Raw genomic sequence first — 119,369 nt, forward strand, 5'->3', positions numbered from 1 at the left:
TTTATTCTGCTCCCTGGCAGCTATTTCCACCATTTTATCTTCCAGCTCACTTATCCGTTCTTCTGCCTCAGTTATTCTGTTATTGATTCCTTCTAGAGTATTTTTAATTTCAGTAAATGTGTTGTTCATCACTGTTTGTTTGCTCTTTAGTTCTTCTAGAGCCTTGTTAAATGTTTCTTGTATTTTCTCCATTCTGTTTCTGAGATTTTGGATCATCTTTCTATCATTCTGAATCGTTTTTCAGGTAGGTTGTCTATTTCATCTTCATTTTTTGGTCTTGTAGGTTTTTACCTTGTTCCTTCATCTGTAACAAATTTTTTTGTCATTTCTTTTTTTTTTTTTTTGATGTGTGGTGCCGTGTTCCTGTCTTACTTGTTGTTTGGCCTGACACATCCAGCACTGGAGTTTGCAGGCAGTTGGATGGAGCTGGGTCTTGGTGCTGAGGGGAGGACCTCCAGGAGGCCTCACTCTGACTGATATTCCCTGAGGTCTGAGGTTCTCTGTTAGTCCAGTGGTTTGGACTCAGAGCTTCCACCACAGGAGCCAGGCCCAACCTCTGGCCTGGGAACCAAGATCCCGCAAGGTTCATGGCACGGTAAAAAAAAGAAAAAAAAAAAAGAAAGAAGGAAGAAAGAAAAAAATAGAAAGCAGGAAGAAGGAAAAAAAGCAGTACAATATCAAAGAATGAAAAACAAAATAAAATTAGAAAGATAAAAAATATATTAGGAAAAATAAAACTATAATTGAAAGAACTGCAACTAGGTAAAATAAATCCACAACAGAAAAAAGAAAATAAATGGTCGGGGGGGGAACAAGCCAAAATGAGCGATCACTAACACACTCTAAAGAATAAAATAAAAGTAGAAAAATAAAAGATTTATTAGGAAAAATCAAAATATAAAAGAATCAACAAGGTAAAACAGAACCCCAATCTAAAAGAGGAAAAAAGATAAGAAAATAGCCTTGACTATGGGGCAGAGTTTAAGCTGGGGTGGAACTTAGGTAGAGGCGGGGTTTAGGGTGGGGTGGGACCTAAGCAGGTGGGGTGGTGATGTTTGAGTATGGGGCTGGGCCTAGGCAGGGTGACATTCAAGCATGGGGTGGGGCCTATGCTTAGGACCTGTACAGAGGGGGACAGGCAGCAGGTGGAAAGGAGGGCCTCTGGAGTGTGGTGTTCCAGACTTTGGAGGTGGGGCCCTGAGTGAGGGTGTGTGGGTGGTGTTTAGGCCCAGTGGTTGGAGGGTGTCTCCAAGTGTAGAGATGGGGCCCTGGGTAGGGGAGTCACAACTAATGAGCCCACGCACCACAACTACTGAAGCCCACGTGCCCTAGAGCCTGTGTGCCGCAACTACTGAAGCCTGTGTGCTCTAGGGCCTGTGTGCAGCAACTACTGAGCCCACATGCTGCAACTACTGAAGCCCACACACCTAGAGCCTGTGCTCTGCAACAAGAGAAGCCACTGCAATGAGAAGCCAGTGCACTGCAGTAAAGAGCAGCCCCCACTCACTGCAACTAGAAAAAGCCTGCATGCAGCAATGAAGACCCAACGCAGTCAAAAAAAACGCACAAAAACTTAAAGAAGATAGGGGACTTTTCACACGCATTACTATATCCCCCAAGGCCTCTATGGATGCTTAATAACTGTGAGTGGGTTGAATTGAACCAAATTTAAATGGGTGCTGTTCTAAAATGCTAAGTTTTTGTTAATTTATTATGACATAATAGAAAACTAAAATAGATTTGGACACCAGAAGTGAGGTGCTGCTGTAACAAATAACTAAAATGTGGGAGTGGGAATAGGAGACTGGAAAAATTGTAAAGAGCACGATAGAAAAAGTCTAGATTGCTTTGAACACACTGTTAGCAGTTCTTAAAGATCTTTGTCAAGCTCACGTACACAAGACAAGGCCTGACTGTTTCAACCAGTAAAATACTATGAACCACTCTTAGACTTGGACAGTTTATTACGTATGAATACAATGAAAAGACACCAAGCTCCCTATGATCCTTGTTCTAGACGCCAAAAAGGATGGCACTGAAACAAAGGGGCTGGATGAGTGCATTGTGAGTTGTGGGATACTAACTTCATTGCTGAGAAGTCAGTCCTAGACTGCAGCTAAGCAGCTTAATATTCAGCAGTTCTGTTCTTTTGTTGGTGGTGTGTTGTTTTGTTTTGTTTTTGCAGCTCTGTTGCAGGGGGGAGCAGTGTTGGGCAGAAAGCCCCATACTTCACCAGAACCTGAAAGGTGATTAGAAACTATCTCAAAACAGCCTCCCAAGTTCTAACACAAGGAGGCAAATGGGAGATGGCCTGGTAGCATCTCCTTACTGGCCTCCCACCTTTCATGTTCTAGGAGAATCACAAGGCATTCTGCCAAGACTCAGGTAAGCTCTATTTCAAGCCTTCACCTGCATGGGTCCATGCAACTGTAGCGAACAGTGGAGCTGTTGCCTACAATTCCATGCCCCTACCATTCAGTATCCAGCTAAGAATTCTCAGGATCATTGGCTACCCCATCTGATTCTCTAATTTGTTGTATTGATAGAGGCTTGGACCAAATACGTTCCATTGCCTTAAGAAACATAGTGACCACTGACCACAACTATGACTTCTAGTAGGCCCAATCTGGAGCCAAGTCAGCTAAATATGTCCCAGCTGCCATTGGGATCAACCTGAGAGAGCTACACATTTTTCCAAGGTGAAAAATGGGTTGCTCTGCTTTTCCTGTTTCAATGATCCAAGTGTGGCAAGAAATGTTTGCAATGTATACACATATACATCACCTGTACTGGCCAGTGGGAAGCCCAGGGCAATACAATTGTCTATTACCACTCATCCTAGAGAGTTTAGAATAATCAATAGTTTGAAAAATAAGAGAATAGGCTAAAGAAAATCCTATCAGTGTTGAAAAATAATCTTGTTCTATCATTTCAAGTGGAGGCTGTTCCTTTCTGAAGTCAGCAGCTCTTGGAAGGTTTCTGATTAGGACTATTTGTTGGTCAACAGTTATGTTGACGTGATGGTGACAGTTTGGGATAAACTGGCCAGGTGTTGGACAGGGATAAGAGTTGAGAGAGATTAACGGTCCCTTCCTCTACCCTCACCTCAAAAGGTCTAAGTGTTCTATACCCAATGATCAGGGTTGTTCCTCTTTTACAGCCATATGATCAGTCTCCAACCAGTCCCTGCAGCAATCACTTCATTCTTTTTCCAATATCCCCCATGTCTTATTGATACCATATGGCATAACTCATCCCTAGATGCCTCAGCAGTTTCTTACTATACCTGTACTATCCTAGAACCTCCTCCACTCCTGTTGTGTGGACCATGCCAGCACCACCTTAAGAGTCATCAGCTCGTGGTGATCATTTTGTAATGCATAGTATATTGAATCACTATGTTGTGCACCAGTAACTAACATAGTGTTGTAGGTCTATTATACTTCAATGACAACAAAAAACAAACAAACAAACTCATAGAAAAAGAGATCAGATTTGTGGTCACCCCAGGCAGTGGGTAGGAGGAGGGGGAATTGGATGAAGGTCATCAAGAGGTACAATCTTCCAGTTATAAGATAAATAAGTACTAGAGGTGTAATATACAACATGATTAATATAATTAATACTGCTGTATGTTACATACAAAAGTTGTTAAGGGAATAAATACTAAGAGTTTTCATCACAAGGAAAAATTAATTTTTTCTTTTGTATCTATATGAGATGATGGATGTTCCCTAAACTTATTGTGGTAATCATTTTATGATGTATGTAAGTCAAATATTATGCTGTATACCTTAAACTTATACAGTACTGTATGTCAATTATAGCTCAATGAAACTGGAAGAAAAAAAAGTTAGATGAGGGAAGGGATGGGACATGGGAAACCCTGAAGGAGTCTAGCTTGCCCCTGCCTCGATGTGAGGAGCAGAGTTACAACTGGTCTCAGCACACAATTTTGCCCCAGCCAAGGGCCCAAGTCCAAAAAACAGGAAGGGCTGAGAAGCTGTGGGAGACAGCTAGTAATGACTGCTGGACCTTTACTTCATGTCAGATTTCACGTTATCCTCACAAGCACTCTTGGAGAAGGGTGCTATTAGTCTATTTAAAAATAAAAACTTAGGGAGGGAGAAATGGGGAGGTAATAGTAAAATGGTTCAAATTTCAGATACACAAGATGAGTAAGTCCTAGAGTTTACTGTACAGCCTAGGGCCTATAGTTAATAATATTGTATTGTATACTTGAGCATTTGCCAGGAGGGAAGATCTGACAGTCTGTGTTCTTATCACACAAAAAATAATAATAAATAAAGAGGGTGGGAGGAGACTTTTGGAGGTGATGGATATGTTTATGGCATTGATTCTGGTGATCATGATCATGATATGTACTTATCTCCAAACTCATCAAATTAATGCATTATCAGTTTTTTTGTATTATATCAATCGTACTTAATAAAGTGGGATTTTTGGGGGGCGTTAAATATTTCTTTATTTATTTGGCTGCACTGGGTCTTAGCTGCGGCATGCAGGATCTTTGTTGTGGCACACAGGAACTTCATTGCGGCATGCGGGCTCTTTTAGTTGTAGCATGCAGGCTCTTAGTTGCGGTGTGCAGGATCTAGTTCCCTGACCAGGGATTGAACCTGGGTCCCCTGCATTGGGAGTGTGGAGTCTTAACCACTGGACCACCAGGGAAGTCCCAATAAAGTGGGTTTTATTGTTTTTTAAAGATATTAATGTAGTAGGCAGAGCACAGGCTCTGAACTCAAGAGAGAACTGGTTTTGAATCTCAGTCCTTGCCTTAGCTAACATGAATAAAATTTAAAATTCCTCCACTTTGAGGATTTTGGGGGGGGTTACAAAACATAGAATTTGGGCAAGCATATAGGCGATAAAGGGTGATAAACATTATTTTTCCCCTTAAAAATAAAACAAAAATTTAAAATATCACCTCATATTCATGATCATTATCATCAATATCCATAATTGCTAAATTCAGCAAGTACAGCCAGGAGATAAAAGAAGTACTAGGTTAGACTTTCCCAGCCCCCTTTTCTCCAAGGGTATGTGTGGAAGGCAAAAAGGTATAGTGAGAAGTTAATTACGTGGATTGGGTTTTTGACAGCAGTCTGGGCCTCTTCCATCCTCTCCAACCTCATAATTAAACATTCTATTTAAATGGAAGGTAACATTTTGGGAGAATTGCGACATTTAGTGCCCAAACTGCCTGTCTTAATTATGTGCTCCACTGGGAGCTGTCTCAGTTGTCCAATTATCTTTTCAGTTTCTCCATCTTTCCATTTTCCATCTTTCAATGGTACTTGCTGCCTGCGTATGATACAGGGCATGAAAGGTCCAGTGAATATCCCACGTAGCTGCCTGTTGCAGCATATGTTTTGGTTATAAGGTGGCACTATTGTCTGATTGGATATGTTCAGGGAATCCAAGTAGATAACAATGTAACACATCTATGGCTTAGATGACCATACTATTCCATCTAAGAGTCTTTGCAAAGTATGGCCCCCATCTGCTGTGTGGACAGGTTGGCAGTACTATACACTGAAAGGGTGTCTACTGCCGTCAATTCCCACCTGTACCTTTGGGTGGAACAGAGAGAGCCTATATGGTCTATATTCCAGGACTGGCCAGGTCTGGTACCCTTGGCTACGTGTCCAAGAGTTCTCTTTGCTACTCAACTGCATAGCTGACAGCCTAGGCATGTTTGCTGGGCTTTCCTGACCTCTTGTGTTGGAATCACCATGTCTCATTTTGGGGCTCAGTCCTGAATTACAGATGGATTATCTATACACGTGTGATTGTGAATCCAGGTGGCCATGGCCCTTACCTGGGTCCTTATCTGATGATCTCATAGATTCCATTCCAATAAATTTCTGTTGTTTTAATCCACCTAGTTCGTGGCACTTTGTTGTAGTAGCCCTAGGAAACTAATATACTGATTGACAGCGTCAGAAATGTGCTGTGTCCAAAACCCAAGGGGATGTCATTACCTAGTGGACACATTTTTTGCCATAGGCTCCAGTCTGCATATTGTCAGTTGCTGACACTTGGTCCTCATAAAACCCTTTTCAATAGGCATCCGCATGGTTACAACCAAGGGATGTGGGTCTTGTGCAATCTCTTGCCATAATGCTTCATCCTCACAGAGGCTGAAACTTAATTATCCAGTTGTCCCACCGCCAGGTACAACACCACATCGCCAGTGCACTGGCTCCTGCCCATGAGTCAGTGAAAATGTAACAAGGTACATTTTGAGGGGTATTTTCCAGGGGAAGCATCGCAGCCTGCAGTTCCTCCCATTAAGCAGAATTCTCTTTTCCATGCACAACTTTAAGCATTTTCCTTTGAGGCCACACAGCAGCAGTGGTCTAGTACATCCCATCTGTTTTTAACTTAGCTGATATGTCCATGAACCAGGCCCAGGAATACTCAGGAATCTTAGTGTATTGAAGCTCCCTAGAAGCTCAAGGTGCTGGAACAGACACTGCATCTGACATAACTGCATCTGGAGAATGACTAGTCACTTATTCATGTAGATGTGAAATGCCATGAATGACCAGTTTGCTTCTTTTCTGGATATTCCACTTCCACTTAATAATGAATGCTGTTGTACAATATTCACTTTGTTGGTATTCACATTTCTAACCCAGGATAGGGATGTTTGTGTAACACAACCTGCTATTGGTTTGTTAGTCTTCAGTATCCAGTGACTAATAATGAGCCAGTAATTGTCTCAGAAACGGGGTATTTTGTTGTACTGGCTTGAATAGTGTCCCCTCCAAATTCATGGCTATCTGGAACCCATAAATGTGACTTACTTATTTGGGAATACAGTCTTTGCAGATATAATCAAGTTAAGATGAGGTTACACTGGATTAGGGTGGGCCCTAAATGCAATATGACTGGTGTCCTTATTTTTATAAAAGGCAAATTTGGACTCAGTGACACGGCCATACAAAGAGAACGCCATGTGATAACAGAGCCAGAGATTGGAATGATATGTCTACAGGCTAAGGAATGCCAAGAATTGCCAGAAACCACCAGAAATAAGGAAAAAACAAGGAAACATTCTCCCCTAGAGCCTTCAGAGAGGCCAACACCTTGATTTCAGACTTCTGGCCTTCAGAACTGTGAGACAATAAATTTCTGTTGTTTTAAACCAGCTGGTTTGAGGTACTTTGTTGTGGCAGTCCTAGGAAACTAATCATACTCGTTGATGGTGTCAGACATGTGCATGTCCAAAACCCAAGGGAATGCCATTGCCTAGTGACCACATCTTTTTGCCACAGGCTCCAGTCTGCATAAATGTCAGTTGCTGACTCTTGCAGCTCAAAAGCCTTGTTATGGCTGACTGGCCAGAATGGAAGGGCAGCCTGTACAGCTTGTTGGATAGTTTCTAAGGCCTGTTATTGGACAGTGCCCCTTTTGAGTGATCTTATATAGTGAGTTAGGAGGATCCTCATGTGAGGTATGAAGTGCCTCCAACACCCAAACGTGCCTATCACATGTTGTGCCTCATTTTGTTTGCTGAAGCTTTTAAGGCCAACAATTTTTCTTTAAAAAGCTCAGGGCTTTTTCTCTGGGCAGCCCACCTGGTTTCCAAGAATCTTCCTTCAGTGTTTAGCCCCTGTATCTTATTGGGATCTTAATCTTCCAGCCCTGGTTCAGATAATTGACTCATCTTATGAAAGGCAGTCTATATGCTGTGCTTAGCCCTTCCAATCAGAATAGTGCCATCAATGTAATGGTAACAGGACATCTCTGGTAATATTTCAGCCTTTTTAGATCTTGGCCTATTCACTAACGATGAATTGTGAAGAGTTTAGGTAGCCTGTGGCAACATGATAAAATAAAGGTAATTAGAAACTTGTGAAGGCAAATTGGCACTGATTTGCAGAATGCAACAGGATGCCGAGAAGGTATTAGCAATGTCCACCAACCATGGCAAGACAGACTCCTTCAGTCTGCATTACAGGCTCTGTGATTGTTCATACTGGAACTGCACGTGTGAGAGAGACTACTGCCACACTGAGCTTCTGGTAGTTCACAGTCCAGAGCCAGATAACATTGTCTTTTTCACTGGCCACTGAGGGCCATTATGTGACATAGTTTCTTTAAGCACCTCTTCCTCCACTAGCTCCTTGATCAGTATAGTGACCTCTGACGTCTTCTACTCCCTCTGTCCTCCTTCCCCAGCACCCTATACTACTTCACGGTAACTACATGACTATACTGAAGAAGTCTAGTAGGCTCCAGGTTGGGTACTTGCGTCACTACCACTGTTCTAATTGTGGCATTTCCCCATTGGGAACATCCCTAATGGTCAAGAGAATTATTACCTATAATTAACACATCTATTACCACAACACATTCAGCAGTATCAGTTACAACCACCTGAATGGGTATTGCTCCAAAAGAGTCCACCTGTAAAGTTATACCAGTCTATTGATCAATCTGGAAATTACTTTCCAAATTATTTCTGGAAGTTATTATTAACTGCTTCAAGTAATTTTTTTGACCACACCCAAGGGTGCTTTCTAGCACCGCAGTAACTTATGTCCCAATGTCCAAAAGGGCTTAAAATGTTTGGCAACCTTGGTCACTGTCAAGTCCCCAACATACCTTGACCAGTGCAGGTGGCCTTGGGTCCCTCTTAAGGAAGGATGGACCTTTGCCTTTACTCCAGTCCTATTTGTTCTTAAAGGCGGTAAGGAAAGAGAGGCACTATTGAAGGCACTGGATCAACACCAATCTAAACAGTACAGACCTCTACAAGAGGATCCAGATTCTCTTGGTCCTCTTCCTGTTTGCCCAAATTAATACTAAAGCTGGCAGGTATCTTCCCCTGTTACAGAAGATATACAAATGGACACATCAGGTAAATTCAAATGAAAACCACCATGCACCCACCAGAAAGGTTAAAAAGGAAACACATAAAGTGTGTGTTAGGTATACAGAGCAACTGGAACTATAATACATAGCTGCAATCGGAAAACCACTTTGGAAAACCGTTTGGCAATGTATTACTATAGTTAAACATATGCATAACCTATGACCCAGCAATTCCCCTCCAAGATGCACACATATACACAGCAAAATACACAAATGAGACTGTTCAAAAGCACTATTCCTAGTAGCCCCAAGCTAAAAACAAGCCAAATACCATCAACAATGAGAGTAAGCGAACTTTATCAATTAATCTCACAAACTGAATATTTGGCAAAAGAAGTCAGACCAAAGGGGTTAGAAAGTGTGCATACAATATGATTGCATTTATGTTCAGTTCAAAATCAGGTAAAACTAATCTGTAATATTGTAAGTCATGTGATGGATATCTTTACAGGAGACCAGTAGGGGACTTCTGGGGTGCTAGTTATGAAACTGATCAGAACCCAGTGGGGGCCTCCTGGGCACAAAAACCTTTCTGTGTCCCCAGTTTCTTATTTGCAGGATAAAGGCTTCAGCCTCCTAGACCTTCCTGAATACCAAAGAGCAGATTCAAACAGTTACTAATCAAGGAAGTAAGGGAATGCAGAAACCAAGAATGAGCAGTTAAGAAACTATAGTGCATGGGACTTCCCTGGTGGTCCAGTGGTTAAGGCTCCATGCTCCCAATGCAGGGGGCATGGGTCCAATCCCTGGTCCGGGAACTAAGATCCCACATGCTGAGTGGCATGGCCAAAAAAAAAAAAAGAAACCGTAACGTGACCATTAAAGCAGGATCCTGGTTCCTCCTTAACGGATATATATAATCATATCTTTGCATTCTTCTGCAGGAACTAAGGCTCCCACCTAGGTGGAGGAAGGTAACTTCAGGCTGAGCACAAGAGTCCAGGAACACTGCCCTATTACCTCACCACCAGTCAGAAGAAAGTCACACACCCTGAAGCCCTCACCCCAAATTTTGCCTGTTAAAACCAGCAGGGAGTTTGGGGTTTTTGAGCACAAGCCACCTGTTCTCCTTACTTGGACCTGCAATAAACCTTTCTCTGCTCCAAACTCCACCACCTCAGTTTGGCCTCACCGTGCTTCAGGCACACGAATTTGTATTCAGTAACAGTTACTCTAAGTTCGAGCAATTTATGAAAAATCACCCATCTTTAACGATTTGGGCACTTTTTGGCATGTTACATTCAGAAAGTGGACTTTAAACACTTTATTTATTTATTTTTAATCATAAAAACTGTGTCAGGAACAGCTGCACAACCACACCCCCAAGGTCACAAACTGAAGCAAATGCACTCACCAGCAGTAAAGGGTCACTCTCCTTACGTCCTCCTCCACAGGCCAGGCTGCAGTAACGGCCTGGAGATTCATCTTTAGCCTCCTCGGAATCCGCTCTATCTTCCCTTCCACCTGCCAGAGCCTTCGGACTCTGTGGCGGCATCCAGCGCCAACCCGTGGTAAGCTGAGGCTGAGAGAACAGGACGACCCTTTTTGGCCCTCTGGGACTCCTAGTTCACACTACATGTCCCAGAAGTCCCCGCGGCCGGAAATAAGCTTCCCGCCAGAGCGCGACCGGAGGCGCCAGAGCGCGACCGGAGGCGCCAGAGCGCGACCGGAGGCGCCAGAGCGCGACCGGAGGCGCCAGAGCGCGACCGGAGGTGCCACATCACAGCTGGGACGGCAGACGCGCGGAGTGATTTGCGGAGTCGGCGGAGGAGCCGGCGCTCGCGGCTTGTACTTTTGGGACGAGTACGGTTCTGAGAGGGGTTCGGAAGGCTTGGGTTGCTGGCTCTCTCGGATCTTTTGGGTACTGGACTACATTTTCCAGAAGCCTGCGGGTGTGACGTTACTTCCTACTAGGTTGTCAGCGCTGTTAATGCTGGAACGAGCTGAACCGCGCAGCGGCTGTCGGAGCGCGGACTGTTGATGTGGACCGGACCGCTGGGACCCGGCAGGACGCCGGAGAAGCAGAAGGTGAGGCGTTGTCTGAGCCCCGGGACAAAGACCGGCCGTGTCTAGAACCTCAGGCCTTAGCACGCCACTGTGTGTGTGTGTGTGTCTGTCTGTCTGTGTAACGTGATGTGCCTGTGGGACTGCATGATTTTGTGTGACCACTTGAGAGAGTGGCAGTTGTGTCTTCAGACGTGAGAGCGGTTGTGTTAAGCTGCGAAAATGACCAGATAAAGAAGCTTGTCTCCAAGTCACAGACCTGACGTCAGAATGAGAATTTTAGAGCCAGAAACAGCCTCAAGTTCGGGGGGCTGAGGAGAGAGGAGGCAAAAATCGAGGTAGTAAGATTCCAGTTTCCCCTCAGGAATCAACCTGGAGCCCTATGCGGATTCTCGACTTCCACTCTGGTTCCCAAAGAGGGAGGGCATCATTGCTCAGGTCAGTCGCTGAGCTTCGGCTGAGTGTCTACTTTAACTCGTGGGGTGGGGGGCGTGGGGTGGGGCAGGGAGAGTAGAAGATGTTTGGTTCTAACAAATAAGCCTGCGCTCAAAGAAAGGCTTGGTGTCTCAAGATTATTTAACTCTTACCAACTTCTCTGACACAGGTGACCAGAGAACAAGGGAAGAGTAGCTGTTGGACAACTAAGATTTTTATCCAAGGTAAGTTGTTTTTCTCTTTTTTGTTTCTGAATTGCCTTCTGGATTTTCAGGATATAGCTTTCTGTCCTCCAAAATCTATAGCAAGAATCCTTTTAGTGATCTGGTTCTTGGGCGTTGCTATTCCAAAGAATAATGGGGATGGGGGGAAGTTAGAGGAATGGACCCAAAGATGTTCCACTCCATTTCTCTCCTTTTAACCTGAGGTACACATATTCGTGTGCCAAATATTTTAATGCCGCCTGTATACTTAGTCCTTTTCTAAGATTTTTGAAGGAATAGAATAAATCCCACAGAGTGAAATTTGAAGGCTTTCTTTTAGTATTTCCTTCTCAATTTTATTGTTTAAAAGATGATATTGTAAGTATTTAAAAGGTTCAAAAGAGCATTCAGCAAATTCTCCCTCCCAGCTCTGCCCTTAGTCACAGAGTTTTCCCACTTCAGAGGGCAACCAGTGTGACTAGTTTCTTGAGTACTTCCAGGGGGATTCTATGCATATATTAGTACATGACGGGCTTATTCATTTTTTATAGCTGAACTGTATTCCATACTTCTTCCATGTTTAAAAACTGACCCTTACTAACTTTCAGATGGCTATCAGTCTTTTACTATTGTAAACGGTGGTGGGATAAATATAGATGCTCATTTGATGAGTTTATTAGTAGGATGAATGCTACTTTCTGGGCCAACTTATGTGTGGACTTTAAATTTTAATACTTCTTGCTATATTTTCCCTCAGAGAGGCTGTATCGTTACTTTACTAATCACTATTTTTTGATTTTATGTTTTATTCAAGGTACTTTGCTAGTTGTTGGAAAGCTTAAGAAAATTATTAATATGCTATTGTAGAGTTTTCAAACTATGGTGTTGTTACCTTATTTTTTGTGTGTGTGGTAAAATCAATTCACTGAGCCATGATCAGCATTTTTTTAAACTTTTTATTATGAAAAATTCAAACTGTACAAAAATAGACAAAATAGTAATGAACCTCTATGTACCATCCTTTGTTCAGCTTCAATAATGATTGACTCATAGCTAGTCTTGTTTGATCTATACCTCTGCCCACCCCAGAATTATTTTGTAGCAAATGCCAGATGTTGTTGTATTACTTCATCCATAAACATTTCAGTGTGTATGTGAATGATGAGTCTTTTAAAAAACTTAATCACAATACCATTATTTTCTCTCAAACAATATTTCTTTTTTTTTTTTTCAAACAATATTTCTTTAATATCAGATATCCAGTTAGAGTTTAGACTGCCTCTTCGGGCATATCTTTTTTAAATTTTAAAATTTCTTTGAATCTGGGTCCAAATAAGACCTATGTGTTGCGATTGGTTTATAATGTATTTGTTGAAGAAACTGGGCGATTTGTTCTGTATAGTTTCCCACAGTCTGGTATCATTAACATGTTTTCTGTATTTCCTATAGATTAAGAGCCTTAGCCTACATGCACCAATTTGAATTTCCTGGATGGGATCAGAAGGAGATCCCAGATTAATTTTCAACACCTTATAATCCAAATATTGGGGAAGGTTTCCTGGGTAGGGAAAGTTCAGGCTCAAATGGACCACATACCAGGTGGACAGTTGCTTCTCCCATTGGACAATCTATGGTTAATGGGTCTGAGGAGAGTATGTGCCCTCAATCTGACCTACAGCCCTTATGAAATGGCAGCAGGATTGAAAATCCATAAAGTTAGAGGGAGACATTATTATTAAAAGACCTCATATGTGATGAGTCTTCATGTGCATGGAGGGTGAGACATACTCCCTCTAAATATAGGAAGTAGTGATAAGGAGGTTTCCTAAAGTTTCTTTGAGATGTGAGTCAGACAGGAGGCCTTAAATTAAGAGAGATTAAGGCTTGAGGCAAGAGAGAGACACATGTAGGTGTCCTTTTGCCACACTGCCATTTATTTATTTATTTTTCACATCTTTATTGGAGTATAAATGCTTTATAATATTGTGTTAGTTTATGGTGTACAACAAAGTGAATCAGCTATATGTATACATGTATCCTTATACACACTGCCACTTAAAAGGGAGCTGTTTAGGGGCTTCCCTGGTGGCACAGTGGTTGAGAGACCACCTGCTGATGCAGGGGACACGGGTTCGTGCCCCGGGAAGATCCCACATGCCATGGAGCGGCTGGGCCTGTGAGCCATGGCCGCTGAGCCTGCACGTCTGGAGCCTGTGCTCTGCAACGGGAGAGGCCACAACAGTGAGAGGCCCGCATACCCCAAAAAAAAAAAAAAAAAAAAAGGGAGCTGTTTAAAGAGACCATTGTGTCTCTTAATTAAGCCAGCTGCCTGGGACCTATTGGGAGATGAAAGTTCCATTGAATGCCTTTCGCAAGAGCCCAACATTGTGTGTTTTGAGAAGTGAAATGTATGCCTTGGTCACTACTAGTAATGTCTTGAACTCTGAAGGGAATAAGGATTGTCCTGGTGAGTCCTTGTGTATGTAGAGACGAATGACTTTGATTTATATTTGAGTATCTGTAAGGCAGGAGATTCCCAGATTTCTTTACCCTTATAGGGACAACTCTTAGGCAATGGCCCAGGAGTTTGTAAAAATGTGCAGATGGGACCGTTTGTTTGTCAGGACATTTGTGCAGAGATGACTTCCTAAAGTTTGACCACTTGTTCTGATCCTTGGATCCTGTCCTTTATGGGGGACATCCTAGTTAAGGAATGGAAAGCAGCAACATTCCACTTAGCTCCATCACCTATGATGGTGGCAGTGCTATTCATAAATTCTGTGGGCTCACATTGCTGTTTACTTAGTTAACCCCAGGAGGATTCCTAGTCAAGGGCTCTGAGGGAGGGGTGACCTCCTCTAGCACCATGGCATCTGGCAAGGGACTAAGGACAGGGAAGACCACTCCCTCCTGTAGGTGGAACATTCCAGAGGGCTCAGGCTTGGCTGAGTCTATGGGATGTACCTGTGCTGAGTTTGTGGGCGTGCTGCCTCCATGATCCAAGGCATAGTAGGCATCTGGGTTCAGAGAGTCCCAGGCTTAGGGTCTTTGAAAGCCTTTATCTCCAAGAGATCTTAGTATATAGCCAGCAGTTGTCACTCTAGTGGTGTATAGCATAGGGCCAAAAGGGGCACTTTCTTGCATCTTAAGCCTGTAGGCACCTGGTGGCCATCAGAGGGGGTTCAGAGGCATGAGAGGAGGTTGCTGCAGCCTCTGCAGAGGCGTCTCTGAGGGCACTAACAGGAGTGACTGCTGATTTTAATTTGAACAGATTCTGGAGCCTTTTGTTGGCAGGGTTCCTTTCCAAGGTGGGGTGATTTGTAAGTAATGGCATCAGTGAGATTAACTAAAATTTGTAAGTAAGGAATATGTTGCTTCCAGACCCAAATAAGACTGAAAGACATTATGGGTGCTGAGAGATTTTACTGTAGTTTCTTGACAGTGTCAGGCATAGAGTTGCCCTGTTTTACCAATACTTTTCAGGAATTTAATGAAGGTGTCAGGGCTTTGCATTATGTGTGAGGCAGTGGCCTATGTCTTTTTTTGTGAGCTCTTTTGTGAGTATTTTTATGTCCTTAATGAGCATGTTAAATGAATCTCCTCAGAGGAGGATGTCATCCATATAATGTCATACCTGTGCTCCTGGAAAAAGGTGGATGCAGTTAAGACTGTGTACAATGGCAAGGCTACTGAGGTATCTGTGGGTAGCCTGGCAAAGGTACATTGTGTTAGACCTTGATAAGAGAAGTATTTAGGGTGTGGGTTTAGCAAACTTCCTGTGAAGAGGAATTGAGAGTTTTTAGCCATGACATCAACATTGGGTCAAGACAGCACTTGTGAAATATTTTATCACAGGCTCGTACCTCATGCTACACACAAAAATTTACTCAAAATGCACCATCAACCTAAATGTAAGAGTACAAGCAGCCAAAGGGGAAAAAAATACATAGATTGGATTTCCTCAAAATTAAAAACTTTCAAGCTTCAAGGGACACCACCAAGAAAGTGAAAATACAGCCCACAAAGTGGGACCCAAAATTTGAAAATCACAAGTTCAGGAAGGGAATTGTATTTTGGAATATATGAGGAATTATTACAACTGAAATAAAAAGACAAATAACCAAAATTTTTTTCTTCCTTTTTCCTTTTGGCCATGCCACGACGCATTCCCCAACCAGGGATCGAACCCATGTCCCCTGCAGTGGAAGCACGGAGTCTGAACCACTTGGACCTCCAGGGAAGTACCACCAAATTTTTTAAATGAGCAAAGAATTGGAATATACATTTCTCCAAAGAAAATACACAAATGACAAATAAGCACATAAAGGTGTTCAACATCATTGTGGAAATGCAAATCAAAATCATGACATACCACTTCAGACCCACTAGAATGAATTTAATCCAAAAGATGGCGAAGATGTGGAAAAAATGGAACTTTGATATATTGGTGGAACTGTTAAGATGATGCAGCTGCTTTGAAAAAGAGTTGGCAGTTCCTCAAAAAGGTAAACATGGAGTTACCATATGATCCAGCAATTCTATTCCTAGGTGTATATATCTAAGAGAAATGAAACATATGTCCACACAAAAACATGTACATGAATGTTCTTAGTAGCATTATTCTTAGTAACAATAAGTGAAAACAATGCAAATGTCCATCAACTGATGAATGGGAAAAATGTGGTGTATCCATACAGTCGAACATTATTTAGCAATATGTATAAAGGCAAAGATACTAATCTATGCTGCAGCATATGCTAACCTTGAAACATTATGCTATGTGAGAGAAGCCCATCACAAAGACCACATATTGTATGATTACATTTATATGAAATGACTAGAATAAGCATAGGTGTAGATATAAAGAGTGGATTAGCAGTTGCCAGGGTCTGAGGGAACAAGAGTGGGAAGTGACTGCTAAGGGGTATGGGGTTTTGGGTAATGAGATTATTCTAAAATTAGATGGTTGTGCATCTCCGTGAGTATACTAAAAACCACTCAGTTGTATTTTTAAAAGGATGAATTTATGGAATGTTGAGTTATATGTCAGTGAAGCTGTTACAAAAAGAAACAAGTATAAGGAAGATTCTATAGCCAATGGGGGCAGAGAGTGGTTAAATTCACAGACCTGTTTGCTGATCACGTAAGTGTTAATTGTATAAAGAATCTAGCGCATAGTATGTGCTGTATGCAAATTATTTGTTGTACAGCCACTTTCTCAAGTCATCCCCAGTCTTACATTTAGAGGCAGAATGATGTTCAGCAGGATAACAAGGGAGTGCTGCCTCCAGAATTCCTGAGTTCGGCTGAGGCCATGATTGGATGCAACAGGCAGCCACCTTCTTATTTTGTTTTTAATTTTTTGGCAACGCCACGTGGAATGCGGGAACTTAGTTCCCCAACCAGGGATTGAACCTGCGCCCCCTGCAGTGGAAGCGAGGAGTCTTAACCACTGGACCGCCAGGGAAGTCCCCAGGCAGTTTTCTGTTAAAGGATGTTTTGGGGAATTCCCTGGTGGTCCAGTGGTTAGGACTCTGTGCTTTTACTGCCGAGGGCCCAGGTTCAGTCCCTGGTTGGGGAACTAAGATACCACAAGCCATGCAGCCAAAAAATAAATTAATTAAATAAAACTTTAAAAAATTAATTAAAAACAAAAAGAATGCTTTGGATTTGTTCCTTGGTTACTTGATGAGTCTAGTGTGACTTCGTGTGGCCTGGATGAAGCCTACAATTTGGACTCAAAATGCTTCTTGCACCTTGGAATGTGAGAACGAGCCAGGGGGGCACCCTGAGCTATTTATATTTAGTGTGTTGAGTCTGGGGGAAAAAGGCAGATCTTAGTTGTGGGAAGTGTTTGTTCCAAGATTTGGCCTACATGGATACAGAGCACTTCTAGGCCTGAGGGCCCCATCAATGTCCTTGAAGCAGGTATGACTTGGATACATTTTGAATCAGAGGCCCCTAGTCTGAAAATATTAACCACTCAGGACAGGTCAGAGAACCCTACGAACATCATAGGAATTGGGTACTGCTTTAGCATAAATTAATTCTTCTGTATCTATGTTTTTTGGGATTGGGGAAGGGATTTGATTGTTTATATTTCTGCAAATCTCAGTATATACATTGGGGCATGGAAGGGACCAGGTGCCATGAAAAGGGAAGGAAATATTTATCTTAACTTAGTCATTTAGAAGGAAGCCTATTCTCACAGTTTCCTTTTTCTTTACTGACTCTGTATTTTCAGGACTCAGCACTTCTCCAGAGGACGACTAATAATTTTCCCTTCTAAGCCATGCCCCATGTGAGTTGGTGTTTTTTCTTCTCCTCATGAAATAGTCATTGTTTTCTAGGCTATGAATGCTCAATATTCTTATCTCCAGATTTTCTGCCTCACTAAGCCCCACCCCTCTCTTCTCTAGCCATATTTAGGGATCCATTCTGCAAATCAGGAAATGTATTAAGGAAAGAGTAGAACCTCTTGTGTCAGAATGTGGTTTGATGAGATGGGACTACACATGCAAAATTCATTCTTTCTCACTGACCTCCATTTTCTGGTTGATGAGGATAGAAAATTACTGTTTATCTCAGAATGTGGTGAAATCTTTGGTCTGTGAGGCTTTTAAGATTGGCAATGTGATCAAATGTAGGATTGAGAACAGAGAGAGAGCATGTCATATCAGTGAGTACCTCAGAGGTGAATACCAGTGACAAGGTCCATTTCAAATTTGAATAGAATGTGTAAGTCAGGGGCCACATCTGTGTGAGTTTAGCTCATCTTTCATTGGTTTTCTGTTGCTCAGAATAAGCAAAGTGTACAGTGAGCAATGATGAGTGGTAAAATGATCATCCAGAGGGTTAGATATTTGCGAATTTTAGAAACAGAGCTGATGTTAGAGAAGGAAAACAAACTAAATACTGGAAAATAAGAAAATGATTACAGGGAATTCCCTGGTGGTCCAGTGTTTAGGACTCTGTGCTTTCACTGCCGAGGGCTGGGGTTCAATCCCTGGTGGGGGCACTAAGATCCCACAAGCTGTGCTGTGCAGCAAAAAAAAAAAAAAAGAAAAAAAGAAAATGATTATAATTATACTATGGAATATTATATACCTTATAAAAATGATGTCTATGAAAGGATTTGCCAGGACAAGGAAGAATATTATTGCTAAGTTATTCTGAGACTTGAGTTGGAAATAAATTCTTAAATTATATAGAAATCTTATTTTCTAAGATAAACTTTTTTTTTTTTTTTTTGTGGTACGCGGGCCTCTCACTGCTGTGGCCTCTCCCGTTGCGGAGCACAGGCTCCAGACGCACAGGCTCAGCGGCCATGGCTCATGGGCCCAGCCGCTCCGCGGCATGTGGGATCTTTCCGGACTGGGGCACGAACCCACGTCCCCTGCATCGGCAGGCAGACTCCCAACCACTGCGCCACCAGGGAAGCCCTAAGATAAACATTTTAAAAGACATTTGGAATGGGCCCATCAGTTTTGTTTTTTTCTCTTTTTTCTCCCTCCCTTCCTCCTTCCATCCTCTCTTTCTTCCCTCCCTTCCTTCCTTTTTCTTATTTTCAATTCTTTAAAGGGAAGAGGGGAGGAAGGAATTTGCAACTTATTTGAGAATTTGCATGTGTTATGTGCTTGCACACGGTATTTCATTTAATCAGAGAACTCCACTTACCTGGCTTTTGTTCATTCTTGTAACTGTTCACAAGAAGCTATGACAGAGTAATAGGAATGTTTAGAAACTATTTAGGTGCTCTGCATTTATCACACTCTCTTCCTTTCTGTTACTTAGCCATATTGCAAGCTTCCAGCTTCAACGTATTTCTGTTTTGGCCACTTTATGTAATACTTTTCTTCTCTCATTACTTCTAAAAAATATTTCTTTATTTTACCATTAACCCTGGGTTGTCATTTCAGAGTTTGGTGTCATTCAAGGATGTGGCCATAGACTTCTCACAGGAAGAGTGGGAGTGCCTGGACTTGCAACAGAAGGATTTGTACAGAGACGTGATGTTGGAGAACTACAGCAACCTGGTCTCACTGGGTAATTTTGTCTGTTCCTAATAATTCAGCTTCAGTCTTTGTGAAATTTAGAAAAGTTTCCAAGTGCCTAGCTGAATTTCAGACCCCTAGTCCCAAATAAATTTTTTGTGCTTTATAAACTTTGAAATGGACAGCTCCTTGGGCACTTTTATCTACTCTTTTCTTCAGATATCCTTTCTCTGAATCTTTCTGTAATTGACCTTCTTACTTGATGAACAGTGGACTCAATTTTAATTCTGGACAAACAGAGTGTAACCGTATCTATTTCCATTCTTATAAGCAGGATTTTCCATTTCTAAGCCAGATGTGCTCTCCTTATTGGAGCAAGGGAAGGACCCTTGGAAGGTTGTACGGGATGTGACAAGAGGTCTGAGCCCAGGTGAGTAAGAGATGATCAGGCAAAGGGAAGCCGTTGTTAAATTCCTTCATAAGTTGGCCACACCTTTGAGTTATTAGCTCCAAAGTTCTCCTCACAGACCCAACCAAGGCCTTTTACTCCTAGGCCTGTGGAGTAAAATCCTGAGCCCTGGAGGACAAAACTGTTTTAGCATCAGTTACCTAAGGAATCCCCTTCTTTGCTCCATTTACCACTTCCCTTGTTTTCTTTCATGTTCCCCTGTATTTTCAAACAGGGAATAGCCCTCCTTTTTCGATGATAACCATTTTAACATTTTATATTTTTGATCCAGTGAAACCTGTATGAGTCTTTATCCAACAAATATTTTAAAATACCCTCTATATTCTAAGAATATAACAGTAAACAAGAAAAATTCCGTATCCCCATTGATCTTTCCTAGCAGAAGAAATAGTCAGTAACAAATAAAAATAAACAAAGAGTGATGAGTGTTATGAAGCAAAACAAAAAGCATAGAGAATCACAAAGTAATGGGGGGAGTTGTTCTTATAGAAAGAGCGGTTAAGGATGGCTCTCTGAGGTGCTCGCATTTGAGGGGAGACATGAATAGAGTAAGACATGCAAATTCTGGGAGAAGAGCAGGTTTTTGTTTTTTAGGGTTTTTTGTTTGTTTGTTTTTTGGCCGCCCTGCGTGGCTTGTGGGATCTTAGTTCCCCAACCAGAGATCAAACCCAGGCCCTCGGTAGTGAAAGCTCAGAGTCCTAACCACTGGACTGCCAGGGAATTCCCAAGAAGAGCAGTTAAGGCAGAGGGACTAGCAGTTGCAGAGGAACTGAGGTAGCAGTGAGTTTGATCCTTTGAGGATCAACAGATAAGTGTGGCTAGGGTGAGTCAGGGAGAACAGAAATAGAAGAAAATAATGTATCAATACAGATTCATCAGTTTTAACAAATGTACTGCACTAATGCAAGATATTAAGTTATTACTGATCAGGGAACCTGGAGGGGAAGGAAAAGGGAGCATGTGGGAACTCTCTGGACTTAATTCAGTTTTTCTGTAAACCTAAAACTACTCTTAAGAAATAAAGTCTTAATTAAAAAACATAAGATAAACTATAGCATGGGTTCATAGCAATTCAATTCAGATTCTGAATTATAGGCTTTTTATTTAACCCTTTTTAAGATCTTACAGCTGCATCTATTTTCTCCCATGCCAGGAGTCCCAGTTATCAAGGACACTAAGAATGATGCAATTAGAATATCATATAATTACATATTTTATCCCACATTATACAAGAAGCCTCTAAAATAAGAAGATCAACACTACCACTAACAATATGATTACTCAAAACACTTTGCGATAATTGTTTTGGCAGTTTTTTGTTCCCTTCATAGGGTATATCACAGTCAAATTACTATGTTTGAAAGTTATTTGAAGTAGTTTTCTTGTATGGTTATGCCACCAATTGTAAATACTGGTTCTTTTTTTTTTTCTTTCAATTTTTAAGCTGTGCTTTCTTGTAATTTAATTTTGTTTTATAATTATTTAATATATTTATATACCACCAAAGTCAAATCTACAAAACAAGTTATATTCAAAGAAATCTGACCTCTATTCCTGGCTCCTCCATCTGTTCCTTCCCTACCCTGTAACTATGGGGTTTATTCCTCTCCCTTTTTAAAATAAAAGCAAATGTGTATTATACATTTATACTTCCTCCACCTCCTCTCCTTCCTAAGATAAAAAGAGCATAACTATACATACTTTTGTTGACATTTCTTTTTTTTTTCTTAATTAATTAATTTATTTTTGGCTGCATTGGGTCTTTGCTGCTGTGTGTGGGCTTTCTCTAGTTGTGGTGAGTGGGGGCTACTCTTCATTGCGGTGTGCGGGCCTCTTATTGCAGTGGCCTCTCTTACTGCTGAGCATGGGCTCTAGGCTCACGGGCTTAGTTGCTCCATGGCATGTGGGATCCTCCTGGACCAGGGCTTGAACCCATGTCCCCTGCATTGACAGGTGGATTCTTAACCACTGCGCCACCAGGGAAGCTCGACATTTCTTTTACAATTAATAGTGTATTTCAATCAGCACTTCATATTAATATAAAGAGATATTCCTTTTTAACTGCTTCATAGTACTCCATGATGTGGATATACCATGATTATTTCAACCAGCCACCTACTGATGGACAATTGGGTTATTAATCTTTTTCTGTAACAAATTATGCTTCAGTGAAAACTTTCTGCATCAAAAATTTTGAAATTTGCTGGTGCAATTAAAAAAATTTTTATTGCTTAATTTTTTTGTTTGTTTTTTGGCCATGCCACACAGCATGTGGGATCTTGGTTCCCTGACCAGGGATCGAACCTGTGCCCCCTGCAGTGGAAGCGCGGAGTCTTAACCACTGGACCACCAGGGAAGTCCCGCTAGTGCAATTTTGAGATAGAGTTCACATAAGTATAGATATCTATACATATCTATTTTTTCCCAGCTTGTCCTTTTACTTTCCTTAATGTGTTTTTGACATGCTGACCTTTTCTTTTGTTTTTTACTGTAACATGGTCATTTTTTTTTATTTTACTTCTTCTACATAGATAATTAATCCAACATCATTTTTTTTTTTGGCCCCACCACACGGCATGTGGGATCTTAGTTCCCTGACCAGGGATTGAACCCTGCAGTGGAAGCATGGAGTCTTAACCACTGGATGTGGGAAGTCCCAATGTGGTCATTTTTATCAAGTTGTGATTTGGAAAAATTTCCCCATTCCTAAGTTATAGAAGAAGTCACCCAAGTTTTATTCTAGTTATTTCTGTGTTTTCATTTCTCTGAGTAAGGGTATCTGATCCATTTGGAATTTATCCTACTGTAAGCTCTAAGGTACTAATGCAATTTCATCTTTTTTCTGTATGTTTATCCTTATGTCGTATTTTTTTTTGTTTTTGTTTTTTTAAGGGAGAAGGAAGGTTTCATTATTTGCAGCAAGTAAGGAGAGCACTGGGGATCTTTCCCAAAGCAGTGTCTCCTATGTTTATCCTTATGTTTATCACTTTCATTTATTAAAAAAGAGTCCATCTTTTCCCTACTTGTTTTAGCTGCTACTGTTACTGTATGCTAAATTTGCACTTATAATTGTGTCTATTTATGGATTTTTCTTTTCTGTTCCATTGGTTGCACTGATATCTTATGGGTATGATATTCAGTTTGAGTCCACCATTTCTATCTTAGAAGTTTCATTTTTCCAGGAATATGAAAATAGCATTTGTTTACTTGTTATCTTACAGACTGGGAATCCAGGTGTGAAACCAAGAAGCTGTCATCAAAAAGAGAAATTTATGAACTAGAAGCATCTCAATGGGAGATAGTAGAACAACTTACAAGCCGTAAGTGGGACTGCAAAAGTTTTCAAGATGATAAGGAATGCAGAGACCAGTTTGAAAGCCATTTAGGAAATAAAGAGGGACTTTTTAGGCAACTAGTAGTCTATGAAGAAATGCCTAATTTAAGTCAAACCACATCCCTTACATTACAACAGAGAATTCATTCTAGTGAGAAATTCTATGAATGTAAAGCGTGCAGAAAATATTTTATCCTTGGCTTTCAACAGACTGAACATCAGAAAAATCATGAAAAATTCTATGAATGTAAAGAATGTGGAAAGGCCTTTATTTGGGACTCACAGCTTACTTACCATCAGAGAGTTCATGTTGCTAAGAAACCCTATGAATGTAAGGAATGTAGAAAAGCTTTTATCTGTGCCTCACAACTTATTTGTCATCAAAGAATTCATACTGGAGAGAAACCTTATGAATGTAAAGAGTGTGGGAAGGCCTTTATTCGTAGCTCTCATCTTACTCAGCATCAAATAATTCATACTGGTGAAAGACCCTATGAATGTAATGCATGTGGGAAGGCCTTTTTTCGTGGCTCACAACTTACTTACCATCAGAGAGTTCATACTGCAGAGAAACCCTATCAATGTAAGGAATGTGGAAAGGCCTTTATTCGTGGCTCTCAACTTACTGAACATCAGAGAATTCATACTGGTGAGAAACCCTATGAATGTAAGAAATGTGGGAAAGCCTTTAGTTATGGTTCACAGCTTACTCTACATTATAGACTCCATACTGGTGAAAAGCCTTATAAATGTAAAGATTGTGAGATGTCCTTTATTCGTGGCTCACAACTTACTGAACATCAGAGGATCCATACAGGTAAGAAACCACACGAATGTAAGCAGTGTGGAAAGGCCTTTAACTATGGCTCACAGCTTATTCGACATCAGAGGATTCATACTGGCGAGAAACCATATGAATGTCAAGAATGTGGGAAATCATTTATTCGTGGCTCACAACTTACTGAACATCAAAAAATTCACACTGGTGAAAAACCCTTTGAATGTAAGGAATGTAGGAAAGCCTTTATTCGTGGCTCACATCTTACTCAGCATCAGAGAATTCATACTGGTGAAAAGCCCTATGAATGTAAAGAATGTGGAAAGGCCTTTATTTATGGCTCACAGTTGTCTCAACATCAGAAAATTCATACAGGTGAGAATCCCTATGAATGTAAGCAGTGTGGGAAGATCTTCATTTGTGCCTCACAACTTAATCTACATCAGATTTTTCATACTGGTAGGAAACCATATGAATGTAAGGAATGTGGTAAGACTTTTATTCGTAGCTCACAGCTAACTTACCATCAGAGAGTTCATACTGGTGAGAAGCCCTATGAATGTAATGAATGTGGGAAGGCCTTTATTCGTGGTTCACATCTGACTCAGCATCAGAGAATTCATACTGGTGAGAAACCATACAAATGTAACGAATGTGGAAAGGCCTTTAATCGTGGATCACAACTTACTCAACATCAGAGAATTCATTCTGGCGAGAAGCCTTATAAATGTAATGCATGTGGTAAGGACTTTAGACGTCATTCACACCTTACTCAACATCAGAAACTTCATAATGGAGAAAAACTGTATGAAAAAATTAATTTAGTAAATCCTTTACCTGTTTGCCTATGACATTCACCTTTGGGGTATCAGAAAATTCAGATTATGAATGTGAGAATCCTTTTTTACTTAAACTCATAAGTAACTCACCTTCAGAGAATTCACATTTAAGAAAGGCTAGATTAATATAAGTGCAGAATTACTTTCCATCATATTTCAATCCTACTTAGACATTAGTGAATTCATATGAGAGCTCAACCCTAAAATGTAGGGTTCTGTTGTACAGTATCACCTGAGCTCCACCGTTTAGTATGTGGGTGTTCCTTTGCAAAAGTTACTTAACCCCTGTTTGTTTTAGTTTCCATTAATATCACATATTTCATCATAGTGTTCTGCAATTTAAAGAAGTAAATACAATACCGTAAAGCCTTAAAGCAATGTGTAGTACATAGTTAATGCTTAATAAATGTTAGCTATTATTGTAAACATTACTTTTATTTAGTGTTTTAATCATTACTTTAATCATTACTTTTAATCTTACTTTACAGAATTCAAATGAGAAGGAAACTTTACAAATACAGTACATACGGTAAATCTTTCATCACTCTTACTAAGCCTCAGGTAAATCATTTTGGAACAAAACATTCTAATATTATTAATGTGAGGTTATACCTGATTCTGAATCAAAATTCTTACTAAAAGGAAACCCTAAGGGGAAAAAAGTGTTTTGCCCTTACAAATAAAGCTGCTTGTGAACATTTTTGTATAAATTTTTGCATGAACATAAACTTCCATTTCTCTGGTCTAAATGTTTAAGAGTAGTTTCTGGTTTATATAGTAAATGAATGTTTCTCTTATAAGAAATGGACAAATCATTTTCCAAAGTGGCTTTTCCATTTTATAGTCACACCAGGAACATGAGTGACAGTTTCTCTATCTCTACCAGCATTTGGTTTTTTCACCATTTTTTAATCTTAGCCATTCTGATAGGTGTGTAATGATATCTCTTTGTGGTTATAATTTCCATTTCCCTAAGGGCTAATGATGGTGTGCTTATTTGCCATCCCTGTATCCATTGTGGTGAAATGACTATGTCTTTTACTGCTTCATTTTTGAATTGTATCTTTTTTTTTAACTGTTGGATTGTGAGAGAATGCTTTCTTTATTCTAGACAATACTAGTCCTTTGTTTGATATGTAGTCTGCAAAAATTTTCCCCAGTGCGTAGCTTTTCATCCTTTTAGCAGGGTCTTTTGAAAATCAAAACTTTTTAATTTTGATAAGGTCTAGCTTATTACTTTTTCCTTTTACAGATTTAGCTTTTGGTATCAAATCTAAGGACTTGGGCTTCCCTGGTGGTGCAGTGGTTGAGAGTCCGCCTGCTGATGCAGGGGACATGGGTTTGTGCCCTGGTCCGGGAAGATCCCACATGCCACGGAGTGGCTGGGCCCGTGAGCCATGGCCGCTAAGCCTGCACGTCTGGAGCCTGTGCTCCACAGTGGGAGAGGCCACAACAGTGAGAGGCCTGTGTACGGCAAAACAAAACAAAACAAAACAAAACAAAACCAAAATATATATATATAGACTCCTTTTCTAGCTCCAGATCCTAAAGATATTCTCCTACATTTTTGCCTGAAGTTTTCATGGTTTTATGTTTTGCATTTAAGTCTGTGATCCATTTTGAGTTAATATTTGCATACATTATAAACTTTAGCTTCATGTTATATCTTTGTGTTGCCTTATGGGTGTCCAGTTGTTCTAGTAGCATTTGTTGAAAAGGCTACCTTCAATAAATTGATTTTGTGCCTTTATATTTGTGTATGTCTATTTCTGTATTTTCTCTGCACACGTCTGAGTGTGCCTATCCCTCTGCCAGTACCACCCTGTCTTGGTTACTGTCACTCTATAGGATGTCTTAATATTGGGTAGAGTGATTCCTCCCACTTTACCTTTTTAAAATTGACTTAACTATTCTAGATCTTTTGCCATTTCATATAAATTCTAGAATAAACTAACCTATATCTACAAAAAAAGAGTTTGCTGAGTTGTAATAGAATTTCAATTTGGGGATAATTGACATCTTTACTCTCTGAGTCTTCCAATCCATGAACATGATATGTATCTTCATTTTTAGGTCTTTATTATGGGTTTGATTGTGTTCCCCAAAATATTCAAGTCCTAATTCTCAGTACCTGTGAATGTGACCTTATTTGGAAATAGAGACTTTGCAGATGTAGTAATCAAATTAAGGTGAGGTCATATTGGATTAGAGTAAGCACTACTCTAATGACTAGTATCCTTAAAAGAAGAGGGAATTATGGACACAGACACATAAGGAAAGCCATGTGAAATCAGAGGCAAGGTTGGAATGATGCATCTACAAGCCAAGGAACACTAAGGCTTACTAATAACTACCAGAAACTGGAAAGGGCAAGAAAGAATCATCCCCTAGCACCTTTAGAGAAAGCATGGCCCTGCCAATACCTTGATTTTGGACTTCTAGCCCCCAGAACTGTGAGAAAATAAAGTTAAGTTGTTTTAAACTAAGTTTGTGGTAATTTGTTATGGCAGCCCTAGAAAACTAATATAGTCTTTGATTTCTCTTATTAGGATTTGTAATTTTTGGCATACAGATCGCATGCATGATTTATAAGTGTATATCTAAGTGTTTCATTTTCTTTGGAAAAGTTGTAAATGGTGTGTTTTTCCTTTTAGCTATTAATCACTAGTATACACAAATTATATATATACATATATACAAATCAATATACAAATTATATAATTGGTGAGTTCTACAGCAAAGCCATAGACTAATATCAATATAATTTGTATATGGGTTACAAATAACTTGTATATTGATCTTGTAATCTATTACCTTGCTGCAGAACTCACTAATTAGTTCTGAAAGTTTTTGTTTTGTACATTCCTTGGGATTTTCTACATAGATAATCATGTCGGCTATAAACAGGGACAGTTTTTTTCTTCTAGTCTGTCTTTTGTTTTTCTTCCCTTATGGTGACTATTACTTCCAGTGTTATGTTGAGTAAGAGTGGTACAAGCATATATCCTTGCCTTGTTTCTGATCTTAGGGGGAAACTCTCAGTCTTTCACTGTTAAGTATTATGTTAGCTATAGGTTTTGTGTAGGTGCTCTTTTTTATTTTTTTATCTTTTTTTATTTAACATCTTTATTGGAGTGTAATTGCTTTACAATGTTGTGTTAGTTTCTGCTGTATAACATAGTGAATCAGCTATATGCATATGTATATCCCCATATCCCCTCCCACTTGCGTCTCCCTCCCACCCTCCTTATCCCACCCCTCTAGGTGGTCACAAAGCACCGAGCAGATCTCCCTGTGCCGTGCAGCTACTTCCCACTACCTATTTTATGTTTGGTAGTGTATATATGTCAATGCTATTCTCTCACCTTGTCCCAGCTTACCCTTCCCCCTCCCTGTGTCCTCAAGTCCATTATCTACATCTGTGCCTTTATTTCTGTCCTGCCCCTAGGTTCATGAGAACCTTTTTTTCTTGTTTTTAGATTCCATATATATGTGTCAGCGTACAGTATTTTTTTTTCTCTTTCTGACTTACTTCACTCTGTATGACAGACTCTGGGTCCATCCACCTCACTACAAATAACTCAATTTCGTTTCTTTTTATGGATGACTAATATTCCATTGTATATATGTGCCACATCTTCTTTATCCATTCATCTGTTGATGGACGCTTAGGTTTCTTCCATGTCCTGGCTATTGTAAATAGTGCTGCAATGAACATTGTGGTACATTGTCTCTTTTTGAATTATGGTTTTCTCAGGGTATATGCCCAGTAGTGGGATTGCTGGGTCATATGGTCATTCTATTTTTAGTTTTTTAAGGAACCTCCATACTGTTCTCCATAGTGGCTGTATCAATTTACATTCCCAGGTGACCATAGATGTGTGGGTTTATCTCTGGGCTTTCTATCCTGTTCCATTGATCTATATTTCTGTTTTTGTGCCAGTAACATACTGACTTGACTACTGTAGCTATGTAGTATAGTCTGAAGTCTGGGAGCCTGATTCCTCCAGCTCCATTATTTTTCTCAAGATTGTTCTGGCTATTCGGAGTCTCTTGTGTTTCCATACAAATTGAGCAATTTTTTGTTCTAGTTCTTTGAAAAATGCCATTGGTAGTTTGAAAGGGATTACATTGAATCTGTAGATTGCTTTGGGTAGTATAGTCACTTTCACACTGTTGATTCTTCCAATCCAAGAACATAGTATATCTCTCCATATGTTTGTATCATCTTTAATTTCTTTCATCAGTGTCTTATAGTTTTCTGCATATAGGTCTTTTGTCTCCTTAGGTAGGTTTATTCCTAGGTATTTTATTCTTTTTGTTGCAGTGGTAAGTGGGACTGTTTCCTTAATTTCTCTTTCAGATATTTCATCATTAGTGTATAGGAATGCAAGACATTTCTGTGCATTAATTTTTTATCCTGCTGCTCTACCAAATTCATTGATTAGCTCTAGTAGTTTTCTAATAGCATCTTTAGGATTCTCTATGTATAGTATCATGTCATCTGCAAACAGTGACAGTTTTACTTCCTTTCTGATTTGCATTCCTTTTATTTCTTTTTCTTCTCTGATTGCTGTGGCTAAAACTTCCAGAGCTATGTGGAATGATAGTGGTGAGAGTGGGCAACCTTGTCTTGTTTCTGATCTTAACGGAAACGGTTTCAGTTTTTCACCATTGAGAATGATGTTGGCTGTGGGTTTGTCATCTATGGCCTTTATTATGTTGAGGTAGGTTCCCTCTATGCCTATTTTCTGGAGAGTTTTTATCATAAATGGGTGTTGAATTTTGTCAAAAGCTTTTTCTGCATCTATTGAGATGATCATATGGTTTTTCTCCTTCAATTTGTTCATATGTTTTATCACATTGATTGATTTGTGTATATTGAAGAATCCTTGAATTCCTGGAATAAACCCCACTTGATCATGGTGTATGATCCTTTTAATGGGCTGTTGGATTCTGTTTGCTAGTATTTTGTCAAGGATATTTGCATCTATGTTCGTCAGAAATATTGGCCTGTAGTTTTCTTTTTTTTGTGACATCTTTGTCTGGTTTTGGTATCAGGGTGATGGTGGCCTCATAGAAGGAGTTTGGGAGTGCTCCTCTCTCTGCTATATTTTGGAAGAATTTGAGAAGGGGAGGTGTTAGCTCTTCTCTAAATGTTTGATAGAATTCGCCTGTGAAGCCATCTGGTCCTGGGCTTTTGTTTCTTGGAAGATTTTTAATCACAGCTTAAATTTCAGTACTTGTGATTGGTCTGTTTATATTTTCTCTTTCTTCCTGGTTCAGTCTCAGAAGGTTGTGCTTTTCTAAGCTTTTGTCCATTTTTCCAGGTTATCCATTTCATTGGCATATAGTTGCTTGTAATAATCTCTCATGATCCTTCGTATTTCTGCAGTGTCAGTTGTTACTTCTTTTTCATTTCTAATTCTGTTGATTTGAGTCTTCTCCCTTTTTTTCTTGATGAGTCTGGCTAATGGTTTATCAATTTTGTTTATCTTCTCAAAGAACCAGCTTTTAGGTTTATTGACCTTTGCTATTGTTTCCTTCATTTCATTTTCATTTGTTTCTGATCTGATCTTTATGATTTTTTTCCTCTGCTAACTTTGGGGTTTATTTTTTTTGTTCTTTCTCTAATTGCTTTAGGTGTAAGGTTAGGTTGTTTATTTGAGATTTTTCTTGTTTCTTTAGGTAGGGTTGTATTGCTATAAACTTCCCTCTTAGAACTGCTTTTGCTGCATCCCATAGGTTTTGGGTCGTCGTGTTTTCATTGTCATTTGTTTCTAGATATTTTTTATTTCCTCTTTGATTTCTTCAGTGATCTCTTGTTTATTTAGTAGCATATTGTTTAGCCTCTATGTGTTTGTATTTTTTACAGTTTTTTCCTATAATTGATATCTAGTCTCATAACATTGCGGTCAGAAAAGATACTTGATATGATTTTAATTTCTTTTAATCTACCAAGGCTTGATTTATGACCCAGGATATGGTCTATCCTGGAGAACGTTCCATGAGCACTTGAGAAGAAAGTGTATTCTGTTGTTTTTGGATGGAATGTCCTATAAATATCACTTAAGTCCATCTTGTTTAATGTGTCATTTAAAGCTTGTGTTTCCTTATTTATTTTCATTTTGGATGATATGTCCATTGGTGAAAGTGGGGTGTTAAAGTCCCCTACTGTCATTGTGTTACTGTTGATTTCTCCTTTTTTGGCTGTTAGCATTTGCCTTATGTATTGAGGTGTTCCTATGTTGGGTGCATAAATATTTACAATTGTTATACCTTCTTCTTGGTTGATCCCTTGATCATTATATAGTGTCCTTCTTTATCTCTTGTAATAGTCTTTATTTTGAAGTCTATTTTGTCTGATATGAGAATTGCTACTCCAGCTTTCTTTGATTTCCATTTGTGTGGTATATCCTTTTTCCATCCCCTCTCTTTCAGTCTGTATGTGTCCCTAGGTCCAAAGTGGGTCTCTTGTAGACAGCATATATATGGGTCTTGTTTTTGTACCCATTCAGCCAGTCTATGTCTTTTGGTTGGAGCATTTAATCCATTTACATTTAAGGTAGTTATCAATATGTATGCTTCTCTTACCATTTTCTTAATTGTTTTGGGTTTGTTATTGTAGGTCTTTTCCTTCTCTTGTGTTTCCTGCCTAGAGGAGTTTCTTTAGCATTTGTTGTAAAGGTGGTTTGGTGGTGTTGAATTCTCTTAACTTTTGCTTATCTTTAAAGCAAATCCTTGCGGGTAGAGTAATCTTGGTTATAGGTTTTTCCCTTTCATCACTTTAAATATGTCCTGCCACTCCCTTCTGGCTTGCAGAGTTTTTGCTGAAAAATCAGCTGTTAACCTTATGGGGATTCCCTTGTATGTTATTTCCCTTGCTGCTTTTAATATTTTTTCTTTGTATTTAATGTTTGATAGTTTGATTAATATGTGTCTTGATGTGTTTCTCTTTGGTTTTATCCTGTATGGTACTCTCTGTGCTTCCTGGACTTCATTGACTATTTCCTGTGTTAGGGAGATTTTATACTATAATCTCTTCAAATATTTTCTCAGACCATTTCTTTTTCTCTTCTTCTTCTGGGACCCCTATACTTTGAAGGTTGGTGCATTTAATGGGCGGGGTTTAGGAAGGGGTGGAACTTAGGCAAGGGTGGGGTTTAGGGTGGGAGGGGCCTAGGTGGGGGTTGGGTGACGTTTGAGTGTGGGGTGGGGAGTGGTGGGGCAAAGTTCAAGTGTGGAGCGGGGCCTCTGCTTAAGACCTGCACAGAGGGGGAGAGGCAGCACGTCTAATGCAGGGTCTCTGCAGTGTGGGATTTTGGAGTTTGGAGGTAGAGCCCTGAGTGATGGAGTGTGGGTGGGGTTTAGGCCCAGCTCGTTGCAGGGGGTCTCCGAGTGTAGAGGTAGGGTGCTGGGTGGGGGTGTAAGGGCAGGGCTTTGGTTCTGCATGGCAGGAGAGGCTCCGAGGGCAGAGGATTAGGCCTGGGAGCCCAACAATCTCCCTGGTGCCTAAGTGGACAGGGAAAGCACTGGCTCTGTTCCCTTCTGTTCCTTTGCGCCCCTCCCCACTGTCTCCCATAGGGTCTCCCCTGTTGCCACTGGACCCCTAACCGTGAGTGGGTCCCACTGGGTGTAGGAACTCCTTGCCTCCCCTAGCCACCCCTCAAGTGTGCTGATCCCAGAGGTCCGGCCTTTACTTTTGCTCCCCCATCCCTCCCTCCCACTCGCTCAGGACCCACGTGGCTGGAGGGGGCCTAGGTGGGCAGAGGATCAGGCCCGGGATCTCAGCAGGTTCCTGGGGGCCCAAGTGGGCAGGGGAAAGCTGGCCCTGCTCCCTTTTGATTCTCTGCCCTCCCAGTGGTTCCCCAATTTCCCCCTTTGGGCATGGGTTCCCTTCCCCTCCCCCAGCTGTCCCTCAGGGGCGCCAATCCCATCCCGCCTCCACTTCTCCTTCCACTTCTCTCCCCTCATGCCCCACGTCCTACCCAGTTGCTGGGGGTTTCTCCCATACCCTTTGGTACCATGGTCCCCCACTGGTGCCTGGTAGGTGCCCTAGTTGTAAGGAGGTGTAAATTCCGTGTCCTAATAGCCATTTTGACTCCACCCTCCCGGTGCTCTTTTTTAAATTGAAGTTGTTCCCCTCTGTTCCTAATCTCTTGAGTTTTTTTTTTTTTAATCATGAATGGATGTTGGATATTATCGAATGCTTTTTCTGCAGCAGTTAAAATTTTTCTGAAGCAGTTGATCATAGGATTTTTCTTCTTCAACGTGTTGATATGGTGGATTACATTGATTTTTTTAAATGTCAAATCTGTCTTATATACCTGTAATAAATCCCACTCAGTATGTTGTATAATTTCCTTGTTGGATTTGATTTGCTAACATTTTGTTGAGGATTTTTGTGTCTAAAATTATGATGGTTTTTTTACCCCCAAGTCTTTGTCTCACTTGGGGATCAGTGTAGTACTGGTCTCATAAAATGAGTTGGGAAGTGTTTCTTCTATTTTCTGGAAGAAGTTGTGTAAAATCTGTGTTCATTCTTCAAATGTTTGTAATAAACTGCCAGTGGAGACACCTGGGCCCCAGGATTTCTTTTGGGGGAGCTTTACAGTATAAATTCAGTTTCTTTATGGTTATCTGGTTATTTGGGATATCTGCTTTATCTCAGTTGAGATTTAGTAGTTTGTAGGGTTTTGTTTTTATTTTTATTTTTAGCCATGCTGCACGGCTTGTGGGATCTCAGTTCCCCAACCAGGAACTGAACCTGGGCCATGGCAGTGAAAGCGCCGAATCCTAACCACTAGACCACCTCCCTAGTAGTTTGTGTTTTATGAGAAATCTAGAACAATTAGTTCTACACTTGAAAATTTTCAAAACCCCTCCCCTAATAAAATTTTTGAAGCTCATTCTGTGAGGCTAGTACTATAGCCCTAGTTTCAAAATCAAACAAGAGCAGATAATAATAGATAAATGCTGTAAATGATAATAGATATACTCTACGTAAAGCATAAATAACATCTAACATACAATTAAAAGAATGCAAAGGAATACCACTTATCCAGAATGTCTGATTTACCTTTTCTAGGTTAATTATAATTCCAGAGATTAGAAATTATATTTCTAAGACTTGTTTATGATGGAAAGATGACTTGACACAGCCTCAAGTCATTTTCATTCCCTTAGTATATGGTTTTAGAATATGATGTGTTTCTCAAGCTTCTTTGAGCATGACCCAAAATGAAGAAATACATTTGAAATGTATTTCCAGTACATAAAGAAATTTAAATTAAAATTTCATATAATACTGTTCCTTGGAGAAGTTCATTGAAACCACATTTTGACTGAATGCTTAATAGCTAAGTTTTAAAATTAATATTTGGCTTAAGACAAATGCACCAAAATAAAAACAATTCTGGTATACAAAAAATAATCTGAATTTTTTTTTTCTTGTTTGATAGATTGTGTTAAATGGTTTCAAGTTTTTATTCCATCATGAAATTTTGAGAGTTTTTTCCTCGAGGTAGGAAATCTTTTTTTTTTTTTCTTTTTAGGTATAGATGACATAAACATTATTTTAGTTTCAGGTGTACATGATTTTTCCACATTTGCATATATTGCAAAATGATCACCACAGTAAGTCTAGTTAACATCTGCCACCAGATGGAGAGGTTGTGGAAAAAAGGGAACTCTCCTATGTATAACGTAATTTATGACCGTCAATAATAGGGGAAAAGATAGCCTTTTCACATTCTGGGACATTTGCTGCGCATGCACACATAAATTACACTCCTTTATTTTACAGAAAGAGATTGATCCTAAAAGATTTTTTTTAAAGTATTATTTATTTATTTTTGGCTGCATTGGTCTTCATCGCTGCTCATGGGCTTTCTCTAGTTGCGGCCAGCGGGGGCTACTCTTCATTGCAGTGAGTGGGCTTCTCATAGCGGTGGCTTGTCTTTGTTGTGGAGCACAGGCTCTAGGCATGCGGGCTTCAATAGTTGTGGCACGCAGGGCTCAGTAGTTGTGACTCACGAGCTCTAGAGCACAGGGCTTAGTTGCTCCATGGCATGTGGGGTCTTCCCGGACCAGGGCTTGAACCTGTGTCACCTGCATTGGCAGGCGGATTCTTAACCACTGTGCCATGAGGGAAATCCCCCAAAAGATTTTATAACAACCAAAAATGTGGAAGACAAAACTATAAACCCTTAAGAAGATAATGTAGGAGGCTAAATTTATGACCTTAGTGTAAGATAATGATTTCTTAAAACACGTCTTTAAAAAATTTTAATAAATCTGACATTGAACTTCTATTTATTAAAAGATTCCCTAGAGAATGAAAAGACAAGCTATAAACTGGGAGAAGATATTTTCAACACATATGACTAACACAAAAACATCCAAAATATTTTTTATAAAGTTCTATAATTAATGACAACCCAAGAAAAAAATGAGCACAGAACTTTAAGAGGCATTTCATGTTAGACAAATGGCCAATAAACATATGTTTCAAAACAAAAAAAACTTAACCTTAATCAGGGAAATGTGAATTAAAACCAAAATGAGATTTCATTTCATATCCATATACCAGATTGGCCTAAACTTAAAATTTTCAGAATTTCAAATGTTAGTAAAGAATAAAAATTGAAAAATCTCCTTTGGAAAATATTGCACATTGTCTAGTAAAGCTGAAGATATTTGCATGCTCCAAATACCCTATGTTTAGTGATACCACATTCATAATATATATCCTAGAATAGGGGCTGGCAAACTATGGCCCACTGGCTAAATCCTGCCACTGCCTGTTTTTGTAAATAAAGTTTTATTGGAACACAGCCACACTCATTCTTTTACATATTGTCCATTGCTGCTGTCATGCTACAATGGCAGAACTGATGAGTTGTAATAGAGGCTATTGGACCTGCAAAGTCTAAAGTATTTCCTATATGTCTTTATATAGAAAAAGTTTGCACACCTCCGCGCTAGAGCAACCTCTGCATATCCATCAGTCAACATGTACAAGAATGTTTATAGCAGCACTGTAATATCAAATTTTGAAACAATCTACATTGCTATTTATAGAAAATGGATTTAAAAACATGATATACTCATGCAATAGAATACCATACAGAAGTGAAAATGAATTATAGCTATGTGGCTAAATCTCACACTAATATGTTGACAAAGAAAGCAAGTCATAGGGACTTCCCTGGTGGTCCAGTGGGTAAGACTCCATGCTCCCAATGCAGGGGGCCCAGTTTCGATCCTTGGTCGGGGAACTAGATCCCACATGCCACAACTAAGAGTTCACATGCTGCAACTAAGAGCCTGCATGCCACAACTAAGAAGTCCCCCTGCCGCAAATAAGAAGCCCGCATGCTGCAACTAAGAGCCTGCATGCCCCAACTAAAGATCCTGCGTGCCGCAATGAAGATCCAGTGTGCTGCAACTAAGACACTTAGCAGCCAAAATAAATAAATATTTTAAAAAAGCAAATCATAGAATGTATATTTATATAAAACTAAAATATATGCATAGATAAACAACATAGTTTTGGAGTACATGGTTCAAACTATAAAGAAAAGCAACAGAATTATGAACACAAAATTCAGGATAACTATTATGGTTGTGGGGAAAGGAAAGGGAGTAGATATGTAGGGGTCTTCAAAGTTAGTAGTAATATCCTCTTTCTTAGAATAGGTAGTCGGTACACAGGTTTTGCTGTATTGTGAGTCATTACACCTTAAATATATTTAATAAATATTATTTTAGATATACCCAAATTTAATAGAAACTATCTTTGAAAGCTACCAGTTAACAGAGGGAATGAAAATTAAATTCTTTTGCTAGGTCATACTGAAGTGGACTTAATTTTAATTTCCCCCATTGTACTGTAGCTTCTAAGGCAACTTTTCAAATAACATTATAATAATTCCTGTTAACTGAAAAACTGAACTTTATTAGGCAATGGTTTCACCTTGTGTGATTTCTCCTCACTCACCTAGACTCTTGTCGCTTGTCCTTCAACTACGTTTATCTCATGATTCAATAAGAACATTATAATGAGATTAGAATCTAACCATCTTACATATAGCAAAAGATAAGGAACAGGCCAGGCTCTGGCTGTTCAATAACTGAACCCCATTTCCATGGTTACCAGGAAAGCAAGGCCATCCTAGGAAGACCTAGAAAAAAGTGTGAACGATGGGAAAATATAGCTATGGGCAGAGTTGTCTTTGCACAACTCTGCAAAGCTCTATTTTCTGAGAACATGAACCAAAAATACAGGAAAGCACTTGGAAAAAACACAAAGGGACAAACAAGCTCCAGATGGTAGATTTAAAATTTTGGTAAGAAGATGTCCTTCTCTAGCCAGATGAGATCCCTCTAGTTTTCCAGCATAGAGTTCAATGATCTCTCCTCCTCTTAGGAGAAGTCTTGAAAGTCACTAGCCCCTGCAATGACAAATTCCTAATCACCCAAAGCCAAGATCAAGATCTAGGAGATGGCCATCATGAATGAGGAACTATTCAGATATGTTCCAGCATTCTGACAAGTGTAGAATGATTAAAAGAAATTATGATGCTCAACAGATTCCATGTAATCTTTAATATACATGTCACAATAAAACATATACCATGTTAACAACTTTTAACAACTCAGTCATAAATACTCAAAATGTATTCCATCATTACTTCAAAACACTAATGGTCTGTTTTTAAATATTATGAACATTTGAAAGTTATATGAATTTCAATGCAATATTTTATGTTTCAAAACACGGAAAAGGCAGATTATTAAACAGTATATAGTATATGACATCATTTTCTGTGACTATATAAATATATAAATGGCACTTGGTAAGATAAACCTAGAATGTGGTTATCTCTTGGCTATGAGATTATCAGTGATTAAGTTTTTTTCTTTTTAAGTTTATTTCTAAAGTTTTCAATAATGACCATTTATTATGCTCAAGAACATGTATATTTTTCTAACATTTTTATACTTGGTTAAATAGAAGCTGTTTTCAAATAAGAAAAAAAGAAATAGAGACTCTGGATAATTTTTAAACTATTGCTATATTTTTCCTAATTGGAGTTTATTGTGAGTTCTTGAAATTTGAATGAGTGTTTTGTTTGTGAAATATACAGTTGTGTGTTCAATTCCTGACTAAAACATAATTACTGGAAGTTATTTAAACCTTTTGCTAAAGGTTTAAATACCTTTAATAGTGCTAGTACCTAAAATAGTGCTAGTCTATTTAACTTTACTTCTGAACCAGCCCAATTGGACCAAACTATCCCAAACAGCTATCAAGTTGCCTTATTCAACTATCTTCAGTTTTGATTTAATAAGGTCATCAAAAGAAAAACTGCAAGTAAAGCTGATCTCACAAAATCCATTACTATCAAGAGATTCTGGGCTTACCTGGTGGCGCAGTGGTTGGGAGTCCGCCTGCCGATGCGGGGGATACGGGTTCGTGCCCCGGTCTGGGAGGATCCCACGTGCCGCGGAGCGGCTGGGCCCGTGGGCCATGGCTGCTGGGCCTGCGCGTCCGGGGCCTGTGCTCCGCGGCGGGAGAGGCCACAACAGTGAGAGGCCCGCGTGCCGCAAAAAAAAAAAAAAGTCCTTTATATTTTGTACATGAGATAACAGTAGTCCCTCCTCTGAACTTCCAGAACATGTATTTGTAACTTGGAAATGACTTTTATATACTCTTAGAACTTCAGTACAGCTTTTATCTTCTTTGCTAGGCTAAAAACAACTTTTCATCTTTGTACCTTTCTTAAGTACCTAATACCTTTTATATTATAATGCTTGATAAATATCCTCATCTTTAACCTAACTCTTCATTTTTATTGATTTCTCAGAAGTAACAATTTGACAGGCGCCCGTAAGTGAATGCAAAAGAGTGCTGATGGGAGTATCATTTATTATGTTGAAAAAAATGGCAACATAATGTTCATCATAGGGATTTAAATAAATTGTGGTAAATCTAAACAATAGAATAGGACTATCTATCCAGCCATTCACATATATTATATAGCACATTAATAATGAACATGGGTAGATAACACCAATATAATACTGAATTAAATATTTAAGATTCATTCTTGTTAATTTAAAATTTATTATCTTTAAAAATCCAAGTTTATTGGATGCATAACATTCCACTGCATGTGTACCACAAATAACTATATCTTTGTTAAGGATATATATTTGAAAAGATCATCTCAAAAAATCTCCTCAGAAAGTGGCTAGCTCCAGGCCTGGGACAGAGAATGTACAATATAAGTCTTGAATACCTGTATCAAAAAGTAAGGAATTGCTCAATGACAAATGGGGATTACAGGAGCCAGCTTGAGAGGCCAAATTTGTACAATTTGAGCAACACAAAGAATGATGGTAATAAATGGACTAAAATACTTTGTTCCTTGTGCTAAAATACTTCAAATGACAAAAAAAATCCATCAGTCAGAGATACTCAGAATAGAAAACCCAGACATAGAGAAGAAAAGGGGGGAAAGGCAAAGCTTTTATATAAGAGAATGATAAAATTAAAAATCACCACTGCGAGCCCCAATTTTATAACTTATTTAGGCAAGAATCATCAACGGATGCTAAAAACATTAGGCAAAATGTTATATGTGAAATGGTCTCAAAATATTCCTGTCAGATTACTTCTTGACTTACAAAGAAAAAAAGCAACTTTTATTATGGAGAAATCAGGTACACACACTACTCAAATCAAAGTGATCAACTTTAGTATTACCAATAATGGATCAAACTTAAATTATGTGCTTCTTGATGTGATACAATAGGAAGTATACAGCACCACCCCTAGTATTCTTGTCAAATATATTTAAACTTAACCTAACCATGACAAAACAAACAAATCCAGAATGTTAGGCACTGTACAAGACAAACGTTCTAGATTCTTCGACTCTTTTTTTTTTTCTTCGACTCTTTAAAATGTCATTGTGAAACACAAAACAGGTAAGGGGAATACTGCTCTACAGTAAAAAGATATGACCTCTCTCCACCATGTGAGAAAACAGCGAGATGGTTACCCAGGAAGTGCTCTCACCCGGAACCAAATCTGCCTGTACCTTGACCTTGGAGTTCCCAGCCTCCAGAACTGTGAAATATAAATATTGTTTTTTTAAAAAAGGGCCCATCCAATGCAATATGTGACCTTGATTTGGATTGTGTATTAATTTTTAAAATAAATTTATTTATTTTATTTTTGACTGTGCTGGGTCTTTGTTGCCGCAGGGCTTTCTCTAGTTGTGGTGAGCGAGGGCTACTCTTTGTTGCGGTGCGCAGGCTTCTCACTGTGGTCGGTTCTTTTGTTGCAGAGCACGGGCTCTAGGCGCACAGGCTTCAGTAGTTGCAGCGTGTGGGCTCGGTAGTTGTGGCTCACGGGCTCTAGAGCGCAGGCTCAGTAGTTGTGGCACAGGGGCTTAGTTGCTCCGTGGCATGTGGGATCTTCCTGGACCAGGGCTTGAACCCGCATCCGCTGCATTGGCAAGCAGATTCTTAACTACTGCGCCACCAGGGAAGTCCCTGTATCAATTTTTTAAAAATGCACATATAGGATATCAGGGAAACAACAAAGGCAATTTAAATACACATTATATATTAGATATTATGAATCAATGTTAAATTTCTTACGTGTTTTCTTGATAATGAATACTCATAATGTTGCACTTACTCATAAATAGAGCAAAAAACAAACAAAAATATGTAAATAGGTGTAGACAGAGATTAAGAAAATGGTGAAAAATGTTAAAAACTGTTGAATGTATGTAAAGGATATAGAGTGTACATCATTATAATATTCTCTTGCTTTTCCTATAGCTTAAAATTTTTTTTAATAAAAACTTAGTGAAAAATTATTATAAAAATACTAGAGTACCTTAAATACTTTCCTGAGATCACTGATTCAATGTCTGACTCATATGTGCTGGTATAAACCCCAATCTATTGGCAGAAGGTCAAAATCATTGGCCAGCATTGATAAAGATTCTCAAAGAAAATGATCCAATGCCAGGAAAAAGAATATACTCACCAGTGCTGTTCATGGGTAACCACTACCACAGGGCTCTAGTTGCTGGGTTGAAGTAGTAACTAATCCTTAAGGGTCTACAAGGTCAAAATAGGCCATAACATAAATCTGAAACTGCCAGCTGATAAACAACAAGGCACCTGGGGCCTATGAAAAATTATTGCCTGAGTTTCCTTCTCTCTGCAGTCTTCTGCATGTTTTTCTGGATTTTGTCTGCTTCCACAGAGTTTAGGATTCTTGACTCACTTTCTTGCTCCAAAATCTTCAACGTCTCCATTTTCTTTTGAATTTTAAAATTAAAATTTAAATACATGAGTAATATGTTTTCCTTGTAAGGAAAAAATAGATTATCAGTAATGCTTAAAGTCCTCTTTGTCACTTCTTCCCCTTTACTGTAAGTCCTCTCTTCTAGCCTCAAAGGTTACCATTGACAGGAGCCATATCCCTCCAAAAAATATATACTATTTTTTATATTAAGTATATTACATGGTATGCTAAAAAAAAGTCCTCCTCAGCTCCTGCAGTCTGTATTTCTAAAGGTCTTCACTTTTTTGGGTCAAAGTACCTCTGTCAATCTGATAAAGCTGTCTATACTTTCTCTGAAAAGAAAAATCACATTTATCTATACATACAAAATGTCACAAGTGTAACATACAATAAGAAACCCATCCACATGGAACCTATTCATCTCAGGTTAATAATTCCTGTTTTTTACTTTAAACAATAGCCTCCTTTCTCTTGCAAGAAGTCATCACAACTACTCAAAAGCCAAAAGAGATAACCCAGAATCAAACAGAGGTAGCTTGAGATCAATGCATGCTGTCCAATTTGAAACCAGAATGTGTATCTCTTAAAAAAAAAAACAAAAAACCAATCTACGTCTCCCATGTATACAATGACAAAATTTTTGCTCCACTTTAACACTTCGACTCCCTCTAAGTCAGTGCAATTTGACCATCTTTATTTCACATAGCTATACTGGATCAAGCACACAGGTTCATTCATTCAACAATCTTGGTCACCAAACTTGCTACTCCATTCACATTATTTGGAAGAGATCAAAGTATTTGGTAAATGGTCCTGAAAATCAAACAAGCTTTATTAGCTTTCCCCTCCGAAGGAGTGGTGAAATGACAGCTCCATCTCCTTTGTGTTGGAAATTCACAAGTTTGTGATTATTTTTTTTTAAAAGGCCATGAGGTCTTGACACAAGTGAAGACAAGTCCAGGCTTGCCAACAGACCTACAGCCCTAAGTTCTTTGCTCTCTGTGAGCCAAGGTATGTTCAAAAGAAAATGGGGACAAGGGTTTGATCTAGAATTCAGGAAATCTGACTAATGCTGGACTCTAATGAAATTCACTCTTCTTATGCATAAAGTTATTTTATTGTTTTATTAGTTGGATGGCCTCTCAAACTTACCCAATAATGTCCCCTTAATAGTAGAAAAGAAAGAATGTCTACTTTGAAGGGCTGTGGCAGAGTAAAAAGCGGTTACCCTAGGGCTACCTTTGAAATTATCTTTCTTAAAAAATAAACAAAACCCAACTATGTTGATTTTACATTCTTCCCCATAATACATTTATTTGATCCAATAGAAAAATCATGTCTAAATTATCTGCCAAGTGAATAACCTTTTCCAGATCATCAAATTAGTGTTCAAGGAAGAAATAATTTGACCATCCATCGTTTTCTCACAGTCACATATATGCTCTTTTGCTAGTCAAACTCCTAACATTCTGAAGATATAGGCACAAGAAAAGTACCTTTATATTGACACAAATCATCACCAGTCACACAACCACACTCAATTACGGCACAAAACAAACTACAAAAGTAGAAGTCCCTTAATATGTCAGACAATCCCACACAGTTATAAAATGCTATTACCGCGCAGCTTCAAGTACGAATAACCTCACACCCGACAGCACGTAGAATCACGCACAGGCAGAAATAACCATACACTCGGCCACTGAGGGACTCCCAGTCCACCCGAAAATATCTCGCGTTGTCTCACAAATATTCACAAGCACCAAAGGGCCTAACAAGGCACACAGAGGGTCTCATGCCAGTCTGACGCTCAGGCTGGTGCCCTGCACCTGCCCCACCGGCGGGTCCCACTTTCTTCTGACATGTGTAAGGCCCCGAGCCCACTCAACACTCGCCTCGGTCTCAGGGGCCAACTGCCCGAGGCGAGCGCGCCCCACGCCTGCGCACTGAGCGCAGGCGGGCTCTCCCAGAAATCCCCGGGGCGCGGCAGTCGGGGCGAGTTAGTTCTAGCAGCGGGGGTCCTCGAATCCAGCGGAGAGTTTGTGGGCTGGGTCTCCTAACGTTCTCGCTGGCCAGCCACAGCCTGCCCGGAGTTGGACTACATTTCCCAGAGCCACCGCGTCCCGAACGCGGCTTCATTTCCGTTTGTTCGCGCGACTTGGGGACCTCGCGTGGGGAGAGGGCTGCGTCTGTGGGAGAGTTTGGCCTGGCTCCTGCAGGGCGGGCGAACCCGAAGCCGGGCTGGGATTCCGGGCACCAGGTCCTGGACCCTGAACTGCACCCTCTGTCGAGGTGAGTATGTCCGGAATACCAGGGTGGAAACGCTCGGAGGAAGCGTCACTGGAATTACGTGGGTGGCCGTGTCTCCTGGTGTTTTGTGTGCGTGTGTGCGCGTGTGTGCGTACGCGCGCGCGCGACAGCCAGCCTGGTATTGGTGACTGTATGGGCGAATGGTCGTGTACTACTGTGGTTTTGTGTGTGTTTGTGTGAGTGTGAGTTGTTTTGACTCTGAGGCTGTGATAGTACTGCTATGACTTTGTTTGTGACCGCGTGCTTACTTGACTGGAAATGTGCTTATGTGACAGTGTAATTGCCTGTGGACTGCGTGCTTATGACTCTGAGGTGTGCGACAGTGTTGTTGTGACAGGGTGTTTGGAAGTGCTTGTGTTACTTTGAGGTTTTGTATGTGTTACTAGGGTTTGCCTGTGACTTCGAAGTGCTACGACACTTTCTGTGACACGAGGTTTGTGATTGCTTGTTTCCTTGACCTGGTACTTGGTTGTGTTTTTCTATCTGATTGGATGACTGTGTGCCGTTTTCATGACTGTATGAAGAGAGTAAAAGTGCTGTTGTGAAAGGTTATTTTGGGCTGTGTGTGTCCCCAACAGGGTGCTTGTGTATGCTTGAGTGATTGTGTGTATGCTCTGTGTATGATTGGGTTTTAAGACTAGATGGTCAGACAGTGTAGCATTAACTTGGTGATTGTGACTCTGGCCGTGTAACTGTGGAAATGTGATTGTGTGTGACTTTGTGAGTTATTTGTATATTTTATAGTCTGTGATCTTATGGGAGTTTAGTGGGGTACAGAGGTAAAATTGCAGTTTGGTAATTTCTGGGGTTCATTCTGTGGCTGAGCCAGCCTATGGATTAAGAATCCCTTGTGGCTTTGTCCTCCTCTGAGGACTTGACTTATTTCTCTTTTGATCACAGTGATTACCACACCCTACCCCCCACCCCCCATTTCACACATTGCCTGTAGTGCTTCATTTTTCATATCCATCCTTAGTTTGCCCTGGGATTGTAGATGTAGCTTCCCTGCTGCTTGCTGGTGCTCTCTCACCTTACAGCATTAAGGGTTTTGGATGCAGAGAAGTGACAGGAAGGAAGAAGTCAGAAATTTGAACCCCTGAATGAAGAGTATTAGTTATTTCTAAGGCACAGATCTGGACTGGAGATGAGAATTTTAGAGCTGATAGCACCTTCAAGACAGGTCACTTGGAAATGTAATGGGATTCCAGGAGTGGGAATACTTCCAGAGAGCGTGCTAGAGGAGTCAGCTTGAGAACCTGTAGCACTCCCCTTCAGGACTCCATCTCCAGCAGACAGTCTTGAATTGAGAAGCAAATTCTAGCCCAAGATGGCTGTGAACTTGGCCCTTCTTTCTAATATAGAAAGTGCAGAACTGTTCTAGTCTCCTTTTGACTTTCCTCTATTAAATGGAGGGGTAGATTGGTGGCGTTCTAATTTAGAGTATACCCTAAGAAAGGCCCAGTATCTCATGATTCTTTTTTCTTTCCCTGAGAATAGCGCCCAGAGGAAGAAAGAATGGCTGTTATACAATCAGAAGCAAGCTCCAAGGTGCGTAGATGTTTTCTCTTTGTTTCGTGAAATGCCTTTGTTTTTTCAGGACATAGGAATCTTTGGGTTTTTTTTTTTTGTTTCTTTATTTTTGGCAGCGTTGGGTCCTTGTTGCTGTGCACGGGCTTTCTCTAGTTGCGGTGAATGGGGGCTACTCTTCGTTGTGGTGTACGTGTTTCCCATTGCAGTGGCTTCTCTCATTGCGGAGCAGGGCCCTAGGCGTGCAGGCTTCAGTAGTTGTGGCATGTGGGCTCAGTAGTTGTGGCTTGGCTCTAGAGTACAGGCTCAGTATCTGTGGCGCACGGGCTTAGTTGCTCTGCGGCATGTGGGATCTTCCCCGACCAGGGCTCGAACCCGTGTCCCCTGCATTGACAGGCAGATTCTTAACCACTCTGCCACCAGGGAAGTCCCGAATCTTTGTTTCTTTTTGAAATTTCCTAGGTAAGCCTTCTCAAATGATGGAGGGGCAAGGCAATTTTCTGTAGATTGAGAGCAAGGAATATGTGCAGTTAATTGTGATAGATGCTTCCCAATAGCGGTTAAATTAAGGAAGAATGGATTTGAGATCCATAAATTTAAAAATGAAGAGCTCTTTTGTGTTATTTCTGACATAGCAGCATTCTGTTTTTTTAACTTTTTAAAATGTTAATTTTCAGAGGTACACAGAAGTGTACCTCTGTACTATCGTATGCCCAACTTAAAAGTTATCACTTGCCAATCTTATTTCAGTTATTCTGCCTTCAGTTCAAAATACCTCCTAATTTGCCTTTTTATTTCTTCTTTGTCTTATGAGTTATTTAGTAACATGTTATTTAGTTTTCAAACATTTTAAGGATCTTCCAGAGGTCTTTCTGCTACTGATTTCTATCTTCATTCCATTTTATTCAGAGAATATACTTTGTATGACTTGAATTCTTTTAAATTTATTAAGATTTATTTTATGACCCAGAATGTGTGGTCTATCCTAGTACATGTTTGTTGTGCACTTGAAAAGACTGTATTCTGCCACTGTTGCGTGGAATGTTCTATACATATCTGCTAGGTCAGATGGATTAGTAGTGTTTAAATCTTCTGTACCCGTATTGAATTTGTTGGATATACCTCTTTCTCTTTGTACAGTAGTTTCTATCAGTTTCTGCTTCATTTATTTTGAAGCTCTGTTATTAGGTACATAAATGTTTCAGATTATATGTCCTAATGTTGAATTGACTCCTTTATCATTATGAAATGGTCTTGTAATATTCTTTGCTCTGAACATTTACTTTATCTGATATTTAATATAGGCACTTCAGCTTTCTTTTCATTAGTGTTAGCATGGTATATCTTTTTCTATACTTTTACTTTTAACCTATTTGTGTTCTGATAAAGTACATTTCTTGTAGGCAGCATTTAGTTGGATCTTGTGTTTTTATCCAGTTTAACAATACCTGTCTTTTAATTGGAGTGTTTTTACCATTTATGTTTAGTGTGATTATTGGTATACTTTGGGTCAAATCTGTCATCTTTCCATTTATATTTGTTCCATCTCTTCTTTATTTCTTTTTCCATATTTTCTGCTTCCTTTTGGATTGAGAGAAAGAGTTTAAAAATAACAATACCAACATTTTTACTAATCTTATGAATATAGAAAACAACCAAGACTTCTTGGAGTTCAATAGGATATAACCCACTAAGGATCTATAATCAAATTACTGTGTTTTTAAAGTCGCCTATAATAACACCTTTCATATAGATAAGTCATCAACTTGAGAGACACAGGCTCATTTGTTTCACCTTGCTTTCTACTTTTAGGGATTGTTTTCCCACCACTTTGATTTAATTTTGTTTTAAAATTAAATAGGATATTTACATATTTCTAAAATCAAAACTGTAGATCAAGGTGAATTTAGAGAAGTCTAGCATCCATTCCTATCTCTTCCACCTTGTTTTTCTTCCCTCTGTAGATAACTACCTGTGCTTCTCTTTGGTTTATTCTTCTATTTTTCTTTCAAATGATATATATATATATATATATATATATGTATATATGTTTATGTGTTTGTATGTATATGTATGTCTTTTTTATCTTCATTCTTAGTCAAAAAGGAGCATTCCTTGTATGCTGTTCTGCATTTTCCTTTTTTTTCCTCACATATTTAATGTATCCCAGAGATCACTGCATAAGCAGCCTATAGAGATCCTCCTCATTCTTTTTAATAGCTTCATTTTATGTTGTGTGGGTATACTGCTTTATTCAGCCAGTCTCCTACAGGTGGGCATTGGTGGTTTTTTCCCCAGTGTTTTCTTGATAACTGTGTATATTGTCTCTATGGTTTATCTTTGGAGCAAATTTCTAGAAGTGGCCTACTTTTCGTTTATTTTAATGCTTTTGACATAAATTCTACCCAAATCACAACCTTAAGTAATAATAAAATTGGTCCATTTCCTCATTTTTCCCCTTTCTTACTTTTTTCTCCATTACCCAAATTTTCAAAAAAAAGTCTTAAGAGTCTGTCTTTATACTGTTAAATATTCTTTTTTCTCTGAATTTATTGAGAATTTCTCTTTTTAACCATAACATACCCTTGTTTTAAATTTCAGGAAGCTATTATTTCCTAGTTTTATGACATCAAAGTAGTACATGTTTGTTGGAATGATTTAGAAAATACAAAAGGAAACAAATAAGGAAGAAAATAAAAATTACTCAGAAACCCTCCTTTGGAATGAATCTTAGTTCATATTTGGAATCTATCCTTCAAGTCTTTCTTTTTTACTTCTTATTATGGAAAAATTCAAACATATGCAAAGCTAAAAGTACAGTGTAAGGCACCCCTGTGTACTCTACCCATCACTCAGCTTCAACAAATATCAGTTTAAGGCTAAACATGTTTCATCTATGGTTCTACTACTCTCTCCCCCGACCCAAAAATGCATGGATTATTTTGAAGTAAATTCCAGATATATAATTTCATTCACAAGTATTTTAGTGGGTGTTTCTAAAATATAAGGACTTTTTATTTTAAAAACAAAACCACAGTGTCATTACTATTAAAAAGAAAAAAAGAACTCAGTACTCTCTTAATGTCATAAAATAGCCAGTTAGTGTTGTTTTCCCCATTGCCCATAGATAATTTTTTATGGTTTGTTAGAATCAAGATCCAAACAATGAGCTCGGTGCTTGTGATGACCTAGATGGGTGGAATGGGGGGTGGGGGTGGGGGTGGGAGGGAGGTCCAAGAGGGAGGGAATGTAGGTATACATATAGCTAATTCACTTCATTGTATAGCAGAAACTAACACATTGTACAGCAGAAATTAACACAACACTGTAAAGCAATTATACTTCAATAAAAAAAAAAACCTGTCCAAAAACAAGATCCAAAGAATGTCTGTTTAATGTAATAAGAAGATATATTTCTTATATCTTTCTTTTTCTCTTTTCTTTCAGTTTTATTTGTTCCAGAAACAGAGTTTCTTACAGAGTTACCCATATTCTGGATTTTGTTGATTGCATATATGTGGTGTTATTTAACATGTTCCTTTAACCCTGTATTTCTTGTAAACTGGCATTTGTAGAGGCTTGATCAGGTTCAGGTTTTTTGTGTTTTTGCTTGTTTGTTTTATGCTAATCCTTCATACATAATGATATATACATCTATGAAGTAGTGAATATTTGTTTTCCTTTATGTGATGTTAGCAGCCATTGATAATCTTTATTTGGAATCCATTATTTTATCAGAAGTCACAAAATATTATTTAATTCTGTCATTTCTTCTGCATTTATTAGCTGGGATACTTCTGTAAAGGGAGAGCCATCCTCTCATCAATGTCTTGGTTACTCTGAAGTATAGCTTATGCAAAAAAAGTAGAATAAAAGCTTGATTTTACTCTCATTTTTCAGCATCTTCCAAAGTTTATTGTGTGTTTTCCTTTTAAATTATCATTATGAACTTGTAGATTCAAATATATTTGGTATGTTTCAGTCTATAGCAGTTATTCTATATTATATTCTATATATATTATATTCTATATAATATATAATATATATAATATTTATATAATATAATATTATATTATATAATATTATATGTTATATATATTCTTATTAATACTCAAACTGTCCATCTGTTGCCAGTGGGATCCTCTTTACTACCTCCGATTTGGCTCCTTTTGAATTCCTTTTTATTACTGTTGGAGTTTGTGGTATATTCCAAACTTTCTGGTGTGACAAGATGTTCTAGGCCCATCTTGTCCATTTTCCTGTGTTAAACATGAAATCAGCCACTTCTCTGTGGAGCCCTGGTTCCTTTTAGTGAGAAGTGGTTTTAAGAAGCCACAATTAGGATAGTTGGAGTTCTCATTGCTTCTGGTTGTTATTGCTTGTAGGTCTTTACAGAGTTGGTTAAATATGTATTTTTTAGAAGGAGAAAAATACATCCTGAGTTTATAATGATATTTCCAATTGAATTTAAAGGTTATAGAGTTTTTCTTGATTTTTACATTCGTATTTCTTTTTGTACTCTGAAAATCTTTATTCTTAATAACATTAAGATAAATACATACTCATTGATGTATGTGTGTGTAATCATTTCAGAATTGTCTGTTTTAGAATAACAATGCCAATATTATTAATAATCTCTTTTATTTTATAAAACTTTTGTTAATAATACTTAATAAATTTATTAATATTAATAATAGTATAGTTACTGAAAAACAGCTATTTGGTTATCTGTTATTAGTTATTTGGTCTGTAGGTTATATTGCACTAGGAATCTAATGTCAAATGTACGTATTTGAAAATTCCTTGAAATAACCACTTCCCTTCTGTGTTTACCCTGCTAGTATTATGAACAGGTAAGTTTGTTTCACTTTGCTTTCGGTTCTTAGGGATTTTTTTCCAGTTTGATTTAATTTTGTCTTAACAGTTATACAAAACATACTCACAGTTCCAAAGTCAAATGGATTCTATTTGATACCACCTTATAATGTTTTGTGTGTGTTCACGAGAGATATTGAGCTAAAATTTTTTTCTTGCAATATTTTTGTCAGGTTTTGATGTTACGGGTTTTTTGCCTCAAAATGTAAAGGAGATTGTCTACTCCTTTTCTTATTTTCTGAAAGAGTTTGTGAAGGAATAGTATTATATCTGCCTTAAATGTTGGTAGAACTTACTGGTGAAGCCATCTGGGTCTTCTCTGTAGACAGGGTGTTTTATTTTGTTTTACTAAAAATTCGATTTCTGTAATATCTATGGGGCAGTTTATATTTTCTATTTCTTCTTGTGTGACTTTTGATAATTTGTGTTTTAATGAATTTGTCCATATCGTTCATATTGTCAAATTTATTGGCATAGGGTTGCATTATCCTTTTAATGCCTGTAAGATCAGTATTCTCTTCTCCATATTGGTAATTTTTTTTCTTCATAGACTTGCTAGGAGCTTATCAACTCTATTAATCTTTTGAAAGAACAAGTTTTTTGCTTTGTTGATTCTCTGTTAAAATCCATTTTGGATCAATTGTGGATTTTGTGTTTATTTCTATTATTTATTTTCCTCTTACTTTGGGCTTCATTTGTTCTTCTTTAACCAGCTCCTTAAGGTGGGAACTGATGGTACACATTCCTTTTTTTCTAGCATTTAAAGCTATAAATTTTCCTTTAAATACTGTTTTTGCTGCAGCCCACAAAATTTGGTAAGTTGTGTTTTTATTGTCATTCAGTTCAGCATATTTTTTAATGTCTTTTGTGATTTCTTCTTATGAGTTATTTAGAAGTGTGTTTAATTTGCAAATATTTGGAGGTACTACTAGACCTCTTACTGTTATTTCTAATTTAATAGTGTGTGGACAAAGACCAGAAAATATACTCTGAATGATTCAAATTTAAAATATTTTTGATACTTTGTTTCTTTCCCACACCTGACTTAGTGCCTAGCCATGCATTGCAGTATCCTAAGGAGTTGCAGTCCAAGGACTCAGGCCTCCCAGCCAGCCATGCTCTTATGCACATCTGCCTTCCTACCACAAGTGCCTCCATTATGATACCTCTTTATCAGGCATCGACTTCCTTATCGTGTATATGGAGGCAAACCTTGAAGATACTTTTTCTTCACTGTGACTCAGTACTCAATACTTTTCTACTCCTAGCCCTTCCCCCATCTCCCTCTCCATGAAGTGGGAGGGGTCTTTTGTTTGGTACTCTCTTGGCAGTGAGATGGTTCCATAAATCTGGGTTTATCCATTAGACCTTCTCTAGGTGCTGTTCCATGGGGGAAAATGGAAGAGTGGGGAAGTCAGCGCTGTCTCTGGGTTAGCCTCTTGCTTATACTAGCTGATTAGTAAGTGATTAAACATTAAAGGCTTGACTGGTACTGTCATTTGGCTGTTGTCTTCGTCAGCTTTTCTGACAACCAGCAGGTCAGCTCTATCTAGCACAGCTCAGCTCTTGACAGTTGAGTGTGGTATTCTTGACAGTCGGGTATGGTATCAGTTATCACATGGTACTTGATAGTGTTGTGTAAATCCTCTATATTGTTACTCTTTTTTTTTTTTTTTTTTTTTTTTTTTTTTTTTTGCGGTACGTGGGCCTCTCACTGCTGTGGCCTCTCCTGTTGCAGAGCACAGGCTCCGGACGCACAGGCTCAGCGGCCATGGCTCACGGGCCGCTCCGTGGCATGTGGGATCTTCCCGGACCGGGGCACGAACCCGTGTCCCCTGCATCGGCAGGCAGACTCTCAACCACTGCTCCACCAGGGAAGCCCTGTTACTCATTTTTAAGAATCTACTTGTTGTATCAATTACTGAGAGAAAGATGTTAAAACTTCCAAATCTGACTGTGGATTTGTCTCTTTCTTCCTTTAGTTCTTTCAAGTTTTACTTTATATATGTTGATACTCTTTTGTTATATCTTACACATTTATGATTGCTGTGTTTTCTTGATGAATTTATCATTTATTGCCAGTGTTACTCTTTGTCTATGTTGCCTTATATTAATACAGGTACACAAGCTTTCTTATGCTTAGTGTTTGTATGGTATATATTTCTGCAGTTAACTTTTTTTTAATCTTTATTGGAGTATAGTTGCTTTACAATGTTGTATTAGTTTCTTGCTTTCTCCATTTAACTGTTAACCCATCTGTTTATGTTTAAAGTGCATTTCTTGTAAAGAGAATACAATTGGAATTTGCTTTTTTATCTTTCCTTGACATTGTCTTTTTATTGGAATAGTTGAACTGTTTACCTTTAAGTTAAGTAAAATTTAGTTTAAGCCCTGCCAGGGACGGGAGCATCCATATACATGTCTTTTATGAAGAACTTGGCACTTTTTGGAGTTTAATTCATTTAAATGTATTTGTGTCTTCAGCTCTGTGATAAATTTTTTTTTAATTCTGAATTTACATCTTATCTGAATTCTTTTTTTATCGTCACGATGGGCACAGTTATCTATTGTAGCTGGAAGAAGTGGAATTTCTAATTAAATATTTATTGATCACCTATATCAATGATTCTCTGTAGGGGCAGTGACTTTCCCTAGGGATGTTTTCGAAATATAGCTGGGTTCTTTTGAATGTTTAAATAACTGGGTTGAGGGTGAAGGCTTCTGGCTTTTGAAGGACTGAAGCAAACCATGGATCTAGATCACAGCTTAGAAAGCTTTTCTGTAAAGGGCTAGACAGTACATATTTTAGGCTTTATGGGCCATATGGTCTCTCTTGCACCTGTTCAACTCTGCCATTATAGTGTGAAAGTAGCCAAAGACAGTATATAAGTGAATGAATATAGATGTGTTCCAGTAAAGCTTTATTTTTAAAAATAATTGGTGGGCAGTAGTTTGCCAACTTTTAGATGTCCTGAAGTGCACAACAAAGAAATTGTCTGTGACCTGCAAAATGAGGACCATAGCTGGGGGAAAAATGTGTTTATAATTATCTGGGTCTGGCACCTCTCACGTAAAGCATTTTTTGCCTGATTTTTTTGAATTGCTGCACTTATCTATTTTACTATTATTGCATGGTTTTACTGTCAGCTAAACCTTCCAGGAACGCTACCATAGTTTGATTGAGAAAAGATTGTACTTTGTTTTATTCAGAAATTTACTGAGTTTTTTTAAACCATTTAAAAAAGTTACAGCACTGATGGCAACACTGCTTGTGATAAGACTTGCTAGTATCACATACTTGTAGAAGTCTTCATTTGTAGGTAATGCATTTCATTGATTCTACACACACATACACACACATACATACATCTATGGCCTTTATTTTAAAATGTCAACTATAAATAAAAGATGTCAACCATATTAAGTTGAATATTGTAATCTTATAAATCTAAATGTGTTCATTTTAAGTAGTTGTAAGCCTAAGTATTTAACTATTGGAGCCTTCTATGTAGTTGTGTATGGTCATTAACATATTAAAGTTTAACAGTTGGTCATTATCTCTGTTTTTGGTATAATGTATATGTGTTTTATTACCTATAAGTTTCATTTCAGAAATAGTAAAGAAGTTGTAAATGTTTCCTCTTTGTATATAGAGAGAGCATTGAGTTTGACCAGGGTAAGAATCACCACCTGTATCTCCCCTGCTTAGTGTATATTTGGGGGATGGGAGAAAGAGACAGGAAGAGGAGAACAACAAAGATAACTCTAACTTACCCATTTGGAGCTTTGCAAAAAGCATGGTCTCATGGTTCTGTTTCTCCCCCCCAGTACTGCCTTTTCCAGACTCTGTGCTTCTCTAAGATAGGAACCCAGAAGATGATTGATCATTTCTTGCAGCTGTAAAAACCATGGCTCAGGTAAATCAGTGTTTCCTTGTGCCCTCTTTAAATAATCACTTTTTTACAGAATATGTGCATGTTTGCATTCCTTATTCCTAAAAGTTCCTTCCTGACTCACCCCATTCATGAGTGTGCTTTCCAGTTTTTTCCAGTCTTATAAGTGATAGTGTCTTCCCTAAGTATGTCTTTCTAATCTAACCTATATTCACATACTTATGCAAAAGTCCAATGAGCATCTTTGACTGGGAACACTGATACAGCAAAAGCAGAGTCCCTGATTTTTTAAGATTTGTACATACCACCCATGAGAAAACTTTGACCTTCTCTTTAGACCTACATTTCCTGGTTAGACAAGATAGGATTTGGTCTTGACTGGGCTTAGTGTCCATACATGGCAAACCTCGTGCTTTGTGAGCTTTTAAGATAAGGAACATATTAGGGATTGAATACAGAGAGATCAGGGATCTTCCCTGGGAATCCGTGATTGACGAATACCAGTAACATGGATCATTTTAAGATTCAACATTTTGTGCTAATCTTGAATGTGTAAGTTTAGATTATCTTTTCTACCTTTCTGTTGCTTAGCATAAAGAAAAGGTAAGTTTTTAAGTGATTAATAGTAACAAGAAAGATGATTATTCACGTGATGATGCCGTTGAGAATTATAAACTACCAAAAGTAAAAAATGCTTACAAGGTTTTTATGTAACCTAAAGTGTTCAGTGATGCACACTTATTAAGTCAGATACATTCATTATATGGAGCTATTTTACAGTCTATTAAAAATACTTACTAAATTATTGGTAACCAGGAAAATGCTTATGTAATATTCTGATATAATGGTGAACCTGAGGTTTCAATAAATTCTTTAATTTTATGCAAATCTTATAAGATAGAGATTTTATAAGGTTTTACAGAAAACTATACCAAATATTTACTTTCTTTAATAGAGAGGAAGAGAAACTTGCATTTGTTGAGAATGCATGATATGTAAGATACCTATTGTACAGGGTGCTTGTGTATGCTATTTCTTTCAATTGGGACATTGCATTTACTTTATTAATTCTCAGATTTATGTGTAAAATGAGATATTCTATATGCAGGAAATATCTACAGCAACAGGCATAAAAAGGAACTTCAGAAGCACCAATTTCTTTAGTGTCTTATCCATGTAAGAGGCTTCCCAGCCTATTCTATATGCAGGAAATATCTACAGCAACAGGCATAAAAAGGAACTTCAGAAGCACCAATTTCTTTAGTGTCTTATCCATGTAAGAGGCTTCCCAGCCTATTTGCTCTGTTACCTTCTTCGTTGAGAGCTCTCTATCATCTCCCCTTCCATTGAAAAAATATTTTATTTCCACAACTAGTATTATGTTTATGTTTCAGAGATCAGTGATGTTCAGGGATGTTGCCATTGACTTCTCTCAGGAAGAGTGGGAATGCCTGGACTCTGCTCAAAGGGATTTGTATAGAGATGTGATGTTGGAGAACTATAGTAACTTGGTGTCACTAGGTAAGGATATCTACCCCTAGTATTTCAGGATCTACCTTTGGAATGGCTGCTTTCTTTTCTGTTATTTCAATGTTGTTTTTAAGTGATTAACTGAATTTCTTATTATTTTCCAAGGAATAGTTTCAAATTACTGGAAGTAGACATGGATGGTTTCATTGGGCACATTTATCTTCTCCAGCCTTCAAATATAATTGCCTGTCTTCCTTCTGTCTTGATTTTCCCATCTAAATGATGACTTTAGTCTTTGGACTCTTCAAGTCGCTGGAATATAATTGTCTCTTGCCCCTTCTCTTTCCCCCTGTAACAACCCTTTTATGTAAACTTGGGAGTCATTTTCTTTCCAGATTTTTTTTTATATTTAGATTTATATCATTTGTCTCCGTTCTTTAAAATGTACTCATTTATTCAAAATATATTTATTTATTGAGGGGCCTATTCTATGCCAATGACTGTAGTAGGCATTGGAGAAATAGGTTCCTATTCTGCTGAAACTTACATTCTTCTGGGAGAAATACAAAATAAATAAGGAAACAAAAATATATGTGTATGTGTGTGTATATTTATGTGCATATATTTATTTAGTTAATAAATATAAAAATTGCAGGTAGCAATAAACAGTATGAATAAAGGTGAAGTAGAATAGGCAGAGAAAGAACTAAATGGGGAATGGGGGGTAGGTTATTTTAGATAGGTAGATTTTGTAGAAACCTCTCTAAGAAAGTAATATTTGAACAAAGACTTTACCAAAGTAGGGGCATGAGTCAGGCCAGTATCTGGAGGAACAGTATTCCAGGCAGTTGGAATAGTAGGTGTAAAGGGCTTGGGCTGGGCATTAACTTTGTAGGATGAACAGAAAAACATATCTAAAGAAAAGTGAATGATAGAGTAATAAGAAATAAGGATAGTTAAAGAATAGAAAAAAAGGAGTTGAAATTTTATTCTCTAAGGTGGTGCCCTCTGAATCCTGGCCGAAGCAAATGCAAATTCTCTCTGGAGGAAAGTAAGAGGGCTTTTAGAATTCTCACAAATTAATCAACAAAAGATGAGCTCACAAAGATCATCAAACCCACGAGGAAACAGGTCACAGGTGAGTTGATAAGTAATCTAAGGAAACAGCAGATCGCATGGTAAAAGATTTAACATATTGGAATTTTTAAATGTAAATATAAACTATTGGTGAAATACTTAAATAAACTAAATTACACAAATGAAAAGCAATAAAAGATTTTTATAAAGGAACAGATGTGAAAGAGAACTAAATCGAACATTTCTTAAGGTTCTGTTCTTTTTAAAAATAATTATTCTAAGGTTGATAATTTGCATGAAAATTATTCTCTTTATAAAAAGACATCATAAAGAAAGTAAATGACAAGCCGTGAATTGGGTGAAGATAATTGCAATGCATATTGACAAGAATTAAGTTAGTATCTAGAATACAAAAAGCTCCTATAGATGGTTAAGAAAAAGGTAAATAACCTTTTTGAAAATTGGGTAAAAGACATTTATAGGCAGTTCAAGGAAAAGGAAATGCAGATAGCCAATAATCATGAAAAACTGTTCAACCTCACTAGCAATCAGGAAATGCAAATTAAAACCACAGTGAGATAATTATTTCACACGCCCTAGATTGGCAAAAATTGAGAAGTATGACAGTACCAAGTGTTTACAACTTTTAAATGCAGAAGTGCTATATACCTCATTATTCATAAAAGCCAAAAAGTGGAATGACCCAAATGTCTATCAGCTGATGAATAGATGAATAAAATTGATATATCCTTACAATGGAATATTAGTCAGCAATAAAAAAGAATGAAGTTCTGATACATACTAAATACGGATGAACCTTGAAAACATGCTAAATGAACGAAGCCAGACACAAAGACTACATATTGTATAATTCCATTTATATGAAATGTCCACAATAGACAAATCCATAGAGACAGGAAGTAGATTAGTGGTTGCCCAGCACTGGGGTGGGAGCTGGGAGGTGAGGGTGGATTGGAAAATGAAAATAGGGAAATTGAAAATGACTGCCAATAGGTATGGGGTTTCTTTTTGAGGTGATAAAAATGTTATAAAATTTGATTGTGGTGATTATTGTACGATTCTATGAATATACTAAAAACTGTTGAATTGTATGTACTCTAAATGAATGAACTGTAGGTATATGAATTGTATGTGAGTAGATCTGTTTTTGTAAGTGTTCTGCACCTTACTGCTATCAGTATCAATTGGCATAATCACTTTGGAAAAATATATAGAAATTATTTCTAAACTTTTAGAAAAGTATTTATTTTTATTTATTTGGTTACGCCAGGTCTTAATTGCAGCACACGGGATCTTCATTGTGGCATGCAGGATCTTTAGTTGCAGCATGTGGAATCTTCTAGTTGTGGCATGCGGGCTCTTAGTTGCAGCATGCGGGATCTAGTTCCCTGACAAGGGGTGGAACCTAGGCCCCTTGCATTAGGAACATGGAGTCTTAACCACAGGACTACCAGAGAAGTCCCTATTTCTAAATTTATATGCACTTTGGAAATAGCAGGAGTCCTTTTAAAAATTCCAGATCCCAGGCCACATCCCAGACCAATTAAATCACAATCTATGGACACAGGACAGAGATATTATTTTTTGGAGTTCCCTAGGTTGTTCAAATAAATGTTCAGCCATGTTTGATAACTACTGTAATATGATATTATCTGAGAATTTATTTTTGAAATTTAATTGTTATTGCCAGTATGCTTGGATTTATTTCTCTCCTATTTTATGCTTTTGGATTACTCTCTTGATCTTCTTTGTTTCCTTTTAAAATCTTTCCTTAATCAGGATGGGTACAGTTTTTTTGTTTTTTGTTTTTATTAAACTCCACTTCCTCCCTTGTTTAGTTTGGAAGGTATACACTATTTGTATGCTTTTACTGGTTATCTTTAATTTTTTATCACATACATTTTATTCATCTTAATGCAAATGCAGTTTTGTAGTTTTTTTAAATTATGATGTTTGAAAAAATATACATTTTTAATGGAAATTAAATATTTTAATAGATATTAATTGTTTTTATTAATAATAAAACATATTCAAACCACATATAATATTTGGTCTGCATACTACTTTGTAGAGGTCTTGTAATAAACTATATGCCTCACTCTCATCCCTAGGATTTCAAGGTCAACAAGTTAAAAAACACAGATATCAAGGACTGTATCTACCTTGAAATAAATTGGTGGCTGCTGTGGCAGTGAATTGAGGTTTATAGAGAGATGTGATATTTTTATCTCGATGTCAAATACATATTTTATTTTCACAAAATTCTTGTCAGGCGTGTACCAGCAGTATATGACTTACTCTTTCTCTACACTTTGACCAACACTAGATATCATCACTTAAAAATATTTGTAAATTTGTAGATAAAAAATTGAATAACATATTGCCGTGATTACTGGTGAGTTTAAATATTTTGAGAGTATTTCTGCCTGTTTTGGTCATTTAATCATTATCATTATTGTTTGTGTCACTTAACAAGTACATACTTAAGAAAGCCTATAGTTAATGTCTCCCTTCTCCCAGGACAATATAAAGAATCTTAGAATGTTTTAACTTTGGTTAATCTTTCCTATTTAATATGTTATTGTTGGCTAATATTTTAGTTCTGTTTTCTTTTAACCTCCCAAAATGGGCATTATTTTTGTTTTACAAAATGGCAATATTTGGTTGTAGATTTATTCACATGAATATCCTTTTATTTGCACACTATTCACCTTCCATCATACCTTCATACTGCGATCATTTTATTTATCATGAAATACATTAAGCAAGACCTATTGTTAGTAAATACTCTTCATTTATATTTCTGTTGCAATATAACCTTGTTTCATCTTCATTCTTGCCTGATGATTTAACTGGGTTTGGAATTCTATACTGACAATTATTTTTTTCTCAGCACTCTGTAGATATTATTCCACTGTCTTCTGGCTTCTGTTGTTGCTCTTGAGAATTCTACCATCTGTCTCGTTGTTCCTTTTGTAAGTAATCTGTATTTTCTCTCTGGCTGTTTTAAGATTTTAATATAATTGATTATATTGTTTTATTTCTAGAACTTGTTATTTTCCCTCTCCCCTAGATCTTACTTTTCTTCTATATATTCTCTTCCTCATGGTTTTGATTTTATATTTTCATATATTTTAAGCATTTATATTACATGTATCATTCAACAATTACAATTTCTGGGGAACCGGTCTAATTCTGCAGTTTCTTGCAAGCATAGGGGCTCTTGTGTAATGATGAATTATCCATAGCATTTTTTCTTCTTTTCATTGAGAGTCTAGGGCAAGACAAAAATGTACCTTGTCATTTTCCTTTGAGATCAGATGGATTTTTCTTTTCCTTTCTCTGAACTGTAGGCCTTGGACAGTTCTGATTTTGTGAAGAGGTTCAGTGCTAGTCCTTGACGTTTAGTGGGCCCAAGGCTTTTTGTCTCTTGGGTTTTTTTTTCATTCCAGTAAAGTATAAACTTTTAGGCAATTGAAGTCAACAAATGTCCTGAGGGTAGCTGTGACTTCAGAGCATGCTGACCTCTAGTATCTGATGATCTCTTCATTTTGCCCCCTTTGGATCTGCTTTATTTTCCTTTAAGCATGGCATACTTGTAAAAGGGTATTTGATATATATTATCTAGCATTTCATGGTGTTTTGGGGAAATCTGATGCACCATTCACATACTTGCAATATTGAATCCTTCTTTCTTTGAACATGCTATATCTACTTTTCTTTTTATGTCCTTCTGTAAAGTTTCATTGCCTTTTTAAAAGGTCTTGCACATTTATTGTTAAGTAATTTCCTCAGTACTTTATAAATTTTGTTGATATTATAAATAGAAATATTTTGTTCTCAGACAAAAATCATATATATATGCATACATATATAGGTAGAGCAAAATATTGCTTTCTGTAAATTGATAATAACCTTATAGAAATATCTAATAGTTTTGTGATGGATCATTTTGGATTTCTAGGTAATTTTGCTCTCTACATATAATGTGTGATCCCTTTCTTTTCTGTTTGTACCATTTTGTGAAAACTAATCAGTAGGAGCTGAGTATTTGACTGTATCACAATTTGAAAACAATTATTGTTTTTTTTCAAACTTTATTGGGAGTGCTTCTAATGTTTAATTTTAAATTTTTTTATTACGTATGTTTCTGTCGGTTTCTGGTAAATACCCTTAATTAGGTTAAGGGAGAGCCATTAGAGTTTTTAATAGACGGTCTTAAAATACATTTTCTGATGTTGAACTTTTTCTGCATTTGTGGGGTAAACCTTATTTGATAATGATGTATTAGTCCTTAAATACACAGCTGGATTCTATGTTGCTAATATTTTCTTTTAAAAATTTACCTATGTTTGTTTGTGAGATTGGATTAGTTTTCCACAGACTGGACTGTTTGTGAGCTTTCTTTGTCCAGTTTTGTTACCCGTTCATTTAACTTTGTAAAATGACTTGGGTGGATTTCCATGTTTTTTTATGTTCAACAACAGTTATATATGATCTTGCCAATAATACCATCAGTCATCAGTATCTGTTGCTTTTTAGGAGCACAGACATTGAACTCAAATTTTAAGTTCTTTAACAAGTGGCCCAAATGGTCAATTATTGAAATCAATCAAGATCTCTAAAACAAAGGAGCCTCAGTGTGGGGAGACAGCCTGATTCAGCCTGCCTCTTTATCTAATCATGTGCCTGGCAATGTGTTTATTGGATCCAGACATGGTTGAAGTGAATGCCTTGACAGTCAAAGCTTAAGTCATACACTTGCATTACAAAAAAGAAAAAAAAAAAGCCAACTGTAAGGCTTAACACTATAGGAAGGCATGGAGAAGAGTTGCAGAACTTCTGTGCCCTCTCCAGGTGCACCACCCTTCTAGCACTTCAATGTGTTCACTGACCCAGAAGCTCTCTGAACCCCTCCTGTTAGGGTTTTTCATGGAGGCTTCATTATGTAGGCATGATTGATTAACTCAGTGGCCATTAGCAATTAATTCAAATTCCAGCCTCTCTCCCTTTTTCAGAGGTGGGGAGTGGCTGAAAGTTCCAATGCTTTACTTACATGGTTGGTTCCCCTGGCAACCAGCTCCTTTCCTTGGGGGCTGTCCAAAACTCACCTCATTAACATAAACTCATGTGGTTGAAAGGGACATGTTATGAATAACTAAAAACATTCTTTTTACCTTTAGCACTCAGGAAATTCAGAGAGTTTAAGGAGTTTTCTCCCAGAAAACAGGGACAAAGTCCAAATATACTGCTTCTTACTATATCACAATATTATAGTCCTCTACTTTGACTGTGGATTTATCAGTTTCTCTTTGTAAGGCTATCAATTTTTGCTTATTTACTTCAGAGCTAAGTTGTTAGTTGCCTAAGGCCATGACTGTTCTGATTCCTCTTGCCTGACTCTAAGATGATTGCCCTGAGCTGATTTCACTGGAAACTGATAAAGAACTTCTACAAACTTAAGCTTCATCAATCTACCTCCCTGCACCCATAGTTATTCTGCCTCTTTTCCTATTATCATAGATGAATTTCTGTGCCTTTATCTAAGTCCAGTACCTCCACTTATATACTAAATGCCAGTCCTACTCATCTGTTTGAGGACATTGTTGAAGTGATTGCTCTCTTAGTCTCCTGAAACACCAGCTTGTCTATATCTGTTATAATCATTTTTATCAGCATGTTACCAAACTCAGGTTCGGCTATTCACCACTCGAAAGCTAATACTTGAAAGACAAGTGTTGATTATAAAAGAAAAGGTTGCTTTATTCAGGAGGCTTGCAACCTGGAGAGAAGGAGGACTTGTGTCCCAGAACCAACTCCGAAGATTCTGCTTGGCCATGAAAGTTTTTAAAGGGATAAAAGGGGAAACGATCTTAGTTAATCATTAAGGTACGGGGTCAGATTCCTAGTCATTTTCCATTACGTGCAGACTTACTGACTCTTGTGATCGTCCTTGAGATGCTATCTTGTTCATGTAGTTTGCTCGTGGGATTACTGAAAGGAAGGCTGGGGAAAGGATCTTGTCATCCGTTAATTACTTATTCTTCATTTCTGCTTCTTTAAGGAAAGAATCAACAGATTAGGCAGGGCATTGTGTGATCAGTAGATTTCAAAGGTGTGATTGGGCTGGAGGTTAGTTAAGCATGGGGGCATCTGGTGTAAAAGTTAGTTAAAATATAGCTTCACTGAAGTGACAAGGCAAAAGGCCTTCTGCAAAGTGCTGGTTCCTGCAAAGAGTTGTTTCTTGCAGAGAGCTACTTAAAAGCACACAAACATGTAACTTCACTCATCTTAAAAGGAAAAACAAAACAGACACAAATCTCTAAACACATATTTTCCTCTTGCTACAGCCCTATTTCTCTGCTACTTTCTACAACAAAACTTCTCAAAAGAATTTTCCATGCTCCCTACCTCCAGCTCTTCTCCCATGCTCTCTTAAATCTGCTTCAATCAAAATTTATCCCCATTTCTCCACCGAAACTATCTGGTGAAGATCACTAGTATCCTCCATATCACTAAAGACTTTGTTAAATGAGAAGTCACCATTTTTTTTTTTTTTTTGGCTGCTCCTTCTTAATCTCCTTTGCTAGTTTCTTCTCATCCACCTGACCTCTAAATGTTGAAGTGCTCGAGGGTTCAATCCTCAAACTTCCCTTATCTTTTCTTCCCTTCTCTTCCCATCTCTTCTGTATCCAAAGGCTCCCTGGATGATTTCATCAAATCCCATAGTTTTAAGTGTCATCTATTTGTCGACGATTCCCAAATTTATAAATCTAATCCATGTATGTCCCCAGAACCCCATATACGCCTGTTTACTCAACATCTTTACCATGGAAAGTCCAAAACCAAATAGTTCAAAACCAAACTCTTGATATTCTCTCCCAAACCTTCTATTATAATGAGAAGTTCTCAGTAAACAGCACATTTATTGTTCTGGATGCTCAGGCAAAATACTTAGAGTTTTCTTTGACTTTTCTCTTTCTTATTGCATGTCCAATCCATCATCAAATCCTCTTCATTCAGAATATATCCAGAATGCAATGACATCTCACTTTCTCCACCCCTTCCTCCACACTCTAGCCTGAGCCATGTGGATTATTGCTATAGCCTCCTAACTTCTATCCACCTAGCTTCTGTATTTTCCCACTGACTTTTTTTTTTTAATTTAAACAAAATAACCAGAAGGATCATTTTTAAGCAAAGTCAGAGTTTGTCATGCTGCTTCTCACAACCTTCCAGTGACTCCCCATCTCAGGGTAAAAGATTTCTTAAAATTGCTAAGACTAAGATTTCCTTGTCTTTTTCCTTTGGCTCCAGAGGATTTTTTTCCTCCCTCTGAACTGTAGGCTTTGGATGGTTCCAATTTTGTGAAGAGGTTTATTTCTAATCCCTGACCTATTATTGGTCCAAGGCCTTGTCTCTTAGATTTTTTTTTTAATCATTAAGATTCAAATGTAGGCCATTGAAGACAGCAAATGTCCTGAAGATAGCTGTGACTTCAAAACATGTTTACCTCTCTAGTTTCTGTTTTTTATTTCATTGTGTCTCCTGTGGATCTTCTTTACTTTCTTTTATGCTTGGCTTACTTTTAGAAAGTGGTTTGTCATGTTTTATCCAACATTTTTTTGTGTGTTCTTCAGGAAATCTGATGCACCATTACATATCAGGTGTATCCACTGTCACAGTCATAATATACAACAGTTGCTTTACACCCTTAAAATCCCTCATGCTGTCTCTTTGTTGTCAAATCCTTCCTCCTTCCAACCTATGAAAACTGACCTATTTTCAGTCCTACAGTTTTGCCTTTTCCAGAATATTATACAAATGAGAATCAAAATTTATAGCCTTTGGGTTCTGGCTTTTTTCACTTAGTAAAATATATTTAGGATTTATCTATATTATTGCATAAATCAATAGTTTGTTTCTGTTTATTGCTGAGTATTGTTCCATTGTATGGAAATACCAGAGTTTGTTGATTCACTCACCTTTTGAGGGACATTTGGGTTTCCATTTTTTTGGCGATTGTATATAAAGCTACTATAATTTTTGGTGTACAGATGTTTATCTGGATATAAGTGTAAATACCTATGATTGCTGGATCATATGCTGCATATATGTTTATCTTTATAAGAAACAACCAAATTGTTTTTCATCATGGTTGTACTGTTTTGCATTCCCATTATGTGATGTATGAGAATTTTGTGTGTGTTCTTTTTCTTGATCTATATGTCCATCCAACCTACTCTTTTTAAAATAGAATACCAGGAACTTTATCACTCCAGACTCTTTCCCTTATATTGAATAATTGCTTTTTTTTCTCTCCAACATCCCCAGCATTCCGTAAGATTACAGAAGCCTTTCGTTATGTCTTTGACCTGTAGCAGTGCCTGAGAAAGGATAAAAGATATTCTTCTGGGATGAACAAATAGACTTGCCTTGGATAGAAGAGTAAATAAGAAAAAACATGAGAGGGCATAAAGAAACAAAACAGGGTGAACTAAAAATAAGTAAACAAAAGCAACTTGGTATTTTCATTGGTTAGGATAGGGAGAACTAAAGAAGATAACCATGGTTAGTACCTAGGAAGTAGTATGCAGGAGGCTAGGCAATTGGAGAGGTATATGATCACTTTTTGCATTTTTATCTTAAATTTAGTATGGATGTAGTTTTGTTTGCATCTGTAGGGAGGTATTGGGGAAGACACAGATCAGTGGTTTCCAGGCATCTTCCCCTAGGGTGAAGAGGGATCTACTGAAAAGGGATGGCACAAGAGTATCTAGGAATAATAGAACTGTTGTTTTTTATCATTACTGTGGTGATGGATACATAACTACAGCCCTCATAGGTCCGTTTCTTTTGTCTTTTTTCTCCTGATTTTTAGTTAAGTTGTCTTTTATCCTCATTCACCTGGTCAATTTTTATTGAGAGCTAGACACTGTAAAGAGAAATTATAAAAGGAATTTTAAGCCTTCATCTTCAGTGAAGATTTAGGTTTGCTTATGACAAGTGATCTTGAATTACCTCAGTCCAGATATCTGAGTTTGAGATGATTCAAATATGATTCATACTTCAGACCCTGCCCAGACTGGTCTACTGTTTCTCCCTATTCCTCATTGTAGCCCTCTGGGCTCCCAACCCAAAGTATGGAGAATTTATGTTGAGTCTTGTTCTCCAATTGTCACCCAAGACCCATGAAATGGTCCAAAACACTGTTTAGTTTCTCCACATCTCACTTGCCTTTTCTAGAATTGTAAGACCTCCCCAAATGGAAAAGTAGCCCCAAATGTTGGGCTTATTTCTCTGAGTTTTCATATCTTTCAACTTTTAGCCCACCAACTCTTTATTCTTATATGAATTCTCTAATGCCTTCAGTCAGGTGCCATTTATATTTTGTCCAATTTGTATAATTGCTCTCGTCATTAGAAAGGTTCATTTAAATTACCTAGTCTTCTGTTACCAGAAATAGATGTTTAAGATTCAGGAACTGGCATTTAAATTGAGACCTTAGGTTGAGAATTGGCTTATATAGAGTATCTCATTCAGAACAGTCCAGAGACATAGGACAGGCTCTAGGTAGTTGTAAGTTGAAATAGGCTTTGTGATTTTCAGAGCTAAAAGGAAGCTAATATGTTTTGAAAATAGTGAGCAAAGCTGAGAAGGCTCATGGGGAATCAGATACTTCGGCAGGAACCATGGAGAACTTCCTCAAAGTCATGGAAGGCATTTGGATTTTATTTTAGAAGTTTAATTTGGAAGCTATTTTAAAATTTTAGGCAAAGATAGCTAATCATAATCTGAATTTGAATCAGAATCTGTTAGTGGAAAGCATTAAAACTAGAGATTTCCAAGCTCTTTTTTCTGATTCACTAGATTCAGATTCAGTTAGTCTTGTGTGGTTATTTGGGAATCTTTAAGGTTCCTAAGTGATTTTGATCCCCACCAAAATTTGAGAACTACGGACCTATAAGGTTTTCTTAATCTCTTCCCTTATCTTCTTTTTTTAAAAATTAATTTATTTGTTTATTTGTTTTTGGCTGTGTTGGGTCTTTGTTGCTACACAAGGGCTTTCTCTAGTTGCAGTGAATGGGAGCTACTCTTCGTTGTGGTGTGTAGGCTTCTCATTACAGTGGCTTCTCGTTGGCGGAGCATGGGCTCTAGGCACATGGGCTTCAGTAGTTGTGGCTCGCAGGCTCTAGAGCGCAGGCTGAGTAGTTGTGCATGGGCTTAGTTGCTCCACAGCATGTGGGATCTTCCCAGACCAGGGATCGAACGTGTGTCCCCTGCATTGGCAGGTGGATTCTTAACCACCGTGCCACCAGGGAAGTCCCTTCCCTTATCTTCTAAGTATAGTTTTCATTATTCTCTGATCACTCTTGTGCCCTTTATACGTATTAATATATGAAATCATTCTAAGCTAATGTTTTTTCCAACTCTGGGTAGCAACACATTACTGCAGCATGAAATCAGTTTAGTGGTTTTTGACTTTTTGTGTGAGAGAGAGAAGGTGGGATGGAGAGAAAAAGATGACTAGAATAGTGTAGTGTAGAATAGAATAGAAAACAGAATAAGTATTGTTTTATGAAACTTTGCATGTATCAGGTTGTGATGTGAAAGGTAAGTAGTACACAATATTTGAAAAACTCTGAGGTAAGCCAGTTATTTTCTATGGATATTATTTCCATATATATTTTTTCACATATAGTCTTTTCTACTGTGGAAGGTCTTTTGAAATGACAAAAGAAATTTTTGATGTTCTCTTATTTTTCAGACTTGCCTTCAAGGGGTGCAAACAAGGACTTAACTCCAAAAGAGGATACTTATGAAACAGAATTATCCCAATGGGAAATGAGTGCCAGGCTTGAAAACTGTGATCTTGAGGAGTCCAATTCCAGAGATTATTTAGAAGTCAAAGGCACATTGGAAAAGCAACAAGAAAATCAGGAGGAATATTTCAGTCAAGGGATGATCATATATGAAAAAATGTCTATTTTCAATCAGCATACTTACTTATCTCAACTTCCCAGGTGTCATTCTACTGAGAAACCCTATAAATGTAAGGAATGTGGGAAGGCTTTTAGACGAGCTTCACACCTGACTCAACATCAGAGTATTCATACTGGTGAAAAACCCTATGAATGTAAGCAATGTGGGAAGGCCTTTAGTCGTGATTCACAACTCAGTCTTCATCAGAGACTTCATACTGGTGAGAAACCCTATGCATGCAAGGAATGTGGGAAAGCCTTTACTCAGAGCTCACAACTTATTTTACACCATAGGATTCATACTGGTGAAAAACCGTATAAATGTGAAGAATGTGGGAAAGCCTTTATTCGAAGCTCACAACTCACCCGACATCAAAAAGTCCATACTGGGGAGAAACCTTATGAATGTAAAGAATGTGGGAAGGCCTTTACTCAGAACTCACAACTTACTCTGCACCAGAGACTTCATACTGGTGAGAAACTCTATGAATGTAAAGAATGTAGAAAGGTCTTTACGCAGCTCTCACAACTTATTCTTCATAAGAGAATTCATACTGGTGAAAAACCCTATGAATGTAAGGAATGTGGCAAAGCTTTTATTTGTGGCTCACAGCTTTCTCAACATCAGAAAATTCATAATGGGGAAAAGCCATACGAATGTCAGGAATGTGGAAAGGCTTTTATTCGCGGTTCATTACTTATGCAACATCAGAGGATTCATACTGGTGAAAAACCCTATAAATGTGAAGAATGCGGGAAGGCCTTTATCCGTGGCTCACAACTTACTCAACACCAGAGAATTCATACCAATGAGAAGCCCTATGAATGTAAGGAATGTGGAAAGACCTTTAGTCATGGCTCACAACTTACTCAACATCAGAGGATTCATACTGGCGAGAAACCCTATCAGTGTAAGGAATGTGGAAAGGCCTTTAATCGTGGCTCCCTCCTTACACGACATCAAAGGATTCATACTGGTGAAAAACCCTATGAGTGTAAAGAATGTGGAAAGACCTTTAGTCGTGGCTCAGAACTTACTCAACATGAGAGAATTCACACTGGTGAGAAACCCTATGAGTGTAAGGAATGTGGGAAGTCTTTTATTCGTGGCTCACAGCTTACTCAACATCAGAGAATTCATACTGGTGAGAAACCCTATGAATGTAAAGAATGTAGAATGGCCTTTACGCAGAGTTCACATCTTTCTCAACATCAGAGACTTCATACTGGTGAGAAACCCTACATATGTAATGAATGTGGGAAGGCCTTTGCTCGTGGCTTACTACTTATACAGCATCAGAGAATTCATACAGGTGAGAAACCATATCAGTGTAAGGAATGTGGGAAGGCCTTTATTCGTGGTTCACAACTTACTCAACATCAGCGAATTCACACTGGAGAAAAACCCTTTGAATGCAAGGAATGTGGGAAGGCCTTTAGTCACGGTTCTCAACTTACTCTACATCAGAGAATCCATACTGGTGAGAAACCCTATGAATGCAAAGAGTGTAGAAAAGCCTTTACTCAGAGTTCACATCTTTCTCGACATCAGAGAGTTCATACTGGTGAGAAACCATATCAGTGTAAGGAATGTGGGAAGGCCTTTACTCGTGGTTCACAGCTAACTCAACATCAAAGGGTTCATATCAGTGAGAAATCTTTTGAATATAAGGAATGTGAAATAGACTTCAGTCATGGCTCACAAGTTTATATATGAATTATCTGATGCTTGTGACTAATATAGAGAGCCTTCTCTGGTCATTAATTCATTATCATCAAAGAATTCTTAAAATGTGAATATGCAAACACATTTGCTTCGTAAAGTTCAGCATCAGTGAATTTGTATGGGGGAAAGATAATGATAATGTAATCCATGTAGAAAAACCTACTAAACTTTAGCAAATTATAATAGAGAATAATTCTGTTAATGTAAATACAGGAAGACTTTTAGCCATAGCATGTCTTTTTCAACATTATCTTGACTCAGTTGATTTCCTTTGTGACATTTAACATGATAATTAACCACTGCTTTGGTTTAATCAATTATCAGATAGACCTAAGACTAATTCCTTATAAGATTCTTGGAAGTATTATGTAAGTTATTACATAATAAAGTTCTTAGGACAGTGCCTTCAACATAGCATATCACAGATATAAGCTACCATTATGACTCATGTCATTTTAGAGAATTTGCATGAGAGGAGGACATTTATTAGTATAATGAATGTTGAGAATCTTTCATTAACATTTAACCCTGATTTTTTGAGTGGGGGGCACTGTATGCTATAATGAATATGAGAAAGCTTTCATTCACATCTCATCCCATATGCTGTACGAGGAAATTCATAGTGTAAAAAAAAAAAAACCTGTACATTTAATCAGTGGATTGCTGAAGAGGTGTGAAGTGAATTGTAACAAAGTCCAAAAGCTCATATTTTCTAGCATCTCTGACCACAGTTCAAGAATGTTACTTAGAAATGAAAAAAATTGGATAGCCAAAATCTTTATACTAGGAAATTTTTTAAAACGTGAATGCACAGCTTTTGAATTAAACCAAAAAACTGACATTTATAGACTATTTTGCTATGAAAACTGATAAGAATCTGTGTCAGAGACTGCTATTTCCCTACCCAATATTCATTTTCCCTTCTTCAGTAATAGAATTCTTGGCTGAAAAGCTATCTCAGCTTCCCTTGCAGATCCACAAGATGTAAGTGGTATTTGTATGAATAGGACATTTAAGAAATCCTTATTTCCTCTCTGCACTTTTTTTGTTTCCCTGCCTACAATGTGGATATTTAATCTGCACCTCTGGCAATTTTATGGGGACCTTGAGAATGGTATCTGGGTATTAAGGATGTTGGAGCAGAAATACAGAACACGTCTACACCTATGCTGATTTTATGAAACAGTCATACAAATTTGGGTCTGCCTGCCTTCTGTATTTCTTTATATAAAATTAAACTTCTTATCTGTTGATGCTGTTGTCATTTTGTTATTGACATTAATAATTATTATGGATATAAAAGTTGGTACCTGGAAGTGGAGTGCTGTGGGTAAAAGAAATCTCAAATATGGCATTAACTTAGGGCGATGGAAAATGAGGATCTGCTCATTTCAGGCTAGGAAACTGAAATGAGCAGACTCCTTACCATCTTACAAGGAAGATCTTGTACCAATTAAGGCTGTAATGTTAGGGGAAATGGAAGGAGTGATTCAGAATGAGTGTGTTGGATGTTTCTTGCTGCTTTCAGTAATGTCCTGTGAAAGAGATGAATTTAGTGTGCAGTTAGCTACAGAGAGGCTGCTAGCAGAGATTGAAAGTGACATTGCTTTGTTAAGAGATGCTATGTCAGGCCTGCAGGTGCTCAATCCAGGTTGATGGTAAATTCACAATTTTGAAACTTATGGGATTCAAAACACCAAACTGATTCTCTACCCCCAACTGAAGCCACTTATAGTGATTTAAAGTAGCAGTCTGAACAAAAAATGAGACCATTGCCCCAACCATGCAAAGGCAGTGAGCCTCCTAGCAAAGATGACTTTAAAGTGCTTTCCCCACCCAAGCTTGTCATTCTAAAATTAGTTATATTTATTATTTACTGTATTCCAGCTACTATCATAGGTGTTTAGGATACACTGTATTAATGAGCAATTCTAGCAGGAGGAGATGGGATAATAATAAATTGTAGAATATGTTAGAACATAAATGGTATGGGGGGGAGGTCATTCAAAAGGAGTTGAGAGGAATATGATAATATTTGTTGCTGTATGAAATAAAATGATCAGAGTAGACCATGGAGAAGGAAAGATTTGAGTCAAGATTTGAAGGTATGAAGGAGTAAGTCTGCGGTTATCTAAGGGAAGGGCATACCAGATAGAGGAAAAAGCTAGAGCAAAGGCTTCACAATGGGACTATGCTGGTGTATTTGAGGAATATCAGGGAAGCTACTGTAGATGTCTGTGCAAGGAGATGATTGATAGAGGAGGTCAGATAACAGGGTCATATCTTGTAAGGCTTTGTAAGTCATTGTGAGCATTTTGGATTTTATTCGGAGGGAAATGGGCAGCCCTTGGAGAGTTTTGAGCAGAGGACATGATCTGACATGTTGCTATTAAGTTAAAACAAACAAAAAAACTAAGTGGGTAGGAGGCTATGGCATTAATTCAGATGAAATATGATGGTGGCTCAGACCAGGATGGTAACAGTGGTAAGAAGTGGTTGGATTATAGATATATGGTAAATGTGATGGAGCAGGCAAGATTTGTTTAGCGACTAGATGTCAGTTGTGAGAGGAAGATAAAAGTCCAGGGTGACATTAACTCAAAGGTTTTGGTTCCTAGCAACTGGAAAGATATGTTCCCATCAGCTGAGATATGGAAAGCTACAGTTCCATCAGTTTTGTGGGAGAAGACTGGGAGTTCAGTTTTGAATGTGTTTGAAATGTCTTTTAGACACAAAATGACAATGTTGAGTGGGCACTTGGTTGTTCTAGCTTGTACTATGGTAGAGATTATATTAATTTGGTAGTTATTGCCTATACTTACTTAAAATAAGGAGGCAGGCTAAGATTTTTAAGGACCTACATGTAAATGAGAGAAGAAGAATAGCAAAGATCGATCCACAGTGTGTTCCAACATTAAGAGTTCAAGGATAAAAGGACAGACCAGCAAAAGACGCTAAGGGAGACCATGAGATGGAAGGAAAACCGAGAGTCTGACATTACAGAAGCCAAATGAAAGTGAGTCAAAGGAAGGATAATCAATGGTATCCGTTGGCAGGTTACATAATTGTGGAAGCCTTGAGAATTGGCTACTGGATGTAGCAATATTGATGTTACTGTTGACCTTGAAAAGAGCAGAGTTATTTTTGGTGTCTTTGTTTTAGAGTGATTGAAATGAAAGCCTGATAAGAGAAATTGGATACACTGGAGATGTTTTGCTGCCAAAAAAAGCAAAGAAATATGTTAATAATTAGTGTAGCAGTAGGAATAGGAGTATTTTTGTTTGTTTTCAGGATGGAAGAATTAATAGCAATTCTGTATGCTGATTGCAATAATCCAGTAAGCCGGGGGCGGGGGCGGCGGCGAGTGGATGATTCAGGACAAAGAAGTGAGAATTACTGGAGCAATGACCTTATATAGGTAGAGGGGATAAGATTAGTGGATGGAAGGATTAGGTTTTTAGGTGATACCATGGGAGGCTTATTCCTGGCAATAAAATGACAGGATATGGGGTGCAGATGCTGGGAAGTGAGTAAATGACATAGAAGTCTTGGGAAGTGTTCCGATTCCTCCAGTGCTTTCATGAAGTGGTAAGCAAGGTTAGCTGAAAGTATGGGAGATGAGAAGTTTGGGGTTTAAAAGAAAAGAGAGAGGAAATAGTCACTAAAATGAGATATTTAACGTACAGTATAATTAATTGTTGCCTGGGAACTTTAAAAGGCTAGAAAACTGAAAGAGCAAGGGGGCCAGTAAGCAAAAGAAATCATCAGGCTTAAAACTGTTTACCCAACGATCTTTGGCATTGTAATTAAACAATAGCAAGTAGTTTGAAAGCTTCCTGAGCGAAAGCTTTGAGGGAAGTGTTCTGTTAATGAAACCCTAACCTAGCCTGCAAAAGCCTATGACTCAAATCCCCCAAACAGTCTCCAGGCTATGGTACAAATCCATCAGGAAATGACCTATTTATGTAAATTGTCCATATGATACTACATATGTTATGAAAATATATATACATATATAACTCGAATGTAATCTTTTTCTATTTGTTTTTTAAAATATATAAACTATATATATGTATATTTTTAATGTGCCTTGCTTTTTCACTTAACACGTTTTGGCAATCGTTCAAGTTTCTATTGCTGCGTAATGACTGTCCCAAACTTGGCTTAAAATACAACAATCATTTATTTAGCTCACACATCTACAAAAATTTGCACAGGGCTTGGCAGCAACAGCTCATCTCAAATGGGGTGGCTTGAAAGCTACGAGTCACTTGATGGCTGAAGGCTAGAATCATCAAAAGACTCACTTTCTCACATGCCTGGCAGTGATTCTGACTGTCAGCTGGACTGCAGGATGGTCAGCCACAATACCTACATGTGGTATCTCTATGTGGCTGCTTAACATGATGACGGGTTCCAAGAGTGTGTCCCAAAGAAGAAGAAGTGCATGTAACTTTTATGATCTAGCCTCAGAAATCACATAACATCATTGTGTCATACTCCTTTGGATGAGGCAGTTACAACTCAATGAAAGAAGTGTCACAAAATAAGAAGAGCTAGTAGAATAGGATATGTTGTGGCCATTATTTGGAAAATACAATATGCCATAAAGATGTTTCCAGGGGACTTTCCTGGTGGCGCAGTGGTTAAGACTCCGAGCTCCCAATGCAGGGGGCCTGGATTCGATCCCTGGTCAGGGAGCTAGTTGCAACATGCATGCCGCAACCAGTAGTTTGCATGCCACAACTAAGGAGCCGGCAAGCTGCAACTAAGAGCCCACCTGCCGCAACTAAGGAGACTGCCGGCCGCAGCTAAGGAGCAGGCGAGCTACAACTAAGGAGCCCACCTGCTGCAACTAAGACCCAGTGCAACCAAATAAATAAATAAAAAGATGCTTCCATACCTAGCCTTGGAAGTCACATAATTTCACTTCTGCCATTCTCTATTGCTTTAAGCAGCTACACCTTTTTTACAATTTTTGAAGCACTTATTTTTTATTATTGAAATATAGTTGACATACAATAAATACGTTGTTTCAGGTGTACTACATAGTGATTTGGAATTTGCATATATTATGAAATGATCACCATGATAAATGTAGTAACATCCATCCCCATACAAAATTATTATTATTGACCATATTCTTTATGCTGTGTATTGCATCTCCATGGCTTATTTATTTTATAACTGGAGACTTGTACCTCTTTATCCCCTTCACCTATCCCCCTGCCCCAAACACCCGTTCTCCCCTCTGGCAACCACCCATTTGTTCTCTGTGTCTATGAATGTTTTCATTTTGTTTGTTTTTTAGACTCTACATATAAGTAAGATCATATGGTATTTGTCTTCGACTTATTTCACTGAGCATAATACCCTTTAGATCCATTCATGTTATCAAAAATGGCAAGATTTCATTTTTTATGACTAATATTCCATAGAATATATATACCACATATTCTTTATCCATTCATCTATCGATGGACACTTAGGTTGCTTCCATATCTTAGCTTGTAAGCAATGCTGAGGTGAACAACTGGGAGCATATACCTTTTTGAATTAGCGGTTTTGTTTTCTTTGGGTAAATACCCAGAAGTGAAATTGCTGGATCATATGGCAGTTCTATTTTTAACTTTTGGAGGACTTTCCATACTGTTTTCCATAGTAGCTGCATCAATTTACAATCCCACCAACAATGCACAAGGGTCCCCTTTTCTCCACATTCTTGCCAACATTTGCTATTTGTTGTCTTTTTGATGATAGCTATTCTGACAGGTGTGGGGTGGTATCTCATTGCAGTTTTGATTTGCATTTCCCTGATGATTAGTGATGTTGAGCATCTTGTCATATGTCTATTGGCCATCTGTATGTCTTCTTTGGGAAAATGTTTATTCAGGTCCTCTGCCCATTTTTTAATTAGGTCATTTGTTTTTTTGATGTTGAGTTGTATGTGTTCTTTGTATATTTGGGGTATTTACCCCTTATTGGATATATTATTTACAAATATTTTATCACATTCAGTAGGCTTCCCTTTTGTTGATAGTTTCCTTCACTGTGCAAAAGCTTTTTAATTTGATGTAGTCCCATTTGTTTTATTTTGGCTTTTGTTCCCTTGCATGAAGAGACAGATCAGAAAAAATATTACTAAGATCAATGTCAAGGATCATACTAGGCAGGCATATCTTGATGGGAGAGTGTCATGTTTTAAGAAAGCATATAAGATGGGATATATTTCAGTGGGCATTCTCGGAAAATATATTTTGTCCCTGAGAGCTTCTCAGATATGAAGAGTTCTTTGTTCTTATGGTGACATATAATTCTTATAGCTATATATTATTCTTTTGTTGATGTACCATAATTCTGACAGAATTCCAAAATTCTCATTTTCCTCCTGGGCACCTGGCTCCCAGCTCGATAACAAATTTCCAATTCTCCCCTAACAGTTATGGTCCTGTGACTCAGTGAAACATTTTCAGAAGTGATATGCAATTTCCCTCTCATTTGCTCAAAGATTAATTTCTATAAGAGTGTAGAAATAAATCCTAATGCATCATTAATTCCAGTTAAGGTAAATATTTAATGTGGCTACTAAAGGATATATTTTACTTCCAGTTCTAGATCAAGATGGAGTATAAAGAAATATCAAACTGTGGTAGAAGAGTAACTGCAAGATGTAAAAGAACTCTGAAGAGTACCCAAAGGCTGAGCAAGAATATCAAAGAAAAGATAAATTCTGAAGGTGGGCCCCATCTCTAACTCTGGGGTTCAGTTCAAGTTTCACAGAAGGTGTGGTTTCAGCCCACTGGATGGTGGAGAATTTGGGTGGGTTTCCAGGGCCAGAGCTGATCTATAGTCATCAAACAAACAGGAAACAAACCTTTGGGACACAACTGAATTGCAAATGGTATAGTTGAGGTACTGGTACCAGGTTTGGAGAACACGATGTCTGCATTGAAAGGGCCATGGGAAACTGCCGGGGCATAAGTGACCCACAGCTTGTGTGTGGGCACCTAGGGAGAGTCAGAAGCTGCTGTGGCCCAAGGACTACAGTTCACATTATCTGCATCAGGAAGTGAGTCTGTTGGCCTTGGCTGGGCTGCAGAGTTCCAAGAGACTATATGCTCTCTAGGTACATGGCTGGGGCAAAACAGCACTGAATGTTCTCACATACCCGCACTACTAAACAGTCATACAGGAGGAGCAAGAAAAAGCAAAACACTGCACACCAGGTCCAGTAAGTGAAGCCTTTTGAAAAGCTCAACATCATGCTCGCTCTAAAGGAGAAAACGCTTAGAAGCCAGTCCATTATAGTACAGCAGGTAGTGAAAGTTAAATTTGGAGCTGTGAGGCAATAAATTGATAACTGGCACAAGGGTGGATGAATATCTTCAAAATGCAAACTCCTTTCAGTCAGAAAAACAAATAAGTGAGTTGAAAATTGTAGAAATCCATACGCATTTTACAGAAAAGAAAACCTAAATTATCAATAAACATAAGAAAAATTGTTCCTCATAAGTAATCAGGGATGTGAACCAGAACTACACAGACACCTGCTCACAAATGTCTATTGGCAAAAATAAAGTTGGCAAGTATCAAGAGTTGGTGAGGATTTGGAGAAATGGTAATTTCATCTGCTGGTGAGAGTGAAAATCATAACTACTTTGGAAACATAGGCAATACCTATTAGCTTTAAAGATGCATATGCCCAATGACTTAGTATATAGACATATTAAGCATATAGATATAGAATAGATATATCCCCTATAGAAAACTTACACAGATATACCAGAATGTAAATACAAATATGGTCCTAGTGACATTGTTCATTTTACTTTTATTTCAGTCTTAGAACTATATAATTAAATGTTTATAGAACATTCCACCCACTAACAGCAGAATATACATTCTTTTAAGGACTCATAGAGCATTCACCAAGATAGATTGTATGCTGGGTCATAAAACAAACATCAACAGATTTAAAAGAATTGAAATCATATAGATATGTTCTCTGACCAATATGGAATCAAACTAGAATTAATAAAAACAATAAGAAAACATCAAACACTTGGAAATTAATCCACACACTTAAATAATTCATGGGTCAAAGAGGAAGTTTCAAGGGAAATAAAAAATGTATTGAACCGTAAAATTGAAAGTCCACAAATATTCATATCAGCTTTGTTTGAAATAGCCAAAAACTGAAAACAATTCAGATGTCCTTTAGCAAGTGACTGGTTAAAAAAAACATGGTACATCCACACCATGGAATAATAATCAGCAATTAAAACTTTAAAACAAAGAATGAACTATTGACACACACAGCAACTTGGATGAATCTCCAGGGAATTATGCTGATTGGAAAGAAAAAAACAATCTCAATAGGTAGCATAATATATGATTCCATTTATATAACATACTTGAAATGCTAAAATTATATGATGTAGAAAATATTAGTGGGTGCCAGGGCTTAAGGATGGGGGAATGAAAGAACAGGAGGGATGTAGGTGGTTATAAAAGGACAATTCAATGGATTCTTGTGATGAACTGTTCTATATTATGACAAAGTTGGTGGATACACAAACCTACATGTGATAAAATTGTATAGAACTAAACACACAGAGACATGTGGATACACACACAAATGAGTACAAGTAAAACTGGGAAAATCTAAATAAGATAATCAGATTATACCAATGTCAATATCCTGGTTGTGATATTGCCTTATAATTTTGCAAGATGTTATTCTGAGGAAAATTGGGTAAACCATTGGATATGTATAATATGTAATAATATATAATAAATATATTAAATGCTGACTTTCAGTCATTTTACTGGTTTTCCCAGTAAACTTTTTTTTAAATATAAATTTATTTATTTATTATTTATTTTTGGCTGCATTGGGTCTTTGCCGCTGCGCGCGGGCTTTCTCTAGTTACAGCGAGTGGGAGCTACTCTTTGTTGCGGTGCTCAGGCATCTCACTGCAGTGGCTTCTCTTGTTGCAGAGCTTGGGCTCTAGGCGCAGGGGCTTCAGTAGTTGTGGCTCGTGCGCTCTAGAGCACAGGCTCTGTAGTTGTGGCGCACTGGCTTAGTTGCTCCACAGCATGTGGTATCTTCCCTGACCAGGGCTTCAACCCATGTCCTCTGCATTGGCAGGCGGATGCTTAACCACTGTTCCACCAGTAAACTCCTGATTGGATGAAGCTTGCCCTCTCATAGATTCCTCCAGAAGGACTATGGGAATGCACACATACTGAAAACTATTTTTCTATGGCCTTGTACTGGAAGGAAAACTTGGCTGGATACAAAATGCTTGGTCCACACTACCTCTTGAGTTTTTAAAAAATGCTGTCTCTTCTTTGCACTTATTTTTAGTTTTCGAGAAGTGTAATGTCACTACCCTCTCCTCCCAAATGGAGAAATTAATAAAAACCTATGATTATGCTAGAATTTTGAGAATATTTGCTTTACATTTCTAACTAGTTTCACTATTTTATTTTATGTATCTATTTATTTTTGGCCTCACTGCGAGGCATGCAGGATCTTAGTTCCCTGACCAGGGATCGAACCCAGGCCACCTGCAGTGGAAGCATGGAGTCCTAACCACTGGACTGCCAGGGAATTTCCTAGTTTCACTATTTTATATTTTTACATTTTACACTCTTCTGGCCTCACCAATTAAACTATGATATGCTTTAGAACTAATTCATATCTTTTATCTCTCTTTCCATACAGCTGGTCATAATATCTGGTACCAAAAAAAAAGAATGTAGCCAATATTGTTTTACTCAATCCAAGTAAATACGTTTTTTAAAAAGATACAAGTTGGGACTTCCTTGGTGGTCCAGTGGGTAAGACTCTGTGCTCCCAGTTCAGGGGGCCTGGGTTTGATCCCTGGTCAGGGAACTAGATCCCACATGCCAGCCACAACTAAGAAATCTGCAACCCTGCGTGCTGCAACTAAGACCCAGCGCAGCCAAAATAAATAAATATATATATTTTTTAAAAGATCTCCCATTTAAAAAAAAATGATACATGTTAATGGTGTGTGGAGAGATATTTCTTAAAACTTTGCTAATTCTTTGAAATTTTAAAATATATGTATCTCTAGAATTAAAGATATAAAAAGGCAATTTCCGTTGGTAAATAAGAATTTATAATAAAAACATATTTAAGAATGTATTTGATGGGAACTCCCTAGCAGTTCAGTGGTTAGGACTCAGTGCTTTCACTGATGTGAGTCTGGGTTTGATCCCTGGTCGGGGAACTAAGATCCCACCAGCCACACGGCACAGCCAAAAGAAAAAGAAAAAGAATGTATTTGATGAAAATAAAATTTATATTTTAAGGCAGGAGAAGAAATTTTAAACAAAAAATTCTCTCTCTCTCTGTCCATTTGGGCCGCCTTCCCCCCTCTGCAACATGCAGTGTGCATCTGCTTTGTATTTAGTTAAATTTTTAGTAGTATATGACTGATTCTCTTTTTTCCTTTTTTGTATATTTTTAGTTACTTTCTTAGTGTTGGCCTTGGGGATTACAATGAACATCTTAAATTTTATAACATAGTTTGAATAATACCAACTTAGCCTCACTAGTATATAGTCTGCTCCTATACAGCTCTTTTCCCCCTCTTTATATTATTGTCACAGGTTATACCTTTGTACACTGTGTATCCATTAACATAAATTTATTCTTTTTTATGCTTTGCTTTTAAGTCATAGAGAAAAAAGAGGAGTTCCAACCAAGTACAATAATACTGGTTTTTATATTTTCCTTTGTATTTATGGCTTCAAGTTACTATCTACTGTCCTTTCATTTTAGACTAAAGCATTTCTTATAAGGAAGGTCTCGAGAGTTTAGCTAAACTATTTCATAACATTGCTGCCTTGGCATCCTTTTGTGTAGTCAAGTGACCTGCAAGGGCCTTGAATTAACAGTAGCTCCCCCACCAAGCACATGCCGTAAGTAACTACCCAGAGAGTCACAAGTAAATGTAAGTTCCTGATAGGACCCCCTCCCCAATGGTCTTTGTAATAATCAGACTCCCCTGCCTCCTAGGGCCTTACCCTTGTTTTCTCCTTTGGTAAGACCTCCACAAAGCTTACTGAAACCCCATTCTTTTTGGTTTGAATCAACCAATCTGGCCTTAGCATGGGAACCCCAAAACACTCTACCCACAGACCCTAATAAAGGCATGTGCCCTACAGCCTGCTGTGCTCTCTGCCTGCACCCTTGACTTCCCTGCATGCCCCCTTGAGGTGTGCTGTGTACCTCCTCCAGGACCTGTGAGTAATAAACTTCTCTATTTCAATTCCTTTGTGACCTTTTTGTCAACTGCAGTTCACCATCCAACACCCTGGGGCTCTTAAGTAGCCCCAAATGTTAATTTAACGAAGTCACAACAGAAGGTCTACTAGTAAACTCGTTCAGTTTTTATCTGAGAATATCTTAATTTCTTCATTCTTTTTAAAAATATTTATTTATTTATTTATTTCAACGCTCTGGGTCTTAGCTGTGGCACACAGGATCATCATTGCAGCATGTAGCTCTTAGTTGCAGCATGCGGTATGTAGTTCCTTGACCAGAGATCGAACCCAGGCCCCCTGCATTGGGAGCACAGAGTCTTAGCCACTGGAATACCAGGGAAGTCCCCTCTTCTTCATTCTTGAAAGATAATTTTGCTAGCTATAGAACAACTGTCAACATTTTGTTTTTGTTTTTCTCTTTCAGGATGTTAACTATACCATCTCACTGTCTTTCATGGTTTCTGATAAGAAATGAGCTGTTAATCTTATTGAAGCTCCCTGGTATGTGACAAATTGATTACCTCTTGCTGCTTTCAATGTTCTGTCTTTTCTTTGCTTGTCAATAATTTAAATATTACATGTCTCAGTGTGGACCCCTTTGAGCTTATCCTACTTGCAGCTTATTGAGAGTCTTGGATGTATATATTTCATTTCTTCATCATGTTTGAGGAGATTTTGGCAGTCATTTCTTCAAATATTTTTCCTGTTCTTTTCTCTCTCCTCCTTCTGGGCTCCTATTATACATATATTGGTATGCTTGATGTTGTCACACAGGTCTCACAGGTTTTCTTCATTTTTCTTCACTCTTTCTTCTTTGTGCTCTTCACACTAGATCATTTTAATTGCCTTATCTTCAAGTTCACTAAGTTTCCTGCCTCCCTCAGGTCTGCCATTGAACTCCTCTTGTGAATTTTTCATTTCAGTTATTGTACTTTTCGGTTCCAGAATTTCTTTTTAGTTCCTTTTTATAATTTCTATCTTTTGACTGACATTCATATTTGTTCATATATTTTAAAAATTTCCTTTAGTTTTTTTTGTCCATGGTTTTCTTTAGCTCACTGAGTATATTTGAGATAGTTGGCTTAATGTATTTGACTAGTAAATCCAATGTCTGGGTTTCCTCAGTGATAGTTCCTGTCAAATTCTTTTTTAACATATGAATGGGACATACTTTTCCTTTGTCTTTATATGCCTTGTAATTTTTTGTTGAGATGTGGACATTTTGACTTTTTTTTCTTTTTTTGCGGTACACGGGCCTCTCACTGTTGTGGCCTCTCCCGTTGCGGAGCACAGGCTCTGGACACGCAGGCTTAGTGGCCATGGCTCACGGGCCCAGCCGCTTTGTGGCATGTGGGATCTTCCTGGACCGGGGCACGAACCCACGTCCCCTGCATCAACAGGTGGACTCTCAACCACTGTGCCACCAGGGAAGCCCTGAGATGTGGACATTTTGAATAAAATAACGTTGTAACTGTGGAAATCAGATTCTTCTCCTCCTCAGGGATTGCTGATTTTTTTGTTGAGGACTGCAGCCATCAATTTGTTTAGTGACTTCTCAAAACTCTTTTTGGAAAGTGTGTATTCCATGTTGTGTATGGTCGCTAAAGTTTCTGTCCTATTATCTCTGAGGTCAGGCAGAGATATTGATTAAAGATTCAATCTATCAAGTAAATATAACAATTATAAACATATATGCACTGTCTTAGTCAGCCTAGGGTGCCTTAACAAAATTCCATAAATTGGGTGACTTAAGAAACAGAAATTAATTTTCTTATAGTTCTGGGGGCAGAAATTTGGAGATCAGGGTGTCAGTATGGTCACTTCTTTGTCCAAGCACAGAGAAATAGAGTGACCAACCTCTCTGATGTCTCTTCTTATAAAAGCACTAATTCCATCATGAGGTATCCAGCATCACGACCTCATCTGACCCTAATTACCTCCCAAAGACCCCATCTCCAAACACTATCACATTAGAGGTTAGAACTTCAACATATGAATTTAGGGGTCACAGAAACATTCTGTTCATAATATACTCCTACGAACAGAGCTGAAAATTATATGAAGCAAAAAATGACATGATTGAAGGTAGAAATTTTTACACAATAGTAGTTGGAGACTTCAATACTCCACTTTCAGTAATGAACAAAACAATGAGACAGAAGATCAGTTAGGAAATAGAGAACATGAACAACACTTTAAACCAACAGACATATACAGTACATACCCAATAACAGCAGAAAATTCATTTTTTCTCAAGTGCACATGGAACATTCTCCAGGATAGATATATAGTAAGCCACAAAACAAGTCTTAGTAAAATTTAAAAGACTGAAAATATACCAGGTATATTTACCAATCACAATGGAATGAAACTAGAAATAACAGTAGCAGTAGGCAAGTGGGAAATCCACAAAAAATGTGGAAATTAAACACACTCTTAACCAACGTATCAGAGAAGACATCACAAGGGAAATTAGAAAATATTTTGAGACGAATTGAAATAAAAACACAAGATACAAAGACTTACAGGAGGCATCCAAATCAGAGGGGAAGTTACAGCTATAAATACTTACATTAAAAAAAGAAGAAAAACTCAAATCAATAACCTAACTTTAGGGACTTCTCTGGTGACACAGTAGTTAGGAATCCACCTGCCAATGCAGGGGACATGGGTTCGAGCCCTGGTCTGGGAAGATCCCACACGCTGCGGAGCAACTAAGCCCATGCGCCACAACTACTGAGCCTGCACTCTGGAGCCCATGAGCCACAACTACTGAGTCCATGTGTCACAACTACTGAAGCCCGCATACTGAGAGCCTGTGCTCCACAACAAGAGAATCCACTGCAATGAGAGGCCAACACAATGAGAAGCCCGTGCACTGCAACAGAGTAGCCCCCGCTTGCCACAGAGAGCCCGCGCGCAGCAACCAACTGCAGCCAAAAATAAATTAATTAATTAAATTAAATAATAAGAAACTAACTTTACACCATGTGGAAATAGAAAAAGAACAAGCTAAACCCAAAGCTATCAGAAGAATAGAAATACTAAATATTAGAGCAGAGATAAACTAAATAGAGAATTCTATGTAAAAATAATCAACAAACCCAGAAGTTGGTTCTTTGCAAATAGGAGCAAAATTGATAAACCTTTGTCTATGAGTATAAAGAGAGAGACAGAAGAATTAGATCACTAAATCACTTTCTGAAGTGAAAATAGGGATGTTACTATCGATTTTACATAAATGAAATGGATTATAGGGCTTCCCTGGTGGCACAGTGGTTGAGAATCTGCCTGCTGATGCAGGGGACACGGGTTCGTGTCCCAGTCTGGGAAGATCCCACATGCCACGGAGCGGCTAGGCCCATGAGTCATGGCCGCTGAGCCTGTGCATCCGGAGCCTGTGCTCTGCAATGGGAGAGGCCACAACAGTGAGAGGCCTGCATACCGTAAAAAAAAAAAAAAAAAAAAAATTATAAGAGAATAATACAGACAGTTGTTGGCCAAGCAAAGGGATAACCTTGATGAAATGGGCAAACTCCTAGAAATACACAAATACAAAAACCAGCTCAAGAAGAAATAGAAGATCTTAACAGACTTATAACAAAAAAGGCAATTAAATCAATAATCACAAACCTCCCAACAAAGATAAGCTCAGGGTGGCTTCACTAGCGAATTCTAGAATAATGAACACCAACACTTCTTAAAGTCTTCCCAAAAATTGAAAATTGAATTTAAGGGAAAACTTCCAAACTCATCCTATAGGTGGTCAACAATAGCTTGATATCAAAGCCAAAACCAAAACCAAAAAAAAAACTCCTAAAAGCAAGTATCCCGTATGAATATAGATGCAAATATCCTCAACACAATACTAGCGATAATATGCTAGTTATACACTGTGGCCAAGTGGAATTTATCCCATTCCTGTGAGGGTGTTTCAATATATGAAAACCAATGTAATGTCCTACATTAATAGAATGAAGAGGAAAATCTGAATAATCATATCAATTGATGCAGAAATATGTCTGAGTTAAAACTATAAATCTCTTAGAACAAAACATAGGTGTAAATCTTTGTGACCTTAGATTAATGGTTTCTTTGATATGATACCAAAAGTATAGCAATAGTAGAAAAAATAGACAAATTGGAATTCTTCAAAATTAAAAACTGTTTTGCTTCAAAGGGCACCATCAAGAAAGTAAAAAGACACCTACGAAATGGGAGAATATGTTTATAAATAACATATCTGATAAGTAACTTGTCTGAGTCCTTTTGCTATAAGGAATTCCATAGCTGAGTGGCTTTTACACAACAGAAATGTATTTCTCACAGTTCTTGAGGCTGGAAAGTACAAGATCAAGGTGCTGGCAGATTCCATGCCTGGTGAGGGTCCACTTTCTGGTTCTTAGATGGATGTCTTTTCACTGTGTCCTCACATAGCAGAGGGGCAAGTGAGCTCTCTGGGCTCTTTTATAAGGGCACTAATCCCATCTGTGAGGACTCTGCCCTCATGACATAATCATCTTCCAAAGGCCCCGCCTCCAAATACCATTACATTTGTCATTAGGGTTTGACATGTGAATTTTTGTTGGGTGGGGGACACACCAACATTCAGACCATAGCAGAGTTTGTATTTAGAATATATGAAGCACTCTTACAGTTCAACAATAAAAAGAACCCCACTGTTATGGACTGAGTGTGTCCCCCACCCCACCAGATGCATATGTTGAAATCCTAACCCACAACTGGAAGGTGCAGCATTTGGGAGGTAATTAGGTCATGAGGGTGTAGTAGTTCTCATGAATGGCATTAGTGCTGTCAAAAAAAAAGAAACGAAGAGATGAGTTTTCTCTTGGCTATGTGAAGACATAATGAGAGGGTGGCCATCTGCAAACCAGGAAGACTGTCCATCCCAGACATCAAATCTGCCAGTGCCTTAATCTTTGACTTCTAGATTCCAGAGCTATGAGAAATAAATGTTTGTTGTTTAAGTCACCCAATTTATGGTATTGTTATAGCATCCTGAACTAAGACACCAATTTAAAAATTTGAAAAGGATTTGAATAGACATTTCTCCAAAGATATACAAATCGAAAATAAACATGAAAAGATGCTCAACATCATTAAGGAAAGGCAAATCAAAACCATAGGTAATAAGTACCACTTCACACCCACCAGGATGGTTATAATCTAAATGATGAACAATAATAAGCGCTGGTTTAGATGTGGGGAAATTGGAACCCTCATACATTGACACTAAGAATGATGTGGTAACTAGAAAACATTTTGGTAGTTCCTCAAAAATTCAGACGTAGAATTACCATATGATCTATGGGACTTCCCTGGCGGTCCAGTGGTTAAGACTCCACGCTTCCACTGCAGGAGGCACTGGTTTGATCCCTGGTCGAGGAACTAAGATCCTGCATGCCACTCGGCATGGCCGAAAATGAATGAATGAATTAATTAATTTAAAAAAAAGAATTACCGTATGATCTAGGAATTCCACTCCTAGTTATATATCCAAAAGAAATAAAAAAATATTTTTTTTTTTGTCCACACAAGACTTGTACACAATGTTCAGAGCAGCAATATTCATAATAGTCAAAATGTGGAAACAATCCAAATGTCTCCCCACTGATGAATGGATAAATAAAATGTGGCAAAACCATGAAGTGGAATATTTGGGGCAATAAAAGGGAATGAAGTTCTTACCATATGATTCAGTAATTGGGTCCCTTGGTATTTACCCAAAGAATCTGAAAACTTATGTACACACAAAAACCTGCACATAGATGTTTAGAGCAGCTTTATTCATAGTTGCCAAAACTTGGAAGCAACAAAGATGTCTTTTGGCGGGTGAATGAATAAACTGTGGTACATCCTGCCAGTGGAATATTATTCAGTGCTAAGAAGAAATTAGTTATCAAGTTATGCAAAGACATGAAAGAAATTTAAATTCATATTACTAAGTGAAAGCAGTCAGTCTGAAAAGGCTACATACAGTATGATATCAACTATATAACATTCTGGAAAAGGCAAAACGAAGGACACAACAAAACACTTGTTGCCAGAGGTTAGTGGGCAGGGATAAATAAATGGAACACAGGGAATTTCGGGGCAGTGAAACTACTCTGTATATTATAATGGTGGATTTGTGTCATCATAACGTTATCCAAGCACATACAATAAACAATACCAAGAGTAAACTCTAGTGTAAACTCTGGACTTTGGGTGATAATATGCCAATGTAGGTTCATCACCTATAACAAATGTACCACTCTAGTGGGGAATGTTGATAATGGGGGAAGCTAAGCGTGTGTGGGGGTGGGGGGTCATATGAAAAAAATCTCTGTACCTTTCACTCAATTTTGATGTGAACCTAAAACTTCTCTAAAACATAAAGTCTATTTTTTTAAAAGGAGAACGAAGTACTGATACATGCTACAACATGGATTTTGAAAACATTATGCTAATGGAAAGAAGTCAGTCATAAAACACAACATATTGTATAATTCCATTTATGTCCAGGATAGTCAAATTCATAGAAGCAAAAAGTAGATTAGCAGTTGCCAGGGCCTGGAGTGGTTGGGGGGAAATAGCGAGTGACTGTTAATCATATTGATGGTAAGATGTAGTACACACAAATGGTAACTATGTGAGGTGATGGATGTGTTAATTAGCTTGATTGTGGTTATCATTTCAGTGTATAAATATACGAAAACATGTTGTACACCTTAAATATATATAATTTTAATTTGTCAATCCTACCTCAATAAAGCTGGGGGAAAAAAGGAATGATGGGGGAAAAAAATGCAGTAAGTAGGATATAAAACTCTCAGCGTAAAAATATAGTCATTTAAAAAACTCTGATGCCTGGAAGGACAGTCACCAAATTGTTAACAGTGATTGCATCTGGAAGGCAATTGTATACGAGCTTCTTTCTGAAGAAAATGGTGACTATGGATTGGATGAATGGTGAATATGGCATGCCTGACGTATAGTGAAGGAATAACTGACAAAAGCAAACATTACTTAAATTTTTTTTAATTATGAAAGTTTAAACATATAGAAAGATACAGAGAATAAAAACCCACAACCATCAATTTAGAACTGGTCAGTTGTTTTTTAAAGAAATTAATGATTAAAAGATACCTCCCTTTGCATCCTTTCCTCAATCTCATTTTTCTCCCTCCCCAGAGGTCATCACAATTTGATGATTATTTCCATAAATGTTATTACACTATTTCCATATGGTATTTAGCCATGAAAAATATACATAGTGTTGATTTGCATGTTTTCAAACTTTATATAAATAAGTGGAACCATATCACACAAAATACCCTCTAGTTCGATTTCAATAGTTTCTGAGATGTATCCATATTGATAAAAGTATCTCTAGTTCATTAATTTCAATTCTAACTTATTTAAACCCTAATAATTGTTTTGCTTACCCTAAACTTTTCATTTTCACAAACAACACTGAAGTGGGTCTTCATGTACATCTCCCTGAACACATAAGGAGAGGCTCTGTAGAGGTTTAAGTGTGGAATTGCTGGGTCAAAGAGTATCCACATCTTCGACTTTACTAGATATTGATACATTATTTTTAAAAAACTATTTTCAACTGCACTGTATGAATATTCCTATTGCTCCACATCTTCCCAGTAATAGGTACTGTGATGCTTTTTTTAATGTGATGATTTTGAAATAGTTCATTTTATTTTTTTCCCTTACTGCCATGATATACATTGTCAATTATTTTACTACTCCCAAATCCATCCTTTCTCTACTGGTATAAACCAACTTTATCATATGCAAAATTTCTACAAATAGATTAGATTCGATAATTTTCTTGTTCTTTAGAATTCACACTTCATAGATGAATTTCAAAACAAAGCTGTGAAATTAAAGGGCAAAAAGGCCCATTGAGGAATTTTGCTTGGAACTGCAGTGAAGTTGTAAATTAGGAGTAACTGATAACTTTGTTATCTTGAGTCTCTTCAGCCTAGGCTATATAATACCCTTCAATTTATTTTATTGTTCTTCAGTTTTCTGGGCCTAGAAAATCTATTGTTTTAACTCCATGAGGACATGGTCTTTGTATTGATCATGTTATCTCCTCATGTCTAAATCAGTGTGTGGCAAACAGTAGTTACTCAAAATTCACTGAATGAAAGTATATATATGCATGTGTGTATATATATAAATGTAGTCAAACTACATTTGACTGTAGTTTTCTTCCCTCAGTCCCCTTTTGGTTTCAATTTTATAATCACTTGATAAAAATTTATATACTTTTTCTATGGTAGGAAACAGTTTAAATGCTTTTGAAATCACCTAGATTCACCCATACAATGACCTGGGACTGATGTCTTTTTATGCTACAGTATAAATTTCTGTTTATTGGGTTTTTGGAGTTAATTGCAATACTCTCTGTTCTTTTCTTGATCTAAATATAAGTTCTGCATTTTTCTCAGTGAATCTTCATTTTCTTTAGTTTATCCAATTGTTTCCAATCCAAACCTCCTAAAACTGGTTGTGTTATAGTTCTACTACTCTTGGCTATATCAATTACTCACCTAGAGTACAAACACTCCCACATACATTCTAAAGTTTTTAGGTTTCCCCAGTTCTGACCTGCTGCTTCCCATGATGTTCTGCTTTATCCACTAAGGAATCTTGTTTTAGCTGTAAGGATTAAATGAGTTAATATGTGTTGAGTATGTAGAACAGTGCCTGGTGCAAAGTAGGCACTCAATGCATGTTAGCTATTATTATTAAATTGAATATCTGCTATATTTGATGCACTATGTTAAGTACTCTGCATGCAAATTTCTTACTTAATATGCACCAATCTACAATAGACACTATTTCATTTAATACTCACATTTCTACAATACAGTATCCTTTATTACCCCTATTTTAAGAATTAAAGAAAACCCTGAGGTTTAGATAAGTCAAGCAAGTTACTCAAAATCACACAATGCTACAGTAGTGGTAGAGCTATGATTTTCCAGAATCTAAGCTCTTAGACCTGGGAGGTGCCTAGTGCCCAGAGAGACTGGAATAAAATAAGGCTGAAAGGTATCTAAGAACCAGATAATGAAGCTCCTCATAGACAGTTTTAAAGACTGTGGATGCTAGCTTAAGAACAACAGCAAGCCAAAAAAACTTTTAACTGGAAGCAGTGATGTGTGTATTCTTACACTTGAAAAAGATCAGTTTGGGTGCATGGTGGGAAATGAATTTAAGGGGACCAAATGTTGATACAGGAAAACCTGTTAGAAAGCTATAGAGTGATCCAGGTGAGATGAATCTTAGACAAGGATGACAACATTAGAGATGGAGAAAAGAGTATAAATTCCAGAAGTATTTTTGAGATAGTCTACAGGACTTGGTGATTGACTGGATTGGGTGGTGACAGTGACTCCCCAAAATGGATTCTCTGATGATGAGCAAGGTGTGCATGCTGTCTGAAGGTTTTCTTGCATTCCTTACATTCATAGGGTCTCTCTCCAGTATGGATTCTCTGATGTTGGGCAAGGGACCCACAGTAACTAAAAGCCTTTCCACAAACATTACATTCGTAAGGCTTCTCTCCAGTATGAACTCTCTGATGTTGAGTAAGGGATGAATCATTGCTAAAAGCCTTCCCACATTTAATACATTCATAGGGTTTCTCTCCAGTATGAACTCTCTGATGTTGAGCAAGGTAGGCAATCTGGCTGAATGCTTTCCTACATTGCTGACACTTATAAGGTTTTTCTCCAGTATGAATTCTCTGATGTTGAGCAAGGTGTGAATTCTGGCTGAAAGCCTTCCCACATTCCTTACATTCATAGGGTCTCTCTCCAGTATGTATTCTCTGATGTACAGTAAGGTATGCACGAAGGCTAAATGCTTTCCCACAGACATTACATTCATAAGGTTTCTCACCAGTATGAACCCTCTGGTGTTGGGCAATAGATGATCTATTGCTAAATGCTTTCCCACATTCAATACATTCATAGGGTTTCTCTCCAGTATGAACTCTCTGATGTTGAGCAAGGTAAGCAAACTGGCTGAAGGCTTTCCTACACACTTTGCATTCATAAGGTTTTTCTCCAGTATGAACTCTCAGATGTTGAACTAGGTGTGCATTCTGACTGAAGGCTTTCCTACATTCCTTACATTCATAGGGTTTCTCTCCAGTATGAATCCTCTGATGTTGAACAAGATTTGATCTCTGGCTGAAGGCCTTCCCACATTCTATACATTGATAGGGCTTCTCTCCAGTATGAATTCTTTGATGAAGAGTAAGGGATGAGCTCTGACTGAAGACTTTTCCACAGTCATTACATTTCAAAAGTTTCTTCTCTGTATAGATACTCTTGGGCTTAATAGCCATTAATTTTTTTTTAAAGCTTTTATGTGTGTTATGTTTATGTACTTTCTCCTCTTTGGGGATTATCTGTTGTGTATGAAGTAGTGTGCTGGGATGGAAACTTCCCCAAGTTTTGTTATATTCTTGTCCTCTTTCATCAACAGGGGCTTCTTCGTGAGTGATTGTCTTTTCCTTGAAACAAGGCTTCTGATTCACTGGTTGCCTCTCAAAGTGGCCCTCACATTTCCATTCTTCTTTCAATCTGGAGTACTCAAGGCCACAGCTTGTAAGTGTTTCTATTACTTTCTGAGATGATCGCACTTGATAAATGTCCTGCTTTGGGGTTAACTCTTCAGTCTCACACAAAGATTCCCAGTCTGAAAAATAATAAGAAAAAAAATGTCTACTCTATTAGGTACCAGAAAGTACATTTATGAAAGTAGTTCTGAAGTGTGTAAGAACAGAAACTGAAAATACATCATAGAGAAACTTGAGGAGGAATGATTAGAGTTATAAGAAAATCAATAAGGTAAATCTCAGGTCAAGAAGGACTTATGTAGGTGACTGGACTCAGTTATAATTTTATGCATGTATGAATAATACAGGAACTGAAATAATCTCCATTTTTACAGTTACTTCTTTCAAGAACATTCATTGAACCTTGTACCAGGTACAAGGTTCTATATGCTTTCATATTGGAGTAAATGAAGATCCTTACCTTCATGGATCTCATGTTCTTGGGGGAGACAGAAAATAAATGCTAAATAAGTAAATTTTATTGTATGTTAGAAGGTACTAAGTGCTATAGAAAAAGAAAAGCAGGGTAAGAGAGATCAGGAGTGTTGGTGAAGTCAAAGTAGGAATCATTAATAAGTTAACCTTAAAGCAGGACTTCCCTGGTGGCACAGTGGTTAAGAATCTGCCTGCCAATGCAGGGTACATGGGTTCGATCCCTGGTCCAGGAAAATCCCACATGCCGCAGAGCAACTAAGCCCATGCGTCACAACTACTGAGCCCACATGCCACAAATACTGAAGCCTGCACGCCTAGAGCCCGTGCTCCACAACAAGAGAAGCCACTGCAATGAGTAGCCCATGCACTGCAACAAAGAGTAGCCCCAACTTGCCACAACTAGAGGAAGTCCATATGCAGCAACGAAGACCCAACTCAGCCAAAAACAAACAAACAAACAAAAAATTAAAGCAAAGATTTGAAGGAAGTGAAAAAGTTAGTTACTTAGATATTTAAAGAAAGAACATCCTGGGCAGAAGAAACAGCCTAAAAGTAGAAGCATGTTTGGATTGTTTGAGGAATAGCAAGAAGGCCACTGTGGCTGGAGAGGACTGAGTAGTAGGAGATGAAGTCAGGGGGTAAAGGATAATCAGATTATTAAAGCTTTATAGGCCACCTAAGAAATTTGGTTTTACTCTGAGTGAGATAGAGAGCCACTGAAGTGGTATGAGTACAGAAGTGATATCTAGTTATGATTTAATGAAAATACTGGAAGGTGGAAAGCAAGGGGAGAAGGAAGGGGACCTACTATTGTAGCAATCAGTGTGAGAAATGATAATGATTCAGACCAGAGAGATATCAGTGGAGGTATACAGAGGTGGTCAGATTCTAGGTATATTTTATAGGAAAAGCCAGGAGCACATACCAACAGATTGGATATAGAATGTAATAGAAAGAGGTGAGACAAGCATGTCTTCAAAGTTTATGGTCTGAACAATGGAAGGATGGAATAGCCATCAACATTGATGGGAAAGGCTATGGGTACAGCAAGCTTAGGTAATGAGGTATAGAAGATCCACAGTTCAGATTTAAACATCATAAACTTAATATGTCTTTTAGACTTTGAAATGGAAATGTTGAGAAGGCAGATGGACACATGATACTAAGTTTAAGGTAGAGGTCTAGGATAAGGGGTTGTTATCCAAAATATATAAATAGCTCATACAACTCAATATCAAAAAAACAAACAACTCGATTAAAAAATGTGCAGAAGAACTTCTTTTCCAAAGAAGACATACAGATGGCCAACAAGCACATGAAAAGATGTTCAACATCACTAACCATTAGAGAAATGCAAATAAAAACCACAGTGAGATATCACCTCACACCTGTCAGAATGGCTATCATCAAAAAGACCACAAATAACAAATGTTGGTGAGGATGTGGAAAAAAGTGAACCCTCCTACACTGTTGGTGGGAATATAAATTGGTGCAGCCACTGTGGAAAACAGTACAGAGGTTCCTCAGAAAACTAAAAACAGAGCTACCATACGATCCAGCAATACCACTCCTGGTTATGTATCTGAAGAAAATGAAAACACTAATAAAAAAGATATATGCACCCCAATGTTCAGAGCAGCATTATTTACAATAGCCAAGATATGGAAGCAACCCAAGTATCCATCAACAGATGAATAGATAAAGATGTGGTATATATATACTGATACAACAGAATACTACTCAGTCATAAAAAATGAAATTTTGCCATTTGCAACAACATGGATGGACCTGGAGGGTATTAGGGTTAGTGATAAGTCAGACAGAGAAAGACAAATACTGTATGTTATCACTTATACGAGGAATCTAAAAAATAAAACAAACAAATGAATATAACAAAACAGACTCACAGATACAGAGAACAAACTAGTAGTTACCAGTGAGGAGAGGGAAGCAGGGAGAGGAAAGATAGGGGTAGAGGATTTAGAGGTACAAACTACTATGTATAAAATAAATAAGCTACAAGGATATATTGTACAGCACAGGGAATAGAGCCAATATTTTATAATTATATAAATGGAATATCTATAAAAATTTTTAAAAAGTTTATGTATTTATTTATTTTTGGCTGTGTTGGGTCTTTGTTGTTTCATGCGGGCTCTCTCTAGTTGTGGTGAGTGGGGGCTACTCTTCATTGCAGCATGTGGGCTTCTCACTGCAGTGGCTTCTCTTGTTGCGGAACACGGGCTCTAGGCACGTGGGCTTCAGTAGTTGTGGCTCGGGGGCTCTAGAGTGCAGGCTCAGTAGTAGTGGTGCACAGGTTTAGTTGCTCTGTAGCATGTGGCATCTTCCCGGACCAGAGCTCAAACCCATGTTCCCTGCATTGGCAGGCGGATTCATAACCACTGCGCCATCAGGGAAGCTCCTCTATAAAATTTTTTAATCACTATGCTGTACACCTGAAACTAATATAATATTGTAAATCAACTATAATTCAGAAATAAAAAGAGAAGTCTGGACTAGAGGTTTTTAAATTGGGAGTTGCCAGCATATAGGTGGTATTTAAAGAGACTAAATTACTAAGAGAATGAGTGTAGATAGCAGAGAAAGGAGCAAGGAGTGAACCCTGGAGCATTCCAACATTAAGATATTAAGGAAAAGAGAAGAAACCCAAAGAGATTAAGAAGGACAAATGTAAGCAAGAAAAAATCAGGGCTGAGAACATTAATACCACATGACATTAAAGGTTATAATAAAAATCAACTTGTTCAATGATTTATACTGAAGAAGTATAAAATACACTTTCACAGTAACATACACAGTTTGGAATATATTATTAAGAAATGTCACAAAGGGGATTCCCTGGCAGTCCAGTGGTTAAAGGCTCTACGCTTTAACTGCTGAGGGCACAGGTTCAATCCCTGGTCAGGGAACTAAGATCCCCCAAGCCGCGTGGTGTGCCCCCCGCCCCTGCAAAAAAAGACAGCTAGTAATAGTAACCATTAATAAGAATTATCTTTCTTTATATACAAAGTATACATTGGGACTTGCAAAACACCACATATGAATAATTAGATAAATAAAAGAATATAATATAGAATAGAATATAAAAGCTATGGGGGAAATTACTGTACTATTTATACTTCTTTTTTCAAATAAGAATATTATTTTGCAATTTCAGAATCAATTTTAAAAAGCAATAGAAGAAAGCATAAAGAAAATAATTAGTCTCAGAAGATATCTTTAACATTGACAACAACAACAACAATGAAGAGGGAAAAAACCCTAGAAATAAACTTTGTAAGAAAAGAACAAAAGCTTTACAATTCTAATGATGGACCACCCCAAAAAATTTGAATAAAGGGAGAAGATACACACTTTGCTTTTGTATATGAGGAACCAACAATGTAAAGCCACAAAGTCTGACTAAATTTACCTATTATGTCTGTTCAATTACAGTCAGAGCCTACTGTGATTTCTTAAAAGAACTGTGCAATAAAGAATTTGGCAGACCTTTGTCCCTATTTCTCAGGAGGTAACCTCTAAGCCATCTAAACTCCTGGAAGGAGTGTCTTTGTTATTCATGGTGAGCCCTTTGGACTACACCTGATGATTAATACTAGTAAGGTGACTCATGATGAGCCCCTAGACAGTTTTTGCTAATGAGATAGATGACTCAGGCTGGAGGCTAACCATGCTGGAAAGACGAACCATATGATTAAAGGGTTGGAGCTTTGCGCCACCATGATATCAGTCTGACTTTTGGGAAAGGAAGGAAGGCTGGAGATGATTGAGTCATGTTGGGTAATGATTCACTCAATCATGCCTACATAATGAAACAAAACCAAAAAACTCTGGACACTGAAGCTTGCGAGAGCTTCCCTGGTTGGTAATATTCTTTTGAATATTGAGATGCCTGGTGGGCCCTCAGGACAACAGAAACTTCACATTTGCAACTCTCCCAGCCCTCACCCTTGGTGTTTCTCCTTTTGGCTAGTTCTGATTTGTAGTCTTTGTTACAGTAAAGCTGTAATGATAATATATAGCTCTTGCTCTGAGTACTGTGAGTCATTCTAGTAAATTATTAAACCTGAGGGTGACTGTAGGCACTCCCAAACATGTAGCCAGCGGGTCACAAATGAGGGTGGCCCTGAGGATCCCCTAACTTGCAGCTGGTGTTTGAAATAAGCACAATCTTGTGGAATGCTGTCCTCTCAGATTCTGCAGTTTGGCAAACTCACTGCAAGAAAAAAAAAAATTTTTTTTTTTTAAGGAATTTCCTGGCAGTCCAGTGGTTAGGACTCGGCACTTTCACTGCGTTGGGCCCGGGTTCAATCCCTGGTTGGGGAACTAAGGTCCCACAAGCTGTGTGACAAGGCCAAAAAAAAACAAAAACAAAAACATCATGAAAAAAAAAATTTTTTTTAAATACTAACATTCATCAAGAAAATAAACATGAATCCAGGATAAACTATATGTTAGCCATAAAACAAGTCTTAATAAATTTCAAAAGATTGAAATCAAATTAACTATCTTTTTTAATCGTAAGGGAATGAAACTAGAAATCAATAGCAAAATAAAAATTGGAAAATCCACACATGTGTGGAAATTAAACAACACACACTTAAACAACCAATGGGTCAAAGAATAAATCACAGAAGCGTTTAAAAATATCTTACAACAAATGAAAATAAAAATATGACATACCAAAATTTATGGGATGCATCAGAAGCAGTGCTAAGAGGGAAATTTATAGCTGTGAAGGTTTACATCACAAAAGAAGAAAGATCTCAAATCAACAATATTAACAAACTAGAAAAAGAGCAAACTAAGCCAAATCTAGAAGAAAGAAGAAGATAATAAAGATTTAAGCAGAGATAAAACCAGATAGAGAATTTAAAAAGCAATAGAATCAACTAAACCAAGAGTTGTTTTTTCAATAAGATTGACAAAACTGATGAACCTTTAATAAGACTAAGAAAAAAGAGCAATTCAACTAAAGTCAGAAATGATTCTAGCCAGAGCAATCAGGCAAGAAAAACAAATAAAAAACATCCAAATTAGAAAGGAAGAAATAAAATTGTTTCTGTTTGTAGACAACATGATCTTACATGTAGAAATCCTAAACACTCCACAAAAGAAAAACAAACACCTCTTATAACTAACAAATTCAGCACAGTAGAAGAATACAAAGTCAACACACACAAATCAGTTGCATTTCTATACACTAACAATGAACAATCTGAAAAGAAAATTAAGAAAACAACTCCATTTACAATAGCATCAATAAAGAATAAAATATTTAGGAATTAATTAAGAATGTGAAAGACTTCTACAATGAAAATTACAAAACATTACTGAAAGAAATTAAAGATATAAATAAATGAAGAGGGGCTTCCCTGGTGGCGCAGTGGTTGAGAGTCCACCTGCTGATGCAGGGGATGTGGGTTCGTGGCCCGGTCTGGGAGGATCCCATGTGCCGCAGAGTGGCTGGGCCTGTGGGCCATGGCTGCTGGGCTTGCACATCCAGAGCCTGTGCTCCGCAACAGAAGAGGCCACAGCAGTGAGAGGCCCATGTACCGAAAATAAAAAATAATTAAAAAAATAAAATAAATGAAGACATTCTGTGTTCATGGATTAGAAGTTAATTAGAATTTAATTAGAAGGGGTTAATATCCAGAAGTTAATTAGAAGTTAAGATGTCCAAACTACGCAAAACTATCTAGAGATTCAATGTAATACCTATCAAAATCCCAATGCTTTTTCCAGAAATAGAAAAATTGATCCAAAAATTCATATGTAATCTCAATGGACCCTGAATAGTCAAAAGAATCTTGAAAAGGAAGAAGAAAGTTGGAGGTCTCACACTTCCTGGTTTCAAAACTTATTACAAAGCTACAGTACTCAAAACAGTGTGGTGTGACATAAAGATAGATATACTGATGGAATAGAAAACAGAGAGCTCAGAAATAAACCCTCACATATATGGTCAAATGACTTTTCACAAGCATGCCAAGACCATTCCATGGAGAAAGGACAGGCTTTTCAATAAATGGCGCTGGAAAAATTAAATATCCACATGCAAAACAAAGAAGTTGTTACACCATATACAAAAATTAACCCCAAATGGATCAAAAACTTAAACCTAAAACTTAACACTAAAATAATCTTAGAGGGAAACATAGGGAAAAATCTTCATGACATTATAATAGGCAATGATTTCTTGGTTATGATACCAAAAGCACAGGCAAGAAAAAAGCAGACAAATTGGAGTTCATGAAAATTAAAGACTTCTGTGCATCAAAGGACATAATCAACAGAGTGAAAAGGCAACCCACGGATGGAATGGGAGAAAATATTTACAAATCATGTATCTGAAAAGGGGTTAATATCCAGAGTACATAGAGAACTCCTAAAACTCAGCAAGAACACAATTAGATTATCAGACTGGACAAAAAAATGTTTAGCTATATACTGTTCACAAAAAGAACACATAGAAAGTAAGAGAGTAAAGGGGTGGGAAAAACTAAACTAAGGAAATATTAAGAAAGAAGGCTAATATAGTTATATTAATATTAAGCTAAATAGTTAAGGGAAGAATCATCACTAGATTTAAAGAGTAACAATAATAATAAGAATTCACCAGAAAGATAATCCCCCAAACGTATCACCTTATAAAATACTTTCAAAATACTGCTCAAAGAGATTTTTTTTTAAATCCATAAAGACACAGAAGAGTTGACCAGCACAATTAATGAGCTTAATCCAATGAACATATATAAAATGCTGTACTCCACAAGCAGCACACAGACATTCTCCAGAACACAGTATATTTACCAAAATTAACCCCTAAGATGTAAAAGAGGTTTCAAAGTATTTCAGAGAATGCATGTTAACTAGACCGTATCCTCCAATCACAATGTAGTTAAACCAAACAAAAACCTTCAATTTGCAACTTAAAACTTCCAAATAATTCATAGTCAAGAAAAAAAATCAATAGAAATTAGAAAATGTTAAGATATACAATGATAACAAAAATGCTACATATCAAAATATGTGAACTATATTCCTAATATAGTCTTAAATGCTTATAATAGAAAAGAGAAAGCCTCAAAAACACTGAATTATCTAAGTTTAAAAGCCAGCAAAAAAGAGAAAGAGAGAAAATAGCATAAAAAATATAGGAGGAATAAAATAGTAGAGGAGAAATACATGAAAAAAATGTAAAGATAAATTAGAGAGGATCAGTGAAGTAAAAAATGTCTGAAAACATGAATAAGTTGAAAGATGTTTCTCCCTTTTTAGAAGGAAAAAGAGGTCATATTTACATATACTACCAACTTCAGATAAGAGAAAATAATGAATAATTTTATCTAATAAATTTGAAAACTTACATGAGAATTATAAATTTTTAGAAAAAAACCATAACTCCATGACTATAAGAATAAAAAACACAAAATCTTATAACAGAAATTGAATTATTAGTTTAAATTCTTTTCACACACAAAAAATCTCAGGCCAAGATGAACAAAGTTCTACCAAACATTCAAAAGACAAATTTGTAAAATTTTACCCAAATTCTTCTAAGGAAGAAAAAGAGGAATACTCACCAACAGATTTTATGAAACTAGGACAATCCTGATTCCAAAATCTGACAAGAAGAGTACATGAAGGGAAAAACTGAAGGCCAACCTCACTGACAAACATAGATGCAAAATAACTAAACAAAATATTGGCAAATAGCAGCTAGCTATGAATGGAAAAGATGAAGATGGGTTTGTCTCAGGAATACAAGATTGGTTCAACATTAAATATGTAATTCACTACATAAACAGATGAAAAAGTAAAAATCATCTAATCATCTACAGTTACAGAAAAACATTAAAACTCAAAAGCTTTACACAAACAAAACTCTAGCAAACAGTAATGAAAGGGTATCTACCAGAAACATTTAAACATCAGAATTATTAATTACAAAATATTAAAGCACTTTCATTGAGACCAGAAGTTGATAAAAATGCCTGCTATCACTACTTTGATTGATACCATATTGGTGATCTAAGACAGGGTAACAGAAAAAAGAAATTAAGGGTATAAGAAATTAAAATAAAGGAACTGCCATTATTCACAGACATGCCTGCCCACAGAAAAATCCAAGGAAATCTAAAAATTACTAGTATTAATGGGAGAGCTTGGCAACGTTGCTGGATATAAGGTCAAAGTACAAAAGTTAACTTTATTTCTATGTATGAGCAACAAATTGAAAACACAAACAACATTTAACACAGGAACAAAACTAAAATGCCTAGGAATTAATCTAATAGAAGATGTGCATGGCCTTTATGGAGAAAATTATAAAACACATTTGAAGGAAATTTAAAGACCTAAGTAAATGGAGAGATAAACTATGTTCACAAATAAAAACAAATTCCAAAATTGATATATAGAATAAAATTTGGACCAAAAGCCAATAGCTTTTTGTTGTTTTCTAGTGGAAATTGACCTAAATTTAGTTAGATGGCCAAAGGGCAAACAAGAAATTCTGAAGAACATAAACAAGGTATAGGGACTTACCCTAACAGATATTGAAGTATCACATTAAAATATTTAAGATAGTGTGGTACTGGCGTAAGAAAAAATAGATCAATGGAATGGAACAGAGCTCAAAATCAGACCCATATATATACTATAACCTGATATATTAAGAGGTAACATTCAGAACAATAAGCAAAGAGAGTTCATTTCTTCAGTAAATGTCTGAGACATTTGATTTTAGAAATTAAATACTTCAATCTCAAAAAACAATTTCAATTGGATTATGGCCCTAAATGTAAAAGGAAAATCTTTGGAAGACAATTTGAGAACACCCATATGACTTCAGAATATAGAAAGGTTTCTTAAAACAAAATATCAAAATCAAAAACATAAGCTACACAAATCAAAACCACGAGATATCATCTCATACATTTCACAATGGCTATCATTAAAAAGACCACAAATAACAATGTGAAGAAAGGGGAACCCTCTTGCACTGTTGGTGGGAATGTAAATTGGTACAGCCACTATGGAAAACAGTACAGAGGTTCCTCAGAAAACTAAAAATAGAACTACCATATGATCCAGCAATTCCACTCCTGGGTACATATCCGAAGAAAACAAAAACACTAATTCAAAAAGATACATGCACCCCAATGTTCATAGCAGCATTATTTACAACAGCCAAGATACGGAAGCAATCTAAGTGTCCATTAACAGACGAATGGATAAAGATGTGACATATATACCTATATATATATATGTATGTATGTGAATATATATAATAGAATACTACTCAGTCATAAAAAAAGAATGAAATTTTGCCATTTGTGGGTATTAGGCTTAGTGATAAGTCATACAGAGAAAGACAAATACTGTATATTATCACTTACATGTGGAATCTAAAAAATAAAACAAACAAATGAACATAATAAAACAGAAACAGACTCACAGATACAGAGAATGAGCTAGCGGTTACCAGTACAAAGAAGGTATGGGGGAGGGACAGGATAGTGGTAGGGGGTTAAGAGGTACAAACTACTATGTATAAAATAAATAAGTGGGAATTCTCTGGTGGCCCAGTGGCTAAGACTTGGTGCTTTCACTGCAGTGGGCCTGGGTTTGATCCCTGGTCAGGGAACTAAGCTCCCACAAGCCACATGGCACAGCAAAAAATAAATAAGCAACAAGGATATATTGTATAGCACAGGGAATATAGCCAATATTTTATAACTTTAAATAGAGTATAGTCTATAAAAATATCAAATCACTATGTTGTACACCTGAAACTAATATGATATTGTGAATCAACTATACTTCATAAAAAATATATATATTCCCCAAACTGAACAGAAGACTTGAACAGGCACTTCACAGAAAAGGAAATCAAAATGGCCATTTATATATATAAAAAGATGCCAAATTTTTTTAGCAGTCAAGGAAATTCAGATGACAAGTATAAGGAGATAATATTTCATACCCGTCAAAATTGCAAAAAATTTGTCAATTCTGAATGTGGAGCAATGAGTACTCTTACACACAGCTGTTAGCTGTTAGAAATGTAAATTAGTACAAGTAATCTGGAAAGTAAAATAGCATTATGCAGTAAATTCCTGGCTATATTCTCTACATGAACTCCAGCATATGTACACCATCAGTCATGTATAATAAGGTTCATAGCAGTAACACTTATAATAACATTAAACTGAAACAACTCAAATGCCCTTCAATGCATAAATTGTGATTTTTCACAGTGGAATACATTATATTTCAACAGGAAAAAAAAATTCAATAAAAAATAGTCACTAGGGCTTCCCTGGTGGCGCAGTGGTTGAGAGTCCACCTGCCGATGCAGGGGACGCGGGTTCGTGCCCCGGTCTGGGAGGATCCCACATGCCGCGGAGCGGCTGGGCCCGTGAGCCATGGCCGCTGGGCCTGCGCGTCCGGAGCCTGTCCTCCGCAACGGGAGAGGCCGCAGCAGTGAGAGGCCCGCGTAACGCATAAAAAAAAAAAAAAAAATAGTCACTAAAATCAATATGGATGAATCTCAGGAATATAATTTTGAGTTGAAAAAAGAATTATCTGTATACTATATTTCCAATATATTTCCATATATAAAAAATTGAAAACATGCAAATATAAGTATTTTGTTTAGGGCTATATGGCACCAACAATAAAGAAAAGTCAAGAAATGATAAGCAAAATTGTAGGATAATGGTTACCCTAGTGAGTGGTAGAGATGGTCCAAGAGTAGGGAGTGATATATCACTAGGCAGGGGCCCTTGAGGGCCTAAAATGGCACTGACAACCTTCTATATCCTAAGTTAAGAAGCAGGTACATTTTTTGTTATATTATTACCTAAAGTACATATTTAGTCTAATATATTTATGTGTGTATGATTTATTTAATAATAATAATTAATAAATAAAATTTAGCCATGTATTCTTTGATACTACAGTTCCATATCAAAATTTTTCCTTAGAAAACTGAACATGAACATAAAAGACTGGGGAGAGGTAGTGGAAGGGGTGGGGATGGGTTGGAGAGTAGTGTTGACAGAGATGTTTACAATGACCCTAATTTTCTTCTGAACTTTAAGTCCTTCATTTCACCTTAATGCTTCCTATGCCTATCTGAAAATCCTTCCTACACCACAAAGCTAACCTCTTAATCTCTTCTCCCTCAAATGTTTTCTAGCTTTTGACTTTTTTTTTTTTTTGGCCACACCACACCACATGCAGGATCTTAGTTCCCTGACCAGGGATCAAACCCATGCCCCCTGCAGTGGAAGCGAGGAGTCTTAACCACTGGACCATCAGGGAAGTCCCTGACCTGTGTTTTTGTTAAAGACCATCTTCCCAACTAAGCAGACTCCTCTCTCACCTCTCTCTGAGCTTCCTTCATGTCAGCTTTCTTTTCATGTGTGCCATTTTCAGCCATATTTTATCACTGCTACAAGCCTATCAACTATTTATTTACATAAATGTATAATACCCTAGCATCTTGCAAGTACTCTGTTTAAAGTACAAATTCAATAAATGTTGATTAAAGGAATGAATGAACTGACCATTAAGAGAAAAATGAGGCATTTAGAGATAAACTACTACTATTATAATACTAGCAGCTAACAGCTTTTGAGCTCATAATATGAGATAGGAACTGTTGAAAGCACCTTAAAAATATTATCCCATTTTATAGATGACAAAACAAAGGCACAGAGAGGTTAAGTAACTTGCCCAAAGTTCCACTGCATGTAAGTGTTAGGATTTGAACTTGTTACTTCAGTTACAGCTGTTTGTAGTTCATCAAAAGTTCATCAGATTAGGAAAAGATTTTTTAAAGACTGGAAGAGGTTTATGAGACTGGGAAGGAAGGGGACTCAGAATAGATAAGAGGGGGCAAAATGTGAAAGGAGAGACAGTTTAGAATATCAACTTTGGGAGAACACACTAAAAGGACTCAAGCTTCTACTAAGACCTAGGACATTTGAGAGGAACATGCCAACAACAAAGAAGAGTGAAGAGGTGTGATACCTTTGAGTCACGCTGGGCTGTCACCTGCAAAGGTTTTTGCCTGCCTATTCCTCTTCACTCACCTGAGCACAAGTCTTTTGTCAGCTCTCTCTTTACCATCCAGGGCTCCTTCCCTTGTTCCAACAATAATATCACACTTGGTTTAGAAAAGCAAAGTCCTGCATATAAGAAACAGAATTTGGTCATGCTGTAGATATCCCAGAACTCACATCCAATTCTTTGATCATCAGGGAAGAGGGAGCTTGCAGTAAGCCAGAGAAAACTGTGATAAGGACATGTATTCAAAGGACAGGGAAGTTGAAGCTTCCAACACAGATTAATAATAGACCTGTTCACTGCCAACTCCACAAATATTAACCCGTTACTTTGGCACAGGCAGCAGACTTTCAGCCAAGCACTACAGATGCTATCCAAAAATTCACAACAATGGTGGTAGCAAAGTGCCCCTTATGAGTATAAGCTCAATTTTACAAGAAGATATTATTACCCAGTGATACCAAGATCCTGTAGTTCTCCAACATCACATTACTGTACAGATGCCTCTGAGAAGAATTCAGACAATCCCACTCCTCTTGGGAGAAGTCTACAGCCACATCTCTGAAGGTCACCAACTCCTGAAATGAAATAAATAAATGAAGTGAAACAACCTCATCTTTTCCCATACTCACCTCATTCATTCTGCCCCAGGCACACAGGGCTCTCCCATATATTACATTCTCAAATATGTCAAGAATGTTCCCCCTCAGGGCTTTTGTACTTCTCAGATCATTCTGTATATAACAAAAGCAATGCTCTTACCCAAGTTGCCTATTCCCCTAACCCTCCTTATTTTTCTACATGGTACTTATTTTGTTATTTATTGTCTGCTCCCCACCTCCATTAAAATGTAAAGTCCATGAGGGCAGAGTATATTTTTGTTTTGGTCACTGCTATATACCAGTTATAGAACAGTATCTGGCACACATGAGGCATTCAAATACTTGCTGAATAAACTGAATTAATGAATGAATGCTTTGCAAAGTTCAAGAAGCTATAAGAGGATCAAAAATGAGACCATAAAGTGCTTGCTGTATCTCTGAAAACTGTTCTAGATCAAGCAAATGATCAATGCCATTAAAATTCAAATACTTTTATAGAGTACTTAAAATTTTGTGTAAAGAAATGAGTGTTCCACTCATAATACTGTTTTTTTTTTTTTTGCGGCACGCGGGCCTCTCACTATCGTGGCCTCTCCCGTGGCGGAGCACAGGCTCCGGACACGCAGGCTCAGTGGCCATGGCTCACGGGCCCAGCCGCTCCACGGCATGTGGGATCTTCCCTGACCGGGGCACGAACCCGCGTCCCCTGCATCGGCAGGCGGACTCGCAACAACTGCGCCACCAGGGAAGCCCCATAATACTGTTTTTGCTTATAGGGGCTGAGTAAAGTTCTTAAAAACTTGGAGCTATGTTATGATTCAGCTGGATTCCAGGTTTCTATAATGTGACCACCTGATGAAAACTAACATACATTATGTGTTTGTGTGTGGGGACGGATACACACACACACACATATACACTCGTAAATTGTTTTCTTTTCTTACAAAATTAGAAGAGGTGAATCTGTCAAAGCAAGATTTTTAATTGGGCATTTGATACAATTTTGTCATAGTTTAAAAAACTGTCTCTACAAAATAAAAATTCTTAAAGTGTTTTTTCAACACACAGTAACTTTTCTTCTTATTTAATTATATGAAGTAGTTTGTGAATTTCTCTCTCTCTGCCCTAGCAATAACATCCTTCATATACTGCAGAAACACTCCTGTTAAGAGTTTGTTTCATGTGGTATACATGCTTCCAAAAATGTTTCCCTTAGCTTACATAAATATGTATAATAAATGTATAAATTTTTTATATACAACATACACATTTTTTCACTGAGTCTTTAATTTATACAGTCAATGAAAATAATTACAATGTCAACATAAGGAGCTTAAACTCTAACCTTAAAATATTTGACCTCTAACAAAGAACCTCTTAAAATATTTGAACTCTAACCAAATACTTGGTTTCAAAATCCATTCATAATTATAATCAAACCAGTCTAAAGAAAGTCAACAGTTCCCTTAACGTTTTTGCCTTACAGAAACATGATTCCCAACGGAGAAGACAACTTTCCCTGAAGCCCTGTCATGTGGTGACTGTCTTATTTCTCAAATCCCTTCTACACAGCACATGGAGGTGAGGTAGGTGACCTCTTTGCTCCTTACACTTGTTTCCATACCATTGCCCCACCCTCTTTCCTAATATATACCTAGTTTTCAACCTCATGAAATCAGGCTATGTCACTATCACTTCTTGTTTCCATTATCTACCAATTCCTCGTAGATGCAAATTCTCTGTCATTACTTGAACACTTCAGCATCTAACTCACTGTTACTCTCTCCAATGGTACTCACATTAAACATATGGGAGTACCCATATGTTTCAATATCCATATAAATAACCCTTCCAACAGCCTGGCCTCTCAGTTCTCTGACCCCATCTTCTCCAATAAGCCTGTCTTCCACACTTCTACAGTCGCTCACTTCACGATCATGCCCTAGACCTTGTCGTTACCAATAAGTACAAAACCCTCCATAATCTCAACTCTCCCACTCTCACTTCCACCTCCTATATTCCAGTTTTTTCCCTCTGGTACCCCAATTAGGATAATTCTTCCACCACACTAGAACCTACAAATCATTGATCTCACCACGTTTTCACTGTTCTTCACTCCCACATACCCTCACTTCCTAGAACAACCATTTGTTATAATCACCCCCACACATATACCCTCAACTGCCCGGCTCCCTCTCACTTAACTATACTCACCTGGTTAAACCACAGCCATCACTCAGCATACTCTGTTTCTGGAAGCTGCACAGCTGAACTTTGCTAGAGAAATCATGCTAATTGGTCTCACTTTAAATTCATGATCACTAACTTCCAGGGGGCCAAAATGATACATTTCTACCTACATACATGATACATTTCTCTAGTCCATTCATTTCCCCCACCCTCCTAAATGACCATTTGATACTTTCTTCTCTCTCCTCAATCTTCAATACCTCCCCCCCCATCCTTTCTCTCAGCTAAGGATCTTGCTTTGTCTCACTGAAAAAACAAAAGCCATTTTAAGAGAATATCCACAAATTCCCACAACATCTACACATCTACCTGCATCTGGCCCATAAACTCTAACTTGATCCTATTACTATAAATGAACAGCCCACTTTCCTAGCAAAGGCCAAACCCCTCCACTTGTATCCTAGACCTCAGCTGCTCTCAGCTTCGCAAGCAGTGTTCCAGCAATTCCCTCCTCTCTCCTCTTCATCTTCAATTTCCCTTTCTATTGAATCTTTAACATCAGCCCACAGACATATACCCATCTTTAAAAAACCTTGTTGACTACAGTTTCTCCTTCAGTTACCACTCATTTCTCTTCTTCCCTTACAGCTAAACTGTTTTAAAGAGTTGTCTATACTTTCCATTGTTTCTCTCCCTGAAATGAAGAGGAATGACATAATATGACATACGTAACAGGATCACTTTGGCTGCTCTGTTGGGGATAGACTAAAGACAGGGTGGAAGTAGACGGACAAGTTAGAAGAGCATAGCAATAATCCAGGTGAGAGATATTGGTTTATACCAGAATGGAAACTGGTGGTAGTAATAAGTGGTCAGATTTTGGATATATTTTGAAGGCAGGACAAACAAAATTTCCTAATGGAAGACTTTTAGCTTGAACATCTTAGATGGGGAAGTATGTAAGAGTTTTCTAATTGATTTTCCTGTTTCTATCCTTGTCCCATTCAGTTTATTTTCAATAGCAGCCAGAGTGATCCTATTAAATGGGAATCAGATCATGCCACTCCTATGCTCCCAAACTTCCAATGGCTCATTTCACTCAGTTTGAGACATCTAAATTTGAGGTATCCATTCCACAACGAAATGAAGATGCAGAGTAGGCAGTTGGATATATGAGTCTGGATTTCTGGGCTGTATACAATTTGGTAGTTGTTGGCATATAGATGGTATTTAAAGCTGTGAAACAGTGAGATCAACAAAGGAGTGTAGACAGAGCAGAAAAGAAGACTAGGATTAAGCCCTCTTAGTTAATATGTGCTTAGCAAAAATTTGTTGAATGAATGAACATTTGGACAGAGACCAGAATGAAGAAGTTGGTCTGTATCTGGGGGAACAGCATTCTAGGCAGAGGGAACAGTAAGTGCAAGGCCATGAGTTAAGAATGTACTCAGATCACTACAAGGAAGCTAGTGTGGCTGGAACCAAGTGAGTGAAATACAGAGTGGGAAAAATTAGATGAGGTCAGAGGGTTAGCCAGGGACGAGTTTATGTAGGGCCTTGCAAGCCAAGGCAAGGACTTCAACATTTATCCAGAATCAGGTGGGAATCCATTGGAGGGTTTTAAGAAGTGACATGATTGGTCACCCAGAAAAGTTTCAGCAGAAGGAAAATTAATGTCTGCTTGTTTTGAAAAGCAGGAAAATACTTCAGGAAAGAGAAAACACCAGCTCACCTGGTACATGGCTTTAAGAAGTCCAACAGCCATTCTTTCCTCCCCTTGACTCTTCTCTTGGGAAATGGCAGTGTCCTTAGATGAGTGAGATGGGTAAGAGAACATGAGAAACTAGGCTTTCCTTGAAGCATCCAGAATCACTAGCTTAGAATTTTTCTGCTTCTCTTTCCTCTGTTGCACCCTTCCCTCCAATAGAGAGAAGGCAGAATGGAGACCTAGGAATCTTCTTGCATGCAATTTAACCTGTGCCTAAATCACTTCCTAATTTATTATTTTAACAAGAGATTTTCTAGATTTTACAAATAAAAACTCCAAGTGATGTAATCATTTGCATAAAGACACACAGCTAATAAATAACAGCACCGAGATCAGATAAAGGTCTTCCTGATTCCACTTTCCTTCTCCTCTCCAGTAGGTCAGTGGTTCTGAAACTTGGTGGCACACTGGCATCACCTGGTTAGCTTTAATAGATACTGGTGGCACAGAGTCTCACTCAGCGCCCCCCCCGCAAAAAAAAAAAAACAAAACACAACATACACACACTCACAGATTCTTAAAAACTACAGCGCCAACCACCATCTTACACAGATCACAGCGGCCACGGGTACGGGCAGTTTCACACCGTCACCCTCTCCCATAGCCCCCAGCCTCAAATACTAGGGTATCACAACCGGTGATCTCACACTCCAGTCACAAAGAAGCCGAGGATACAGGAACAACGGGAGACAGAGAGTATCCTCCCGCCCCCACTCACAGTCTCCCCTCTGTGGCACCAACCATCGACTCACTCGCACCCAGAGTCACACAGATACGATGTGTACAGGCACATTGGGTGGCAGGCTCACGCACCGTAAGGTCTCAACCCCGTCTCACACGAAGAGTCACACAGAAGGCCCGGGGACCGGCGTCAGGGTGACCCACAGGCCGCTCCTCAACCCACTTCCTACCTGCAGAACCGAAGTGCCGGAAAACCAGGTTCAAGCCCGGAAAACTCGGGTAACCTCCTCTCGGGCCCACCTCCTGCCCTGACTCTGAGGGAACCCAGCCTCCGTGGGTCCGGAAAGAAGCGACCGGGCCTCCGGAGGACACAAAGGCGCAGCGGGCCCAGTGCTCGCGGGGGCCACTGGGAAATGTAGTCCTGACCAGAAAAAGGCTCGGCACCCGGGGGTTCAACTGCCACAGCTCAGCTCCTCTGGGGGTTCGTAACACCGACCCCTGTGCCCCGGCTCTTGCCACGCTGACCTCTCCCTGGCCTTGCAGAAGGAGCCTGGAAGTCCCGATGATTCCTCTCAGCTCCGAGCCTGGGTCTGCCACAGAGACTGGCCGAGCGTCACACTAGACGGTCTGGGATTGAAGTGCGCAGGCACAGGGTTTCGGTTCACTTCCCTAAGCAACGCAGCAGAGAATTACAAGCCTTGGGCTAGTCGCAAGGGGCCGGGTGGTGTGTGGGCGCGCGCTAGTGCGCTCGCGTCTACACAAAGTGCGTGAAGAGTGAGTCCCTCTCTTTGAGCTGGGGACCTGAAAAAAGTGTGTGGTGTGTGGTGGGCAGTTGGGAGTGGAGTGCGCAGGTGCATTATGCTTCCACCAGTCCCGCCTTCCCTAGGGCGTTCTTTCTCAGGGAATGGTTTACCTTGAAGGCAGGAGGGGAGGGGTCAGGGTAGACAGTGTCATCCTGTGCATATGGTTCCTGTGTTTGTGATTTAGTGACGGTGGATGTGACTGTGTCTCCTCTTCCTAAAGTGGCTCCTATGTCGGGTATCTTCAAAGTTCCCTACGTTCGGATACAAATGTCACATTTCCAAGAGGGCTTCCCTGATTACACTTCTCCCCCGACACTTCACGGCTCCTTAACCTGACTCTATACCCCCTTAGAACAACAGTGATTATATTTTAAGTTTTTATTTAAGTTTCTGTCACCTGACTGATTTTGTGAGTTAGTGCACCACCCTGTGATTCTGTCATTTTGTGTTTCTGTGAGAGTAACTATGCAAAACTCTGTGTGTTGGAGTGAGCATGGTGCATTTCTGTGACCATGTGTGTGATTGTGTGTGACATTTGTGATGTTAAGTGTGAGAATGTGCTATGATAGAAAGTGACTGACTGGTGGAGAATGGAGTAGGACTGTGGTATGATAGTGTGTACGGCAGACCGTGAGGATTATACTAATGGATGTAGGTTTGTGTGAAGAATTCTGCCCTGTGGTATCCGATTAGAAAGCACCTACTGTGTGCCAGATGCTATGTGAGGTGCTGGGATAGACACAGAGAAAATAAGCTTTAAAAAATGATGAATAAAATATTAGTGAGTGTAAGGGGAAATTCAAGAGACCTATTATATGTGTATTTGGATAACAAACAGATATCTGGATCTACACAAAGGAGTGAAGAGCACCAGAGATGGTAACTACAGGGTTAACACATAATACTATTTTCTTATTATTTAATTATTGACAAAATACAAATTACTGTTTAAGCAAGAATAAAAACAATGTAGTTAAGGGTATCTATATTATTAATATATATGTTAACCAATATAGAAGCAAATTGTATGACAACAATAGCACAAATGCCAGGAGAAGAGAAATGCATGGAAATAAACTAATGTAAATGTTCCAGTATTCTATGGGAAGTAATATAATATCACTTGAATGGACACTGTGTTAAGTGAAAGTTGTACATGCTAAGCCCTAAAGCAACCACTTAACTAACAAAACAAAGAGTTATTGCTAATTATCCAACAAGGAATATAAAATGGAGTCATAAAAATTACTCAGTTAATCCAAAAGAAGTCAGAAAGAGAAGGGAACAAATTACAGGTGGGAAACAAATAGAAAGATAGAAGGTTTATATCAATAATCAGATTAAATATAAATGATCTGAACATCCCAATTAAGAGGGACTAAGTATCAGATCGGATAAAAAAAGCACAACTCAACCATATGCTGCCTATGAGAAATTCACTTTAAATATATACCAATAGGTTAAAAGTACAAGGATGGAAAAAGATATACCATGCTAATGCTGTGTAAAGAAAGCTGGAATGACCTTGGATTTGGCAGTGGGTTCTTAGATATGACACCTATAGCACAAGAAGCTGAAGGAAAAATAGATAAATTGGACTTCATCAAAATTAAAAACTTTTGTGCATCAAATGACATCATCAAGAAGGTGAAAAGACATCCCACAGAATGGTGAAAATACTTGTAAATCATATATCTGATAAGGGTTTAATACCCAGAATATATAAAGAACTCCTAAAGCTCAACAACAAAAGGACAACCCAATTCAAAAAGTGAGCAAAGACGTGAATATATATTTCTGCAAAGAAGATATATAAATGGCCAATAAACACATAAAAAGACTAAACATCATTAGTAATTAGGGAAATGCAAATAAAGCTATGAGATACCACTTTATACCTACTAGGATGGGTATTTTCAAAATAACTGAAAATAGCACGTTAGTGAGGATGTGCATAACTTGTAACCCTTGTACAATAATGGTGAAAATATAAGATGGTATAGTTTGGCAATTCCTCAAAAAGTTTAGCATAGAATTAACATGTGACCCAGCAATTACGCTCCTAGGTATATATCCAAAGGAACTGAAAGCAGGGACTTGAACAGATACTTGTATTCCAATGTTTATTGAAGCGTTATTCAAAATAGACAAAAGGTGGAAAAAACATGAATGGATAAACAAAGTGTACTATACACATACAATGGAATATTTTTCAGCCACAAAAAGGAATAAAGTTCGGACACATACAACATGGATGAAGCTTGAAAAATTTATGCAAAGTGAAATAACTCATATGCAAAAGGACAAATATTGTATAATTCTGCTTATATGAAATATTTGGATTAGGCAAATCCATAGAGAAAGAAAATAGATTAAAGGTTACTGCAGGGAGGGAGGAATTAGGAATTATTGCTTAGTGGTTACAAAGTTTCTGTTTGGGTTGATGAAAAGTTTTGGAAATAGATAGTGGCGATGATTGCACAACATTTTGAATCTACTTAATGCCACTGAATTGTACACTTAAAAATTGTTAAAATGGCAAATTTTATGTTATGTATTTTACAATAATATAAAAATGTAATCATGTAGTATACCAAAAATCATTGAATTACATACACTTTAAACGGCTGAATTATATGGTATGTAAATTACATCTCAATAAAGTTGTTAAAAAAAAGAAAGCTGGATGGGGCTTCCCTGGTGGCGCAGTGGTTGAGAGTCCGCCTGCCGATGCAGGGGACACGGGTTTGTGCCCCGGTCCGGGAAGATCCCCCATGCCGCGGAGCGGCTGGGCCCGTGAGCCATGGCCGCTGAGCCTGTGTGTCCGGAGCCTGTGCTCCGCAACGGGAGAGGCCACAACAGTGAGAGGCCCGCGTACTGCAAAAAACAACAACAAAAAAAGAAAGCTGGAGTGGATATAAATATCTACAAAGCAGGTTTCAGAGCAAAAAATATTACAGAGATAAAGAAGATCATTTCATAATAATAAAGTGGTCAGTTCATCAATAGAGAATAACAATTGTAAATGTTCATGCACCTAATAATAGCATCAAAATACATGAAACAGGGCTTCCCTGGTGGCGCAGTGGTTGAGAGTCCGCCTGCCGATGCAGGGGACGCGGGTTCGTGCCCCGGTCTGGGAGGATCCCGCATGCCGCGGAGCGGCTGGGCCCGTGAGCCGTGGCCGCTGAGCCTGCGCGTCCGGAGCCTGTCCTCCGCAACGGGAGAGGCCACAGCAGTGAGAGGCCCGCGTAACGCATAAAAAAAAAAAAAAAAAAAAAAAAAAAAAAAACATGAAAAAAAAACTGGTAAAACGGGAAGGAGAAAGAGATAAATCCACTATTACAAGTCAGAGTCCAGTAATACTCTCAGTAATTGCTAGAACAATTAGAAAATCAGTTAAAAGAGAAGATTTGAAAAACACTATCATTTGAACTAATTGATATTTGCAGAGCACTACAACCAACAACAGCAAAAAATACTAATTTTTTTCAAGTGCACATGGAACATTTACAAAAATAAAACATATTCTGGGCCACAAAACAAGCCTTTTTCCACAATGGAATTAAATTAGAAATCAGTAACTAAAAGACATCTGGATAATTATTGAATATTGTATTTGGAAATGTACACATGTCTAAATAACACATGGATTAAAAAAGAAATCAAAAGAAGTTAGAAAGTATGTTGAACTGAAAGAAAATGAAAACATATTACATAGCAATTATGAGATGCCACTGAAACTGTGTTCAAGGGGAAATTTCTAGAAACTAGATGTCTATATTAACAAAAAACAAAGGTCTCAAATCAATGACTTCATCTTCCACTTTAAGAAACCAGAAAAAGAAGAGCAAATTAAACACAATGTAAGCAAAGCAAAGGAAATAATAAACATCAGAGCAGAAATCAATGAAATAGAAAACAGAAAAATAAAGAAAAATCAATGGAACCAAAAGTTAGTTATTTGAGATTAATAAAAATGATAAAACTGTAGCAAGACTGGTCAGGAAATAAATGGAGATATATCAGGAATGAGAGAAGTGACATCACTACAGATTCTACAAATGTTAAAAGGACGACAAAGTACAGCATAGAAACTTTAATCCAATATATTAAACAACTTAGGTGAAATAGAAAGATTTCTTGACAGACACAAACTATCAAACCTTACTAAAGAATAAATAATTAACCTGAATAGCCCTATATCTGTAATATAAATTGAATTTGGAATTAAAAACCTTCCTACAGGGACTTCCCTGGTGGTCCAGTGGTAAAGAAACTGCCTTACAATGCAGGGGATGCGGGTTCGATCCCTGGTCAGGGAACTAAGATCCCACATGCCGCAGGGCAACTAAGCCCGTGTGCCAAAACTACCGAACTCGCGCACCTCAACTGGAGCCCACAGGCCGCAAACTACAGAGCCCACGCACCCTGGAACCTGCACGCCACAACTAAAGAGAAAACCCCCATGCCACAGCTAGAGAGAAGCCCGTGCACCACAACGAAGAGCCCGCATGCTGCAACTGAGACCCAGCCCAGCCATAAATAAATAAAATAAACAAATAAATAATAAATCTTAAAAAAAAAACCCTTCCTACAAAAAAAGCCAAGTCCAGATGGCTTCACTGGTAAATTCTATGAAACATTTCTATTTAATTTTAATTTTTATTAAACATTTAAAATTCTCTTAAGCATTTAAAGAATAAATAATAACAATTTTATACAAACACTTCCAGAATATTGAAAGGAAGGAAATTCTTCCCAATTCATTCTATGAGTTAACTAGACAAAATTACCCCACCTCCCCTGCCCCCACAAAACCTACAGATTAATATTCCTCATGAACCTATTTGCAAAAAGTTCTTAATAAAATTTTAGCAAACTGAATCCAACAATATAAAAAAATGATAATGCAACAATGGCCAAGTGGTGTTTATCCCCAGAATATAAGATTGGTTTAAGATTTGAAGTCCAGTGTAATTCAACATATTAACAAACTAAAAGAGAAAGAAAATACAGTATTGCCATCTCAGATGCAGAAAGAGCATTTGACAAAATTCAACATCCATTTTTGATAAATACACTTAGCAGAAAAAGAAAAAAAGCTTCAACTCAGTGAAGGCCATCTACGAAAACTCTCCAGCTACCATTTCACTTAATAGTACAAAACTGAATGCTTTCCTTCGAAGTAAGATCTTGGCAAAGATATTCACTGTCTCCACTTCTGTTCAATCTTTTATAGAAGGTTTTAGCCAGAGAAACCAGGAAAGAAAAAGAAATAAACAGCATACAGATTTGATAGTGTGATGAAGAGCCTAATTTCATTTTTTGATGTTTGCCTGCTTATAGCTTTAAAAAAGAAAACCAAACCAAGAAGTTTATTTAAACAACAAGTGCTTGTCTTGAAGGGACAACTATCTAGGATTTCTTTATTTTTTAAAAATTAATTTTTAATTGGAGTATAGTTGAATTATGATGTCGTATTAGTTTCTGCTGTACAGCAAAGTGAATCAGTTATACGTATATCCACTCTTTTTTAGACTCTTTCCCCATATAGGTCATTACAGAGTATTGAGTAGAGTTCCTTGTGCTATACAGTAGCTCCTCATTTGTTATCTATTTTATATATAGTAGTGTGTTCATACCAATCCCAATCTCCCAATTTATCCTACCTCCCCCTTCCCCCTGGTGGTCATAAGTTTGTTTTCTACATCTGTGACTCTATTTCTGTTTTGTAAATAAGTGTATTTATACTATTTTAGGATTTAGTTCTTTTTTTTTTTTTTTTTTTTTTTTTTGCGGTACGCGGTCCTCTCACTGTTGTGGCCTCTCCCGTTGTGGAGCACAGGCTCCGGACGCGCAGGCTCAGTGGCCCAGCCGCTCGGCGGCATGTGGGATCTTCCCGGACTGGGGCACAAACCCGTGTCCCCTGCATCAGCAGGCGGACTCTCAACCACTGCGCCACCAGGGAAGCCCAGGATTTAGTTCTTTTAGAGTAATTTATCGAGACTACCTTACTTGTGACATCTGCATAGAAAAAAGTCATAAAATTGTCCTTGGTTTAACAATGATAAATGAAAAACATTAAAATTCTCCAGCTGAACAAGGTATGCAAGGATTTTTTTTTTTTTTTTTTTTTTGCGGTACGCGGGCCTCTCACCGTTGTGGCCTCTCCCGTTGCGGAGCACAGGCTCCGGACACGCAGGCTCAGCGGCCATGGCTCACGGGCCCAGCCGCTCCGCGGCATATGGGATCTTCCTGGACCGGGGCACGAACCCGTGTCCCCTGCATCGGCAGGCGGACTCTCAACCACTGCGCCACCAGGGAAGCCCTGCAAGGATTTTTTATATTCCTTTTTTTTTGTTAAATAGCGAGAGCAAAATAACTTACTGGCATATAAAGATAAGAGGTGACCAAGCATACCACTAATGGAAAGGCAACATTTTCACAGAACTAGTATTTTCCCCCAACCCATTTTCATTTGATGTCAATCAAAGCATACCATTGGCCATAATTTATTTTTTAGGAAAGCAATATGCTTCTGCATACACCAGTTACTTTACGTACAATAAAGGAATGGGGAAGAGGAAAATGAAAGACTAGAGAAAACCGTACTGTAATAGTTAGGATGTAGTGGAACCAAATTGCATTTTTCTAATCGAGAATGTCCATTTGGTCTGTAGAAAAGAGTTCTGGAGTAAAGTAGCAGGTTCCTTTTTTAGTAGACACCTCCCGTCTGTTGCTGGAACACATCATTTGTATCTTCATCTTCCATTTCCAGCTGTGTAGGTGAGTCTGTTTCATTGATTGGCTGCCAGTCAAATCGGAATCTCATCTGCCTCATTGACAAACCGTGTCATTCACAATAGACTTTCATTAGTTTACTAAGTGGTGTATGCCTCTTAATCTTAAAGTGCACCACAGAACCATCCTGCCTTGCCACCTTCAAATTAATATGATCATTGTACTCAGTCCTTCCTTGGTCTTTTTGTCAGCCATGGTGATCTCCGGAGTCTCCTCAGCTGCTGTTTCACCAGATCCACACCAAACACGCACACAAGCAGCACCAGGAACAGCAGAAGAAGCTGCTAACAGCTTTGAGCTTCACTCCTTATTTCTCTTGTGCCCCCAATCTGGGCAAGCTCAGCTCCTCTCTTTTTTGACACTAGCGGGAGATTTAAACCACACAAGCCTCTGCCATAAACGCTCCACGCCAATTTCCTTTCCTTGCTTTTGCAAACAACTTGCAGACTTTCTTGGGATACCTGCCTTGCTTTTCCTAGAAAGCTTCATTGTGTGAGTAATAAAACTTTTCATACCCTCTTGGTGTGTGTGTGGCGTCATCAGTCTCAACATCCCAACCATATTTTGGGTGGGTGGGCGGGTCCATACTATATCTGCCGATTGCAATAGGAATAGATATCACTGTCTTTTCTCACAGATGACATGATCATCTATGTAGAAAATCCAGTGGAACCTCCAAACTCTTGTAGAAATACTAAGTGACTTAAGCAAGGTATCAGGCTACAAGATACAGAAATCAATATTTCTTATATACCAGCAATGAACAGTTGGAAATTGGATTTTCTAAAATACCATTTACAATGCATCAAAAACTCTGTAATACCTAGGGGTAAATCTGACAAAATATTTCATTATCTGTACATTAAAAAATATAAAATATTGCTTAGAGGAATTAAAGAAGATATATATTGTGCTCATATTGTGTCTTATGGTTATGAGAGTCACCATTTTAAAGATGTCAGTTCTCCCCAATTGATCTATATACTCAATACAATCTCAGTGAAAATTCCAGATAGATTAAAAAAATAAATAAATGGACAAATTCCTTCTAAAACTCTCCTTGGTGTTTGAAATGAAAATTTGTTTTCACACACACGAAAAAATTGTACATGAATGTATATAGCAGCTTTAGTTATAACAGCCAAAAGTTGGAAACAACCCATATGTCCTTCAATGAATGAATGGCTAAACAAACTGTGGCATATCCACATGGACTTCTACTCAGCAATAAAAAGGAATGAATTACTTACACATGTAAAAACACTTATGAATCTGCAGGGGATTATGCTGAGTGAAAAAGTCAATAGTCCAATTACATACTTTATAACTCCATTTACATAACATTCTTGAAGGGATAAAATTATAGAAATGGAGGACAGATTAGGGTTGCCAGGTCTTAAGGAGGGGGTTAAGAGAAGCAGGGAAGTGGGTATGGCTGTAAAAGGACAACATGAAGTATTCTTGTGATGATGGAAATAACTTGAAAGTATCAATGTGAAGGTTGTGATACAGTGTGTAATATTGCAAGATGTTACCACTGGGGGAAACTGGATACTGGGTATATGGGATTTCCCTGAATTATTTCTTACAACTGCATGAGAATCAAGAATTACTTCAAAATAAAAAGTTAAAAATTTTTAAAAAGCTAGGCCAAAAAGAAAACAAATTCTAAGGTAGTAGACCAAAACCCAAATACATTAAATGTAAATTCACTAAATATGTCAGAGTAAGATTGTCATTATTTTTAAAATAATATTGTTTAATGAGACATACTTTAAAAATAAAACAGAACGGTTAAAAGCAAAAGGGTAGAAAAAGATAATGCACTAGCCAAAAGAAGGATGCTGAGCTACAGTAATATCAAAACTAAGACAAAAAGTGATATTATAAAGGGTAGATTCCATAATTTCCTATTGGATCAACCAACAGGAAGCTATTACAACTCTAAATATGTATCATCCAACAAGAGAGCTTTAAAATATATAAAGCAAAGCTTAACAGAAATAAAAGGAGAAATAGACAAATCTACAAGTATAAAAAATGAAATCAGGAAGCTGAATGGACATAGAACCAACTCTGTTCTCATCTTTTAACAAAATAATTAGCAAAAAATAATTCTTACAGTTGACAGAAAAATGTACTGTTGGTAAAGACACATGAGACAAATAAGCAAAACTTATTTAGAGGACATGTTCTCTCTCTGCAGTGTTTGGGAGCCTCTTTTCCCTTCCCAGAAAGAAATTCACACTTTGCGGAAACAGTGCCCATTATCATCTGGTGAAAGGAAGGCTGTGAAAGGAAGACTATCTTATTCTGCTTCCTAGAGATAACATAGTTCCTTAGGCTTTGTGTAGCTTCACGACTACAAGTTCCTGATATTTAGCATGCTGTAGTCTACTGTATTCTGTTCTCTTTGCCAACATACTATTGCACAAAAGCATACAATAGTGTTTTCTTGGATATTTTCTCCATTTTGGTCTCTACTGCAAAATTATTGCGGTGAGTCTTGTTTTTGCGGTATGCGGGCCTTTCACTGTTATGGCCTCTCCCGTTGCGGAGCACAGGCTCCGGACGCGCAGGCTCAGCAGCCATGGCTCACGGGCCCAGCCACTCTACGGCATGTGGGATCTTCCCGGACCGGGGCACGAACCCGTGTCCTCTGCATCGGCAGGCGGACTCTCAACCACTGCACCACCAGGGAAGCCCTGTCCATTGTTTTTAAGTTCTTAAATCAGAGTGGAACTCATATGAAATGTTGAAAAAAGAAATCGGGTCTTTAGGGCAAGAGTGACATATAGTCCGGGTTGCTGGATTCTTAGGATTTTGCACCTGGTTACTTGTCTACT

At 37.9% G+C, this 119,369-nt stretch overlaps 3 protein-coding genes and 1 pseudogene across 13 annotated transcripts; 2 read left to right on the forward strand and 2 right to left on the reverse strand.

The window, feature by feature from the left end:
• Positions 1 to 10,536: 10,536 nt before the first annotated feature.
• On the forward strand, positions 10,537 to 26,713 carry LOC116744568 (zinc finger protein 345-like). 5 transcript variants are annotated; one of them, XM_032614480.1, is made up of 9 exons: positions 10,537 to 10,935; positions 11,276 to 11,349; positions 11,516 to 11,570; positions 15,728 to 16,054; positions 17,794 to 17,850; positions 19,469 to 19,595; positions 19,878 to 19,973; positions 23,234 to 24,499; positions 25,452 to 26,713. In XM_032614480.1, the coding sequence occupies exons 5-9, from the start codon at positions 17,842 to 17,844 to the stop codon at positions 25,460 to 25,462; spliced, it is 1,509 nt and encodes a 502-aa protein (XP_032470371.1). In that variant the 5' UTR covers positions 10,537 to 10,935; positions 11,276 to 11,349; positions 11,516 to 11,570; positions 15,728 to 16,054; positions 17,794 to 17,841; the 3' UTR covers positions 25,463 to 26,713. The 5 variants fall into 5 exon arrangements, with proteins under 5 accessions (XP_032470371.1, XP_032470368.1, XP_032470369.1 ...); XM_032614477.1 differs by having other exon boundaries at positions 10,579 to 10,710; positions 10,822 to 10,935; positions 23,234 to 26,713; XM_032614478.1 differs by lacking the exon at positions 11,276 to 11,349 and having other exon boundaries at positions 10,633 to 10,935; positions 23,234 to 26,713.
• A 16,376-nt stretch (positions 26,714 to 43,089) lies between these two features.
• On the forward strand, positions 43,090 to 75,898 carry ZNF420 (zinc finger protein 420). 5 transcript variants are annotated; one of them, XM_032614466.1, is made up of 6 exons: positions 43,090 to 43,591; positions 45,107 to 45,157; positions 53,840 to 53,928; positions 55,299 to 55,425; positions 67,241 to 68,767; positions 75,790 to 75,898. In XM_032614466.1, exons 3-6 carry the CDS (start codon positions 53,920 to 53,922, stop codon positions 75,810 to 75,812), a joined length of 1,686 nt encoding a protein of 561 aa, XP_032470357.1. In that variant the 5' UTR covers positions 43,090 to 43,591; positions 45,107 to 45,157; positions 53,840 to 53,919; the 3' UTR covers positions 75,813 to 75,898. The 5 variants fall into 5 exon arrangements, 4 of the variants coding, with proteins under 4 accessions (XP_032470357.1, XP_032470354.1, XP_032470352.1 ...); XM_032614463.1 differs by lacking the exon at positions 75,790 to 75,898 and adding an exon at positions 56,373 to 56,512 and having other exon boundaries at positions 67,241 to 70,431; XR_004347088.1 differs by lacking the exons at positions 67,241 to 68,767; positions 75,790 to 75,898 and adding an exon at positions 55,540 to 56,101.
• An 11,614-nt stretch (positions 75,899 to 87,512) lies between these two features.
• On the reverse strand, positions 87,513 to 109,706 carry ZNF570 (zinc finger protein 570). 3 transcript variants are annotated; one of them, XM_032614578.1, is made up of 5 exons: positions 109,147 to 109,706; positions 108,200 to 108,274; positions 104,127 to 104,253; positions 103,702 to 103,797; positions 87,513 to 91,218 (listed from the first exon to the last, which is right to left on the reverse strand). In XM_032614578.1, the coding sequence occupies exons 2-5, from the start codon at positions 108,230 to 108,232 to the stop codon at positions 89,864 to 89,866; spliced, it is 1,611 nt and encodes a 536-aa protein (XP_032470469.1). In that variant the 5' UTR covers positions 108,233 to 108,274; positions 109,147 to 109,706; the 3' UTR covers positions 87,513 to 89,863. The 3 variants fall into 3 exon arrangements, with proteins under 3 accessions (XP_032470469.1, XP_032470470.1, XP_032470471.1); XM_032614579.1 differs by having other exon boundaries at positions 109,049 to 109,153; XM_032614580.1 differs by lacking the exon at positions 108,200 to 108,274.
• Positions 109,707 to 116,437: 6,731 nt separating this feature from the next.
• On the reverse strand, positions 116,438 to 116,718 carry LOC116744645 (annotated as a pseudogene).
• Positions 116,719 to 119,369: the final 2,651 nt, after the last annotated feature.

The sequence above is a fragment of the Phocoena sinus genome, chromosome 19, assembly GCF_008692025.1.
Source record: "Phocoena sinus isolate mPhoSin1 chromosome 19, mPhoSin1.pri, whole genome shotgun sequence".
NCBI classification, from domain to species: domain Eukaryota; kingdom Metazoa; phylum Chordata; class Mammalia; order Artiodactyla; family Phocoenidae; genus Phocoena; species Phocoena sinus.

What these genes read in the sequence shown, in the direction of transcription:
- ZNF570 (XM_032614578.1), bottom strand. Translation starts at nt 108,232, where the DNA reads ATGGCTGTTGGACTTCTTAAAGCCATGTACCAG. An exon ending in TTCTTAAAGCCATGTACCAG is followed by an intron (nt 104,254 to 108,199) that starts GTGAGCTGGTGT and finishes ATTTCATTTCAG; the next exon opens with GAGTTGGTGACCTTCAGAGA. An exon ending in CAGGATCTTGGTATCACTGG is followed by an intron (nt 103,798 to 104,126) that starts GTAATAATATCT and finishes TCTTATATGCAG; the next exon opens with GACTTTGCTTTTCTAAACCA.
- LOC116744568 (XM_032614476.1), top strand. An exon ending in CAGCAACCTGGTCTCACTGG is followed by an intron (nt 19,596 to 19,874) that starts GTAATTTTGTCT and finishes CATTCTTATAAG; the next exon opens with CAGGATTTTCCATTTCTAAG. An exon ending in GACAAGAGGTCTGAGCCCAG is followed by an intron (nt 19,974 to 23,233) that starts GTGAGTAAGAGA and finishes GTTATCTTACAG; the next exon opens with ACTGGGAATCCAGGTGTGAA.
- ZNF420 (XM_032614461.1), top strand. An exon ending in TAGTAACTTGGTGTCACTAG is followed by an intron (nt 55,426 to 67,240) that starts GTAAGGATATCT and finishes CTTATTTTTCAG; the next exon opens with ACTTGCCTTCAAGGGGTGCA.